Source organism: Lontra canadensis, unplaced genomic scaffold (assembly GCF_010015895.1).
Source record: "Lontra canadensis isolate GAN:19392208 unplaced genomic scaffold, GSC_riverotter_1.0 scaffold60, whole genome shotgun sequence".
In the NCBI taxonomy this organism is placed as follows: domain Eukaryota; kingdom Metazoa; phylum Chordata; class Mammalia; order Carnivora; family Mustelidae; genus Lontra; species Lontra canadensis.
The window spans coordinates 2,601,802-2,744,682 of record NW_022631054.1 but is presented as its reverse complement, the minus strand read 5'-3'; the positions used below and the strand labels follow the sequence as shown (position 1 = coordinate 2,744,682).

General features: G+C 46.3%; 2 protein-coding genes across 8 annotated transcripts; both read left to right on the top strand.

The window, feature by feature from the left end:
* Nucleotides 1-24,656: 24,656 nt before the first annotated feature.
* DLGAP3 (DLG associated protein 3) lies at nucleotides 24,657-87,354 on the top strand. 4 transcript variants are annotated; one of them, XM_032877174.1, is made up of 13 exons: nucleotides 28,890-29,136; nucleotides 29,383-29,491; nucleotides 47,279-47,362; nucleotides 48,693-49,850; nucleotides 54,234-54,439; nucleotides 54,730-54,802; nucleotides 66,683-66,896; nucleotides 67,181-67,494; nucleotides 67,861-67,946; nucleotides 83,954-84,438; nucleotides 85,303-85,394; nucleotides 85,634-85,777; nucleotides 86,492-87,354. In XM_032877174.1, exons 4-13 carry the CDS (start codon nucleotides 48,744-48,746, stop codon nucleotides 86,708-86,710), a joined length of 2,940 nt encoding a protein of 979 aa, XP_032733065.1. In that variant the 5' UTR covers nucleotides 28,890-29,136; nucleotides 29,383-29,491; nucleotides 47,279-47,362; nucleotides 48,693-48,743; the 3' UTR covers nucleotides 86,711-87,354. The 4 variants fall into 4 exon arrangements, with proteins under 4 accessions (XP_032733067.1, XP_032733065.1, XP_032733066.1 ...); XM_032877176.1 differs by lacking the exons at nucleotides 28,890-29,136; nucleotides 29,383-29,491 and adding an exon at nucleotides 24,657-25,409; XM_032877175.1 differs by lacking the exon at nucleotides 28,890-29,136 and having other exon boundaries at nucleotides 29,364-29,491.
* Nucleotides 87,333-95,707, top strand: SMIM12 (small integral membrane protein 12). 4 transcript variants are annotated; one of them, XM_032877181.1, is made up of 2 exons: nucleotides 87,333-87,424; nucleotides 95,405-95,707. In XM_032877181.1, exon 2 carries the CDS (start codon nucleotides 95,410-95,412, stop codon nucleotides 95,686-95,688), a length of 279 nt encoding a protein of 92 aa, XP_032733072.1. In that variant the 5' UTR covers nucleotides 87,333-87,424; nucleotides 95,405-95,409; the 3' UTR covers nucleotides 95,689-95,707. The 4 variants fall into 4 exon arrangements, with proteins under 4 accessions (XP_032733072.1, XP_032733069.1, XP_032733071.1 ...); XM_032877178.1 differs by lacking the exon at nucleotides 87,333-87,424 and adding an exon at nucleotides 92,199-92,319; XM_032877180.1 differs by lacking the exon at nucleotides 87,333-87,424 and adding an exon at nucleotides 92,396-92,537.
* The last annotated feature ends 47,174 nt before the right edge of the window (nucleotides 95,708-142,881 follow it).

Sequence of the window (142,881 nt, the reverse complement as noted above, 5' to 3'; positions counted from 1 at the left end):
CCACTCTCAAGGAAATAGAAGGCTTAAATAACACAACACACCAACTGGATCCAACAGATGTATACAGAGCACTCTACCCATCAGCAGCATACAGATCTTCTCAAGTGCATGTGCAACATTTTCCCGGACAGACCATATGTTAGGTCATACATTAAATCTCAGTAGAGTTTAGGGGGTGCCTGCGTGGCTCAGTGGGTTAAAGCCTCTGCCTTCGGCTCAGGTCATGATCCCAGGGTCCTGGGATTGAGCCCCGCATCGGGCTCTCTGCTCAGCATGGAGCCTGCTTCCTCCTCTCTCTCTCTCTGCCTGCCTCTCTGCCTACTTCTGATCTCTATCTGTCAAATAAATAAATAAAATCTTTAAAAAAATCTCAATAGAGTTTAAAAGATAGATATCAACAAAGTATTTCTCTGACCACCATTAGATAAGGTGAAGAAAACATTTTTAAAAGAGTTTATTTATTTATTTTACAGACAAATATCACAAGCAGGCAGAGAGTGAGAGGGAAACAGGCTCCCCGCTGAGTGGAGAGTCCGATGAGGGGCTTGATCCCAGGACCCCAGAATCATGACCTGAGCCAAAGGCAGAAGCTTTAACCCACCGAGCCACCCAGGCGCCCCTGATAAGGTGAAAATTAAGAAAAAAACTAAAACAAAAATCTCAGGATTGTGGAAATTAAATATATTTTTCAAATAATCAATGGCTTGAAGAAGAAATCACAAGGGAAATTAGAAAATACTGAGTTGAGTGAAAAAAAATGCAATATGTTGAAACTTATGAGACAGCAAAAACAGTGCTAAGGGGAAAATTTATAGTTATAAATGCTTATTAAAAACAGGAAGGATCTCGGGGTGCCTGAGTGTTTCAGTCAGTTAAGTGTCTGACTCTTGGTTTTGGCTCAGGTCATGGGTTGTGGGTTAGAGCCCTGCATCGGCCTTCTCGTTCAGCAGGGAGTCTGCTTGAAACCTACTCTCCCTCTGCCCCTCCCCCTGCTCATGCTCCCTCTCTCAACAATCTGTGTCTCTCTCTAAAAATAAATAAATAAATAAATCTTTAAAAGAAAAGGCAGGAATGATCTCTCAAATCCACAACCTAACTTTACAACTTAAGGAACTAGAAAAAGAAGAATGAACTAAACCCAAAGCAAGCAGAAGTAAGGGCACCATAAAGATTAAAGCAGAGATAAATGAAATAGAGAATAGAAAACAATAGAGAATATCAGTGAAACCAAGAGTTGTTTCTTTGAAAAGATTAACAAAAATGACAAATCTTTAGCTACATGGACTAAGAAAAAAAGAGAAATACTCAAATTACTAAAATCAGAAACAAAAGTGGGGGCATTCCTGCTGATTCTACAGAGATAAAAAAGGTTATTGAAGAGTATTATGGCCGGGGCACCTGGGTGGCTCAGTGAATTAAGCCTCTGCCTTCGGCTCAGGTCGTGATCTCAGGATCCTGGGATGGAGCCCTGCATCGGGCTCTCTGCTCAGCAGGGAGCCTGCTTCCCCCTACTCTCTCTGCCTGCCTCTCTGCTTACTTGTGATTTCTCTTTCTGTCAAATAAATAAATGAAATCCTAAAAGAAAAAAGGGTACTATGAGCAAATGCATGTCAAAAAATTGGGTAGCCTAGATGAAATGGACAAATACCTAGAAACACAAAACCTACCAAGACTACATCATGAAGAAATAGAAAAATCTGGAATGTAACTATTACAGTAAGGAGATTGAATCAATAATCAAAAATCTCCCAATGAAGAAAGTCCTGGATGTGGTGGGTTCATTGAGGAATTCCACCAAAAATTACAGAATTAGTATTATTTCTGCTCAAACTCTTCCAAAAAATTTAAGACAGAACACTTCTTAACTCATTCTATGAGGCTAGAGTGACCCTGATATCAACCCAAAGACACTACAAGACAAGAAAACTACAGACCAATATATCATATGCAAAAATTCTCAACAAAATACTAGCAAAGAGTTTTCAGCACCGTATTAAAGGATTATACACCATGACCAAGTGGAATTTATTCCTGAAATGCAAGGATTGTTCAACATATGAAAATTGTAATACTCAACACCAACACGATGAAGGGAAAAAAATCCATATAATCATCTCAATTGATGCATTTGACAAAATGCAACACCTTTTCATGATAAAAATACCCAACAAACTAGGAATAGAAGGGAACAACTTCAAGGTAATAAAAGCCATAATGAAAAAAACCACAGCAAACATCACGCTCAATGATGGAATACTGAAAGTTTTCCTCTAAGACTAGGAACAAGGCAAGGATGCCTAATTTCACCAGTTCTCTTCAGTATAGTACTGGAAGTCTTAGAGCAATTAGGCAAGAAAAAGAAATAAAAAGGCAACCTAGAGAATGGGAGGAAATATTTGCAAATCATATATCTGATAAGGGATTAATATTCAGAATATAAATAGAACTCCTAAAACTTAACTGCAAAAAACAAGCTGATTCAAAAGTTAGGAAAGGAGGGAGTGCCTGTCTTGCTCAGTTGGAAGAATGTGAGGCTCTTGATTTCTTGGTGGAGAGTTCAAGCCCCATGTTGGGTGTAGAGATTATTTAAATAAATAAATGAAATTTAGGGGCACCTGGGTGGCTCAGTGGGTTAAGCCTCTGCCTTCGGCTCAGGTCATGATCTCAGGGTCCTGGGATCGAGCCCCACATCCGGCTCTCTGCTCAGCTGGGAGCCCGCTTCCCCGTCTCTCTCTGCCTGCCTCTCTGCCTACTTGTGATCTCTGTCTGTCAAATAAATAAATAAAATCTTTAAAAAAAATAAATATGTGAAATTAAAAAAAAAAAGAAAAAGAAACTTAGGAAAGGACTTGAATAGACATTTTTCCAAAGAACATATATGGATGGTTAGTAAGCACATGAAAAGATGCTCCACATCACTAATTCCTAGGGAAATGCAAAACTACAATGAGATACCACCCCACACCCGTTAGGATGGCTACTATCAAAAAACAATAATAGCAACAGAAAATAACAAGTATTGGCAAGGTTGTGGTGAAATTGGAAGCTTTGTACACCATTGATGGGAATATGAAATGATACAGCTCCTGCAGAAGACAACGTGGAGGTTTCTCAAAAAATTAAAAATAGAATGACCATATGATCCAGCAATTTCACTCTTGGATGTATAATCAGAAGAACTGAAAGCAGGGTCTTCAAAGGATAGTTGTACACTCATGTTCATGGCAGTGTTAGTCATAATAGCTAAAATATGGAACGACCCATGTGTCCATCAACAGATGAAAGGATAAGCAAAATGTGGTCTATACATATATTATACATATGTAATCATGGACTATTATACAGCCTTGAAAAGCAGGGAAATTTTTCAGTATGCTGCAACATAAGTAAAACTTGAGGATGTTATGCTAAGTGAAAGAAGCCAGTCACAAAAAGGCAAATACTGTGAGACTCTATTTAAATGAGGTACAAAGAATAGTCCTAGAGACAGAAATCCTAGAGACAGAAAGTGTAATGGTGGTTTCCAGGGACCATCCGGAAGGCAGAATAAGGACTTATTGTTTAATAGGTATAGTGTTTCAGGGGCGCCTGGGTGGCTCAGTGGTTAAGTGTCTGCCTTCAGCTCAGGTCATGATCCCAGGGTCCCGGGATGGAGCCTGACATCGGGCTCCCCACTCAATGGGAAGCCTGCTTCTCCTTCACCCACTCCCCTTGCTTGTGTTTCCTCTCTCACTGTGTCTCTCTCTATCATATAGATAAATAAATAAATCATTAAAAAATAGGTATAGAGTTTCAGTTTTACAAGATGAAAAGAGTTATAGGGATGTATAGTGGTGAAGGTTTCCCAGCAAAGTGAATATATTTAATATCTATGATATGTACACTAAAAGTGGTTAAGATGGCAAAGTTTATATTATGTGTATCTTATTATAAAAAAGGGAAAAAGTTTGTTGTTCAATGTGACTCTTGTTATTGTACAATCTAGTTGAATGAAGTAATATTTACTTTTTGAAATTTTCTATGTAATTTCTTCTCTCACGATATTGCCCATTGTATTACTAATCTCATTTTGAACTCTGTATCAGAAGTGATTATTCATTTTGTCATTACTATTTTTTTCCATCATACATGTTTGCCCATTCCATAATCAAATTTCCAAATCATCTCTACTATACCCAGAAAATATCTATTAATTTCTGGAAATAATAATAATTAATTGACATGTTAGTAACATATCAAAATATAATATTATTCTTTTAAGAATATCATGCCAACATTCTTTATCAACATTCATATTTGGTTTGTGCTATCAGTTGTTGCTCCTTTTTTCCTTTTTAAAAGATTTTATTTATTTATTTGACAGAGAGAGAGAGAGAGATCACAAGTAGGCAGAGAGGCAGGCAGAGAGAGAGGAGGAAGCAGGCTCCCCGCTGAGCAGAGAGCCCCAGGTGGAACTCGATCCCAGGACCCTGAGATCACGACCGGAGCGGAAGGCAGACGCCCAATTGACTGAGCCACCCAGGCGCCCCAGTTGCTCCTTCTTTGGTCTTTTTTCAGACATCTTATTAGATATAATTTCAACAGTTCTCAATCCAGAGTGACAGAGGTACCCATGTGTTTTTTAATAAATTGTGTGTGTGTGTGTGTGTAGTGTGCAAAACTCTCCAAAACACAGGGACCGGAGATGGACTTATTTTCCTTCAATTTAAGGAGGATTCTATCTGAATCTGTTGTTGTCTTTCCTAACATTTGGTCTGTCGTAAGAAATTTTAAGTGTCCCATATAGATAACAGTCCTCATTTCAAATATTTAGACCTATTGTCCCCATAAGTGGGAATAGCCAGCATTTACGGAGTGTTTCCTACAACTCAGGCACCGTTCCACACATTTTATACGTATGTACTAGCAAGAACTCTAAGAAAGTAGGTATTGGTATTAACCCTATTTTAAGATGAGGAGACTAAGGATAGAGAGGCTAAACAAATTGCTTAAAACATTAAAGTATCTCAAGAATGTCAACACTCTGGCATTAAAATTTTCTCTCTTGAATCTAGGAGAAGCACAAAAACTCTTAGTATGGTTCCCAATTCTTATTTCAGAAGTAAATCGAATCAATCTATCTCCAATATTTCCCTGGAGTTTTCCTACCATGGGTACACCTGAGTACTGGAGACAGTCTCCTGGGAGTCCCATGGGCATCTCCAACTCAATATGTTTAAAATCATAGCAATAGTTTTCTCCTCCAGTCTTGATTTTCCTCCTGTGATTTTTATTTCAGGGAATGGCCCTGCTCAGTCATCTGAGTCATATCCTGGGGTGATCTCAGGCTCTTCCTTTCTTCTCCAAGTCCTCCTTATTTAAACATATACTTTAGTGATGTTAATATGCTGTTTCTTGATTAGGACTGGTTATAGGCATGTTTACTTTGTGACGTATTCGTCAAGTGAACCACTTACAATTTCTGCATTGTATATAGGTATTACATATGTATGCACATTATCTATAACCCAGTTGCAATACAATAGAATCATTTTATAAATTTAAAGATGTAATTTATTTAACATTTAATAAAGAAAAATTTACTTTTCTTTTTAGAGAGGGAGGGACAGAGGGAAAGGGACAGAGAGGATCCTAAGCAGGCTGCATGCCAAGGATGGAGCTAGACGCAGGTCTCGAACCCACAACCCTGAGATCATGACCTGAACTGAAACCAAGAGTCAGGCACTTAACCGACTGAACCACCCAGGTGCCCCAAGAAAAATTTGCTTTTGAAAAATATCTTTAAAACTGCCCTAAAATGATATAAACGTCACCGAATGTCATGGTTGGGTATGAACTGGGGCTCAGGTATTTCTGAAAAAGGTTGGGCAAATCCTAATCTCTTTGTAACCATTCACATCTAGCGATTTACACAAGGCCTGAGGAGCCCCTTGGAGAGAAGCCCTGAATTCTTTTCAGAGATACACAAATATGGCCGATGGGAGATGTGACCCTAACAGAAGCCAGATGATAGGGAAGGAGACTGGAAGCCACGGAGGGAAAACTCCCTATAAAAATGGGAAAAGTTGTTGAGCACATACATAAACCAACTCCAACAATAGGTCACAAGTACGGAGAGGAGTGATGGTTCCAGGCAGAGCACAGTGGCTGAGATCGGAGATAATTCCAGACCAATGGCTCTAGTGGCAGGTGTGCATCCTGGGAAACATGGATTATGAGTTTGAATTGGAAGAGTTAGATCACTGATCTCTAAAACACCAGGGGGCTCCATCAACCTTGCTGTGGCTCCCCTCCTCTCTTCCCCTGAGCATTTCTCAGCAGAGTCTCTTTCTTACTTCCAAGGAGTGAAGACATGGACTTTCTGCCTTGAGTGGCAATGCAGTGTCTAAGTTTCATGAACTTCTGATTATAACTGAATTCTAGCTTTGCCAGCACGTGGCACAGCCGAGTTCCTGCTCCACTGGTTCCCAGGGGGTGATGGTGGAGATAATATCCATAGGAAAGGAGTTTCAGTAGAAATATGACTGTTGTAGAGACATTAGGTCCTGAGGTTATGGAGTCCCTGCCTGGATGTCTGTGGCAGTAAGTGAAAGAAGGATAGGACTAACAGCTCAAGCAATTTCACTGCAGGACCTCGCTAGCGGAGCATGACATAGAAAGAGCATTCTCTCTATTTCACAACAGATAATTTTAATCTCAAGCAACAAGCCAAAGCAGCAGCATTTCAGCCCCACTCACAATGGCTCATAGCAATGATGGGAGCCAGTTGCCACTGTCGAGTGGCACTTCCAGGAATGACTGAGCCTTGAGTGTGCAGGTTTCTGGCTTGGCTCACCATGGGCTAAAGCTCCCACATTTTGTTTGCTTGCAGAAATTCTGGGTTTTAATAAAGCTACCAGGATATAGTCGTGAACGTTGATCGGTGACATTTGTATTCACCAACTGGCAAAAGTTGAGATTTCTGATTATCTTTGGGCATTACATATGTGTTTGCACGTGCATGTGTGTGTGTGCACGTGTGTGTATTAAATTTGGTCTATACCCACACTCTTGTTAGCGCGTTGTTTCTTAAAACAAATTTGATCATTTCAGTCTTGCTTACATAAAAACTCTTCACTGACTCCTTATTGCTTAGTAGTTCAGCTCCTCAGCAAGGGTCACTGGACCCTCCGTAATCTTTACTCTTGCTTGTATCATTAATCTTATCTCTTGTGTGTGTCCCTATGCAGTCTAATTAGCCTGAAACGTGGATTCCCACTTTCATTGAAGGTCTCTTATTTAAAGTTTTCTACAACTATTTTGGAAGTTACATACTCTCTTTCTGTCCTTTTGTAGATTACTCTTGCAATTTTTAGGTTTTTATTTATCCAGGTCTGAAGTTAATCTCCTTATCCTCCTGCTCCCAAATACAAGGACCTTCGACACTTGAACTCTACCTTTTCCTTTTCAGAGATATAGGTTACCGACATATGTTTTTTTTTTAAGATTTTATTTATTTATGTGACAGAGAGAGAGATCACAAGTAGGCACAGAGGCAGGCAGAGAGAGAGAGAGAGGGAAGCAGACTCCCCGCCGAGCAGAGAGCCTGATGAGGTGCTTGACCCCAGGACCCTGAGATCATGACCTAAGCCGAAGGCAGAGGCATAACCCACTGAGCCCCCCAGGTGCCCCTGCGTTGTTCTTTATTACTTCTTGCATCCTAGACCTTCCATCTGAGATCACTTTTTACACATGGGATCATATTTTGTCTAAAGAACTTCCTTTATAATTTTCTTTAGGGAGGGCGAGCTAATGGCAGTCTTTTGAATTCTTTCTTTTCTTTTTTGTCTCTTTATTTCACCACGATTCCTGAAAAGTCTTTTTAACTGTGCATAGATCTCTAGGCTGAATGCTCTGTTCCCTCGGCACATTGGACATACCATTCCACTGTCCTTGGGGTGTCTGTTGCCGCTTTGTGAAGTCAGTTGTCAGTTTATCTATTGTTTGTTTGAAGGCAAACTTTCTTTTCTTTGGTCGCTTTTAAATTCTTCTTTGTATCCTTGATTTTGCAGTTTTCAAAAAAAGATTTTATTTATTTATTTGAGAGAGAGAATGAGACAATGAGTGGGGTGAGGGGGAGAGGGAAAGGGAGAAGCAGACTCCCCATTGAGCACGGAGTCTGACGCGGGACTCAATCCCAGGACCCTGAGATCATGACCTAAGCCCATAACTGACTGAATAACTATATTCAGGCTATAACTTGGTTTTGCAGTTTTAACATGATGTCATAGATGTGGATTTATTTCTATTTATCCTATTTGAAATTTGTTGGGCATCTGTTGTTTATCTTCATCAATTCTGTAAAGTTATGGGCTGCTAGCTCTTCACATATTGCCTCTGTTCCATTGTATACCTCTTTTTGGGAGGCTTCTGACTTTATGTATGCTTGTCCATCTCACATTACCCTTCCTGTTTTGTGACATCTCTCGGAGCTTTCTCTTTCTATAATCCCTTGCACATATATTCAACTCTTTCTGTTCACGGATTCTATTAGCACCTGCATCCAGTTGGCTGTAAAAACCCATTTATTGAGTTTCTAATTATAGTTATTATATTTTTCATTTCTAGAAGTTATATTTAGTTCCTTTTCTTATCTATTTGATCATTCATTAAAATTCCAGTTCTTTGCTCATATTTCAAAATTGTCTTTTATTTTTTAATGAGTCTGAGACACACAGAATTAGATGGATCTTAATTCTAGGTTCATGGTCACTCACTGTCATCATTGGACATAGGCCTCTTATTTTGTATATGAATGTATGTATGTATGTATGTGCATATATTTATAAAAGAAGGTAATGAATGCTTGTAATCCCACCATGCAACCTAAAAACTAGAAGAGTTACCTATTTGCTTCTTCCCACCCTATAATTCTGCTTCCCCCTTCTGAAGTTTGTGATTATCATTCACTTTTTTAAAAATAGTTTTATCAAATATATTTATCAAACTATTGTTCAGTTTGAATAGTTTCTGAATTTTGTGAAAAGAGTATTATGGTGGGTTGCCTGGGTGGCTCAGTCATTATGCATCTGCTCAGGTCATGATCCCAGGGTCGTGGGATCCAGGCCCCCAGTGGGCTCCCTGCTCGGAGGGAAGCCTGCTTCTCCCTTTCCCACTCCCCCTGCTTGTGTTCCTTCTCTCACTATATCTCTCTCAGTCAAATAAATAAATTAAATCTTTAAAAAAAAGAGTATCATGGCATATATAATCTTCTGGGACTTTAAAAAATATCTACATTATATTAACTAAGACTTCCATATTTTTGCATACTCTATGTAATTTTCCATTGTGTGACTATTCCATGGTTATTTTATCCATTCTTCTCTTCGTGAGCATTTTGGTTGTTTCAATTTTCTTTTTCTATTACCAACAGTCATGCTGTGAATATTCCTGTATCTAAGTCTTGATAAACATGAGCAGAAGTTTCCACCAGGCACATAACTAGTGGTGGAATGCCGGATTGTAGTATGTGAGACAAATAGTTAGCCGGTACACATCAGTAAAGCTACTGGCTAGTATCCAGTCTGGTTGTCCAGGCATCTGCTCTGACTGGTCAGTATCCATGTGGTATTGGTTATGAATACTTAGAATATTATCCCTAAGGGTCTATGAAGGGCAAACGTCATGATCTAATGCCCACTTATTTTAAATGGTTATTCTAATCAATACTTCTACTAAAAATATATGATATTCTGTTGATCCACACGATCTCCAACATTTGGAATTGTCAGATATCTCAATTCTTGCCAACCGGATGGGTATGAATTGGTATCTCATTCTGGTCTTGATTTGCATTTTCTGTTTACTAGTAATTTCAAGCATCTCTTGGGCTCTATGCATTTCCTCTGAGAATTCCCTGCTCATTTATCTTTCTCATGTATCTTACTCATATATCATGTACTTTTCTATTCGATTGTCTTTTTCTTCTTGATTGGAAAGGGTTTATATGAAGACATTTAAAAATCCTTGGTGCCAATTCTTTGCCAGTTATTTATGTTATGAATATCTCTGCCCCCTTTGTATTTTTCACTTTCTTTAAGATGATTTACAAAATAAAAAAGTAATCAAAAAATGAAAAAAGATGATTTATGAATAGAAATTCTTCACTTTAATATAGTCAAATGTATCAATCTTTTCTAGATAGTGCTTTCTGTATGTCTTGCTTAAGAAAATCTTCCGGGGGTGCCTAGGTGGCTCAGTCAGCTGGGTGACTGACTCTTGATTACAGCACAGGCCATGATTTCCAGATTGTGAGACTGAGCCTACACTGGGCTCCACACTGAGTATGAAGCCTGCTTGGGATTCTCTCTCTCCCTCTCCCTCTGTTCCTCCCTGCTCCCCCCGCCCCAGCTTGTGCATACTTGTGAACATATGTGCACGCACTCTCTCTCTTTCTAAAAAAAAAAATCTTCCCAATCCAAGTTCAGAAAGATATTTACCTATATTTCTGTGAGTTGTTACATTGATTTTATGGGTCAACATGACTGGATCATGTGGTACTCAGGTATTTGGTTAAGTATTACTTCTGGGTATGTCTGTGAATGTGTTTCTGGATGAGATGAACATTTCAGTAAAGCAGATTGCCTTCCCCAATGTGAGTCGACCTCATCCAATACACTGAAGTCTGAACAGAACGAAAAGGCTGAATAAGAAAGAATGGTCTGGGGGCGCCTGGGTGGCTCAGTGGGTTAAGCCTCTGCCTTCAGCTCAGGTCATGATCCCAGGGTCCTGGGATCGAGCCCCGCATCAGGCCCTCTGCTCCGCAGGGAGCCTGCCTCCACCTCTCTCTCTGCCTGCCTCTCTGCCTACTTGTGATCTCTGTCTGTCAAATAAATAAATAAAATCTTAAAAAAAATAAAAAAGAAAGAATGGTCTGTGTCTGCTTGTCTTCAAGCTAGGACGTGAGATTTTTGCCTTTGGACTTGGACTGCAGCTGGAACTTATGCCATCCACTCGCCTGGTTTTCAGACCTTTGGACTTAGACTAGAACTATACCATTAGTTCTCTTGGGTGTCCAATTTGCCTACAGTAGATCTTGGGACCTTTAGGTCTCCATAATTGCATGTGCCAATTACTTATAATAAATTTATATATATGTATATGCTTAATAAATATGTAAATTATATAATTATATATTCATAGCTGGATATTTATATAACTCATAAACAAATATATATTTGAATATTTAAAATACATTTTGATATGTTGAATATATTTTTATATTATTTGAAGATCTTTTTGTTTTTAAGTAATCTCTACATCCAATGTGGGGCTTGAACTCACTACCCTGAGATCAAGAGTCTCATGCTCTACCAACTTAAACAGCTAGGTGTCCCATATATTTATAGATCTTTAATAAATTTAGTAAATGCACTTTAAAATAAGAAAAAAATATATATACATATAAAAATATATTATATATCTATATATCTACATATATCTATATATCTCCTATGGATTCTGTGTCTTTGGAGAACGCTGACTAATACAACTTCTATTAAGACATTTGAATTTGTTTGACATGTAAGTCTTTAATCTAACTGGAGTTGAATTTTGTGTATTAGGTAGAGTAGGGATCTAATTGATTATTTTTCTAAATAGATCATCAGGTCTTCTCCTTTTCCTACTTATCTGCTTTGCCACCTCTGTTAAACATCTAAATGCTATCTAGAAATCTGTTTTGAACAGTCTGATCATTTTGTCTGTCTGAGCCAGCACCACATGGTCTTGATGTCATACCTTCTTAATAAGTCCTGGTATCTGATAGGGCAAATCACAGCTCTTTATTCTCTTCTTTAGAAGTGTTTAAAGTAATTAACTAGATCTCTTAGTGCCCAGTTTGGAGCTTTTAATACATTTTAATATTAAAAGAACCCTGGATTCTTGGAAAAATGGCTATTTTTCATATCTGAATAGAAAATGTACAAAAGGAGTTGAAACACTTTCTAATAATAGAAAATGAGGAAATTACAAATATTTCTGGGATTGCAAATGACCCAGTAGCCAAATTGAACCTTGGTCAAAGATGGGGAAAATAAAGCATAAATATAGTAACTTCAACAGATTAAAATACATCAAATATGTTTAAATCCATAAGCATGTAATGACCTTAAAAAACCCTTAGGAATATGCTAATGAACCATTACTTTTATTTGGTTATCTTAACTTTGTATTGGGCTAAAAAAGACACAGTAAAATGCATCTTATATATATAGCTCTTAATATATACAATCTAAATGTATCATCTTAAGTGGATAGCTTGATAAAATTCACATTTATATGCATCTATGTAACTATCACTCAAAAGAAGGTAAAGAGTTATTCTTCTCAACTCCTAATATCCGTATGAATCAACTGATGATTTTCAAGTTCTGATTCAGTGGGACTACTGTGAGACCTTGGATCTTGAATAAAAAAAAAAAAATATTTATTTATTTATTTGAGGGAAAGAACACAAGAGTGAACAGAGAGCAAAAGCAGGACTGGGGAGGCAGAGGGAGAGGAAGAAGCAGCTCCCCCCCACACACTGAGTGGGAAGCCCAATGCAGGGTTCGATTCCCGGACCCTGAGATCATGACCTGAGCTGAAGCAGATGCTCCACCGACTGAGTCACCCAGGTGCACACGAATCCTGCAATTTTAACAAGTGCCCAGGTGATGCCAATACTGCTGATCTGTGGACCACATTTGAGAAGTAAGGATATGAATTCTCCTAGTTGTAGTCTGTAGTAGTAGTAGTTTGTTTTTTGATGAATGATATTCATCTGTTAATAGAATTCATATTCTTACATTTATTGATTTATTTTCCATTGATGGTCATTTTTGTTTCCAGTCTTAGGCCATTATGAATTACACTGCCATAAACATTCTTGTACATGTATTTAGGTGGACATATACACTTATTTGGTGGGGAGTATATATCTAGGAGTAGAATTGTTGGGTCATAGGGTCTACATATATTTATCTTTAGTAGATGTTGTCAAACAGTTTTCCAAAATGGCTGTAACATTTCACTCTTCTCAGCAAGGTACCAGAATTCTTGTTGGTCCACATTGCACCAACAGTTGGTGTTGTTCTTGTTAAAGTATAATCTTTCTGTTGAGTTTGTGGTGGTATCCAGTTGAGGATTTTTTGGCTAGTGGCTAGAGGATTTTCATCCTCTTTTGAAGTTCCCACTCAAGTTTTTTTTTCCCCATTAAAATTTTTGGCATTTTTGTTTTATATTGAGTCATAGGGATTCTTCATATATTCTGGATTTGAGTTCTTAACTGAATACATGTATTGTAAATATCTTTTCCCAGTCTATGGTTTGTTTCATCACTATCTTTAAAGAACTTTTAATGAACATAAATTTAATTTTAACAAAATCTAATTTGTCAGTATTTTTTCTTCAACCTTGGAAAGTTATGGTAAAATACACATAGCATAAAAAGTACCATCTTCACCATTTTTTAAAAAAGATTTTATTTATTTATACAGACATCACAAGTAGGCAGAGAGGCAGAGAGAGAGAAGCGGTGGGGGGGGGGGGGAAACAGGCTCCCCGCTGAGCAGAGAGCCTGACGTGGCACTCGATCCCAGGAACCTGAGATCATGACCTGAGCTGAAAGCAGAGGGTTAACCCACTGAGTCACCCAGGCACCTCCATCTTCACCATTTTTAAGTGTACAATCAGTGGTGTTAAGTGCATTCATACTGTTGTGTAATCATCACTACCATCCATTTCCAGGACTCTTTTCCCCTTGCAAAACTGAAATTTCATACCCATTAAACAGCTACTTCCCATTCCCTTCTTCCCTCAGTTTCTGGTAATCACCATTCTACTTTCTGTCTCTATGATTTTGATTACTCTTAGTACCTCATGTAAGTGGAATCAGACACTTACACTTATGGAATAATACAGTGTTTGTCTTTCTATGACCAGCTTATTTCATTTAGCATAATGTTTTTCTTTGTCTCTTGTAAGGCTTTTTTTTTCTTTTAAAGATTTTATTTATTTGTTTGTGTGTGTCGGGGGGAGAGAGAGAGAGTGAGCACAAGTAGGAGGAGCGGGAGACAGAGGCAGAAGCAGGCTCCCCGCTGAGGAAGGAGCCCAATGTGGGACTCAATCCCAGGACCCTGGGATCATGAGCCAAAGGCAGACGCTCAACCAACTGAGCCACCCAGGATCCCCTCTTGTAATGTTTTTTGATTTAAAGTTCATTTTGTTTAATATTAGCATAGCCATTCCTGCTCTTATATTTACTGTCCTCTCTTGTGTTTAGTTGTTTTTTGTAGTGAAATGCTTATATTTCTTTCACACTTCCTATTGTGTATATTTTGGAGCTCTTTTCTTTGTGGTTACTATGGGGATTTCATTTAAAAATTAAAGTTATAGGACTCTAATTAGAATTTATACCAGCTTAACTTTAATGACACACAAAAAGCTCTGTCACCACAATTTTGGTTGTTGGCATCACAAAATTATATCTTGATATATGGTGTGTCCCCAAACAAGAACTAATAATTATTTTAAATGCATTAGTCTTCTAAATTATGTAGAAAACAAGACCTGAAGTTACAAACTAAAGTTACAGTAATACAAGCTTTTACACCAACATGTTTTTCTTGAAGTGTATTAGTCTCCAAAGTCATGTAGAAAACAAACGGAAAATGCAGTTACAAACCACTGTTGCAATAATACCAGCTTTTATGATTGCTCATGTTTTTACCTTTATTGAGATCTTTATTTCTCCACACAGCTTTGAGCTCCTATCTAGTGTCCTTTCATTTCAATCTGCAGGACTCCCTCAAGCATTTTTTTGTAGGGAAGGTCTAATGGTTAAAAACTTCCTCAGCTTTTGTTTATCTGGGAGTGTTTTAATTTCCTCCTCACTTTAATTTAATTAATTAAAAAAAGTTTTTAAAAATTTATATAGAGAGAGGGGGTGGAGGGACAGGGACAAGCAGGCTCTGTGCTGAGCATGGAGCCCACTACGGGGCTCAGTCTCATGACCCTGAGATCATGACCTGAGCTGAAACCAAGAGTTGGACGTTTAACCAACTAAGTCACTCAGGCGCCCCTACCTCCTCACTTTTAAAAAACAGTTTTGCTAAGTGTAAGCCTTTTAACTGACAGTTTTTTAAAAAAGATTTTGTTTATTTATTTGACAGACAGAGATCACAGGTAGGCAGAGAGGCAGGCAGAGAGAGGAGGAAGCAGGCTCCCTGCAGAGCAGAGAGCTGGATGCAGGATTCGAGCCCAGGACCTTTGGATCATGACCCGAGCCAAAGGCAGGGGCTTTAACCCACTGAGCCACCCAGGCGCCCTGACAGTTTTTTTTTCTTTTAACACTTTTGATATATTGACCACTCTATTCTCGTTTCTGGAATTTCTGATAAGGAGTCTGCTTATGATCTTATTGAGGACTCCTTGGAATGTGACAGGTTACTTCTTTCTTGTGCCTTCAGAATTATTTCTTTTTGTCTTTTGGCAGTGTGAATATAATGTGTCTCAGTGTGGGTCTCTTTGAGTTCCTCTTAGATTCATTGAGCTTCTTGGATATTTATATTCATGCCTTTCACCAAATTTGGGAAGTTTTCAGCCAATATTTCTTCAAATATTCTCTCTGCCCTTTTCTCTTTTTTATCTCCTTCTATAACTCCCAATATATATGTTGGTCCCTTTGATGGTATCCCACAGGTTCCTTAGACTCTGTTAAAATAGCTTTTCAGGTTTTCTCTTTATGATATTTCCATTTTGTTTGTACATCATTTTTTAAAAACTTTCTCCACATCTTTCTTTAGTTTTTTTGAGCATCTTTAAAATAGTTGTTTTAAAGTCTTTGTCTAGTAGAGCTACCAGGACTTTTTCAGGGACAGTTTCTGTTGGTTTATTATTTTTCTTTGAATGAGTCATACTTTTCTGTTTCTTTGTATGCTTTGTGATATATTGTTGAAAACTTGACATTTGTATCTAATAATGTGGTAACTCTGGAAATCAGAGTTATCCCCTATCCCCAGGGTTTGCTCCTTCCTTCCTTCCTTTCCAGAGAGCATGCAAGTGGGGGCAGAGGGAGACAGAGAGAATCTTAAGCAGACTCCATGCTGAGCACAGAGCTCAATGGGGCTCAATCTCATGACCTCAATCTCAGGTCATGACCTGAGCCATAATCAAGAGTCAGACACCTAACCAACTGAGCCACCCAGCAGCACCCTCCCCCTTTTCTTTTTTCCTTTTTTTTTTTTTTTGTTAAATTTCTTCTCAGCATAACAGTATTCATTGTTTTTTCCCCTTTTTCTTTAAACATAAATTCTTGTAAGCTGTTTCTGTGCCAAGGATCAACCTGAGGTGTAAACTTAAGGTCTTCTCAGCTGTTTTCTGAGGGTGTGTCTCTTTCTGGACATGCACAGTGGTAGTCTAATTTCTCCTGTATATGTAGTTGCTTTTGAATAGTGTTAATATCTGGTTCCCAAAAAGGGAAAAGAGAAAAATGAAGGGCGAAAAAGGCTCTAGACACTTAAATCCCCTGGAAGTCACTTTAACCAGGGTGTAGGAGGGTGTCTTGCAACAATGGGAAGAAACCCAACAACAATGGCCACCTCCTCTTTGTCTACATCCTGCTATTAGAAGTAACTTTCAGTGGTTGAGCATAGATCCCTGATATTTGAAAAAAGGGTCCTTTTGGCACTTTGGCTTCTGCAAGATGCTCCAAGAACATATGTACAGCTGCCTGTCAGTTTTCTGGAGGTGGGGGATAGGCAAATGCTACTGTGCTAAAATTGCTGAATTTGACCAAAGTTAATAGCAATTCACTGTCAAAGTTTTTCATGGAAGCTGCAAACCTTTCAGTAAACTCCAGAGTTCCAAAAATAGTTACATCAGAGAGATTCACCTATGCAATTGTTTCCTAGTTGAGGAGACAGGTTCTCTCTCTCTCTCTTTTTAAAGATTTTATTTATTTATTTGAGAGAGAGAGATTGAGAGAAGGGGCAGACAGAGAAGCAGATTTCTCTGATGCAGGACTTGATCCCAGAACCCTGGGATCATGACCTGAGCTGAAGGCAGATGTTTAACCAACTGAGCCACCCAGGCACATGAGGAAACAGGTTCTTGGTGCTTTCTATTCCATCATCTTCCTAGAATCCTCTGTCAATATTTTATTATATGGTTATCATCTTTTTTATCCTGCTTAAGAAAGACTTTCCCACTCCAAGTTCATAAAGATATTTGCTTATATTTTCACCCAGAAACTTTAATATTTTACCATTTGTATTTAGTTCTATAATCCATTTTGAATAAATTGATTTTTTGTACTCAAGGTTTTTTTGGTTTTTTGTTTTTCATACTTTTTGAGGTCAAGGTTCATTTTTAACCAACTTATTGTTTTTCAAACTTAAAACTAAAGGAAACAAATCAACTGCTTTCTTGTTTTTCCTATATGAATATACATTAAGGTAATAAAATAATTGAGGAGAGAAATTTCTCTTCACAGAAGTGTTGCAGCTAATAATTGAGGAGGGAATTAAATAATTAGTATACCACCATTTTGCAAACTTTAGTTCATAGAAGAGAGACATCATAAAAGGAGAGATTTCCAGATATAGTACATCTACTGATGGAAATATACAACATTACCTATAAAGAATTGTTGCCCCTGAATTGAACTTGCATCTAATCAAACCTCTAGATCTACTTACTAAATTATAAAAAATATGGAGGATAGAGAAATGTGATAACTCTGCAAACAAAACCCACCAACTATAGGAAATTCTCATGATAAACAATCTTCTTTCTGCAACAAATACATTTGCTGAAAAAAAAAATAGAAGGAATCTGTAGATTAAAAAGAATTAAGTGACATCAATCAATTACAATGTATGAGAAAAATCAGAGAAATTTGACTGCATATTTTACTAAATATTTGATTATATTTGATGAGTAAGGGATTATTGTTAAATTTTTAGGTATGATGATCATATTATGTTTAACAAAAAAGGCTTGTATTTTAGAGATACATACTAAAATATTTGTTGAAAAGATACTCTGTCTAGGACTTGCTTCAAATTAATACAAAGAGAGGGAAGAGTGGAAGATATAAATTAAACAAGATTGGTCAGGAATTTATTATAATTGAATTGGATAATTGGGTAGATAAATGGGAGGTGTATTATATTATTCTTGCTTCCACATTTTTGGGGTGTGTGTGTGTGTGTGTGTGTTTGAAATTTATCGTGATAAAAAGTTTAAAAATTATGCCTCAGTCATTCTTGTTTGTTAACTTTTTCATATTGATTTTAGAACCAGCTTATCAAATTATATGGTTTTTTATTGAAATTGCATCAAATCTAGGGATCAATACAAAAAGAACTGACATCATTATAAAGTTATAATTTTTAATTCATGAATGTGAATTATCTTTCCATTGATTAGGTCTTTTTAAATGACTTTCAGTAAACATTTATACTTTTATATATTTTAGATTTATTATTAAATATCTAACATCATCTAGATATTGTAAATGATGTACTTTTGCAAATTACATGTTTTACTATTGTGCTAATGTAAAAACATGCAAGTGACTTTTTTATACTTATCTTCTATCCAGGCATCTTGCTAAATAGAGTTGCATCTAAAAATTTGTCTTTAGATTTAAAAAAAATGATTTTATTTATTTATTTGACAGAGACACAGTGAGAGAGGGAACACAAGCAGGGGGAGTGTGAGGGAGAAGCAGGCTTCCCGCTGAAAAGGCAACCCAGTGTGGAGCTATCCCAGGACCCTGGCATCTCATGATGCTGAGCCAAAGGCAGATGCTTAACAACTGAGCCACCCAAGCGCCCTGTCTTTAGATTTTTTTTGTATTACCTAGGTAAACAGTTACGTCATCTGAGAATAATGTTAGTTTTATTTTCCCTCTTTAATCCTAGCATGCCTGTGCCTAACAAAGTGCCCTAAGATACATAAAGGAAATTTGATCGGGCTACAACAGATATGAAATAAACAAACCCACCATCACACTGAGAGATTTCAATACATTTCCTTAGATCATTGATAAGTCAAGTAGATAAAAATCCACTATGTTGAAGACATGAACAATAAAATTGAATAGCAGAGACTTGACATAAACATAATTCTCCTTCTTATGATTAATACAAAATATTCTCCAGAACTCTCTTATTATCTATTGCTGCACAAATTCAGTAGTGTTAAAAAAAAAAGCATTTAAAAAAATCTCAATGTCTGTGGGTCAGGAATTCAGAAGAAGATTGACTGGGTGGTTTTGGCTCAATATTTCTCATGAGATTCACAGAGATATTGTTAGTGACTGCAGTAATCTGATGGCTTGACTGAAGCAGGAGTATCTCCTTTCAAACTGATTCACCCAAATAATTAGTAAGCTGGTGTTAGTGGTTGGGAGAAGCCTCATTTCCTCATCATGTAAGTCTTTTCACAGGCTTACTGGAATATCTTCATGACATGACAGCTAGTTTCCCTTAGGGTGAGCAAACTCAGACAGCAAGGTGGAAGCTGCAAGGTGTTTTATGACTTAGCCTCAGAAGTCACATGCTATCATTTCTGCTATGTCCTATTGCTTGTACATATCAGCCTTATTATTCAATGTGGGAGGGGACTACCCAAGATATCTTGAGATGAGAATAATTGAGGGCCACCTTGAAAACTGATAACCATAAACACACGGATTTGATTTACAAACACTGATTATATATTAGCCACAGAGCAAGTTTCAACAAGTTTCAAAGAATAAGTATCGTACAGGCAAGGTTCTTTGATCACAATGCAATTAAATTAGAATTTAGTGACAAAAATATACACTAAATACTGCTATTTGTAAATGAAAAACACACTTTCACGTAACTCATGTTTCAAAGAAGAAATCATAATGGAAATTTTAAAATACTCAGAACTGAATGATAATAAAACATGTGAGATACAGTGAAAATAGTTCTTCAAGGATAACTTATAGCATTACATATTTACACTAAAAAAGAAGAAAAGCTGAAGATTAAGAAACTAAGTTTCCAGTTTAAGTGGTAAATTAAAGAATGAGTAAACCCAAAGAAAGTAGAAGTAAGTAGGTAAGAAAAATCAGAGCAGAAATCAAGAAACTAGAAAAGATTAGCAAAACTAACAAACTGAATCTTTACAGTGATTAAAATATGGACAAATCTCTGTCAAAGAGAATCACAAAAATACAGAATCACAAATAAATATTATAAGGTGGGCATAATTAGAGGGGAAGCAGAGATTCAAATGATGAGAGAATTTTGTCAACAACTTTATGGGAATACATTTGAAAACTTAGACAAAATAGACATAGTATTAGAAAAAATAACTTATTAGAACTGACTCAAAATGAAATAGAAAACCTGAAATAGTCCTTAAATAGTCCTGTTAAAGAAACAGAAACAATAGTAAAACAAAACAAAAAACTTCCATAAAGAAATCACTAGTTCCAGATGGTTTTGCAGATGTTTTTCACCAAACTTAGAAATATCAGATCATTCTAACCTTACATAAACTTTTTCAGAGAAAAGAAAAAAAGATAGTACTCTTCCAACTCATTCTATAAAGCTTAGCTACCAAATAACTTAGATACCAGATCCTAATAACAAAAAATGAAAACATCAGAATTGTTTTATTCATTAACACAGATGCAACAATCCAAAACAAATATTACCTGATCAAATCCAATGATATATGTACAATAAATAACAAAATTCCTTGAGTAAGTTGAGTTTACTTCAGGAAACAAAATTTAAATATTGGGAAAATCTCTAATGTTATTGATCACAACAGATTACAGGAGAAAAAAACACATGGTCATGTGAAAAGATGCAGAAAAAGCCCTTGATAAAATTCAATGTCCATTTAATTAAAATTATATAAATTAGAACTAAAATTGAACTTCCTTTACTTGATCAAATGATTTCTCCAAAAACTCTACAATAAATACCATCCTAAAAAAGAAATGTCAGAGCATTAAAATTAGAAACAAGACAAACATACTCACCATTACCACTTCTTTCTAACATTGTGCTTTAGGATCTGGCCAGAACATTATGAAAAGGAAAACAAGCCAAAGGCAACAAGATTATTTTAATTCTCTAAGTATATTAAACATGATTATTTTGTATTCCATGTCTTATAGTTTTAATTTGAGTTATTTGCAGATGTCTTTCTGCTATTTGTTGTTTTAGCTGGTTCTTGTTCTCGATGTCATGTTTTCTTGTGTGTTTGGTGATATTTGATTGTGTTCATTCATTTCCTTTGGAACTTTATCTGTGGAATTTATTTGAAGCCTGAGATTTATATTGGCTTCTACCAGGTACCTGGGACACTACCAGTTTGGGAACGTTTTATACTAAATTCTTGGTCTGAGGTTTTTCAGATCTTCTATATCTGACCACATACGGTTTGAAGTTTAAGTTGTAGTTATGGAGTCTTAGGAGGTGATTCTTCTTTCCTATATTCATTGCTATTGCTGAGGCTTAAAACAGTAATTTTGGAGGCACCTGGGTGGCTCAATTGTTTAAATGTAAGACTCTTTATTTTGGCTTGGGTCATGATCTCAGAGTTTGAGGATAGAGCACTGCCTTGGGCTCCCTGCTCTCTCTCAAATAGATAAATAAATAAATAAATAAATAAAATCTGGAGAAAAAAACCCCATAGTAATTTTCTTGCAATTTCCTGGATATGGATATAGGGCAAGTTTTTTTGTAGTTCACCTGTACCTTAGAGTAGAGAGAGCCCTTTGGGATTCTAAATTAATGCAGGGGAGTGTTTGCCCAAGTTGGGAAGACCCTGTGCTTTATCTTCTTTCCCATATGCCCTGAGAGATCATGAAAACTGAAGTTCAATTTCATCTGTTGGCAAGTACCCCTATATCAGTTATTTATTGTCACAAAGTTATGGCATAACATACCATCAAAAAATTCAGTGGCTTAAATTAATAAGCATTTATTATTGCTCAAGAGTCCTCAAATTCATGGATGGTTCTTCTCATTCAGCAGGTCTCACTTAAGTGTCTGCAGTCAGCTACAGTCAGCTATATACTTCTGTTGCTCTTGGCTGGGCCCTCTCATGTTTGCAGGTTAGCCGGCTATACCTGATCAAGAGATGGTTGTTCTGGGGCACCTGGGTGGCTCAGTGGGTTAAAGCCTCTGCCTTCGGCTCGGGTCATGGTCCCAGGGTCCTGGGATTGAGCCCACTTCGGGCTGTCTGCTCGGCGGGAAGTCTGCTTCCTCCTCTCTCTCTCTGCCTGCCTCTCTGCCTACTTGTGATCTCTGTCAAATAAATAAATAAAATCTTTAAAAAAAAGAGAGAGAGAGAGAGAGATGGTTGTTCTGATGGTCTCGTCAGGGAAAGCATGGCTCTCTTGCACCTTGTCTCTTGTCTCCAGCAGACTATTCCAGGCTTACACCCATAGTGGAGGCAAGACTTCAAGAGAAAGACTAGAAGTTTGCAAGCTCTAAAGCTTAGGCTTAGAACTGGCACACCACGACAACCTCCCCATTCAACTGGCCAAAGCAAGTCACAAGTCAGATTCAAGGTGTGGAAAAATAGAGTCCATCTCTTGACGCAGGGAGTTCCAAGTCATATGGCAAAGGACATGGATTCAGGGAGAGGTGAATTGGTGTCATTTTTGTAACCAATGGATCACAGCCTCCAAGACCAAAGTTGGCTTCAGTGCTCTGCATACTTCTCTGATTCTGCCTTCACTTAGATTTTGGCTGGGGTGTTTTTATTTTCTTGCCAGCTCACTGATGCATTTAAGAAGATTAAAACTTTTTTTTTTCATCTACCATTTTTTAACACTTAACACGTTTCTGGTGGGAAGATCAGCTAAGCACCTAGTCTGCCATACTGCTTGAATGACAGACAGTTCGGTGAGTTCTTGTCTCTGCACCTGTGTGGTTCTCTCCCCTAATTCTCTCTCCCAACTTGGAAATCTCCAAGGCCTCCTTTATGCTTCTTTGCTTCTTTGAAGGCCCCTCTTCACTGAGGCAGAGCTGACTGTTGCCTCTAGACTCCAAGTATTTTGTGCCCATCTCTATTAAGACATGGGATCCCTAACACAGCAATCATAATTTGTGAAGTTCAGGGCCCGTTGTTAAGAAATTATTAAGAATCTCAAGACAGTGACAGCACAGCATTAAACCAAGAGTGGGGCCTTTTTAAGTGTGGGCTTTTGTGTGACTACACAGCTCACACTCCTACGAAGCTGGTTCTGAAAGTAATTATTGGTTACATCTCCATCTCCTTATACATTACTGGATGGCTGTGAAAGAACACTGCCCAGGGTAAGCCTGTTTGATTAATCTTAATCAGTAAATGGTTGTTGAATTAACAAATGAGAACTACACCATGTTCTCAATTCTAAAACACGTCAACCCTTGCTTGGGTAACGGCTTTAAGAGGAGAAATAGAAAACCGTATTAAATGTCCCTATCCATTGTAAGATGTGTTCCAATTTCAGAATAGTTAGCAAAACGTACATCTTGGAACTCAGAAAACATGCTGGTGCCTCTGGTGTCCTACCTGATGGCTGGTCTTACACTTCATGGAAAGCAAAATGGTTCTTTCAGTTCTAAAGCGGGTTCCTGGGACCAAGTTTCTACTTTATTTTCTGTCATATGTGTTCTTGCCTGGTCCCTGGGCTGGAAATGATCTGTAACCTTAGCTCATGATTGAAAATCCTTGCTGGAACCAGTCTTGTGGGCAGCAAGATAGGTAACCGTTCTGCCAGCCCCACACACCGACTTCTAGATTTCCTTGGGGGAAGGGCTTCCCAAACTCCTTTATGTCATTTATGTCGTGGCATTTTTAAACATTTCTCTGGAGGAGGGGGATAGGGCTTAGCTCCCAGCTTTAACTCCTTTGAGTCTGTGACTTCTACTTTCCCTGCCTCAGTTTCCTCCTTTATACAAGGAAGAGATCCAGCAACCCCAAAGGGGTACAGGGAAAAGGGAGTTGTTGGGTGAACGTTGAATCATAACTACTTCAAAGGTCTGTTCCTGGAGAGGAGGACAGTTGGTCTCCCAAGGCTCCCAAGCCCTCAATTCACCATCCCAAAGCTTTCAACACCAGAAAAGGTGGAGGAAGAAGGAGGGCTTTAAGGATACACTCCTCTCCACCCCAACTTTCAGTGCCTGAGGCAATGTTCCCTTACACGCACCCTGGAAAATCGGAATCCAAGACCAGCCCTTTCCCCTCCATTTTCAGCCCCTCCCCCTGCGGCTTCCCCAATGCGCCCCCCCCCCCCACACCATTACAGCATCGCTTTGGGCGCCAAGACGGATTCCAGCCAGGAACTGCTGCAGTCAGCTTTCCTCCGCCTCTCCTGGCTCCTGCAGCCTGTGTCCTGGCCCTGCAGCCTCGGGCTGTGCTTCGGACAGTCCCCTTTCCCTTGCCCACCAACCCCGCCCCCGCCATGGCACAACCCCTGGCTCAGGGCCTAGAGGTGGGCGGGCACAGTGGGTACGGGTGGGGGCCCCAGCAAAGTCGGCAGGTATAGCGGGGTTCTCCCTCCACACTGGGAATGCCTGGGCTCTGCGGACTGTGGGTGGGGGACTCCTCCTGTCTGTGGCTCTGAGGCCCGGCACAGCGACCCACTCTGGCGGGGGCTGGGCAGAGAAAGGTGGCTCCTTGAACCCAGGCCAGGAGCCGAAGTCGGGTAGCTGACCCGGAAAACCCGAAGAGTCTCCTAAGGGGATGTGTATGGGGCGCTGTGTGTGACATTCAGGGTGTGACTGTGCCTCGGTGGGCGCGAGCCCGTGCCTGTGAGGCTGTGCGACTGTCTCCCCAACCGCCCGCCGCTGGGCTTGGGTCCCTGCGCCCAGGTCCGGCTGTGCGTGGTCGTGACACCGTGCGCCTGTTCCTGGGTCCGGCGGACGCGGACCTGGTGGTCCCCAGGGAGGGGAGCTGGTTGGCACCCCGGAGCTGGGCCTCCCCAGCGCTACCGCTCAGCCCGGCGGGCGCTCCTAGGAGACCCCGGCGGCCGTCGGCCGGCTGCGACCTCGGCCCTACTGGGTCCGGTGCGGGGGCAGGGAGCTCGGTCCTCCTCCCTCTCCCGGGCTCCAGGCTCGGCAGCCCTGCGCGGGGGCGGGAGCGGGGGCGGAGCGCGCGGGCGGGATCCCCCCGCCTCCCCTTCCTGGTCCCCGGGAAATCCAGCCTCCGTGGCTTGGCCGCCTCCCGCTCCCGCGCCCGCTGCCGCTCGGCGCTCGCTCGGGGCTCCGCAGCCGGCGCGGCCCCTCCGCTGGGGGCTCCGCAGTGCCGGGCCCCGTCCCTGGCCGCCCGCCCGCCGCCGCAGCGCCCCCGGCCCGGGCCGCCGGCACCATGTAACCCGGCCGGAGCCCGAGCCGGGCCAGGTAAGCCGCGGGGAGGGGTGGGGACGGGGCCGCGCTCGCGGCGCCCTCTGCAGCGCCCCCCAGCCTCGGCCTGGATGCGGCCCCGGCGCCGCCCACGCCCCGGGCTCCCGCGGCCTCGGCTCCCGGCCCCGGGAGGAGGGGGGGGGGCTGGGCCTCCTTTGCTGCCCCCGCCCCCGCCCCGGCCTGGCGGCCCCGGGCCTGACCCGGAGCACCCGCGGGGGGACCACGCGGAGCACCGACCGGCTCTCCGGGGTAGAGCCTCGGGGGCTGGCCAGCCCCGGCCCAGTTTTGGCCCGGGCTGGAGGCTCGGGTTTGGAAGGGAGTAGCCAGCCGGTTTGTGGGGGGAAGTGATGGTGCTGGGGAGATCCGGAGAGAAGTTTCCTTTGCAGGTGTGTGAGTGTGAGTGCGTGTCACTGTGCCTGTGATGAGTGTGTGAGTGTGTCACCGTGTGGGTCTCTGGGTGATTGTGTATGCCAGTGAGTGTATGCAGTGTGTGCGTGTGTCATTGTGGGTGAGTGTGTGCGTGTCAGTGGGTGTATGCAGTGTGAGTATGGAGTGTGTTACTGTGAATGTATCTGTAGACATGTGTGTGAATTAGTGTGTGTGTTGTCACCGTGTGTGCCTGTATATGTCTCTGAGTGTGTGTGTGTGTGTGTGTGTATGTGAATAGGATGTGTGTGGGTCAGTGTGACTGTGAGTGGGTCCAGGTATCTGTGGCCTCTGTGTGTGTGTGTGTGTTGGCTGTGTGAGAATGTATCTGAACAGGGTCCACTCTAAATCACTGACACCTGGGCTTTGTCCCTCCTTCCCCCCAGGGGATTCCTGGTGGTGGTCTGGAGGCAAGGGACAGGGAGATCAGACTTTCTGAAGTCAGATCATCCCTCCTCCCCGGGGACTCCTCACCCCCAACTCAGGCAAGAGCTGCATTGATCTCCCCACCTTGATCCTCACCCTCACCTACCTGGGGGGGGGTACCCTCTGTGATGCTATTCCTGTGTGCTTCCTGCCTGCTGGGGCCCCTTGGTGGTAGTAGGGCCAGGGGTGAGCTGGAGTGTTTGTGTTGCTTCCTGGGGCCTAGGAACTTGTGTCATCCCAGTAATGTTCACCAAGGGCCCTTTAGTGCCAGTAGCTGAGGAGGCCAGGTGGAAGCTTCTGTCCTGTTGTTAGTCATCAGAGCAGGTGGCTGTCTCCCAGACTTCCAAGTCCTAAATTTCCAAGTTCTGGGTCATTTGTTCAGTCCCTGGGCTCCAGGTGGGTCTGGGCTAAAGCTCTTTGATGTAATAATAGTAAGAAGACAATGCCCTTGTATCAGTCCATGGCTTTTGAAAAATACTCCACTCTCACCTCCTTCTTATCGCCCCAGTAGCCTCGGAAGCAAGCAGGACAGGGTAAGGCATATGAAATTGCCAGTATTCAACTGTTTTTATTTTTTACCTACCAAAACAGCAATTTCATGTAGTTGAACTTAATATAACGCCAATTTACAGATGAGGATGTTGAGGCTCAAGAGGGAAATTGCGTTTTTCATGATTTCACCCTGGCTCATCAGTAAGACAGAAAGACTCCAACCCAGGTCTTTGGGTGATTCAGAGTTGGGCTGAGCCAAGGTTAAAGAGTGGTACTCCCTGGTGTGTTCTCTCTGACCCTGGGGGTACTGATCTCCCACCTCCACCCAGCTTTTCCTGAGTGCTGGGGCTACTTCGGCACCCAGCTGCCAAGGCCTAAAAGGGAGAGAGGGGGAGAAGAGAGGAGGGAGGGAAGGGAGAGAGGCTTCGTGAGTTGGCAGTGAATCAGGGTCTAAAAAGGGAGCTGGGAGGGCTAGGGTGGCAGGTGTTTCTAAAAGGAACATGAACATAGGATGAACAGCGTCAGATAAAAACCCTGCAACCCCACCCCCACTGCCCCACTGATCTAGCAGGCAGTGCCCACTGCATTTTATGCCAGGGGGCTCATGTCCAAGGAGTGAGCTTGTATATAGGAGAGGAATCTTAGAATTGACTTGGCCTAATTCTTTAATTATAAAGTGAGGACACTGAAGCCCAGAGAAGGGAGGGGACTTGCCCAAGGTCACACAGCAAACTTGTGTGCTCCTGGCTAGTCTTAGCCCAGGAACTTTCCAACCCTCCATGTTACTTTCCATTCCTGGAACTCCCACCCTGCACCCATCCATGCCCATCAGAGCTGAGAAGAGGGGATTTGAGGAGAAGAATCAAAGACTCAATAAGCCTAAGGCTATAAATCCTTTAACCTGGGACCCTTTTTAAAGAGAGAGCTAGATGTTATTGGGGATGGGGATTCATAACCATACCCACCACTGACTAAGCCATGGGTTTGTCTTGATTTCTGCCGGTGAGGGGTTGGAGCTGCTAAAGGCCAGACTCTCAGCCTTTCTTCTGGGCAGTGCCTGCTTTCAGCTGCTGCCTGGCATCTCACATCATCTCTCTCCAGCTTTTGTTGGGGCTTGAGCTGGCTGAGCTCCATTTTCCTTCATCCCACCCAGTTTCTGATGCATTTTGCCTCTAGCTGGACTGACAATTCCTTATTTCATGGGTTCCTGTTGGGTAGAGAAACTTCTGGGGCTTTTCTGGGTTTGGAAGGGTCTGTAATTGCCCTTAAACCCTTTCTAATTAAACTTCCAGGAGTCTAGGGTAAATGATGAGATAATTGTCCCCATTTTACAGATGGGAACACTGAAATTCAGAGAAGGGTCTTCTATCTGGTTTTTTCTCTTAATCCACTAAGATCAGTAGAAGAGGTTCTTGGAGTGAGGGGACGAAGGAGGCAAATGAGAACAGAACCTTTTGTCTAGAGGGGCTTCTATAGGCTCTTTCTAGTGTATTATACATCTCCACAGTCAGGAAACCTTTCCAGAGTCTGATTTTATTCCCACTTGGTGGATTCAACGTGTTATCTCAGTGGGAGTTGGAAGAGCAGCTGTGTACCCTCCACTATACAAGCATTATGTCTTGATTCCTTCTTTACCCACCTGCCCCCCCACCCCAGTCTGAAGACTGCTGGCTCAGCGGGCCTCCTGCTGTCTGGGGAGTCTGGGTTTGAGCTGGGGTGAGGCAGTGGCACCATCGTTATGGTAACGAGCTGCCAGCTCATTGTTGCTAATAACTTGTCAAGTCCCTGGGCTCAGATGCAGCATGCCCTCCCACCAGCCTTTCTCCCCATGTCACAGAAAGAAAAAGTGAGGTTGTGAGGGAGGGGCCGAAAAATAAGAGTGTGTGTGTGGGGGGAGTGGAAGGCCTTGTCCTTGGGTTACAGCTTGAGAGCTAGGGGTAGGTCCCTTGGGGGCTGATTTGCACATTTGATTACATAAGTTTGTGTATGATTGCAGGGGCTGTTACGGTGAATACATCCAGAACATACTTGTATAGACTTGTACATACTAGCTGACATGTTCATGTGCTTTTACACAACAACCCACATGTAAACATACTTCCAAGCACCAGAACATGCTTGTGCATGAATACTGCCTCTACCATCTGCACATAAGGCACCCAAGCAATCTGGGTTTGTGGGGGTGTCCAGGTATGTGGGTGGGGATCTGATCTTTTTCTGAGGCAGCTTCAAAGTGTCTTGTTAACAAAGGGACAGAATGGTACCAGGGTTCCTTCTTCCTTCCAGTCAAGAGCTCAGAATGGGAGTGGGCTGGGAATGATGTGAGGGGCTCAAGCATCTAGCTCCTGAAGGCCCCTGCCTCTATGTCCTTTGAGCTCAGGTATCCCCTGTTCCCCCTCCCGCCCCCCACTCTCTGTTCTTTCTCATCCTCTCCTCTTTCTATGTGTAAATATTAAAGAGCTGAGCCTGCAGGGCTAATGTAGACATGGGGAGAGAATGAAATTAAAAAGGTTTCCCTTGCCCCTATCCCGACACCCCCACCCTCCAGTCCCCCGCTCCTGCCTCCTCCCCTTTCCCTTCTCCCCTCCCCTCAATCAGTGCTTCCACATGTCTCTCCTCCCCCCAGTCCAGATGGGAGCTGGCTCCTTCAGAAAGGGGGCTCAGATCAGGGTGTGGGGAGCTACCTCTCTCTGCCTCCCCCCACCACATCTGCCTACAGGGCTGGGAGCCCCCACGTGAGTATTTCTCTTATCTTTGGGGTGTTGGTTAAGAAGGAAAAGTGGTTTTTAGGACCAGCTGTGAGTGGCGTTGAGAGGCTCTGGGCTTAAAGGAGGTGGGTGGGGTCCTCTCTCTAGGCTCCCTCAGGGAAGCCTCGTGCCTGGGTTTCTTTTCTCTCTTTGGACACAGGGAAGGGAGCAAGACCAGGTGCTCCGGTGGATGGGCGCGAATGTGGGATGGGCAGGGGAGAGGGGCTTCTGTTCTGAAGAGCACCGGTGTATGGTCGGGTAAATCTTTCTGGCATCCTGGGTTTCTGGCAGTGCCGCCAGGGTAGTGGCGCCAGGAGTGGCGCTAGGAGTGGTGCTGGGAGCTGTCCCGAGTGCTGAACGGGACACTGCAGGGATTTGCTCCTTCGGAACTGTCTTGGGTCTTGAATGGAGCTGCGTTGGGACCAGATGATGGAAATGTGATTAGGCAGTGCTGAGGGCTCACTAGAAAAAATTCTCCCAGATGACCCATTTTCCAAGGACGGAGTCCCTGGATGGAAAGATAGATTTTGGGATCCTCCTTCTGGCTTTAGGCCTCACAGTTAGTTATTAGTGGTATTTGAAAACAAACAAACAAACAAACAAACAAAAAACCCAAACAAAACTCTTGTCCTGTTTCAGTTCCCCCCTCTCCTTTCCCCAATCAGCTTTCTGTTAGTGTGGGGGTAGGAATGTGGCTGTAAGCTCTCTTCTCCTGGATAGTTTTTAGTGCAACAAGCTTAGGAGTATGGCCACCAGCTTTTCTCCTACTGGGTCCCACAAGTTCAGGCTCAAGGCAGTTCTGGATTAGGAGAGTTTAGGTTTTGCTATTTAGGCCTGGAGTAGATAGGGCTCAGGAGTTCAAGACAATTTGATTGACTTTGTGGCACCCCCTGTCCTCTGCCCAGCATACTATGGAGTTGAGGACAAGGGATAGTGAAATATTCCGAAAGCCTGTCTCATTCTCTGCCCACCCAAGCCACAGCTCAGAGCAGCATTTGGGAGAGACTTTTGTTGGGGAGGAAGATTTCCAAGCAAAGGATTCAAGGAGTGGGTGGGGTTGTTCAATGCCATGGAGCAGAGAAGGAGGAGGCTACTGGAGACAGGGCAATGGGAAAAGAGGAAGATCTGGGGAAGAAGAATAAACCTTTCAAATTAGGGGATAGGGTCTAGGTTTCAATCTTCAGCTTCCTTGGAAATCTTTTCCCCACTAACCTAGCATCATCTTAATTTTCTGGATTCTCGTGCTTTGTCTTTGTAACTCTGAAGGGAATAGAGCAAGGAGATATTTCTCCCAGTCCCTTCCCTTGTCATCTCAGGGGGATGAGAGCCAAATGTCAGGATATGCAGATGAGACTGTGGGGAACAACAGGCAGGAAGGGTTGATGGCAGCTTCGCCTCCCATCCCAAGAGCACAATCAAATATTCAAATGGGCTCCTTCTTGAGGGTAGAGCAGAGATGGTTTCCAGATGATGCTGGGCAAAAATTGGGTGTGGCAGGGAGTTCAAGGAAAGGGGGAAGTATCTGGGGACCCCAAACCAAGCCACTTCATTCTTTCCCAGATGTTTCCTTCTAGTTAATAAGGAGCCCATCACCCATCATGTTTTTGATGTAACTCATGAAGATGATTCTTCTCTCCTCTAGCTGCTCGGGAGGAGCTGAAAACTCCTATGCTGTGGGTGCTGGGAGGTGGTGGGTGTGGGTGTGGGTGCCTGTTTGGGGAGGGGAGGTGTTTGTGCTCCACTCAGCTCCCTTGGTTACATAACAGCTTTGATAAGACTTTACTTTGTAGCTGCTACTGCCTGAAGCAGTCACCCCTCCACCCCCACATGGAATACTGGATGTCCACCCCCCTCTCCCTGGCCCCTTGGAGAGTCCTGCTCTTCATGATCCAATGTTCCAGCAGCCACTTTCCTGCTGGGAGTTGTCTTCAGTTCCCTTCTCTGCTCCCTGCCCAGCTTCTGTCTTTTTTAAACCTTGCTTCTTTTGTTATCTTGAGCCAAGGTCATCACCTTTACATTTTTAAGCCTTATGGTCTGGCCTCTCTTTGACAGGGTCTTTGGGCTGGGATAGAAGGGATACACTGGACCTCATGAAGTTGTCCTCTAGGGAAGAAGAGAGGCATCCCAGGAGGTTTTAGGGCCTAGAGATAATTTTCTGACTGTTCCCTCCTGTGCCCCTGTAACTGTTTTGGAGCCTGGGAGCAGTGGACTATACCCAGAGGTACTGGGAGGAAAAACTCTGGTCTTGATATTTTCTTTTGATTTCTCCTTGTTGGATTAAAGACTTGCAAATGTGTGTGGGGGATGGGGGTTGCCTCTTGGGTGGAGAAGAAGTGCACTTATTCCAAAGTGCACCTGTTTCATTGCTGCAGATGCCCCAGGTTGTCTGAGGAAATATTGGTTACTACAGGCGTGGGACAAGGGGATAACAGCCCATTTTTAGAATGACTTTTTTTTTTTTCCTGAGAGTGGGTGGGAATGGGGTGTGTCCAGGAGTGGGGCATATCCTATTGATAGTAGGAACAACTTTCCAAATGGAGAAGTGGGAGCCTGGCAAGAAAAAGAGAAAGTGCAAACTTGCGATGCTGCTTGGAGAGAATATGGACTCCTGGCTTTGTGCGCAGGACAGAAACCAGGGGAGGGGCTGGATAGCTCTGCTATTCTGGTGCAGATGCATGTGTATTGCTGCCTGTGAGTGAGTCTGTGACTGTGCATATGTACACACATATGCATGAGTAAGCTGTGTGAATGTGTTCAGACATATTTATGATTTTGTGTAGAAGGTGGTCACATGTATACATATAACTTTATGTGTGCGTCCATGTATTTATGGGACTTTGGAGGCAATGGCTTAATTAAACCTGTGTGTGTGTGTGTGTGTGTGTGTGTGTGTTGGGGTGCTCACCCAACAATGCATATATGTGAGTGTAAGTTTGCATGTGATCATGTCTGTGGGGACACATATGTGCACCCATGAATTAATAGCATGTGAATATATCTCCATAAGCTAGGTAACGTGAATTAATGTGGCAGAGAGAAAGAATGAGAGAGAGAGTGAGTGATTTGGGCTGAATATTGGAGCTGTCCAAAGCTGTTTTCCCACACACTTGAATTTGATCCACTCTGATGCCTGTGGCTCTTCTCCAGAAAGCAGCCTCCTGAGGTGTCTCAAATTCTCATGTCACAGGGACCCAGCAGTTCCTCACTGCCATCCATGTGATGGGGATTTGCAGAGGAGAAACCCATCCAGGCCTTGGGGACAGTGGAGTGAGGGAACCCAACCCAAGGCTGATCAGATGCCATGGTACTGAGGAGTATATGTGGGGAGAGGGCCTAGGAACTTAAATGTTAACATGATGACAAACACTTTAAGAATCAAGCAGAACAAGGGGGAGCTTCATGGGTGAAGGGAGCAGGGATATTAGAGAAGCCTAAATGTGCGTATGAGTCTCACACCTGGCGAGGCATGTGGTGATACATGTGTACAATGAATATTATTTGTCTAGGCTTTAATATGTTTCTCTTGACATGAATGCACTTTCTAACATGTACATGCGTGAATGAATCCATAGGAATGTATATACCAACACGGGGCTTGTCTACAGGTCATGCAGGCTAACAAACATATACATATGAAGGGAGTGTCGAAATACGTAGGTATACGCTAATGCTGGCCTGATGGCAACTGGTGAGCGCACACCTGTGACCTCACTCACCCACTCACATGTTAACAACAGTCTGCAAATTGTCCCTTTTCTACCACCTGTGCCTCACCCAATGCCTCCATTCATTCAGCCAGTGTTTATTTTATGCCTGTGATCTGCTACATTGTGTGCTGGCCACTGGGGATGGTCCTCGACCTCAGGTAACTTATAATCTAGAGAAGGTAAAAGACCTACAACCAAGTAAGGAGAGTGTTAAGGAAAGTAGGAGGACATAAGTGTTCACTGGGGGGTGGTGGGGACCTATAGAGAGGTTGGTCAGTTCTGGAGCGGGGAAGGGAGGGGTTTGGTAAAGGATCCATGGGAAAGGAAGCCTTTGAGCCACAGCTTGAATTTGGAACAGGAGTCCCCCGAGTGGACAACTGCAGGAAAAGGTGTTTCAGTGACAGGAAATGGCCCAACCGGTCTCCCTACTCCCACCGTTGTCGGCCCCTCCTCCACAGATTCTCCCCTGCAAAAGCAGCCTGAGTACGAAGAGGTCATGCCTTTCCAATGGCTTTTCATCTCAGAGGGAAATCCAGAATGTTTAGTTGGGCGTGAGGGACAGAAATGCTGTGTGTGAAGTAGCCTCCGGTGACCTCCCCGATCTCAGGTGCAGCCCCTACAAGGGCTTCCTTTTGGTTCCAGAAAGATGGTAAGCACAGTCCCCCCTCAAGGCCATTGTACTCATTTTTGCCTCAGCTTGAAATGTTCTTCCCCCAGGTAGCCATGTGATTTGCTCTCTCACTTTATTCGTCTTTGCTCAAAAAGTCACTTTTTTTTTTTTTGAGAGGCCTCACCCATGGTCTTAGATATCCTCTTGTCTTTCTGTCCCCTCACCCCACTCCATTACTAAATATATTTGAGTCGAGCCGAAGGCTGATCAGATGCTGTGGTGCTCAGGGATGTATGTAGGGAATATACGTCCTCTACAGTCTAATACACGTTCTGTTCTAGAAAATGAACTTCTTCAGAATGGGGCTTTGTCCGTCATATTCACTGCTCTACTCCTGTGTCCAGAGGAGCTCGTGGCTCCGCTCGTACTCAATACGTATTTGTTGAATCAACACTTTTTAGGTAGATGAGGCTAGCAGCCCACGAGGACAACAGGTGGGGTTGGACCAAGATGCGGGGCAGGGAGACCAGGGAGAAACCCTCTGACATAGCTTTGGTGGGAACTCAGGACGAGGGCCGCTTTGATGTCAAACACTGGAGGTGGAGAAAAGGAGATGGAACGTGGGCACTCTCACGCACACGTTTGCACACGTATGATTTTAGCCAGATCTGTTGTCTTAGCTGGAGGAGGCTAAGGAAGAAAGTAAAAATGTCTTTATGTGTGTGCAGTGTGTATGTCGGGAACACCCCAGAGCAAGCTGGACAGCCTCCAGCTAACCTTGGCTGACCACTCTCCCATCCTTTTAGATCTTGGCACCATCACCACCACACCTATGCCCACCCCTGCCAGCCAGGCGGCAGAGAGCTGCCGTGTAGCGGTCTGTCTGGTTCCATTTGGTCAGTGATACAGGGCTCCTGCCTTAGGGAACAATGTCCTGAACAGTGGGAGGGGTCTTAGGAAGACTTCCGTACACTGGGACAGAGGCATGTGGATCCCCAGAGGAGTGCTCAGAGCCCTTGAGATCAGTCGTGGGCCAGACTTTCTGAGGCCTAATGTGGTGGGAGGAAGGGCAGCCTGTTCAGACAGCATTTTCCCTCCTCTCTTCCTCTCCCTGCTCCATTAGGGGCCCTCACTCCTGGTGGGGTGGCTGCCTTGGCCAAGTATGGGCTCAGGAGTGAGTGGTCCCCCCCAGGCTGTGATGTGAATTCAGGTGTGTGGGGGCACCCGCGGAAAAGGGAGACGATTTCCAGAGCACAGGCCCGGGGTTTGGGGGGTAGGGGAGGAATCTCTCTTAGAGTCTCAACTTTGTTCGTTATCTTCTCTCTCAAGAGACATGGGGACTCGCGCTCGCGTAGCACAGTGAGGGACTGAGGTTAGACCTCAGGCGGGGCCAATAGGCGGCTAGCGGGAAGGCACAGAGACTTGAGGCGCGGGGAGAGCTGGGAGGAGGGCCGGCTGAGAAAGGGAAGAAGTGGGAGTGGTGGGTCAGCCCCGCCCGGTGCGGCTCCCCGACCTGGGGTGGGGGCGGTGGAGGCCTTAAATCCTCTTTGAGGGTTCCTCCCCCAGACCTCCAGGCATGCGCCGGCGTTGCCTCATTGCCCCAGAGGCCAGGGCTAGAGCTCCTCGCAGGTTTTAGGTGTCTGGGGGCCTTCTGCCGGTCTCCTCTCCATCTGGACTAGGGGCGGGGGCGCTGCCGCCGCTCCCCTCCCACCTGGGCTCGGAGCTTGGGGGTTGGGCCGGAGCTGCCGCCAGAGCCGCCCACCTGCCCGCGGTGTCATGGCAACAACTCTGCCCACGTGGACGAAGAGGAAAGGGAGAAGAGAGGAGAGGAGGTATCACGACAGACAGGAGGATGGGAGGAGGCTCCTTGGGGTCCTGCGTGCTGGAGCCCCCATCCTGCCAGTGGTCCGGTCCTAGCTGCTTTCACCCCAGGGCCCCCAGGGCAGGGTGGGGCTTGAGCTCCAGCCCTGGCCTCAGAGTGCGCATGTCCTTGGGAGTCCTGAGTAATGCTGATGACCTTGGCTCCTGTGCTGGGGGCCTCCCCGGGCAGCGTCCTGGGGGAGATGGGGCTCTGGCATGTGCAGATCTCTCCTCTCCCCACCCTGCAAGTCGGGGATGGTGCCTGGGGCTGAGGGGATGAGAGCCCGACCTACTTCTCCATTTTCTCACTATTTTTCAAAAGGAAAATGACCCACTTTTCAGCCAATGGGACTGGGGCCTGCTCCCAGGCTGATTCCCTGAGCCCCCCTGCCCGGGCCTCTGCCCCATCCTCAGCCTATTAGCCACGTGCTGGACCCACTTCTGAAGGAAGCAGGTGCACCTGTGTGGAGGGGTCCTTCTCTGCCATTTGCACCAGGGTGGGGAGGGGCCTGCTCTGAGTGAGGCAGGAGTGTGCCAGGGCTCTACTGATCCTATGTCAGCTCCACTTTGGGTGGACCCCATTGGCAGCCACAGTCCTGGGCAGTTTGAGAGTCCTGCCTGCCATCTCCATACACTCTCAGGATGCATCTCCGGAGGGTCAGGAAGGCTCTGGGGAGGGCTAGAGGAGGGCCACTCTGTATTAGTGGATGACCGTATGCTCTTTTTTCAAGCGTGGACAGGAAAGGCCTGTGGCCCTTGAGAACCATGTCTGTCTCTCTGCCTGCCTGCTAGAGCTCCTCAAGGAGAACACTCCTAGAGGGTTCTGTCTATGCTTTTCTTCCTAAGCCCCTCCCCCTTTCTAGGATATTGGTCTGGGCCTCAGAGCCCCCTCCCTCCCTCAGCTATATTGGCCTGGGCTGGCTTTGGGGGTGATTAGGGATTTAATTATTTAGTTTCTCCAGCTCAATAGATTAATTCCATCCATCACAGGCAGGCTGAATCTTCTTCCCCTTTCATGGCTGCCTGGCCAAGCCCAGAGGGAGGGAGCATCATTGCTCACCTGGGCCTAGTACTGGATCTGGGAACGATGGATAACATTCTTGTTGGGGGAGGCTTTGGTGTATGACGTTGAGCAGATGTGAGTGCCTACGTGATGCGGAATGGACATGTATATTTGTTGTATGGGGATAAACACACGAATGAACAGGTATGCAAGGTTTGTATCTGGGCAGCTTCTGTACAAGCATCAACATCCATTGGATGAAAGTGCAGAAGTGTGTGAACCTGTGTGGGAACGTGTTCGTGTGTATCTTTGCATGTTACGTGGTGATGACTATACATATGACAAATGCCACGTGAGTGGTGGTGGATGATCTGCATGCCTTTGTAATCTGACATATGTTCAACTGTGAATAAGCAGCACATGCCGGTGTGCGAGGGAGGGACGGCAGGGATGGAGGTTTTCTGAGGCTGAGTGATGAGTCGGCACACCGGGGGTCCACTGGGAGGCCTCATCAAACCACGCTGGTCAGAGAGCCATGCTACTTTTGACCTGCCGGGGCTTGGTCTCTCCGTGGGTGAGAATGTTGGGCCTGCTCTCAGACCGGATTCCCATCCCTCTTCCACTACCTTGGTGACCTTGGGCAATTTTCTTTGCATTTTTAAGCCTCAATGCCTCATCTGTAAAATGGAAGTAAAAATGGTAGCTCCTACAAAGGAGAGTTTGTGAGGGCAACACGAAGAAGTCCAACAAGAGTGCTTGACCCCATGGCTTTTTAGTTGTAGGCACTCAAAGAGCTGTACCTCGGACTCCAGAGTTGAAAGGCTCCAGGGGTTGTCTGTCTGAGATGTGGTCAGCGTTTGAGTTCATTCTTATAGCATCCACCAAAGCAGCCCTCCCTCCAGCCTCTGCTTGCATGCCTCACTAGACAGGACATGCCCAGTTCTTCTGGAAGCCCACCACCCTGGAGCAGCTCTGCCTGCTGGGGAGTTCTGGTTCAGCCGCACACAGTCATTTCCCCCTGCCTTCTTCTGTTTCTCCTCTACTCCTGTGCCCCAGCTGAGGGTTACTCCTTCTTGATGGCGCAATCACAGATCCTGAACTTATTGAGCACCTACTGTATACCAGGTCTTGTCCATGCCAAGACAGATCAGATGGATTTGGTTTTCAAGGAGCTCACAATCTGCAGACAGTGTTTTGCAGGTTAAAGAAGGTGTTGAAGTATGGACCTTAAGAGGAGATAGCAACTGCTGGGTCCTGGGATTGATGGCAGGGTGGAGGGGGTATTCACTCATAGGTAAGTTTTCTTGGAAGAACACCTCAGAGGGCAAATTGGGGAGGACAGACCATCCATACAGAAGGCTCTCTTCTCTCTATGCTGTCTCCCCCTGTGGTCCTGGCTCCTGCTAAGCCCAGAAGTCAGGAGAGGAGAGCAGAAGCTAAGATAACCTAGAGGCTGGGACAGGATCAGGCAGAGCTGAGAGAAGTGGGAGCTGTTACCCCATGAACCTGGCAGCCTGCCAACCAACCAACATTCATGGGGCCCTGCAGGGCCTAGCCCTGTGTGTGACTCCCCTGTAGGAGAGGCCCAGAGGAGGAGCCAGGCCCTGACGCAGGCAGGCCTTGTCTAAGCTCACACAGATTGCCTATGGGATGGTGTGTTAACCCCAGAGGCAGACCTAAACTCTGGACTCCATCAGACAGCTGGGCAGAGTGTAGGAAAGGCCATGGGCCTGCCTGAGAAGCTGCTGCCCAGGGGATCCTTGCCATGGCCTTGGGATCCTACCTGTTGTTCTCTGATGGCTCTGGCAGGAGGAAATCTGGAGGCCAGAGCAGCAGTGGCAGCCTAAATTTCATCAAACACATACAAATCACAGAAGGCTCTAGGGTGCCAAAGTCAGGAGAAGCCAACATATGGAAACCTATGTGTCCGTTGCCTTGGATAGATCAGCTTGTTTTCTTATTGCCACAACCTCAGGAGGTACATATCCCTGTACAGATGAGCCAACTGAGACTCAGATAAACAAGTTTTTCAGGGTCACGCAGGTAGGCTGCAATACAATAGTTGGAGACAGATGACTGTCTTTCCACTACCCAGCAATAGGGTCACTGGGCTTTCCCTTCCGGATCCCAGCCGGAGGAGACACCACCATCCCTGGCTGCAGGAATCGGTGGGGCCTGCAAATCAAGGGCCTCTAGTTGTCTCAGGTGCCACTACCTTGGGCCACGAGGGCTGCTGTGTTATCTTCAGCATGCTCAAGGTGCGGAGGGTCTTCAAAAGGAGCTCAGGCATGGGTGAAACATGAAACAAATGAGTGTTCAGAGCACCTTTTTTTTTTTTTTTAAAGATTTTATTTATTTATTTGTCAGAGTGAGCACAGGCAGACAGAGTGGCAGGCAGAGGCAGATGGAGAAGCAGGCTCCCGCTGAACAAGGAGCCCGATGTGGGACTCGATCCCAGGACCCTGGGATCATGACCTGAGCCGAAGGCAGCGGCTTAACCAACTGAGCCACCCAGGCGTCCTATCAGAGCACCCATTTTTGATCCAAACCCAAGTCAGGCATGGCTATAGCCTCTGCCCAAGGCCATTTGAGAAATCCTCTTAGAGACCCTGCTTCCAGACCTCACACATTTTAGCGCCCCTCCCCCCTCCACTGTTAATAGCACTGATGGACATTTTACCTGCACTATCTCAATCCTTGTGATGTCTTGATGAGAAGGGAACACTTCTTGCTCCCATGTGGAACTTGAAGAACCTGAACTCAAGAGAGATGAAGGGCCTTTCTTTAAGCCCCATGTCTAGTAAGTTGTGGACCCAGGACAGGAACCCAAATAGTTAAACTTGAGACCCCCGGTCTCTCTCACTCGCTGCCCCTGACCAGGGTCCTATAGGAGTCTGGTCCTGGGAGTCCTGCTTTGCAGCTGTGGGCAGGGATGACTTCCCCAAGAAGACTTCTGGAGAACTTCAGGAGGGAGAACGTGGACATGACAAGAAAAGCTGGAGAATTGGTTCATTTGGCAGAAAGGGAAGAGCAGGCCAAAAGCAGTTGGCCATGGCTACAATTAGGGAGCATGAGATGGTGTTGGGGTTCAGGCTGAATTGTGCCTCGTGGGGCCTTTGGCAGCCCTGGAGGAGGAGGAGGAAGCCTGAACTTTGCTTCTGGTATCTCTTGGCTATGTGGCCTCGGCTGGGAGAGATGCTGGGGCCCAGAGAGTCTGAATGAAGGGACCTACTTGGGGATGACTGGTAGATCCCAAACCCCGAGATTCCCTCCACAGAGTCTCATTCTTCTTTGTTGTGTGGGGAGAGTCATTTCCCCGACTCTTTCTTCCTCTTTCCCCCAAACACCTTCCTTGAACTATGCAAAGCGGCACATCTAGAGAGACCCAGGTGCAGCTGGAAAACAAACCATCAGTATCTGTCCAGTCGAGAGGGGCAAGATAAGTAAGATGAGCAGGGCTGGGTTTGGAGGCTGGGTTTCTATTACCAAATCCTTCAGGAGCTCTCTAGAGCATTTAGAGGGAAAGGAGTAGAGGTCCATTCTGTGGGCTGTTGGGCTCACAGGAGACAAGTGGATGAGGGTGGCAAGTGAGACTTTCACTCCTGCAAATATAGATAAATTAAAAAAAATTATTTATTTACTTGAGAGAGAGAGAGAGAGCATGCGTGTGCGCGCAGGAGTGGGGGGAGGTTCAGAGGGAGAGAGAGAATCCCAAGGAGACTCCCCTCTGGGTGTGAAGCCTGATGTGGGCCTCGATCCCCAGACCCTGAGATCAGGACCTGAGCCAAAATCAAGACCCGGCCACTTAACTGGCTAAGCCACCCTGGTGCCTTCAAAACAGATAATTTTTGAGCATTGATTAATGCCAGGCATTGTTTGAGACATGCAGAATCCTGTAGCACACGAGACAGACATAGTCCGTGTCCTGGTGGGACTTATGTTGGACTATCAGCAGACATACTATAAACATGCAATAGATAAAGAAAATAATTTCAAAGTGGAGTAAGTGCTAGGAAGACAACGAAACAGGGTGATGTAGAGCGTACCTGGGGGATGGGGTTCAGCTTCCGTTAGTGAGTGGTCAGGGAAGGCCTCTCTGAGCTGAGACCTGAAAGATGAGGCAGAGGAAGCCATGGGAATATCTGGGGCAGAGCGTTCCAGCAGAGGGAACATCAAGTGCAAAGCCCCCTGACGTGGGATTTTCAAAGAGATTGTAGGTAGTGCGGCTTATTCACAGACGGAGCCCTGTCCAATGGGTCAGGAGATGGATTTAGACTTGGCTCTGTCTAAATGTCTCGAGTGTTTTGGAGCAGTAAGCCCATTTTCTGTAAAATTCCTACCTTAACCCCCCCAGGAAGAGTTGATGAAATAAAGTAATAAAAGGGAATGAAAAAGAGCCTCCCTGCTTCTGTCCCTCCTGCCTTCTCCATCTTCTGGGGGCAGTAAGGGTAGAGGAGCTTCTTTCTGGGGTCTAAAGGCTGGGGTTGGGTACAAGACATACTGCGTCTTCAGCAACAGGGCTGATGGTGGGATTGAGAGAGGCCAGGGACAAGGGCACCAGCCCAGCTACAAGAGATCCGGCCAAAGGCAGCTGGGCCAAGCCACGGCTGGAAGGGCTCAAGTGGGCTCAGGCAGAGCTGGATGCAGAAGGAGGCAGGCAGCCGGGGGTGGGGGGGGGGGGGGGGGGGGAGGAGGTGGGAGGAATGCCCGGCCATGTGCAGAGGAGTATGGGCTACAGGTCCTCAGCTTTGTGTTAAGGCTCCCCAGCAGCTAGCCCTTTTATAGTGGACATAAAACCCCCACCACATATGCTGCTGTCTGGATAGGGGGTGGTGGAGAACTGGACAGGGAAACTGAGACAGAGTCCTGGCCATTCTGGTTGGCACAGGGAAAGGGGATGGGTAGCCAAAGCCTGAAACTTTGGGGTCCCTAGAGCACACATAGCTGATGGAGGAGGCCAGGCCTGTGGCAGCAGAATGATTTCTAGACTTCACTTGCTGCAAGTTCTGCTGTGTTGGAACTGGTATGGGAATGCTCTCACAGGTTCCAGTGTGAGAGGACCGGAAGGGGCTGATCCCCAGCAAGAGAGCCACTGCGCCCCTTTGCTGCCATCTGGACTATTGTGTCCAGCTTGTAGCTTGCCCGGACGCTTTGTGGGGAGGGCATAAATTGGTTAATATTCGATTTTTGGAATCTTTGTCTGCTTTGCCCAGGACATCGCCTTGTGTCAGCCTCTGAGACGTTGGCTGTTGCCATACACTCCTGGTTCCCTGGTGCGTAGGTGTGGACAGTCTTGACTAAGATTTGCCTTTTTCCCAGCAGAATACCTTTGGTCTTACATGGTTGTCCAAGAGAGATTAAGTGACCCACCCAAGGGTCACACTGTAAGCCAATGGAGAAGTAAAAAAATAAAAAATAAGAAAGCACAGATAACGAGAAGTCCTTTCATTAAGCATCCACCAGGTGCCCGGTACAGTACTAAGGGCTTTATGTGGTTTACCTGGTTAACCAGCACATTGTAGTTAATCGCTTTCTGTTTTGTGCTTTTTTTTTTTAATAAGTCTTTATTTATTTATTTGACAGACAGAGATCACAAGTAGGCAGAGAGGCAGGCAGAGAGAGAGGGGGAAGCAGGCTCCCTGCTGAGCAGAGAGCCGGATGCAGGGCTTGATCCCAGGACCCTGAGATCATGACCTGAGCTGAAGGCAGAGGCTTTAACCCACTGAGCCACCCAGGCGCCCACATTAATTGCTTTCTGATAGCTCTAATATCACCACCATTTTACAGATGAAAAAATAGGCTAAGAGAGGAGAATCGCCTGCCCAGGTACACAGAGCTAGTGAGTGGAAAGGGACTTGAACCCAGACGGTCTGACCACAAAGGCAGCACCCATAACTGCTTTGATCCAGGCAGTTTGTGAGTTTTCAGAGTCTAAAGAAAGGAAAAGCACCTGAGTTGGCTGGACAGGGCCCTGGGGGAGAGAAGAGGAAAACACTCTGACTCTATCCTCTGCAGCCCTTTTGCTTCCTCCATGCTCCATTCTTTTTCTGGAAGGTAATTGCTTGGGGGCAGTGACAGCCTCCTGGCGAATTACACAGCTGGTTTCCCAGTGAGATTTGTAACAACAACCCCGCCAGCCTGGCAGCCCCCAGCAAGTTCCGGTTTAAGAAACTAATTGCTGGATTGTGTAGTTGGTGCTAAATTGGGTAATTTCTTGGTGACGGCATGCGTGCCAGTTCTTCCATTCCCAGATAGATTCGAGCTGCATCAGAGAATTTGTCATACACGGCACCCTCCCAGACTCCTCCTTCCCAGCTAGCTTAGGCTGCTTCTCTGGGCCCAGAGGTTTACCATCTGGGCAGCTCTCTGTATCCTGGGATGGTAGACAGATGCCTTGGTGCAGGAAAATGGGGAAAATAGCACCAGCCCCTAGAGTTGTCATAGGGCTTTAGGGAGCTTCCTTTATTCTGTACTTATCTGACCTTGGACTCAGAACAGACTCAGCACTCCCTGCACATGGGAGAAGGGGAAACCACACTCTGGTTAACTCTGGAAGGGTGTGGGTCTGGGCGAGGTTCTGTTTTTTGTTTTTTTCCTTATTTCTTCTTTTAACAGATTCACTGTCATTACTGTGTTTACTTCAGAATGGCGTTTAGTAAGGTTGGCTTCTCTGGGCTAGCAGCACAAGTCAGAGGAAAGCTAAAGCTTGGGGGCGGAGGAGGCAGCACTGGGTTTGACTTTGGGCTTTGCCACCACCTCTAGGACCTGGGCCTCTCTCAGCCTCAGTTTCTTTTTCTGTAAAATGGAAGTGGGGGGGAGGTGATATTAGGTGTCTCTTGGAATAGTTGTGGGAGTTACGTAAGATGCCGTAAGTGAAAGGCTTGAATTCACCCAACAAACGCCTGCCCTTGTGCCAAGCATCGTTCTAGGGGTTGGGGTGATGCGGTAAGATGGACAAAACCCTGCACTTCCCGGAGCTTCCATTCTAGTGGGAGAGGCGGACAATCTCCAAATCATGCCAAATGAAAATGGTAACAGTATAAGAGCTATACAGGGACCTTGTGCCTTGAGAGCAAACAGCAGGGAGATCTGACCTAGTCAGGGAGGCCAGAGAAAGCTGCCCCCGAGGAAGCAACAACGAGGCTGAGATCTGAAGGGTGTGTAGGAGTTAACAAGGCAGGGGTGGGCCGGCAAAGCTTTCTGGAGGTGGGGGGGTTGTGGGAACAGGTCCCTGATGGGAGGGATCATGGGACTGCAGAAAGACTGGCCTGGTTGGAGCAGAGGAAGCAAGGGGGAGCATGTGGTAAGAGGGTTGTTGGAAACGTAGGAAGGGCCGGACCCTGCAGGCCTTGGTGGACAGGTTATGGTGTTTTATCTCAAGAACATCAATAAACCATTGATGAGTTTTAAACAGAGAAGTGACATGATCGAATTTCTGGGACCATTTGGATTGGAAGCAGAGTAGGAAAGGAAGCAGGGAGACTAGTTAGGAGCTTTTGCAGACGCTCAGGTAGGAGACGGTGTTCTGAGTTAATTGGATTAGTTAGCAGTGCTCTCTACTTACAAACACAGGAAATCTGGCCAGCAATGGTTTAAAGAGTTCATTCCTTACCACATTTAGGCCCAGAGGAAGGCAACTGCTTGTATTGGTTCCAGGGCTCAGTGATTCCAGGACTAGCATTTCTGTGATTCTCTAGGCCTTTCTCTCATGTTGGCAAGATAGCTGCCTTAGCTCCAGGCATCATGGTTGTATTCAAGCCTAGAAGAAAGGGGCGGAAGGATGGTATTAGCAGGCTCACCCCTTTATCATAAAGGCAACCTATTTCCCAGAAACCATCAGATTTTTATGTGTATATGTGTGTGTGTGTGTGTGTGTGTATCATTAGCCAAAAGTGAATCGTGTGGCCTCCAGTTACTGGGGGTGTTGGGAAAGGGGAAAGAAGGTTGAAAATGAGTTTTAGCTAGTCATATAGTGGATACAGCTAGTGGATATGGAAATAAGTGGGCAGATCTATTTTTAGGAAGCAAAATCCATAGGACTTGGTGATGGGTGGAATTCTGAGTCCCATTCTTGCTTGTTTTGCCTCCCTATCGATTAGTGATAGGGAGGGAGCAGGAGAATGTGGCGGCAAAGTGTACTATATAGGAGGAAGACTATATAATTCAATCTACTGCAATGAAATGTTTTCTTTCTTTTTAATGGGTATCTCCTTCCCTCAGTAGTTTTTGTATTTGATTACAGTTTAGTATTTGGACATTGGGGATTTTGGAAATCCAGAATAAAGTCTTCACATGAGAGATTATATTGTGTAATCTTTTAGAGTTTAAATTTTTTTTTTTTAATTTATTTGACAGAGAGAGATCACAAGTAGACAGAAAGGCAGGCAGAGAGAAGGGAGAAGCAGGCCCCCTGCCGAGCAGAGAGCCCGATGCGGGGCTCGATCCCAGGATCCTGAGATCATGACCTGAGCTGAAGGCAGAGGCTTAACCCACTGAGCCACCCAGGCGCCCCTCTTTTAGAGTTTATAAAATGGCTTGATATACATTTTATTATTTGATATGAAGATCCTGGGAGAGAGATGAGCAGGCATCATTAAGTTACTTGTCTAGTATCACATGCCTTCTGGTGTCAGAACTTGTGCTTTTTCCACCAGACAGTGCTGCCCTATAGGACATGGGTAAGGAAGGTGAGGATAACTCGTCTGGAGAGGAGCAATTACAGGGGCCTGTCTCCCCTGAGACTAGAGCTGGGAGAACATGGATTGATGCTAAAGAGACTGAAGTTTGATAAGATCTTGATGTCGGCTCAGAGGCTTGGCAGCAGCACCCGTGCATGTGTGTGTGGGGGGACCATGGCGGGGGGAAGCCTGGGAATGTCGACCATTGGGAAGCTCCGAGTGAGACTCCAGGTCGATGTGACCACGAACAAAGCAAATGAGATAGTCTGGGCTTCTGCCAAAGTGGACTTTCGTGCTGTGAGTCTCGAACATGGGTTCTGCCTGGGGCAAGAGGAGGAGGACCATGATGAGGTGAAGGACCAAGCTATCAAAATTTCTTTCCAGAGCAGGGAGATGCCTTCAAGAGCTTTTCTAGCAACTGCTTGTGAGGCCCTCTTGGTCTGAAGTTACCTCTGCTTCCCCTGAGAAGGCAAGTGGAGGAGAAGAACTGTTGTCTAGGGTCAGGCAGATGATGTCTCTGAGGTCACCTCCGGTTCCCTGCAGGCAAGGTAACCAACAGCTCCTTCAGTCCAGGCCACAGGGTGGGCCAGGGACAGGGTATGCCTCATCCTCTCCTCTATGGAAGATTTCCAGAACAGTCCACAATTCTCTTCGTTGTCTCACATCCTTCAGGGTCAGGAAGTTCTTCCTGATGTCTGACTGTGTCTCTTCCACTACTATTAATCACGTCTGCAAAGCTAGCTCTTCTTCCTGACATCCGTGTGTCTAATAATGGCATCATTAGTCTTCCAGTCACGGCTGCTGCAAACTTCAGAGTCGTCTTCCTTCCTGACTCTCTCTCCCCCACTTCATCCCAGTATTTGCCAAACCCTAAGTGTCTGCTGGAACTCTCGCAGCCCACCCCTAAGAATTCCTTATTTGCCCACCTCTAATGCCTTTGTGCCTCCTGTTTCCTTCTCTGGGAATTCTCTCTCCCCCATCGCTTTGTCTTTGGAATACACAGCCATCTTGTTCTCCATCCTGAACACATTCTTCTCTGGGAAGTCCTCCTCAATTTCCCTCTATTGGGTCTGGTCTTGTTTTCATCTGAACTAGTGTAATGTTTTGCTACCCCTTTCCAGTCCATTTATTCATCTACTTGGTGAACGTTTATTAAGGACCTGCTCTAGACAAAGCCCTAAGTTAGGTGTTGGAGATTCAGAGATAATTAGGATATGGTTCCCACCTTGCAGAAGACCACATTCTTGCTGGGGAGACAGAAACTGAAACAGACAATTTCAGTGCAGTGTTATGGTTTCTTTCATGGGGGAACCAAGGGTGTTATGAAAGCCCAATAGAGAGACATAACCCAGAATGAGAATACAGAAAGTCTTTGAAGGTAGGTGGGGCTTCATCCAAGGAAGGGTTAGCCAAGGGAAAGAGATGAGGGGAGTAGATGGAAGGAGATTCTAGGAGGAGGGTGCTGCTTGTGCAAAAATACAAGGACCTAAAATAACCCTGTCGTGTAGGATTGTTCCCTTGTTGGACTATAAGCCTCTCGATGACAGAGACCACACTTAGATCACCTCTATACACTTCTCACTAAGTCTTGCTTATGGTAGCTGCTCAACAAATTTTGTGGAATGGAATGGTATTTGAGGGCAATGAAAGAGAATTGCAGTGGCTCAGCACCACGGACAGATCACACAGACACCTGCTGTTGGAGGTAGTCCAACCTGTGAGCTCATTTGCATGTATTTGCATAATGAAGCCGACTTCATTTCCCTGGGGGTCCAAAGGCTCTGCATCATGGGGGATCCAATCAGCCCTGGTTTGGGGGGATGGGAAGGGAAACTGTCAAGGCCAGAGACTGGTCCTCTGAGGACTCTAGGACAATCTCTTTCTTCCTTGGCTCACTGCCCTTTTCTTTTCCATCAGGCGCTGGTGATCCTGAGGCCTTCTGAAGTTAGGATTTTGTTTGGTGGTGGGGATCCTGACACTGAGGATGGGAAGCCCTGGATGGTGAGTGGTAGGAGTCTGGGAGATGGGGAGTAGATTGAGGTTCTGAAATCGGAATAACTTGGGTCATTCTGGAAGCAGCCTGACACAGTGGGTATGGAGAGGTGGTGGTGGGGAAGAAGGGAGGCCAGGTCTCGGAGGTGCTGCTGTCTGGAGTCTCTGAGGCTGTCATCCCCTCCTAGTCAGCAGATGGCCCAGGAGCCTGGTCTGGGATGAAGGAGGGCACCGTCTGCCAGCTCCTCAGTCCCTGTCCCTCCTGCTGACACCCCCCATGCTGTAGCTCCTGTCCTGGCAACTCTGCGGACCTGATTGGAGGCGGTTCTTGCTGAGAGTTGACCTCTCTGTCCTGTAGCCTTGGCAAGCCTGGGATGGCGGCCAGGGGCACGGGTTCCAAAGCTTTCTCTCCGTCACCAACCCGTCCTGCCAGCCCACTGTTCCTGGGAGGAGGAACTCCTGAGTTCCAATTCCAATGTACTGTTTAGATGCTGCTTTAGAAATCCAATGTTCCTCCTCTTTGGGGTTTCTCCTCCCTTGGTGACTCCCCTAAAGTGGAATGGGGGTGGCTGATGGGGGTAAAAGGCAGAAGGGGAACTTTCACTGGGGAACACTTGGAACCCTGAAGACGAAGAGGCAGTCATCTTAGGTTATTTCTTCCTGTCTCAGCCCTGGAGTGGGTGGGTGGGGGGTTGTGGGAGGGAGGAGAACGAGCCTGCAGCCAGATGGAAGGAACAGGGTGTGGAAGGAAGGGGAGGGGGTGGATACGTAGATGTGGGTCCAGTATTCTGTTTGGTTACTGCTGCTGGAGGCTGTGACCCTGGGGCCTGGCTCTTCACAGCAGTGAATATGGCTGGGATCGGGGCAGAGGTGTGGCTCTGGATCAATTTGCCCAAAGCCAGCGTGTTAAAAGCCAGTTCACCTAATGGCTGGTTTCTTTGGGGAGGAAAAAAAAATGTGTGTATGTATGTGTGTATATATATATCCGTATATGTGTATGTATATATGTATATATATATTATGTCTTTTTGGGTATCTTTTTATTTTTGGTAACCTAAGAATTTTTACAAACCCGTTTGGCTGAGGACATTTTATCTTGTGAATAAGTACTTATCAAATTTGCAGCATTTGAGGAATGATGGCATTATTTTGTGTCGTTGTGAGTGTCTTTGTCTAGTGTGACTGTTTTAAGGCATTTTAAGCTCATGTGGGGAAAGATAGTACAATTAATCACAATAAATTGGTATGCATTACCTAAAGGGATACCAGATATCTAAGAATGGAGTTTTAGGGGAAGTGACCTGTTCAGTCTGAATCTTTCTTCTCCTTATTTTCCCAGGAGGTTCCTGGGGCCTGGCCCCCAGCACTATGAAGAGCCCTTGCTGAGGCCATGAGGGGTTACCATGGCGACCGAGGTAGCCATCCCCGCCCAGCCCGCTTTGCCGACCAGCAGCATATGGACGTGGGCCCAGCTGCCAGGGCCCCGTACCTGCTGGGCTCCGGGGAGGCCTTCTCCACCGAGCCCCGCTTCTGTGCCCCGAGAGCTGGCCTGGGACACCTTTCTCCGGAAGGGCCCCTGAGCCTGAGTGAGGGGCCATCAGTAGGCCCCGAGGGAGGGCCTGGGGGGGCCGGGCTTGGGGGGGGTAGCAGCACCTTCCCCAGGATGTACCCTGGCCAGGGCCCCTTCGACACCTGTGAAGACTGTGTGGGCCACCCTCAGGGCAAGGGTGCCCCCCGCCTGCCTTCTGCACTCCTGGACCAGTTTGAAAAGCAGTTGCCAGTTCAACAAGATGGCTTCCACACGCTCCCATACCAGCGAGGTCCGGCAGGGGCCGGGCCCGGGCCAGGGCCAGCATCCGGCACTGCCCCGGAGGCCCGCAGCGAGAGCCCCAGCCGCATACGGCACCTGGTTCACTCTGTGCAGAAGCTCTTTGCCAAGTCCCACTCTTTGGAAGCCCCAGGGAAGCGGGACTATAACGGGCCCAAGGCTGAGGGAAGAGGTGGCTCTGGAGGAGACAGCTACCCTGGCCTGGGCTCTGGAGGCCCCCACACCTCCCACCACCACCATCACCACCACCACCACCACCACCACCAGTCCAGGCATGGCAAGAGGAGCAAGAGCAAGGACCGCAAGGGGGATGGGCGGCACCAGTCCAAGTCCGCTGGCTGGTGGAGCTCCGATGACAACTTGGACAGCGATAGTGGCTTCCTGGCGGGTGGGCGGCCCCCTGGGGAGCCTGGTGGTCCCTTCTGCCCGGAGGCTCCAGACGGGTCCTACCGGGACTTGAGCTTCAAGGGGCGCTCAGGCGGGTCGGAAGGCCGCTGTCTTGCCTGCACTGGCATGTCCATGTCATTGGATGGACAATCGGTCAAGCGAAGTGCCTGGCATACCATGATGGTCAGCCAGGGCCGGGATGGATACCCAGGGTCCGGGCCAGGCAAGGGGCTCCTGGGTCCGGAGGCCAAGGCCAAAGCCAGGACTTATCACTATCTGCAGGTGAGGCTTTGGTGAGGGTGGGGCACAGGGTCCTCAACCTTCTGCAGTGCTGTCACCCAGAGAGTTATCAAAAGGGTTGGATGGGAGTCAGTTGTCCCTGTGGTGGAGGCCTGGAGGTGGGGAGGTTCTGTCCTGCCTCACTGTGTCTCCTGGAGCCCCTTTTGGGATCTTGCTTTCCCCATTTGTACAAGGGAGAGGCCCTTCTATTCTGACATTATGTGTCACTGCCAGGAAGACTTCCCTTCGACCTGCTGCTTGGACAAGCTGTGCTGGCCTCTGTCTCATGAGCTTGGAGGCAGAATGAGGTTGAGGGTAGGCAGTGGACAGGACAGCGTGGCACTCTCTGGCTGTAGCTTTCCTTGAGATTGGAGGTCAGCAGTTGGAAAGCAGTTCTCCTGCCCCTAGGCCTTCTCCAGACCTCTTTTCTGCTCTGATCTGGGTGGTCCAGATACTGTTTGACTATGAAGGTCAGTTATTTCCAGAATCTGCCTCTGCTGAGGTTTGTCATGCTGGGGTGCCTGAGGTAGGACGCCATGAGGCCATGGAAAAGCCCTGGGAGCCTGTCCTGTGGGTTTTCCTGGGCTGGGGACATACCGAAGTCTGAGCCCAAGATACAACACCGGGGCAGGGCTTCCAGAGAGTGGATGGAGCAGGTGATGGATGGCATGCTGTCCCCCTCCTTTCTCGCCACTTGTGCGGTGTCTGCAGATTAGGTGAGGAGCTCCGACTCCTTCTCCTTATGGTATCCTTATCCATCCCACGCTGTCCCCTCTCCACCTCCTTACTGAGGTGGGGTCAGGGCCCTTCTCACCATCAACTTTTCTTTTCTCTCCCTCTGGCCCCTCTCCTATTCCCCCTGGCTTGCCTTTTTTTTTTTTTTTCAAGTTTTATTTATTTAAGCAATATCTGAACCCAACATAGCGCTCAAACTCATGAACCCGGCATCAAGAGTGGCATGCTCTTCTGCCTAGGCCAGCCAGGCACCCGGCTGGCTTGCTTTTTGAGGCCTCCCATAGGTTTAGGAGGAAAAGTCAATACAAGTTCTGGAAGTCCAGCAGACTTAAGAGTTGCCCCCCGAACCCCACATGCCACATACTTAATCCACAGTCGTTCCCTCAGGGAGCATTTCCTGGGGGCTGAGGATGCAGAGATGACGACACAGAGGCTGCTTGTGAAGAGCTTACAGGGTTGGGGTGGGATAGACAAGGAGGCAGGTAGAACAGAGCGATGAGGCTGTGATAGGAGAGAGCCCTGAGCGCCATGGGAGCATAGAGAAGACACTGCACCCACCGGGGGTGGCGGCGGCTGGGGGCTGCTCGGAGCAGCTTGCGGGGGAGGAGGACGCCGGAGCTGAATCCCAGTGGAGCTGGAGTTGGTCGAGCACAGACGTGGATTAAGGGACTTCCAGAAAGAGGCTACAGCATGTTCAGAGGTACAGAGAATTGACCTTGCATGTACCTTTTGGGTGTCCCTGGCCTTGCCGGTAAGTTCTTCACACGTTAGAGCTCTCCTGGGTGGAGAACTTCCGAGAGAGCTCAAGGGAAAAAACAGGGCCACGTGGAAGCAGACAGTAGGGAAGGTGGGAGACTTCTAGGATTCAGGACTTCTGGATTGCCCCCTCCCTGGGTAGAGAGGTTCTCTTAAGCTGGGAATTGAAGGGTCCAACAGAACGGGCTGAGCAGAGGACACGAACTGTCTTTCTCCCAGATCTGAGCCCTGGCCATCCCTTGAGCCTCCCTGCCACACCGCTGCTCCCTGCTGCTTCTCCAGGGCTGCCCTGACCTCTCTGGGGGCTTCCTTTTTAACATGCACCTCACAGTGTCCTGCAGAAGAGCGAGCAGCCGCAGTGGCTGTGGAGCGGGAGCCCTGCAGTGTGGCAGAGTGTGCCCTGGCTGTCCCATCTGCTGGCCTGCCTCTCTGCTCACCCGGGTCTCCTCTCTGGAGAGAGGCAGGGAAGGGAATGGTCCCTCAGGGCATGGGGGTTCAAGGCATTTTAGGATTGCAAAGTCAGAGCCCTCGGTGGGGGAATGAATGGACTTCAGGGGCCGTGCCCCAAAGCAGGGGAAGCTGGCCCCATCAGACTAGGTGTCTTTGTTGGATCCTTAACCTCTTTGTTTTGAGACCCTATTTCTCCCACTCGACCCCAGCTCTCCCTCAGCCCTCTGCTGAACCCCTCCTTCTACCAGAGCCCTTGTTTCTTTATGGAGTCTTGTCTCCTCCCTCTGTTCCCATCTTCTAACTGAGCTCCAGCCTCCTCGCTGAGTCATGCCCCTCTCTGTGGGTTCTGTCCATCTTGGGATCCCATTCAATCCCTGGGTCACTGTTCTCATCCTGATTTCTGTCCCCTCACCTAGCCTCCCTGCCCCCCATAGTCACTGTCCCTCCCTGAGCTCTATGCACTCCCTGGCTCTTGACCCGTCTTAAAATCTCCATCCTCACCCCATTCAACCTGTTCCTTACAACAGGTGTTTGAAATCTTCCCCACCTGCCCCAGCCCTCTCCCCATGCCTCTGCTTGTACGTCATTCTTCCTAGTGTGGGCCAACCATCACAGCCTCCCTCGCCTTCCTGTCAGCCCACCTACAGACTCATCTAGATCCCCAGCCACCCCCTTCCTCTTCCTTCTTGGCTCAGAGAAAAAGCCAGGGCCACTCATCATCATCCCATGCTGATTCCTCCAGCAGGACTTGAGCGCATCTCCTCAGGATCCCCTCTACCCCTGAACTGACCGTCCCCTACCTCCATCCCTCCCCGCATTTAAAGACTATCTTTGCCTTTGCTGGCTCTTTCTCTTATCCTGGAAATATGCCCAGGTCTCTCATCCTAAAAAATCCTTCCTTCCCTCCATAGCCCTGCCATCTCCTGTCTTCCCTTCATACGCAAGTTCTTCGAGCATAGATTCTTCATCGTCACTTCCTTTCATTCTCTCCTTGATGACAGTCTGACATCCATATCCCCTGCTCTCTAAAATGTTCTGGCAGTAGTCCCCAGTGGTCTTTTGAGGGCTCTCCCTGAAAGGCTCTCTCCTTTCAATGTTTATAATAATAATAATAATAGCTAACATTTACTGGGGACTTATTATGTGCTGGGCACACTGTGTTGGCCCTTCCCACCGGCTCTGGGGCGTTGGCATAATTGTCATTACCAGTTCACAGACGAGGAAACAGAGAGTAATCATTTTTGCTGAAGTTCACCTAGGAAGTGATGGGGTGAAAATCTGAACATGGCTCTAGCTCCTGAGCCCGAATTACTAACCTCTGAATGTACTGTGGCATTTGACATTATCAACACCTTTTATTCTGGAACTGTCTCCTGTTTCCATGACATGGCATTCTCCTGACTTCCCTCCTACCCCTCTGCCCACTCCTTCTCAGGTGACTTCATAGGCTTTTCTTCCTTTTTTTGCAGTCCCCTTTTTAAATGTCAGTGGATCCCTCCCCAGCGCTCTCTCTTTCCCCTGGGCTGTTTCATTCACCTCTGTGAATTCAGCTGCTGCCCATGACTCCCACGTGTCTGCCTCCAGCCCAGATCTCTCCCCTGCTGAACTCCAGAACCGAACACCCAACCACCTGCTCAGTATTTCACTGCCAAACTTAAGATGCTCAACCCTAACCTATCACCTCTCCCCCAAACCTGTTTCTCTGGGATTCTATGGCTCAGTGAGCGACAGCTCCATCCCCCGGGTCCTCAGCCAGCAGCCTCCCAGTCATCTGCAGCTCCTCCCCGCCCCCTCGCCCCCTCGCCCCCTACGTCTAATCAGACTCACTGATGCTCCTTAACACCTCATTTCCATCTTTTCGTCCCCCTCATTGTCATGGTCTTAATTTAGGCTCATCATCTCTTGCCTGGCTAACAGCATCAGCTTCCTAATTGGTCTCCCTCCTGCCATTCCATCCCTTGCCCTGCTCCAGGCCCTACACAGTGCATCCCCCCTCTGGACCATCAGAGCACTCTTTCTGAAACAAATCTGATGGCACTTGCCTGCTTAGAGCCCTCTGTGGCTCCTCAGAGAGGGAAGGGGGGAAGGGTTGGAGGATTTGGGATGTTGGCAGGTTAAGAGGAGGAAGAGGGGTGAAAGATGGGGGCTCATGATACTTTGCTGCTGGGATGGGTCAACAGAGGTCACTTTGGCCTCTGGTCTCCATCCTCCTGACTCCTGGCGTATCACCTTAATTAAGTAGTAAGCAGTCCATGAAAGATGATGAGGCATCTCCTGTAAGGGAGGGGACAGCCTGAAACCTTACCTCTGGCTCTGCTTCTGCCTGTCCCTGAGCCAGCCCTGTCCAGCTAGCAGAGCGCCTCCTGCTGGCAGTGGGGACAGAGGGTCCTGGCTTCTAGATGTAGTAGGGACGCATCCGAGAGACAGAAGCCCCTGTCCCCGCAGGTGCCGCAAGATGACTGGGGGGGTTACCCCACTGGGGGCAAGGACGGGGAGATCCCCTGCCGCAGGATGAGGAGCGGCAGCTACATCAAGGCCATGGGGGATGAGGAGAGTGGAGACTCGGATGGCAGCCCCAAGACGTCTCCCAAAGCAATGGCCCGGCGCTTCACCGCCCGCCGCTCCTCCAGCGTGGACCAGGCCCGGATCAAGTAAGGACAGGGAGGGCCAGGGCTTGGGCTGGGAAGCTGATCCTGCGGGGGGCGAGGTTCCCTCCTTAGGGTTCAAGTGGGGAGTCTCGCCCTGCTCCACATAAAGAGGGGGTCCCTGGTGATCGCTCCAATCTGAGTGCCTCTTTGGGACAGTACCTTTACCCAAAAGACTCCTGGGAGGATCCCTGTCTTGGGGTTTCCGAGGGATGGAACCTGCTCAGGGGCCCCAATGCTGTTATTCCCTTTCTAGCAGACCGCTGTTCTGAATATGGAATTTTGTTCTTTCCCAGCTGCTGTGTCCCACCCCGGATCCATCCTCGGAGCTCCATCCCTGGCTACAGCCGTTCCCTCACCACCGGACAGGTAGGGACCAACCAGCATGCCTGAAGGAAAGGGTGGGAAGTGGGGTTCCCTCCCATACTCAGCCTATGCCTTAAAATCAGAGGTCCAGCCCCTGGACAGAGCACAGGTCTGGTTCTGGGGGAGCTGGGAAGCCCGCCTTGGGACTTCTGGAGCTGATTCAGACTGTGTGTGGGGGGGTGGCTCAGTCACATCCTTCAGAACCACCAAGGATCCTCAAAGTGTTGAGCTTGTAGGGGTGACATCAGGTCTCTGGGGTCCCCAGCCATGTCCTGGCGTGAATAATCTCAGCTTGCCCAGTGCGAAGGGCAGGCCTGTGGTACAGACGAGGGATAGGCAGAGATGCAGTCCGAGAGATGCCCACGCTTGAGCTCTTTCCCCACTAGTCACCACCCCTGTGGGACCGTTAGTAAGACCCAGCAGAGCCTCTGGTTTTTCACCTTTAAAATGACAGTAATAATGATGTTTATCTCAGGGACTTTACGAGAGTTCAGTGAGAACATGTATGCAAACACAAGATGCCTAGCCCTCAATCGGTACTTTATAAATGTGAGCTCCTTCCCTAAGTGTGGCCTTTCCCCTTAACTAAGCAGAGGCACGCATGATTACATGCATAACATGGACTGGGATTCCAGCTCAGCTACTTACCAGCTGAGTGACCCGGGGCAAATTATTTGACTTTTTTGAGCCCCACTTTCTCTATTTAAAAATAGGCATCGTAATAGCGTTCTTGGCACATAGCCAGCACTCAGGAAAGGTTAGCTATTTTTACTGTTTGCTGGGGAAAAAAAAAAGCAATGCAAAAAAGCAATGCAGAAGTCTGTCCGGATTGGCTTCTCTTATTTGCTGCTGCGGTCTTTGTTACATTTTCTGAATCAGGGAATCTGACGGGCACAGATGTCTTTTCACATCAGACTAGCCTGTTGGCTAAACCCAGTGGTTAATGCTCAGTTCTCGTTTTACTTGACCCATCAGCAACATCTAACACAGATGATGGCTCTCTCCTTCTTGAAACACCATACTCAGTTTGCTTTGAAGGCTCCATACCTTTTAGGTTCTCCTAGATTCTCACTCTGGATGTTTATGCTTAGTCTTGCTATGGGTGTCTCTCCAACTCTCCAGGATCTGAACACTGGATTTTTCCAGGGATTAATTCCTGGACTTCTCTGGACACTCCCTCCTTAGGTGAGCTCACTCGGGCTCATGGCTTTGAATATTATTGAGGGCCTGATGACTTCCAAATGTGTATCTCCAGCCCCAGATCCTTCCGTAATTGCCAGGCGTGTTGTCTAACTATGTATTGAAATCTCAGTTGGATGTTTAATAGACATTTCAAACTTAAGATATCCACAGTGGAGCTGTTGGTACCCTTATCCTCTACTCCTTCCCCTGCAAAGTGTCCTCCTCCATCCAGTGTCTTCTCTGCTTCAGATAATGGCAAATTTATCCTTCTAGGAGCTCAGATCCAAAAGCCTGAAGTCAGTTTTGACTTCTTTCTCTTTTTCACCTCTCCCCATCCAGTCCTTCAGCAAATCCTGTTGGTCCCACCTTCCAAGCATATCCAGGATCCAAGCATTTCTCACCACCTCCATTGTCATTACTCCAGTCTGTATCACCATGGCTTCTTTCCAAGCTATTGCCCTGCCCCCTAAGTGGTCTCCTGCATGTGCCCTTGCTCCAATTCATTCTCTCTCAGCACAGCCCTGAGCGATCATTTCAAAATAGAATTGCATTCACTCAAAACCTTCGCCTTACACAGAGGATTTTCCTAGGACTTATGAAGCCCTGCGTGACCTAACCCTTGCTCCCTGTTAGTCCCTCTCCTAACACTGTTCCCTCCTCTCGTCCACTCCAGCCACGCTAGTTACCCTCTGACATCACAGGTGCGCTCCAGCTTTTTGTCTCCTTCTGTTTGAGCTTTGTCTTTTGTAAATAGTTTAAGGAATTATCTTACATCTACTTTGACAATTGCTTGAGGGCTTAGTACATTTATATTTATTGTGATTACTGATATGCCTGGATGTGTTTTGTTGTTTTATTTTGTGCCCTATTTCTCCTGCTTTTTGGGTGATGCTTTTCTACTCCTTTGCTACCTTCTTTTGGATTAGTTTCTTCATTTTTCTTAATACCAAATCCCACACTGCTTTGTTTGGCAGTTCTATATTCTAGTTTCTAGTTACTCTTGTAATTTTCATGTGCACATCTGACTTAGCAAAGTCTAAATTTGACAATTTCTTCTGTCCTTAGGACACTTCTGTTTTGACCACCTCTTCTCTTCTTACCTGTACGTGTTGTCTGGTATCTTAGTTCCACCTTCTTTTTACCTCTCCAAGTTAGTCTGTATTATTTTTGCTACATTTTATGTTCTTAGTACTTGATTACATAGACTCACATTTGTACCTCCCCCATATCTTCTCACAGTTCATTTCTTCCTTTGAAATATTCCTTAGTAATTTTTTCAGTCAGTATCTGTTAGTAGCAAACTTTGTTTTTAACAAAAAAAAAAAAAAAAAAAAAGGAGTCCACCCTCATTATTTAACATAAATCAGCTCATTTTAGAATCTTAGGTCAACATTTATTTTCTCTCAGCGTTTTGAAGATATTCTTTTGTCATCTGTCTTCTGTTGTTGCCTTTGGGAAGTCTGCAATCAATCTAATTGTCTTTGTGGATAGTTTTCATTTCTTTTTGATTGCTATTGAGATCTTGTGTTTGATTTTGGTGTTCTGCAGTTTCACTATGATATGTGTGTATGTTCCCTGAATCTGAAGATTAATGCTGTTCATCAAATCTGGAAAATTCTCTCATGGTTAGTGTTTGCTGGTACATCTTTTTTCTTCAGTTTACTTTCAACCTACTTGTGCTTTTTCAAAAAATCCAATCTAACAGTTTCTGCCTTCTGAACGAGGCTTTCTTGTTCATTCACATTTAATGTGATTATTGATATGATTGGATTGTATCATGTCATTGTTTTTCCTCTGTTCGTTCTTGGCTGTCTTTTGTATCAAATAAATGTTTTAGTGTACCATTTGAATTTCTTTATTATTAATTCCTTTTTACTATATTATTTGAGTTGCTCTAGGAATTAGAGTTGCTCTAGGAATTATAATATACCATTAGAGTTATACCATATATGGTATATATATTATATATACCATTATATAATGGTATATATAATATACCATTAGAGTTGCTCTAGGAATTATAATATGTATCATAACTGATTAAATCTAATTAATTCTGATAAAATATAGACACACTGCTCCAATATATCTCTTTTTTTCCCCCTCTCCCCATTTGAGCTATTATTGTCATGTACCTTTCCTGTGTATATGTTCTAAATCTAACAATTATTATAAAAAGTAATGATGATGTTATAATAATAATTTTGTAAAATTTTGTGCCTTTCAAAGAAGTTGAGAGAAAAAAAGGAGAAAAGTATATCTACAGAGTCTTTTATGTTTGTCATTTCTTGTCCCTTTCATCTCTTCCTGTGGATTTGAGTTACCATTAAGTATCCGTTCCTTTTAGCCTGAAGAACTTCCGTGAATAATTTTAAGAATTTGTCTGTAACAAATTCTTCAGTCTATATGTATTTGGAAACATCTTTAATTTTACTTCATTTTTGAAGAACAGTTTTGCTGAATATAGAATTCCTGGTTGGCAGTTTTTTCTTTCAGCATTTTGAATATACCATTCCACTCCCTTGATGCTTATTGTTCTGATGAGAAGCCGGTTGTTAATCATATTACTGTCTTCTTGTGTGTGATGAATTGTTTTTCCCTTGCTGCTGTTAAGATTTTCTCTTTGTCTATGACTTTCAGCATTTTGATTGTAATGTATCTGGCTATGGATCTCTTTGTATTTAACCTTGAGCTTCTTTAATCTGTAGGTTAATGTTTTTTGTCACATTTGGAAAGTTTTGAGCTATTATTTCTTCAAGTATCTTTTTCTCCCCCTTTCTCTCTACTTCCTTTGGGATTTCCATCACATGTATACTGCCTTGCTTGTTATTGTCCCATAGGTCTTTGAGGTTCTGTTTATTTGTATTCTTTTTTTCTCTCCATTCTTCACATTGGATAATTTATACTGATCAAGTTTACTGATCATTTCTAATGCTGAGCCCTTCTAGTGAAAAAGAAGGGCACTTCAGTTATTGTACTTTTCAGCTCCAGAATTTCCATTTGGCTCTTAAAAAAATTCTTTTTGTTGTGATTTTTTTTTTAATCCATGTAGTTATTGCTGTGCTTTCTTTTAAGCCTTTAAACATTTCCCTTAGTTCTTTTAACATATTTGTAATAGCTACTTTGCAGATTTTGTCTGATAAATCAAACATTTCAGGACATTCACATTTTCTTGTTTATTTGCATGTCTCCTGATTTTTTTTGTTGTATATCGAACATTTTAAGTAATATATTGCGGTGACTTTGGACTCATATTTTACCTTTTTAAAACTTTAAAAATTTACATTCTAGTTCGTTAACATACAGTGCAATATTGGTTTCAGGAGTAGAATTCAGTGATTTATCACTTACATATAACAGCTAGGACTCATCACAACAATTACTCTCCTTAATTCCCAACACTCCTCTAGGCCCATCCTCCACCCACCTCCCTCCATTAACCCTCAGTTTGTTCTCTACTGTTAAGAGTCTCTTATTTTTTTTTCTCTCTTCCTCTTTCTCCTTCCCCCCACTCTTATGTTCATCTGTTTTGTTTCTTAAATTCCACATATGAGTGAAGTCATATTGTATTTGTCTTTCTCTGGTTGAATTATTTCACTTAGCATAATATACTATAGCTCCATCTACATAGTTGAAAATGGCAAGATTTCATTCTTTTTGATGGCTGAGTAATATTCCAAAGTTTATATATGTGTGTGTGTGTGTGGGTGTGTGTGTGGGTGTGTACACACACCCCCCCACACACACACCCACACACCCACACACCATGTCTTCTTTACTGATTTTTGTCAGTCAGTGGACATTTGGGCTCTCTCCATAGTTTGGCTATTGTTGACAATGCTGCTGTAAACATTAGGGTGCATGTACACCTTCAGATCTGTATTTTTTTTTTTTTATCCTTTGGGTAAATCCCTAGTAATGCATTTGCTGGATTGTAGGGTAGTTCTGTTTTTAACTTTTTGAGGAGCCTCCAAATATTCTCTAGTGGCTGCACCAGTTTGCATTCCCACCAACAGTGCAAGAGGGTTCCTCTTTCTCCACATCCTTGCCAACACCTATTTTTCTTGTGTTGTTAATTTTAGCCATTCTGACTGGTGTGAGGTGGTATCTCAGCATGGTTTTGATTTGTATTTCCCTGAAGATGAGTGATGTTGAGCATCTTTTCATGTGTCTATTAGCCATCTGGATGTCTTTCTTGGAAAAGTGTCTCTTCATTTCTTCTGCCCATTTCTTAAATGGATTATTTGTTTCTTGGGTGTTGAGTTGGTAAATTTTTATAGATTTTGGATACTAATCCTTGAGCATATTTGTCATTTGCAAATATCTCCTCCTATTCTGTAGGATGCCTTTTAGTTTTGTTGATTGTTTCCTTTGCTGTGCAGAAACTTTTTATCTTGAAGAAGTCCCAGTAGTTTATTTTTGCTTTTGTTCCCCTTGCCTCTGGCAACATGTCTAGTAAGAAGTTGCTATTATGGCTGGGTGCCTGGGTGGCTCAGATGGTTAAGTGTCTTCCTTCTGCTCAGGTCATAATCCCAGGATCCTGGGCTTGAGCCCCGAGTCAGGCTCCCCGCTCAGCAGAGAGCCTGCTTCTCCTTCTCCTTTTGCTTGTCTCTCCCCCTTCTTGAGCTCATGCTCTCTCACGGTCAAATAAATAAATAAATAAATAAATCTTAAAAAAAAAAAGTTGCTGTGGCCAAGGTCAAAGAGGTTGATGCCTGTGTTCTCCTCTAGGATTTTGACAGTTCCCTGTCTCATGTTTCAGTCTTTCATTCATTTTGAATTTATTTTTGTGTATGGTGTAAGAAAGTGGTCTGGTTTCATTCTTCTGCATGGGGCTGTCCAGTTTTCCCAGCACCATTTGTTGGAGAGATTGCCTTTTTTTCCATTGGATATCACTTCCTGCTTTGTCGAAGATCAGTTGGCCATAGAGTTGTGGGTTCTTACTTTACCTCTTGAAGATTGCCATTGCTTTGTTTATGTGTTTGTTGATCCCTGGACTAAATCTGTGAAATCGGTCTTCCTTGCTAAATGTGGCCTCTGATAGATTCACCAATTTTTTTTTTCTTTCTTTTTATTTTTAAGCCTGGTTTCCTAGGGGGTTTGCCCTTGTGTCTGCATAGCTTAGTGTTCAGCCAGAGCTTGTGCCCCAAACCTTGAGCCAGAAAGTCTTCTCTCTGCTTATGGTTCTATGTGTGGACTAGGGAGTACAAACTTCAGACTGTTTTTCAGCCTACCCTGGATTTTACTTTTTTGCCAGGCTCACTCTTGTCACTGCTACACATGGACACAAGCTCCACTGGCCAGAGAGGTGTGGGCAGCTCGGGGCCTCTCTGTCTCTATCGTGCATGCACTCACCTCTGCTCAACCCAGCATATGGAATGCTCATCGAACCTTCTCTGGTTATCTCATGTCCTGGAACTCCTCTGTTACATCCCTGCCTAGTCTGCCAGTCCATTGCTTGCCCCAAACTGTGCTGCAATCTCAGCTTTGCCTTGCTGTATTCCTGTTCTCCCCCTAGCTTCCCCTCTGTCCCCCCACCCCCTGTGTAGTTCTTGATACCATACAACAATGTTCCAAATTCAGTGAGCCCCTTTTGGCAGTGGCAGTGAAGCAGCTGGTTTTCACAGCCTGTCTCACCCTGGCTGAACTATTGCAAGGGATGGAACTGGGAACTTGAGTAATGGGAGCAGCCTCAGGCAAGGACGCCACGGACTCCCGCTGTTCCGTCACTTTCAGGTCTACGCTTCTTTGTTGTACACCTTTGATTGATTTTCAGAGTGATGAAGTGGTTGTCTTTGACAGTTTTGTCAGCTTTATAGCTGTCTTGCCTTGTCACTCTGTCATGCGTGAAGTCAGAAGTCTGGAAAGTTCTCCATCAGTCTAATTAACTCTTCAGATATTGCCGCTTCTACGTTCTATCTAGCCTCTCACCTGGAGCTCCTATTAGTTGTATGTGGGACCTTCTTAGTCTTTCCTCCAAGCGTCTTAACCTCTTGTTCATAATTTCCATCTCTTTGCCTCTCTGTGCCACCTTCTGGGTGAGTTCCTCAGATGTATCATCTGATTTACCAATTTTCTCTTCAGTTGTGTGTCATCTACTATTTAACTCACTAACTGTGCTTTTAATTTGACTTTGTTTCAGTTCTAGAAATCTGGTTTGGTTCCTTTTAAATCTTTCTAGGCTTCTTTTCAAAACTTTTATTCTCTCCTTATGTTTTCAGTTTTATCTTTTAAGTTTTAGAAGTTTTAAACATAGTTTATTTTATTTTTAAAAAGCATTTTATTTATTTATTCAGGAGAGACAGAGAGAGAGGGAGGCAGAGAGAGAGAGAGAAGCAGGCTCCCCGTGGAACAGGGAGCCTGATGCGGGACTCAATCCCAGGACGCTGGGATCATGACCAGAGCCAAAGGCAGAGGGTTAAGCAACCAACTGAGCCACCCAGGTGCCCCAGAAATTTTAAACATAGTTTAAAAGCTAATCTGTTTTAGCTAAGGAAACACTAGCTGCAGTAACAGATAAAGCTTGCATTCTCAATGACTTCACTTAATAAAGCTTAGTTTTTGTTTCTATCTCAGTTTGCGTTAGTTGTCTATTGCTACACAATCTATTACTCTCAAAAGTAGTGTCTTAATGCAACAAATGCTTATTATCTCAGCATTTCTGTGGGTCAGGAATCTGAGTGCAGCTTAGGTGGGTGCCTTCTGGATCAGGTGACTTACATGGCTTCAGTCAAGGTGTTGGCCAGGGCTGTGGTCATCTCAAGGCTTGATTGGAGGATTATCTCCTAACTCACTCACTCACATGGCTGTTGGCAGGCCTCGGATGCTCACTGGCTATTGGTCAGGGTCATCAGTTTTTTGACATGTGGGTCTCACCAAGGGCTACTCATAACATAGTAGCTTGCTTCTCCCAGAGCAGACTCTGAGAGAAAGAGAGTGTCCAAGATGGAAGCCATAGTCTTTTTGTAATATAATCTCAGAAGAGACATTCCATGTTATATTTGTTATAGTAAGTCTAGTTCATAGTCAAGATGAGGGCCTACACGAGGGTGTTAATGCCAGGAGGTGGAGATCTTTAGGGGCTGTGTCAGACCTAGTGTAGCACATGGTCTGGTGTGAACTCATTTTCAGTGGAACTTTATCTGTGAGAATCTTGAACGGTCTGGGTTAGGAGTGGGTCCCTCAGAAAATATTTTGCAGTTGTTTCTGCTAGACTATTCTTTGTTTGGGACTATTTCATGTTCATTTTTAATTTACAGGGAGGTGTCTGGGTCGTGTAGGCCCACAGGCCCACAGAGTCCTGTGTCTGTGTGAAGACCAGCTTGTGGGTACAAAAATCTTAGGAGATTAGCCTACTTTTCCCTCCCTCCAATGCTTAGACTACAGACTGGCTTCTTGTCATCAGCCTGTGCTGATAATTGATTTTTTTTTTTTTTAGTCTACCATTCATGAAAGATTTTCCCTTTCCTACGTTTATGGAAGTTCTCATTCCTAATGCTGTGTTTCATGTGGACACAATGCCTTCTTCCTACACCCAAGTGGATGTTAATACCTAAGCCCTTTGGTCCCTCAGACCAGCAAACAGTGCCCCCACCTCCCACCACCAGTGGACTGTTTGCAGTACTGACTCACACAGTTAATATTCTGATTTTCTAGTCTCCTCTTTGCTTTTGTCCCCTGGGGACATATCTTTCTTTCTTGTAAGCTCAGCTATGCATATAAAACATTTCTTATATTTTATCCAGTATTTCAGAGTGTTTTGAAATGGGAGTGTTTTCCAAGGTTAGCTAAATTATGGCATGGGTAAAGTGTACAGGATGCTGTCCAGCCCCCAGAGGACCTCACTGACTCTAGCACAGGCAGTTTTCAATTAGACCCAAGCCAAGTATTTTCCTCTATATATCCAACATTCTTGGAAATACTTACTGATCCCAAGTCTGGTTTGGACAGAGGCTAATGTTCCTGTTTTCTAAGAGGATACTTTGACTTTGACTCTACTGAAAGTGGGTCTGAGGGTAGCAGGTTGGAAGGCAGTGCAGGGATAACAGGAGAATTCACAGCACAATGTTACAGTTTTATAATCATAATACAGTAAAGATCAACACAGGTGCAATATTCCTCTGGGAGTCTGTACAAGTCTGTGTTTCCCTGGGGTCCTGGTCCCTTGTGGGAACTTCAGAATCTTGTCTTCACCAATAGAGATGGAAAGGATGTGGCCCCAGGGAGTTTCTCATCCCCCCTCTGTCTGCTTTGGATGGAGTTGGCCATAGGAATAGCATATGGTTGGGATTTCAAGAGCTTCAGAAATGCTGGGAAGGAGAGGCCTCTAAAAGGTATTGTCAGTGTGATTTAAGACCTCTTACTACTAATAATAGTCTATTATGTTTATTGAGCATCTGCTATATCCCAGATATTATGCCTAACACTTCACACACAGAAGAGGCTTGGAGGTTCAGATACAAGCTGCAGAATGAGATTCCTTCCATCTGTGGGATCCAATATTGAGACCAGAATATTCTCTACTGGGTTTAGATCAATTATCATGTGCCCCAGAAGCAATCCTCTGAGCTGGATTTGTTCTGGTTGGGGAATATCTTGAGCATGACCTAGAAATAGCAGGAGTTAGATCAGCTTCTGAGCTTCAGGAAATACCCAGGCACTGCTGGTTCTTTGTACCCCAGGGGTCCAGAGATAGGAAACTGAGAGGTGGACTTGCAGAGGGTCACGATGAAAGCCATGGCTGCCCCAGGACTGTGGCTTGTGCCCCACATAGTGCAACTTCACTTCTACAGGATCAAATGGATTTTTCCGTGACCTGTGATTTCTCTACACTTGTAATGAAGTTCCTTTAGAATTGGGGGGCTGCAGAAAGAAGTCCATACACTCCTTTTTGATATCTGGGCCCACACTGGAACCACTGAATCTGAATTTCCAGCAAATTGTGTCCCTGAGCTTCAAGGTAGCCAAAGCGAAGAGAGGTATATAGTTAGAGAGCCTAGGGTTCAGGTCCTTGGGATGGAACTTGAGTTAACATAGGTTTAAAAGGTCCCCAGGAGATTCTGATTCAGCCTGGCAAAAGAGCCAGGGAACCTGGCATTTGATGTGGGTTAATCACTTACAAGCTGGGCATCATTGTCAACTCATCTGCCCCGCCTGAGCCTTAGTTTGCCCCTTGGTAGAACTGGATGGAAATTTCTACTCAGTTGGGAGTAGAACTTAGTGATATCATGCTATGCTTTGGAGGTGGAGTTATGGAAACACTGAGCTGCCTTTTATACGTGGATCAAACCACTATGTTATCTGTTAATTTCACACAAATACGATGTTACGAATCCTTCCTGGGAGATGTCACAAGACGCAGCCAGGTGACATTTGCTATCACATTTACCGTGTGGATACTGCTGAGGACCTTGTCCGAGACTTCATCCAATGCCCTCCGCACAGTCACTTGGTGGGGGGAGGGGATTTCTCTCAGCCTCCGTAACAGGAATGGTTGTGGTTGTGATGAGTGGTGGCCTATTTCCAGGTAGACCCTGAGACCTTCACATGCCACTGACCAAGGGCTGGGTGTGTACCAGTACCTGCACCAAGTGCCCATGTTTTTCCTTGAGTCCCTTAGATAGCGCCCCCCATGAAGATGGTACCATTATCATTCCCATTGGGCAGGTGACTCAACTGAGCCCCAAAGCTTTAAGTAGTTTTCCCTGGCCACACTACTGGGTGGTAGTAGAACCAACTTTTGAGTCTAGGTGGGTCTCCCTCCATAGGCTCTGCAGACAACCTGCGGGCTATACTCCTTGATGCTTTTGAAGCTCAGGGTCAAGTGTGCCCACATCCTGTGCTCTGGAGGTAGGGCTTCTCCCTGGGGCCACCCACCTTTATTTTTCCTTTGTGCCACTTTTCTCGTATAATATGAAAAGAAGCTGCAATCTCCATAGTACATTTAGTCTTAGTGCAGTGCTGTGGGACATGGTTCCATGAACAGAGTTTTTGTTTTGCATTTTCCTTAGTTGCTTTAATTTTTTTTACACACCATGGATTCTGTACCACAAAATATCAAGACGAAAACAAGAACCTCAGTCAGCAATGGCTGAACTTGCCTTAGAGGATGAGCGTACGGAAGGAACCAGCAGGCCAAATCAGAACCCTAGTCAGTGGGCAGAAGGTGGGAGAAAGCTTGGAACACTTGAAGATTAATAATTTTTGCTCCATCACTTACCCACTGATTTCTGCGCAGCCCCATGGTATGTGTCTCCATAGGTTGCTGTCAAGCAATTTTGTAATGGAATAGATCATAAATAATAAAATAAAAGGTGACTTTCCCTGCACTTCCCCACCTCCAGATTGGGCTGGAGGGGGACATCCCTGGTCCTCTCCCTCGCGGTAAGGTAAGAGAAATGTGAGGGGCTGGACTTGGTGAAGAGGAGGACGGGCTGGTCCCAGGAGTATAGGAGAGGCACAGATGGGATGGAGGGAGGAGTATTTAAAGGAGACTAGACCCTAAGATGAGCCCCAAGGCAGGCCTGGACGGCAGCTCAGGGCGGTGGTGCCTCCGTCTTTCTTTGCACGGAGTGAGGGTTTCTTTTCGTTCAAAGGCAGAGAAGTCACACTGAGACCATACATTACTAAGGCAAAGCGCCTCACAGATACTTGCTTCCATCCCAGCACCCCAATAACTCTTCTCCCTACCCCTGCCCCCAGCTCAGCGACGAGCTGAACCAGCAGCTGGAGGCCGTGTGCGGGTCCGTGTTCGGGGAGCTGGAGTCCCAGGCGGTGGATGCCCTGGACCTGCCCGGCTGTTTCCGCATGCGGAGCCACAGCTACCTCCGGGCCATCCAGGCCGGCTGCTCTCAAGACGACGACTGCCTGCCCCTCCTTGCTGCCCCTGCCTCTGTCTCAGGGAGGCCCGGCTCCTGTGAGTGTGCCCTCTCTGCCCCTGGCCCGGCCCTAGCTTGGAGATCGCGCCTGGCGTGCTGGTGCGGGCCCAGGCTACAGCTGTGCTGCGTGACCTTGGGCAGCCGGCTTGCCTCTCTGGGCCGGGTGCTGGGGAGAGCGAGCCTCGGCACGTGGAGTCCGCGTGCCTGCTGGGTCCTCCAGCGCCGTGGGTGTGTGTGTGGGGGTCGGTGGGTGGGTGGGTGGGCCACAGACACCCGCCGGGCGCGTTTCTCACCCGCTGCATTTCTGCGTTCCTGGCCACAGCCTTCAACTTCAGAAAGGCCCCGTCCCCCATCCCGCCGGGGAGCCAGGCCCCGCCCCGCATCTCCATCACCGCCCAGAGCAGCACCGACTCCGCCCACGAGAGCTTCACGGCGGCCGAGGGCCCCGCCCGGCGCTGCAGCTCCGCGGACGGGCTGGACGGCCCGGCCATGGGCGCGCGCACCCTGGAGTTGGCGCCGGTGCCACCTCGGGCCAGCCCCAAGCCCCCTACACTCATCATCAAGACCATTCCCGGCAGGGAGGAGCTGCGGAGCCTGGCGCGGCAGCGGAAGTGGCGGCCGTCCATAGGGGTGCAGGTATGGAAGCAGGAGGTGGCCAAGCAAGGTCAGGCCCTGGCCTGTTGGGGACGCTCTGAAGGGGTTGGGGCGGTTTCTCTGAGCTGCACGTAGCCCCCGTGTCTGGCCATCGACAGGACTGTTAAAACCAGTGCCAGCCCCACTCCCTTGTCTCTTGTCCTGGAGACATCACGTCTACTGGGGTTGCGGAGTGGTGGCTAGTTTGACGCCTCTCACCTCCTGGGTCACTTTTCTTGTTCGGGCAGACTGTCTTGGCAGAAGCTGCCCCCTGGCTTGGGGCTTAGCTTCAGCTCACCCCGCTCACCCAGGGAGGGCTTGTGTCCCAGGTCTAGCCCTGGCCAGTGACTCTCGCTATCCTGCCGCCAGGTGGAGACGATCTCAGACTCAGACACTGAGAACAGGAGTCGAAGGGAGTTCCACTCCATCGGAGTCCAGGTGGAAGAGGACAAGAGGTAGGTCTGGGTGGGGCCATCTCAGGCTTCCTGGGGGAGAAGAGGAGCGAGGACCGCATAAGGCTCTCCTTGGTCCAGCCTGCCTGCACGCCCTCTCATTCTTGAGGGGAGACCAAACCCTTCTGATGGCGAGCAGCCGCACAATATCCTCAGAGCTGTCACCCGGGCAGTCATCAGACCTAAAGTGAGTTGTCCTTGTATGCATGCCTGTCCTGGCTGCTCCGAGGTGACAGGAGTGGTTGGAGGAAGGGGGAAGTAGGGAGAGGTAACAGGTAGGTGCTGAGCAGGCCTGCAACAACTGTTGTTTATGGGGGATAATAGGATTTTTCCAGCCCCTCGTTGCTTCCTGTGGTGTACAAGTATGTGAGCTCACAAAGAAACAAATAAACATGAAGATTGCCTCTCAGGGGTCCCTGGCAAATGTCACACTCCTCTTCACTGGGCTCCCACAAGCATTTAACCAGTCAGAGGTACCTATTATATGCCTGAGTCTGTGGTGTGCCTGAGATGGTAGAATTACTAGCAGCCACTCTTCTGGCATTACGTGGCCTCCAGAAATATGGTTTCCTTAATTTCCAGCTGAAAAATCAGCATTTTCAGCTCTGGAAGGGTTACTGGGAGGAGGCCCTTGGTCTTTGGCTTCCTGTGGGAAGACACTTGGCCTAATGGCCATGTGGCATTGCCACTGTGGCCTGTCTTCGGGTGGCAGTGTCCCCAGGCCAGTGGCTCTAAGTAGGGTGTCTGTAAGGGTTTCATCGTCATCTGGACATCTAGAAAACTAGAGTCCTAGCAGCAGCCCCTCATAGCTCTGTTCCCAGTTGCCATCGTTGGGCCTTTTGCCTTCCACTCAAGTTCCCCTAGCTATTTCTGGGAATCCCTTGGAGTATGGATTGTGTGTGCCCCTGATCAAGTCTTTTTGGGGTTCCCATGGGCTTCACCATTTTTCTCCATGCATACTCCAGCTTCTTGCAGTTCCATATGCTCCTGAGGCTGTGAATGCCTCCATCAAAGGTTAAAATAGTTGCCTTGTTGCCCCCATCATTCCTGAAGGCTAGTGTCCTCCAAACTCTTTTTTTTTTTTAAAGACTTATTTACTGAGGCACCTGGGTACTTCAACTGGTTAAGTGTCCAACTCTCAGTTTCAGTTCAGATCGTGATCTCAGGTTCATGAGGTTGAGCCCTGTGTGGGGCTCTGTGCTCATCAGTGAGTCTGCCTGGCTCTCTCTCTCCCCTTCTGCCCTCCCCCATCAAATAAATAAATATAAGTCTTTGAAGATCTTATTTACTTATTTAAGAGAGAGAGAGAATCTTCAAGCAGACTCCTTGCTGAGCCAGGAACCCTATGCAGGACTTGAACACATGACCCATGAGATCACGTCCTGAGCTAAAACCAAGAGTCAGATGCTCAACCGACTGAGACACCCAGGCACCCCTCTTTCAAACTCTTAATATTCCACCAAGATCTCAGAAGATTAGCACTTCATGGCAAACGCAATTCACAAGTCCATGACCTGAGTTCTTGTGAGGTGGGGTAGGAGGCATGGAGGGATGTAACTCTGTGTTGAGAACTCTTCTCCCAACTCTGCTGCTGCCCCATGGGCCATCAACCAAACCCATTACCCCCACTCAGTCCCTTATAAGGTTTCTTGGTCCTTCATCTAGTTAGGCCCCTGGGGGTCCAGGGGTTCCTCTTAACAAGCCTGAATACTGGGAGGAGTGCAGTAGGCATTCTACTGAGATTCAGGCTGAGTCAGCAAACTCTGTCATTTGTTCATTCATTCATTCGGAAAAATACTTATTGCGCATCGGTTATATGGCTGTTCCTGTTAAAGGCTCAGGGAAACATCAAAGAAATAAGTCTTGCTCTAATAGAAGTCATGGTCTAGAAGGGAATCGAGGCAATGAATAAAGGTTTCACAACTAAAAATATGATTATACATTATGGTATAATATGTCATGGGATATTATTACATGTTATGGTGAGACTATGAAAGAAGAAAGCTCAGAGAGAAGCGATCTTCTTGAGGGTGAGCGGGTGACATTTAAGCCGACTCGAAGATTGACAAGGAACACGTAAGTGGAGGTTGGGGGTGGAAGCATTGCAGAAAGAGGGAATAGCATATGTGAAGTTGCTAGAGCAGGACAGAATTTGACACGCAGCAGGAACCGAAAGAAGGTTCTGGGGTGGTGTGAAACGAATGGGGCAGCGGTGAGGGAGTGGATCGGAGAAGAGGCAGGCGGCAGGTCGTGCAGAGCACGGGAGTGATAAAGAACTGGAATTTAATTATAACTGATGAGTAGCCATTAAAAGGTGAAAGGAGCATGACAGGATCTAATTTATGTTTACAAAAGATCACTAGCTGCTAAGTGGAGAATGAATTTGAGGGAAATAATAGTGAGTGTGGGGAGGCTAGTAAGCAGGAATGTTTCCTGATCCAGAAGAAAGGTGACAGTCTTTTGCATTATGGGGGCTCTCTCTTTCTATTGTATTTTATAATTGGGCACTACTAGGGTATGGGAAGATCGTAAAGCTTTATACAGCGATTTTGTATTTAACAACATTGCTGCTGTCTCTTAGTGGGACTCATAGTTTACCTGAAAATCATGATGGGTTTTAGTTAGTCATGTTTTCTGTAAATGAGGATATTTCTGTCTTTTATTTTTTAAATTTAAATTCAATTAATTAACATATCATGTATTAGTGGTTCAGAGGTAGACGTCAGTGATTCATCAGTCTTCTATAATAATACCCAATGCTCATTACATCACGTGCCCTCCTTAATGTCCATCACCTTATTACCGCATCCTCCCACCCCTCTTCCCTCCAGCAATCCTCAGTTTGTTTCCTATGTTTAAGAGTCTCTTACAGTTTCTCTCCCTCTCTGATTTAGTCTTCTTTTATTTTTTCAAATGAGGGTATTTCTTTCTTTCTTTCGAGAGAGAGCATATGCATGAGTCGGGGGAAGGGCAGAGGGAGAGGGAGAGAGAGAATCTTAAGCAGGCTCTGAGCTGGTTGTGACAGGGATCTTGATCTCATGACCCTGAGATCATGACCTGAGCCGAAATCAAGAGTTAGATGCTTAATTGCCTGAGCCACACAGGTGCCACTAGAATGATATTTCTTTTAATATCCTTTTCTTACAATAATGCATTGAATAGGACTTCTAGTTCACCATTGAGTGGAACAGTCTTGTCCCATTCCTGACATTAGTGGATAACCTCTCAAATCCTACTTATAAGTAAAATGATGTTTGGTACAGATTTTGATGGATACTATTTATCACGTTAAGGATACTATTTATCACGTTAAGTTCCTAGCAGGCTATTTCTTTTTAAACAGAAAACAAGAGTGACATTTTATTGAATGTTTTTTTCAGAATCTACTTAGATGATAATAGATTTTCTCCTTTCGTCTGTAATGTGAATTTTGTTAATAGATTTCCCATGTTGATCTGTTATTTCATTCCTGGGATGAACCCTGCTTGACGCTGTTATCAGTTTGGATGAAATTTGGCTGGAACAGGACCTCAGTAGTCTCTTCAGTGCGTTTTTCTCTCACTTAGAAAAAGAAGAAGCATGGATGTTGAAGTGCAGTGTCAGGATCCAGACTTTTTCTGTCCTGCTGCCCTTTTACTCTGTGCATCACCTCTGTCCTGGGAGCTGAAGTTCAGGCTCCAGCCATCCTGTCTGCATTCTGAGAAGTACCAAGGAGGATTTCCTGAAAGTTACACCCCACATTCTCACCTACATGGCACTGGCTGAAACCTCATCTGGTGGTCCCATCTAGCTGCAAGGGAGTCTGTGGCATGGAGTCTTAGTTGGGAAGAAAGGCACAATGAGCAGAGCACATAGCTGAAAATCAGGGTCCTTATGGCTAAAGACCAAGAGAAGAATGGGCATATGGAATTCTAGCAGTTCTTGTCACAGTCTTGCTGTGTTATTTTTTATATATGTTACTGGATGTTTGAATAGCCGTTACTTTGAGATTTTTATAATCTGTGCTCATAAGTGATACTAGCTAACGATTTTGCTTTATTGTGGTTATTCGGTTCAGGTATTTAGGGGATGCTAGACTCCTGAAATGAATTTGGCAGCATTCTCTGTGTTTCTGTTCCTTGGAACAATTTGTGTAAATGAAGAATTATCTAATTCTTAAAGGTTGAGTAAAAGTTGCCTGTAAAACTATATAGGCCCGATGCCTTTTGGGAATAGGAGGAGCTTTTGGAATTACAGCTTCAGTTTCTTGCGTGGTTATTGACTTGCTCTTGTTTTCCTTTTCTTTTTGAGTCAATTTTGGTGATTTATATTTTTCTAAAAGATGGGCCATTTTACAAAAATTGAGTTTTCAAAAATTTTTGGCACAAATATTCTTTCAGTGTTATAGTGTTATAATTTTATATGTTTTTATTGTATCTGTAGCTCATGTCCCCTCTTTTCATTCCTAATACCATATATATATGTCTTACCTCTATTTCTTAATCAGTCTTGGCTGAGGTTTGTGTATTTTATCATTTTAATATATTCTTATTTATTTATGAAAAATTATTTTATTTTTTTAGAGCGAGAGAGCGAGTATGTGTGCAATGGGTGGGGGGTGGGCAGAGGGAGAGGGAGAAAGAGAATCTTAAACAGGCTCTTTACCTAGCATGGAGCCTGTTGTGGGGCTTGATCTCACCACCCTGAGATCATGACCTGGGGATCATGACCCCAGCTGAAATCAAGAGTCTGGTGCTTAGTTGACTGAGCCACTGAGGCATCCCTTAATATGTTTTTTAAAGTTATATTTTATCAGTCTTTAAAAACTCGCCTTTGGATTTGGTTGGTGTCTCTATTGTTTCTCTCTCTTTTATCTTTTTCTTTTTCCTACTATCTTTGTCTTTTTTTTTTTTTTAACAGCATCTTGAACACTATTTCTTATTTTCCACCATGTGTTTTTAAGGCTATAAATTCCCTTTTAACTATACTGCTAAGCTGATAAGTTTTGAGATGCAGTATTTCCATTGTTCAGTTCTAAATAGCTTGTAGCTATTATCATAATTTCCTTTTACACCAAAGGAATTATTTTGAAGATTTTTTTTTAAAGTTTCCAAATTTTGTTGGGAGGGAGGGTTTGGGAGCTCCCTTTTCACTACTGACTTCTAAATTTGCTGCAGAATACAATACATTCTGTGTAATATTTTTATTACTTAGAATTTGTTGAGGCTTCTTCTGTTTTATATATATATATATGATATATATATATATCATATATATCTTATATAGGTGGTCAGACTTACGCATTATATTTTTCAAATGTTTGAATTTTTTTTTTTTTTTTGGATGTTTGATCTGCCAGTTCTGAGAGAGTTGTATCAAAAATGTCTCACCATGTGGTGCCTGGGTTGCTCAGTTCGTTAAGCGTCTGACTCTTGATTTCGGCTCAGGTCATGATCTCAGGGTTGTGGAGACCCAGAACAGGCTCTGTGTTGGGCATTGTGGGGCCTGCTTAAGATTCTCTCTCTCCCTCTCTGCCCCCACCCCTTTCTCTTAAAAAAAAAAAAAAGTCTCACTCTGATTGTGGATATGTCATTTCCCCTGGTAATTTTATTAATTTTTTCTTTAGTTTGAGGATACTATTCATAAGTATTCAGGTTTATGATTGTTATATCTTTGTGGGTTGGTTCTTTTATCATAAATAGGCTCCTTTTCATCCTTGCTATGGGTTTTTGCCTCCAAGTCTATTTTGCTTGATTTTACTAGTATGGCTGCTTTCTTTTGGTTAACTTGTCAAAATATCTTTTTCCATTTTTTGATTATCATCCTCCCCATATCCTTATATTGTAGATCTGTTGCTTGTAAGCCAAATGGAGCTAAAGTTCAGTAGACGTAATCTATTTATATATATCTTCATTACTAATTTATTTGGACTTATTTTTATTATCTCTTTAAAAATTTTCTATTTGATATGCTCTTTCTTCCTTTTTCTTTTTTTTTTTTTTCCTTCAAGTAATCTCTATGCCCAGCATGGGGCTTGAACTCACCATTCCAAGATCAAGAGTCACATGCTTCACCAACTGAGCCAGTCAAGTGCCTGGTCATGGGTTTTCTTTGCTTTCCTCCTCCCTTACTTTTCTGTCTTCTATTGAACTGATCAAAATTACTTTATTTCTCTTTGTCCTCCTCCTGGTTTGGAAGCTTACATTTTCTATCGTGATTTTCCTCAAAATTTTAGCAAATGTACTTAATTTAATGTTTTTCTAATTAAGTCTAAAATTAGTGAGTATATCTGTCCTTCGTAGGCAAACGCCAAGAACCTTGGAACAATTTAATTTCCTTCTTAACTTCCTCCTCCCATCTCCCATGTTGTATTTGTCTAGCATTTGGATTATACCTCTTTAAAAAAAAAACCTCTGCTAAATCAGTTGTTTTTATATCTTTTATGGTTTAATGGTTTAGATTTACAAACATATCTTAACAATTTATGTGTTCACTATTACTTGTCCCTGCCCACTCCTTCCTCATGGGTTCTGTGTTTTTTAAAGTACTGCTTGAGCCTGGGACCAGTTTTAGAGTTCCTGTCTCAGCTTGAGGTTTCTGCATGTCAGTGGTGGTACTCATTGGAACCCACACCCACACACAAAGCAGCCTTAATGTTCTTATTCTCAGCATCCTACTTCCTGGCTACATTCCTGGAGCATGACCTGAGTTTTCCAGTCTACGTTGTGAGTGAAATTGACCCTTCTTGGCTGCTGGCTTTATGCATGGGGTCTCCTTCCAGCTTCCCAGGATGCATGGATTCGGGGGCTCTCCTCTCATCCTCCCTGGGCACTACCATCTAGCCTCTAGCATATGTCTGGCCCAATATTCCTATGGCTCAGATTCCCGCTCACTTCTTAGGTTTTGATTTTCCTTTTTGTCTCTAGTACCTGAAGATACCTCTCTTCCTATATTCAAGCGTGGCCTTATAGCAGAAACACCTTTTGACTTCATTTTATCTGGCATTTCTGTGTGTTTGTGGGTGTGTGTGTATGAGTGGGAGCTTCTTAAGTTAGCTCAGTCTACTGTACTGATCAGTTGTCTGGATCAGGCTGATAGCTGCAGATACAGAGAGAAGCGGACCAATTTGAGAAACATTTTGGAGCAAAGTCACGGAAGGGTGGAGACAGGCAAAGAGTGAGGTCTTCCTTGCTCCTGTGTAGGTATTTGTGAGGTCTTGGTGGGGTGAACTGGGGAGGGGGATGTCTGAAGAACTGAATTGCCCGGCACAGGTGATCATACTGGGAAACCAAGGGGGTGACAGGTGGGTAGAGGAGAAATCTGGCATGTGTCTCTGGCCAGGCTCCCTTGCCTTTCTGCTGCAGGCATCCTAGTTATACACCTGCACTGTCCTTTCTGTCCCTTATGTCCCTGGCACTTTAAGTCTGACTTACCACACACCATGCCCCAAATGGTACATAAAAGCGAGCCATGACTACCAGCAGCCTCTCTAGGCAAATATCCAGGAGCCCCCACCTGCCGCCGCCCCATTTTCTTGGACTTTCTTATCCTGACTCCTGTCTCACTGGTCCCCGGATCTGTTGTCTGTCTCTGCACGTGGGTTTTAGAAATTGCCGGGGAGGGGGCGGTTAGGTGGCTCAGTTGTTAGGTGTCTGCCTTCGGTTAAGGTCGTGATCCCAGAGTTCTGGGATTGAGCCCCACATTGGGCTCTCTGCTTGGTGGGGAACCTGCTTCTCCTTCTCCCACTCCCTCTGCTGTGTTCCCTCTCTTGCTGTGTCTCTCTCTGTCAAATAAATAAATAAAACCCTAAAGGGAAAAACAAAAAAGAAATTGCCAGGGAGGAAAGATCTCTCCTTTTCTACCTTTCATTGTGTTCCCTGCCAACCTGTTGGGTGAAGAATTCAGATTTATTGCTCCTTATAACTGTCGTTGGTGGGTTTTTCCAGTTGCCTCACCATCAGTGGTAACTTGGTTTGGAAATACACAGGGGTGGGTGTTGGTGCTTTTTTACTTCCATCTCCACTGCACTCCCACCAAAGATTCATTTGCCCACAGATATTTATTGGGTCCCTATTACTTGTCAAGTACTTTGCTTGGCTCTGTGGATACAAAGGTACGTGGAACCAGGGGTGCCTGGGTGGCTCAGTGGGTTAGCCTCTGCCTTCAGTTCAGGTCATGATCTCAGGGTCCTGGGATCGAGCCCCACATTGGGCTCTCTGCTCAGCGAGGAGCCTACTCCCTGGCCCCCTGTTTGCCTCTCTTCCTACTTATGATCTCTGTCTGTCAAGTAAATAAATAAAATCTTTAAAACAAAAAACAAAAAAACAAAAAACCCCAAAAAACAAAGGTACGTGGAACCAGACAGCCCTTGCCCTGTAAAGCATACTGCCATGTTAATCTGAGGAGCTCATAAATGGTGTAGAAGTATGTCTTGGGTGGTGCTACGAAGGAGAGGTTTGTGCACAGTGAGGGTGTATCATAGGGGACTTTGACCTATCAGAGGGGTTTGGTGGGACTTCCCGGAGGAAGTGACATTTGGGCAGAGATCTCAGTGAACAATTAATGCAATCTAACAAGATGAACAAAAATTAACTAGGTGGAAGTGGGAGATAAGAGTGTTGTAGGTGGAAGGAATAGCATGTGCTAAGGCCCTGTGGTGGGAGGGAGCATACTTACGGAACAGTTATCAGCACTGTCACATCCTACAGCATCTGTCTATGTAGACCCAGCATACTCTGGGCCAGAATAAAAGAATGCATTAAATATCCTTGCTAAGCATTAGAAGACTGTTCTTGGGGCCCCTGAAGAACATAGAAACCATGTCGTTTTTGCCTCAAATGCTTAACTATGGGGATTCCCTTGTATCTTTTACCTCTAGAGCCTTCTTATTAAGACCTTATCTTAAATTCCATATTTAGCAAAAACAAACAAATTAAACAAACACCAGAATGCTCAGTTAAGTTTGGGTATTAGATATGAATGTTGAAAAATTTTTATGTAAGTAGTTCCCAAATATTGCATGAAATATGCTAAAAAATTGTTATTTATCTGAAATTCAAATTTAAAAGGGAGTCCTCTATTTTATCTAGCAACCCTACTTATAACCAATTGAGCCCAAACAGGGCCAGCAGGAGAACTCTACGTAGGAAGGCCACCCCCTTCCCATCACTCTTTCCTTAGCATCATGATAATTTCTGGCTTTGGGCTGAAAGAAAAGGGCCCCTTGAGGCCTGGGAAGGAAGCTTCCATCCTCATGAATATTTTTAAAAAATATTTTATTTATTTGTCAGAGAGAAAGAGAGAGAGAGAAAGAGAGAGCTCACACAAGGGGGGGCCAGGAGGGTGGCAGGCAGACGGAGAAGCAGGCTCCCTGCTGAGCAAGAATGCAAGTCCCTATGGGGCATCATGACCTGAGCTGCAGGTAGACGCTTGACTGACTGAGCCACCCAGGCGCCCCTTCATGAGTTTGTACTCCCAGAACAGTCATGAGAAAGCAATGCATTGTGGATTGACCACAAGCCCTGGGTGTGGATACTGCCTCCATTCCTCAGACTTCTACTGAAGGACAGTTCCTGACTCACTCACTCTTCCTAAATCCCCTACCCTGGCCCCATCTTGGCATCACTGTCACAGCCCCCAGACTGGGGTGATAGACTGAGGGCTTGATTGATTGATTACATGTTTAAACCCTTAGATGCTTTCTCACGTAGTACTCAGCTAGTACAATGGCTATGCCTTGCTGCAATGCTACCGCCCTACCCCCTCCCTGCCCAGTGCCTCCTCCCCACCCCCTGCCAGCTTGCTGCCAATACTCCTGGTAAAGCCTATTGACAACTCCTGGTTGTGGAACATTCTCTGGACACTGCGTCTCTTGGGATAAACCAGTTTCTTCCCAGAGCCCTTTGTGTTATCCCTTAGAGAATCACAGGTAGAACTGTCACCCTGAAATAACCAGATAAGAACTTCCAGAATCATCAGGAATGTGATCATTGTCACCCCCAAAGAGCTTGAGGGGGGAGACCTCCTCAACCTTGTTAAAAAGCTCGGGAAGAAAATATTGTGACAGGCCTTGTTGTGAATTAGTGATGACTCACCACGGAGGCCGGTTTATGTCCTGTGTTTACAGCTGTTGGGAAGACCACAGCAAATACTGCCAAATCCAGAACTAGACAGGGACCTGAGCTCTGGACTTCACTACCCTGAAAATTCATCTGATATCGTTAGGATTAGGTTTGGCTGTGAGTTACAGAAAGCCCCTAAATAAACAGAAGTTTATTTCTCTCCTGCTTAGAAGTGCAGAGATTCTTTTAGAGCTGGTAGGTGCTGTGCAGTGTCAGGACCCAGCCTCCTTCTATCTTGTTCCTTCTCCATCCTCAGCACTTGGCTTCCAACTCATATTCCCAGATGGCTGCTTGAGTCCAACCATCGTGTCTGCGTTCTGGTCAGCAGGGAGGAGGAAGGAACAAAAAATGGCACATTTTCCTTTTAAGAACGTTTCCTGGAAGTTGCACATACCCTTCTGTTTATAACCTGTGAGCTAGAACTTAGCCATATGGCTATACCAGGGAAACTGGTAACAGAGTCATTACTCGAAGTGACCATGTGTCCGGCTTCAAACTGTGGGATCCTATTACTGAGGAAAAAAGGGAGAAGGGATATTGGGGGATGAGTAGTGGTCTCTACCATCCTTCCTTCCAGCCAGCCAGTCCCACCAACCAACTCACCAACCAATCCCCCCCACCCCCACCAACCAACCACTCAGCCAACATTTATGTGAGGAATGGCTCTATTTATAAGGGAGACAAGTGCAAATTACTAACTATAATACAGTGTGCTTTGGAGTATAAAAGAGGTTTTATTCCGAAAGCTGTGTGAGAACAGATGGAAGTGATCAGCGGCAATCACAATAATTAATAACCACAGTGCCCTCGCTGGGTTCTTAGTGCTGCATTCCCATCATTGTGTTTGTCCAGCTCCCTTTCTTTTCAGTGAGAGCTACGAACCTCCAGGCCTTTCCATATAATAGCTAACATTTACAATGGATAGGCCAGGTGCCGGTCTCAATTCTTTACAATATATTATCTCATGAGAATTCTGTGATCATTCTCATGGGTAGACAAGGAAACCGAGGCACAAGCCGTAGAGCTGAGTTTTCACTCCAGGCAGTGCCTGTGCTTAGCTACTTTGCGGGGCGACTTCCCACAAAGCTGCTCATTCTCATTTCTCCCCTGACCTTCTCCCACCCCCACATCTCCGGCAGACCACCTCCCCACTCACTTCACTGTAATGGTTGGGGTCATCCGGTGGGACCTCTCTCCACTTCTGGACCAAACCCCAACTTCCTTGCCTCCCTTCTCTCGCCTCTGCCTCTGCCACCAGTCCTGCCTGAGGTTGAGGCATTGTCTCCCCAGTTACAGCCACCCCCTCCCTCAGTCCTGGGGAGGCAATGGAGTGGACTGGAGTGGCGAAAGCACTGGCCTCCATAGCTGGACTGGACTAAATTGGTAAGTGTCAGATCATAAGAATCCACCTTTCCTCGTTAAGCCTCCGTTCTCCCATCTGTAAATAGGGATGATACTAATACTCTTACTGTGGGACCGCTTCTGAGTTTTGAGCATATTTTTATGCAAAATACTTAGTCTGACGCATACTAAGTGCTCAAAGGATGTTAGTTATTCTTTATACTCCTTATGTTTGGTCCTTGGACGACCGCCTCTTTCTTCTCTATCTTTAATCGATTTCTCTTTACAGGCTGTGTTAGTTTCCTATTGCTGCTGTAATTACCACAAATTTGGCATCATCAAGTAATACATTTTTGTTATCTTGCATTTCTAGGGGTCAGAAGTCTGAACTGTGTTTCACTGAGTTAAAATCAAGGTGTTGGCAGGACTGATGCCTTTTGGAGCTCTGGGAAAAATCTGTTTTGTCACTTTTTCCTGTTTATAGAGGTTATCCACATTCCTTGGCTCGAAGCCCACTTCTTTCTTCAGAGCCCCAGTGGCAGGCTGAGTCCCAACACTACATCATTCCAACCTTGATCCTGTCATCCCATCTCCTCTGATTTGGACAGACCTGTCTCCCTCTTTCACTCACAAGGACCTTGGTGATTAAATTGGACACACCTGGATAATCCAGACTCTTCTTGTCATCAAAAGATCCTTAACATAATCATATCTGCAGGGTCCATTTTGCCGTGGAAAGTAACCTACTCAGAGCTTCCAGGAACTAGGATGTGGACCTCTTCAGTCATTATTCTGCATACCCTGCAGTTTCTCTCCTCTCGAGATATGGGATGGGAGCACCATCCTAAATAAAACATCCCTCTCTGTCCCTCCCTCCCCCAGCTTTATTGAGATATAATTGAAAAGGAACCAAAATATCCCTCCCTTACAGGTACATTGTCTTTTCTTTTCTTCCTTTCTCAACCAAGCTCTTTGAAAGAATTGTCTTGCCTAGTTTTCTAGACCTCCTGCCAACCTCCTCCATCTGTGTCAGCCCTGTACCCCACCACACTGACTCTTGCCTTGGTCCCCAGTGGCTTCCATTTTGCTAAATCAACGGACACCATTTTCCATTGTTGATTACTTATTCCTTCTTCAGACTCTCTGTCTCTGTTCTGCTTTTAGGTGACTTTGCCCTGGTTTCCTTTCTCTTCCTCTCTGGCTTAAACGCCTGTGGGGCTATATTGTCTCCACCAGCCCTTGAAATGTCCATGTTCCCCAGGGCTTTATATCTTTGTTACATTGCTCTTTTCTTGGGTGACCACATTCCACACTGCTGGTTTTATTATTTATTTTTTTTCTGATTTTTTAAAAGACTTTATTTTTGAAATAAATAACATGGGGCTCGAACCTATGACCCTGAGATCAAGATTGCATGCTCCACTGACTGAGCCAGCCAGGTGCTTCTCACTGCTGGTTTTATTATTTTATTTTATTTTTCTTCCAAATTTTTATTTAAATTCAGGTTGGTTAACATATAGTGTAGAATTGGCTTCAGGAGTAGATAGAATCACGTGACTAGGAGGGGCAGAGGGAGATGGAGAAAGAATCTGAAATTGACTCTGTGCTGAGTGGGGAGCCTGATGTGGGGTTCGATCCCACAGCCCTGAGGTCATAACCTGAGCTGAAACCAAGAGACAGACACTTAACTAAGCCACCCACGCACCCTCAGGAGTAGAATTTAGTGATGGATCTTTTACATACGACACCTAGTTCTCATTACCTCCAACCCTCTGTAATGCCCATCACCCATTTAGCTCATGTCCCCACCTGCCCCCCTCCAGCGACCCTCAGTTTGTTCTCTCTAGTTAAGGGGCTCTTATGGTTTGCCTCACGCTGCTGGTTTTAAATACCACTTGACCACCTCCTATTGGGACCGTGCTGATCTCTGGCCCCCAGTTGGGAGTATTGGTGAAGACTGTGCTTCTAGGCATCCCATGAGCTCCTCAACTCTTTTGGTCTTCCTTGAGGTAGATATGGTGAGAAGATCTCACGGAAGTCTTTACTTGAGAACCAGAAGCCTGGGGTACTTAGGCATGCTTCTGTTCCAGACCATGTGGCCTGTCCTTGTGGCCACATCCAGACCGGATGTGATCTTCTCAGGACCCCTGAGAGGCTGGGTGGAAGGCAGCACATGCAGTGGGGCTGAGAGACAGATCCATGTTTTGTGAGAGAGACCAGGGAAGCAGACAGGGAAGGCAAGCCTTCGATGATGTCTTCACTGGGGCAAGCCCCACCTTTACGTATGTGGTTTGCAACTGCTGGAGCTCTGAAGGAGCCAAAGGCGGACTGGAGCTCAGAGGCACGAAAACATTGGCGGTAGAGCCAACGTGCCTCAGAACAGTTCAGTTAGACACACGAGACTCTCTCTGGAGACAGAGAACAAATTAAGCAGAAAAGTTGGGGCTTGGGGCTGCTTCAACACCCAAGAAGGCTGCTGAGGGCAGTACAGTGCTGAGGGCGGTCATGGGCACAGTCAGGAGGCTCACAGAGGAAGAGATGACTTGAGTCGGAAATGGCCAGGGAGGGAGGAGGAGGAAGGCCATTCTAGAAAAAGGAATAGCACATGCAAAGGCATCAAGTCAGGGCCAATATCATCTACTTGGGGAACAAGAAGAATGTGGTGAGGGGGCGCGTAGGATGAGGTTGGAGAGGAGGACTGCTTCCGGACTAGATGTTAGCATTGGGTGAATGTCAGCGGAGGGAACTTGAACTTTTTCTTTTGGCAGCAGGGAGCTGGGGAAGAGTTTTGGGCAGGGGAATGTGCTGGGCAAAGGGCAGCTTTAGGAAGACTGCTCGGGATTGGTGAGGGAATGTTGGGCCCCTGATCTGAAAATAGGTAAGGGAAAATTTTTGAGAGAGGTAGTACTTTGGTGATTACTGGTCCATTTCTATCATTTAGGTAATATATATGTGTGCGTGTGTATTTATATATAATCATATCTCGTGTAATATATTTTACACACACACACAGACACACACACACTAGATGGAAGGTGAGCGACTTCCCAAAGGCACACAGCAACAGAGCTAGCATTAGAACTCAGATCTCACTCCTCGTCCGGTGATTTTCTTTTGTGCTGAGTGGAGACAGAAGTGTCTTGAAAGGAGGCTGATTCAATGGCAAGGCAGAGAGTGGAACAAATCCTGACCAGGGCAGGACAGGGTGGATGCCGGGGTGAAGACCATGTGGGAGGCAGTGAGGATATGTTCTCGCTTTCTCTCTCTCTCTCTCTCTCTCTGGGTGGGGGTGGGACAGAGGCCTTGTTGGAGACTGCACATGAGTGCATCTCTCTTTCCTGGGTCCTGCAGCATCCTTCTGGGCCTGGTTTCTATGACAACAGGCTCCCAGCAGGCAGCCCGCCAGCTGGAGGGAAGCAGGCAGGCAAGGCAGGCAGGGAGAGGAGGCTGAAGTTGTGGGGGTGGGAGGACACTCCAGGGAAGCTAGAGGGGTCCCCCAAGACCACCTCATTCCCTCTCTTTTCAGACCATAATGGGGTGGAGGTGGCTTAGGACAGATAGGTCTGTCTTTTATGGTCCTGAAATTTCCAGATGTCCAAGTTTTGTTTACCTCTCCCCACCACCCCCACATCTCCTGACTCCCACTTCTTCAAGGATTGTCTGACCCCAGCTCTATGGCTTCAGGGACCATGGGCTTCCGCATAGGAAAGAACTCTGAACTGGGGGAGGGGGTGACAAAGAACAAGGCCAACTGACATTCTGCTTTGCAGAGGATTTATATATTAACTGAAAGACAAGAAATTTCCAGGCCCGATGTCATTCCTGCCAACAACTTAATTCACCTCCACTGGCTCTGGCTGTGTCTGGCCAGGCTCTGGGCTGGGCTGTGGGGCTCCCTAGAGGAGAAGTTCTTTCAGCTGTAGGCTCTTCCCACTCTCCGGCCTCTCCCAGGCAGTTCTTCCTGATGTTCTAGCAGCTGGTGTGGTGGGAAGTGCTTGGGCTGTGGAGTCAGCCGCCCTGGGTCTAAACCCTGGGTAGCTACTCTGTAGCGAGGTGACCACAGTCCTCTCCCAGCTCTAGTTTACCCATTTCTGGAGGGCTGAAGACAAACCCCTGCCGTTGGTGCAAACTAGCAAAGAGTTACTATTTGTTAAAATGCTGAAATCCTTCTGTGGTCACTGGGAAAGAGCTGCCACCCTGGCCCTTCTCTCAGCCCTTGGCTCTGTCCCACAGTCCAGCTTCTGGAGGTCCTGCTCCATCCCTCTGGGTGTGTCCATTCTGATTTGGGCGGTGGTGCCAGCATCTCTTCTGCCCCAGGAGTACAGATCGTTAGATATTTTGAATATCAGCCCTGTCCAGAGGCAGTGCAGCAGGAATTCTGTACCCCCCTGCAGGGACTCTGTATTTAAAGGTCAAGAATTAATGTCCATCCCACTGTAGGTTTCTTTTCTCATTCCTTTTCCTTTTGGCCTGGGGAGGGGGGGGCGCGGGGCGAGGGGAGGTTGCCAGGGGTGGGGGGCGGGGATGTGACTGGGCAGGAGAAGCGATGACAACCACTTCTCTCACCAGGCGGGCAAGGTTCAAGCGCTCCAACAGTGTGACCGCGGGTGTGCAGGCGGACCTGGAACTGGAGGGCCTGGCCGGCCTGGCCACAGTGGCCACAGAAGACAAGGCCCTGCAGTTTGGACGCTCCTTCCAGAGGCACGCTTCTGAGCCCCAGCCCGGGCCCCGGGCCCCCACCTACTCAGTCTTCCGCACGGTCCACACGCAGGGCCAGTGGGCCTACCGCGAGGGCTACCCACTGCCGTATGAGCCGCCGGCCACTGATGGGTCGCCAGGCCCTGCCCCTGCCCCCACCCCCGGCCCTGGGTCCAGCCGCCGTGACTCCTGGATGGAGCGCGGCTCACGTAGCCTCCCTGACTCAGGCCGCACGTCCCCTTGCCCGCGGGACGGCGAGTGGTTCATCAAGATGCTGAGGGCGGAGGTGGAGAAGCTGGAGCACTGGTGCCAGCAGATGGAGCGGGAGGCGGAGGACTATGAGCTGCCCGAGGAGAGTGAGTGAGGGGCCCGGCATGCGCGAAGGGATCGTAGCTGGGGCTGGCGGTGAGCAGTGGAACGGCGGAGCCCTCCGCCTGGGCTTGAGTGTGCGTCCTCGCGGTTTGCTTCTTTGACCTGGATCTCTGTGGGTCCCCCTTGGCCGCAGGGCGTGCTGGGAGCTCTTGGAAGGAAGCGGGAAACAGCTTCAGAGGCCAGGGTGGGACTGGGCAAGTGACCAGGTGGAAGGGCACGGCAGGGCCAAGTCACCCAGCTCATGGAGGTCAAGGGAACTCTGTTCCCATCTCGCTGGTGTGGGAGTCCAGGACTGACCCAGGGAGTGGGACCACACTACAAGGTGGAGGGTGAGGCAGTGCACAAGGTCAGATCACTGTCTGAGGCCTAGGTGAAGGACATTCTGCCCCAAGACATGGCTCTGGACTGAGGGAGGCTACGAAGATGAGAGTCATGGACATGAAATTTTCAGTGACTCTTGATGAGCCAAAGAGTCACCTACTGATGCGTGACAAAGTTCTGCCAATGGGTGGTCATTGAGCTGGGGCCTGGGTAAGCCTGGAGGGCCAGGTGGGGGCTGGTTTCCCTCTGTTCCATGACACAGGAGGAAAGGAGGACACAGGAAGATAAGTGCTTACGAAATGGAGGTTGTCTGAAGAAACGCTGGTGTCCGAGGATCCAGCCTTCTTGGTGCCGTGGGATAGGAGCCGCTTGCTAGGGACTTGGGGATGGGATGGGGAGGGGGTTGGAGGGTACAGACGAACAGAGAGTGCCAGATAAGGCAAGGTTGAGTCATTCAGGGCAGACTTCTCAGAGGCTGGGAAATGAGAGGCATCCGTCCCTCCTCTGAATCTGCTTCTGCTCCCCAGTCCTGGAGAAGATCCGCAGCGCCGTGGGCAGCACACAGCTTCTCCTGTCCCAGAAGGTTCAGCAGTTCTTCCGGCTGTGTCAGCAAAGCATGGTGAGTGCCCATGGGCTGAAGCCCCCCGGGAGGGTATATGCCTGGAGGTAAGACCTGGTGTTTGCGCCCAAGACAGAGCAGCCTGGGTTCTTTCTTGTCTCCCTACCTCCCCCTCCCCCAGACCCCATTCTCCCAGGCTGAGCTTCCTGGTGGGGAGGATGGATGGGGCTTTCTCTGGTCCTGGCTGGGGTGCAGACCTTCCTGACCAGCTGTCTCTCCTCTGTCTCCCTCTATTGAAGGACCCCACTGCGTTCCCCGTGCCCACCTTCCAGGACCTGGCGGGTTTTTGGGACCTCCTGCAGCTCTCTATAGAGGATGTGACCCTCAAGTTCCTGGAGCTACAGCAACTCAAGGCCAACAGCTGGAAACTCCTGGAGCCCAAGGTGGGGGGAGAGTCCCTTCAAGCCAAGAGGCCAGACCCTGGAAAATGCCCTTCCCTACAGAGGGCCTGTGTGGGGAGAGGAAGGGAGCCGAGGGCATTCACGGGCAGCAAAGGCAGTCCTGGATCCGTGATGGTGACTGTCTGCTTCTAATAGGACCACACTCTTGGTCACGGCCATCTGCTTGGCCTTGTGCCCATCACTGTCTGAGCTGCCAGAACCCTGAGGTGGCTATAGCCACCTCCGACCAGCTGTAGTCTGAGGGAGCAGAACTAAAGCTCCCAGAAGAGGGGACTGCCCTTAGTTTGGACCTAGGCACGGAGGGGATCTTGGGGGGCCCCTCAGCACTCACTGCACTAGACATTGTGATGAGGACCAGATGCCTCGTAGCGAACCCCCATTGCCCTGCGTGAGTCCGGGCCGCTGCATTCCTCCCGACTGGAGGGAAATCGCCCACTTCCCACCCAAGTCCCTGGAGGAGCCCGGGAGGAGCAAGCGCTCGGATGCGAGTTGTCGCGAACGGCGCCACCAGGAGGCGCCCGGATTCGTAATTTTTAATGAAAAGTGGCTTTTGACCTTGTCCCAGGCACACCTGGGGCTTCGGGCCGCCCTCCCGCGTTGGAGCTGCGCGGTGTCAGTCCCCTGGGGCGGCGGGGGCGCGAGCGGGGGTGGGGTGCCCCGCCCGCAGACTGAGCCGCCGCCCCCCTCTCCCGGCAGGAGGAGAAGAAGGTCCCTCCGCCGATACCAAAGAAGCCCTCGCGGGGCCGGGGCGTGCCGGTGAAGGAGCGCTCCCTGGACTCGGTGGACCGGCAGCGGCAGGAAGCGCGCAAGCGGCTCCTGGCGGCCAAGCGCGCCGCCTCCTTCCGCCACAGCTCGGCCACCGAGAGTGCCGACAGCATCGAGATCTACATCCCCGAGGCCCAGACCAGGCTGTGACCGGCCCGGCCCGCCCGGCCCGGGCCCGGGCCCGCGGTTTTCTACCCGTACTGTACACCCAGCGTCGAGGTCACTGTGAACGCGGGCCGCCCCGTGCGCCCGCCCCGCCGGCACCGCACGCCCCGGCTCCTCCTGCCCGTCACACTCTCGTGGGTTTTTTACCTTCCTGACCCCACGCGAAGGCGCCCGGGCTGGGCTGGGGGCCGTGCCTCTCCGCCCTGCGCCCCCACCTGGACCCCCTTCTTTCCTGGTCCGACGCTTCGTCCCCACCTCCTCCCCACGGGCACCATCTCTGCCATTATCCCCACCCCCCCCACGGGCCAGGCCGGGCCGGGTCCCCCATCTGGGCTCTGCGTCCCCTCTCCCCACCCCGCGGGGCTGGGCTTCGTGGGGATCAAGCTTCGTGGCTTTTTATGAAGAATCCCGAACCCCACCTAGGAGCCTGCCCCACCCTCCCAGGGGCTCAGCCCTCAGCCCACCGGGCCCAGGGACCACAGTGGCTGGACCAACCCAGGACCAGGGCGCCTGGGCCTCTCCCCTTTCCCAGCTGCTGGGGAGGGGAGATGGGGCTTCCCCTCACCACACCTGTGGCTGTTCCCACATCCCCTTGAGTATCCCAGGAAAAATAAAACGGCAGAACTGCACTCGAGCCGGCTGCTCTCTCCAGAAGGAGCCACCTCTGCCCCGTGTGTGGAAGCCAGGAGTGTGTGTGGGGTGGGTAGGAGAACGGCGGGGGGTGGGGGTGGGGAGGCAGGGTGGGGGGATGGAGGGAAGGCAGGCCAGGAGCCACTCTCTCTGTTCGGGGAGAGCGTGGTAGCCTGGGCCAGCGGGGGCAAAGGGGATTCGGCCCCCTGGTGGCCGCAGAAGGACCTGAGCCCTCCTGGAGGGATCCAAGGGCCAAGGAGGGAAGGGTTTTCTCTCTACCACTCCTAGTTCAATCCATTTCTCTTTCTGCCCCCCACTGCTCCCAGGCTTCCTCCCGCAACAGGCAGCCCAGAGCCCTGGCCGACCTGCCTGTGCTCCATAAACAGGGAGTGCTGTTATTCTTAGATGCTGATGGATACTGGTTTCCCTTCCCCTAAGGGTCTGGTGTTGCCTCTGCTCCACCCCACCTGATCAGCAGCAGAAACGCTGTTCGATTTAGTGTTATCACCTTTTTTGATAACTTCTCTGGGTGGGCACTTTGGTGGGGGTTCCAAGGGGAGAATGGAGCTTTCCTGGGAAGCTAAGTAACAACAACAACAGCTAGTAGTGCTGGCTAATGTTTTGGGGATGTTTGCTCTGGGCCAGGTGGTGGGGTGGAGGGGCGGGGGCTTTACCTGAATGTAGCTCATCCTTAGGACAGGTGAGAAAGCTGCTGGGGAGAGGTTCTGTGACCTGTCCAATGTCACAGGGAGGGCTAGGAGTGGTGGACCAGGTCTGTCTCACGCCAAACCGGGAGCTTTTAGTTCTACAGCTTTCCAAGCCCAGAAGGGTTTGATGGCAGCTCCCACCTGGTCTGGCAACCCCATCCAGTGCTTGGGGTTGATGTGTCACCCTCAGGCAGGAAGAAGAGCCACCCAAGGCTTTGACTGCCCTTCTGGGCCACACTGGACTAGGCCATTCTCATTCATTTATTCAGCAGGCGTTTATCAAGGACCACTGTTGGCACTGGCCAGCACCCGGGAGATGGCCCTGAACAAGTGTAGTTTCTACACTTCTGGCGCTAACAGACAAGTAAACAAGCAGTTACAGAATAAGGGTGAGTGCTGGAAAGAGCTCCTGGAGGAGGGCCAGCTCTGGGAAGAATGCTCCAAGATCAGACAGCAGTTGTGCAAAGGCCAGGAGGAGAAAGAGCATCGGGAGTGCAGAGGCGTGACCATGCTGGGCCTTTGGGTCAACTTGAGACAGGTGGGCCTGGGTCCTCAGAGCCACGGGGAGCCATGCATGGAAGGGTTTTGATTAGGTTTTTATGGGCCAGTGTGGGAGGCCACCTGAAAAGCAAGAAATCGTACACACACACTTATATGAGACCACCAAAAGGTGGAGTGAACCCCATGTGATCCAAATTCCTGCAAGTGAGTCAGCTTGGAGCTGCTCTCTCACAGATTCCTGGGCCCTGTCTAACACTGGGAATAGACTCTCTGCCCTCAAGTGAGTTTTTAACAGGTGTGCAAGGTGGTTTTGATGGCAGCCAGGCTTGAGACTCTTAGGTTGGATGACCATCTCAGAGTTTCCACTGGAAATGCCCATTTGTCTATTTCCCCTTGACTTGCCAAGGGAGCCTTTAGCTAGGTCACTTCACCTCTCTGAGATTGAGGTTTCCCATCCCTAAAACTGGAACATGGGCAAGGTTTGCACTAGATGGTACTCGGAGTAATCTTTGAAGCTGATATTGTTGTTACCATCATTTACAGGTGAGAAAACTAAGGCTTCGAGAGTTTAAACAACTTACCCCAAATCACAAAGCCGAGAAGTGGCTGAGTCTGTGTTTAACCTTCTACACTCTACAGCTCTTTATGGGTCTATGTCTTTTCCCAGAATCTGGGCCCGGTTTCCCAGGACCATGAGGTATAAATGGGATGGGGACAGAGGAGCAACACAACCCTGAACAAGTATAGTTAACATCTTGATACAGACATGACATCTTAATCTCCCCAGGTGGGAGTCTCCCCTGGGGAGCCCAGCACCACGGACAAGTGAAGGATTAGGTCCAGTCCCTGTGCTTTCAATTGGTCCCAGCTGGCCAAAGCCAGGCACATAAACAGAATGGCAACAGAGGGAGCTTCTCCCAGAGGAGCTGAGGAGACCAGAGGAGGAAACCTCTAGCAGCTGGTTGAGTCTAGGAAATCTTTCTGCAAGAGAGCCTTTTGAACTGGGTCTTGCAGGACGAGTTAGAGTTTTGCAGCCGAGGAAGAGAGGGAGGACATTCACTTCGGGCAAAGGGATCAGCTTGGGCAAATGCACAGTAGGGTATGTGTGTGGGGGATCATGGGAGGAGAGAGTCTGGAAGGAGGTGATAGGCTTGGATGGGTGGAGAGGGTATAGAGGAGACGTGGCCAGAAGGGACCCATGGGAAGAGAGGGGGTTTAAACTGGAGATTTCATTTTTTAAAAAAGATTTTATTTACTTATTTGAGAGAAAGAGAGAGAGAGAGAGAGAGAGAGCAAGCATGCACAAGCAGAGGGAGTAGGAGAGGGAAGAGCAGGCTCCCCACGGAGCAGGGAGGCCAACACAGGGCTCAATCCGAGGACCCTGGGATTATGACCTGAGCTGAAGGTCAATGCTTAACCAACTGAACCACCCAGGCTCCCTGGAAATTTCATGGTTTTATGTAAGTTTTTGAAAGACCCCTTTGGCTAAGAATGGAAATGGACTGGAGGGAGCAATGGAAGGTGGAAGGAGACCATTGAGGGAGTCGCTAAGGTCGTTCACGTAAGAGATGAGTGATGAAGAGCTTGAGAGACATTCAGGAGACACAGGTGCTCTGAGCTGAGTTTGGGAAATAGTGCAAAGATGAGATTTTGAAAATGTTAGTTAGGGTTTTGGCTTAGTGAATAAGTAAAACCATAAATGAACACAGGACATTACAGAAGGATGAATCAATTTGGGGAATACTAAACATACCAGTGACCATTTGTCGAACACTCAGGAGGCGCCAAGTACCATGCCAAGCTCTTTATACACATTAGGTCACTAGGACTCAGAACCACCCTCGGGGACAGGTACTCTCATTGCATTTGTTTAAACGAAGAGTGTCAACTGCCTTTCTGAGATTAGCAGGCAGCAGGGGCAGGATTTGAACCCACTTTTGATTCCTAAGTCTGTGCTCTCAAGCCCCACTCCATTCTGCCTGACCGAAATACTAGCCCTTACTTGAGACTCAGCTCAAGGGCAGGTTCCTCTGGTGAGCCCTCCCTGATTCTTCCTGGGTTTCTGCTCTGCGAGACCTATGCATGCTTCTGTTGTCACGTTTCTCACACTCCCTTGGCAGTTTGTAGAGCCCTCTGCTTCCCCAGAAGTTGGTCCGAGAACTGAAGGCAGGGGTGGTTCATTTTTGCATCCTCAGTGTCTAGCACGTGTCCACTGGCTGGCTGAATGTTAATTGTTCTGGGCAATTGTGTTCCCTTCTCTTTTCTACACATTCATTTAGGGAACAAGTTCTGCTAGTAATAGTTTCTTACATATTTCTCTGTGCTGTTCCTTTCTATCTCCGCTGCCAGAGCTTAGCACTGACCTCTTTGAGATCATAGAAGAAGGGCATCTAACGTGTGATGGAGTCTAGGAGGCTTCCTCTGGAGGTATCCCTTAAGCTTGGAAAAATGAGCCAGAGCTATTTTGGTAAAGAAAGGCACTCCAGGTAGATGAAAACTCATAATAAATGAAGGCACAGAGGTGTGAAACAGTCTGCATGGGGGACTATGAGGGGTTTAGCCTGTGTTACTAAAGATAAAGAAATATGCTTGGCTGAGACTTGTGGAACAGAAGTGAGAAGGCAGGGCTAGTGAGGGCGTTATTTCTCTATACAGTTGACCCCTGAACAATGACCGCGCTAAGGGCACCCAACCCCCTAACATTGGAAAATCCATGTATAACTTTGACACCCCCCAAACTCAACTACTAATAGCTTGCTGTTGACCAGATTCCTTCCTGATAACATAAACAGTTGATTAACACATATTATGTATGTTATATGTATCATGTACTGTATTCCTACAATAAAATAAACTGGAGAAAAGAAAATATTATTAAGAAATCATAAAGAAAGAATATATTTCTAGTACCATTCTGCATTTATTGAAAAAAACAAACAAACAAACAAACAAAACCCACGTGTAAGTGGATCCACACCGTTTTAAGCCCCTGTTGTTCAGAGGTCAACTGTACCTGATGAAATAGATGTCTGTACAGGGCATAGTGGGGACACAGGGGGAGTGAATACTTGTATCTGAGAGGTAAGGCAAGACTTAGGTTTCACTATATTTCAGTTCTTAGTATACTGACAACAGAACCATTTTATTTCCTGTGGCTATGTACCTGGAGCAGCACTTAACATGCATTATCTCATCAAACCCTCACAACATCCTGTGAAATAGGTGTTATTACCTTTATGCATAAGAGGGAAAGGAGGCTCTGGCCGATTAATAGTGTTCCCAAGGTCATGTGGCTAGAAAACTAGCCTACATCGAAGAGTTCTTAGAGTTCTAGACTATATCCTGCTAAGGAGATCTTCTTGGAATCAACGAACGTGTCTTTTATTTTTGTGTGTCCAGACCTAGGACTTAGAGACGACCAATAAACATCAGTTTAATAAATGAATGGATGACCTTCTACTTTTCTCCACGCGGAAAGCACGTGCTGACGTCACTGGGAAACCCTCCAAGCCACGAGGGGGCGCAGTCCCATCTCCGTGCCGCGGAGCCCGAGGCTGACGCTCAGCTCCCTCCGGTCCTTTGACTGGAGCTCAGCTAATCGGCGCGCTCGGAGCGAGCTGGCGCCGGTGGGCGGGGTCCCGGGGCCAAGCCCGGCAGGCCGCTGGGAGGGTCGACGTCGGTGCTCCCTGCGAGCGAGCTAGCGAGAAGGCGGGCGGAGGGCGGGGGCAGGACCGTGGAGTGCGGGTTGCGGCGCAGGTGAGCACGAGGTCCCAGCGGGCAGTTCCCTCTACCCGAGCGGCCGCCGGGGCCGCCCGTTGTCAGGTGACGGCTCCTGGCAGTGAGTGACCTCTGAGTTAGGGAAGGGTGTCGGCTCCGGCCCTGGCTGGGCCTGACATCTTCCCAGGGCTCGGGGGCCGAGTCTGGGCGCCCAGCAGACCCCCGGCGGCCAGCGCTTCTCGGGCTCAGGCACGGGGGTGAGAACGGACGCTGCAGAGGCCACGAGGGTGGTGAGATACGGGCAGGGGACCGGGAACCCAGAGGAGGGAGAAGGCCAGATACTTGGGACTCAGATCTTAGTTGCGCTCGCATCTCTGGGCCGGGCTCGAGTGACGGTCAGGGCCAGTCCTTCCACCCTGTCAGGTCTCCTCTGCCCCTCGGACTGCGGCTTCTGGTCTCATTGGGCTTCAGGGGCGCCCGCACAAGGGCAGGTTTCCTAGCAACCCACTTGACCTTTACCGGACACTCGGGCTGCGGGGTTGGAAAGAAGACGTTCGAGAGTTTGCGGGATGCTTTTGCCGCCTTCATTTTGATACCCTGGGGATGACTTGTTAGGGAGTGTTTAGCTTCTTGCATCAGCAAAGTAGCCTGCTGTATTCCTGCCGCCTTGTGAGGGCGAGGGTTGGGCGTCTGCTGAGGTTTTACACTGGTGCGTTGTTAGAGCTGTCATTCATTCACTTAACAAACTTTTCTGGGAGCACTTTACGGTAGGCAGGGCAGGCAGGTGGGGGATGGATAGGTCACAGTGAGGGCTGTAGAGATATGGTCGTTGCCCTTTTGTAGCTTCAGTGTTTTGAGAAATGCAGACAGGTGGGGTAGGCCTCCAGCATAACGTCTGACAAGGAGAAAGTGGTTCTAACTGTTGAATAAATGAATGCATTGACTTATTTGGGAATGATTAGAATGTGGGCGGGACATCAGAGAGAGCCCTTTGCTGCATGTGGGAGATGCTGTGAATTATGGACTCATGTTTGGTTTGTTTTACAACAAATTGGGGATCTGAATGGCGGATTGCTGTTTAGGGTACATATTTACTTATGCATAGCTTGCATAAAAGGTGGAAAAGAAAATGAAGTATTAGGTATGAGGTTCTTTAGGGGTGTTTCTTTTAACATTGTCTGAGTCCTATAATCTCACATATCTCTGAGTAATCTTATAGTTTGCCAAAAGGGAGACTCTTCCATATAGTGACATGCCAAGTTGATGGAAAAAAATTGCAGGAAGCACTCCCCAAGTCCAGTATTTGGACAGAAACAGTACACCTATCTGCAGTGTGTTCTTGCCACTAGAAAGAGCACAAGTGTTGAAGTTTGGAGAGGCCTGGATTCAGAAGCAGTGGTTCTGTCACTTCTAGTGATCTTGGACAAGTTCACATAATGTCCCTGAGCCTTTGTGGCCTTAGACGCAAACCTGGGCTAATAATTCCTACCTCATAGAGGTATTGTTAAGATCAGTTGATGACCAGCGGGTGACTTGTCCAGCATAGGCCTGGTGCTGAGACAAAGGACCCAGGGGGGAACATTGGAGCTGCTACAAGCTTTTCCCTGATAATGGTCCGTGATAGTCTTGGGTCCACAGAATGCTGGGATTTCTCTGAAGAGAATTAGAACCAAAGAAAGAGAGAGCATCATTCTGTTCTTGGTGAGATTTCAGTTGTACACTTTAGAGATAGCCAAGTTGGAGAAACACCTACATAGGTGCAAATGGAGTGAGTGATCTTTTGTTTGAGACTTTGGGGCAAGTTACTTAACCCTCTGATAATACCATCTACCTCATAGAGTGGACATGAGGGTAAAAGGAGATACTATATTTAAAATGTTTAGCCCAAGGACTGGCACATAGGTGCTCAGTAAATGGTATCGATCATTATTATGATAATGTGAGTAATCTTTTTTTTTTTTTTTTTTAAGAGACTTTATTTATTAGTGAGCAAGAGAGAGCAAGTAGGGGGAGCAATAGAAGGAGAGGAACAAGCAGACTTTACTCTGAGCATGGAGCTGGGCTTGGGACTCGATCCGACAACCTTGAGATCATGACCTGAGCTGAAATCAAGAGTCTGAGGCTTAACCAACTGAGCCACCCAGGTGGCCCGTGAATAATCTTTGATAACTGTTAATGGTAATAGTCTTGAGACTAAATGGCCATTAGAGTGAACCAGTGTGTGTGTTTCTGTATTTTTATTGGTGTTGTCTTCATTTCAGGGCGCTCCAGAGCCATTCCACTCTCCCCCGCACCCTGCCATGGCTTTTACAATGTGTGTGTGTGTGTGTGTGTGTGTGTGTGTGTGTTTTAAAACAGCATAATTCAAGGTCTATCATGTTCAGGGTATGTATAATGTGTTGGTGATATATTTAGGAGTTTATTATGCAAATATGAGGGTATGGGTTTGGTTGGCGGGAATGTATTTTGAAAGGGGTTTGGACAGCAGGTTTGCAAAGCATAGGTATGTTTCATTTTTAGAAAGATCAAGTTCAGAATAGGAAAAAATAATTATCTAAACTCCAGAATGGTTGAGTAATGGATTAGGGTTTTGGCTATTTAAATATGCTCCTTATTCTTTGTGTGAGGTAAAGGAACTACTTCTCATTATCTGGGAGCCAGGAGAGTCACAGTGGGACTATACACGGTGGGAAAAGTGTGGCTGGCTCTGTTCATGGAGAAATTGCTTAGAGCAGAGGAAGGCTCTTTTCCATTCCTGACATGTCGGTAAAGTGTGGAGGGAGGGCCTGGGGCCAGTCACAGGCTTGAATCTTTGTTAGGTAAGCTCAGAGGTTCTCTTGTGGGGAACACTGTCAAACACGGTTGCATAATGGTCAAAGAGTACGGTACATAAAATAGAGATTCTTGCCCTCTTCCTTAACAATCACGTCTTTCAGAATTTTCTAGATTGTTTTGGGGCTCTAACTGTTGCCCAAGCAAGGTACCCTCTTGCATGACTGTGTGGTAGATGCTCAGTCAGTTGTGCCAGACTGCCTAGCGAAAGGAGAGCCCTGGTGGGTTGTCTGTATTCGGTGGGAAGGGGGATGCTGGTTTCTCCCTAATGCTGCCTTGTGCTCTTCTGCAGATGTCATGTGGCCTGTGCTTTGGACCGTGGTGCGTACCTATGCTCCCTATGTCACATTTCCTGTGGCCTTTGTGGTCGGGGCTGTGGGCTACCACCTGGAATGGTTCATCCGGGGAAAGGATCCCCAGCCTGTGGAGGAGGAGAAGAGCATCTCTGAGCGCCGGGAGGACCGAAAGCTGGATGAACTTCTAGGCAAGGACCATACCCAGGTGGTGAGCCTTAAGGACAAGCTGGAATTTGCCCCTAAAGCTGTCCTGAACAGAAACCGCCCGGAGAAGAATTAACGAAGGACACAGAGCCCTATGGGTCCTTGTGTGGGCCATGACTGGCGCTGCCACCATGTCTACCCTGCTTCAGAACCCACATGGGATTTGCTTTGTTGCTCATTCTTGCCCCTCCCATACCACCCAGCCCCGCACACACTGGCCGCTCTTCTGTTGCCAGGCGGACACGAGAACAGCTGAGGGGCCAGGGAAGAGGAGGGCCCTTGAGGGTTCTGGCCTGAAGGCTGCATGTGTTGTATGGTGGCCGAAACTGCTCAGGCTTCTGTGCTTCTGGGCGCACTTCGGGGAGGAGTATCATGAAATGAATGATGGCTGGCTCTTTCTTTGGGGAGGTACTTTGGTCTCAAGTGGGAGTGGCTGGGGTTGGCATGCTGCCTTAGGAGGGATGCCTACATGCCTAGGTCCAGTGTACACTGGGAAGAATTCAAAAAGCTACCTGACTCCCTTTACTAGTTTGCCCTCTTCTTGTACTCATTCTTCCTGAAATCCTGTCCTGTCAGCTCAGGAATGAGACTCCCTGGGGAGAAAAGCCTTTTACTGTCCTTGGAAGCCCAGGCTGTTTGCCTTGGGACAGGTGAATTTGCTTGAAAACAGACACCCCCCCCATCACTGTATGGTACAAAACTTCATTAAAGTTGCACCTGACAACCATATTGATCTAATCCGATCTTCCAGATGGTGTTGGAGTCTCCTTAGGAGTTATGCAAGTGCAGGCATCTCAGGGTTGGATAACATTGACCTTTAACCAAGGGCTTTGGGGCCCAGGCACTGAGTCCTGCAGGTACATGTTTCCAGGATCCTTTTTGTCATGATGAGATGAGGTTTATAGGACCTTTAAAAATGTGAATTCAGTGTAGAACAGGGAGCTTAACAGTTGCTATCAAAATTTTCAACTATACACAGACATACATTTTCTCCTGTAAAAGTAATATATATACATGAAAGAACATTTGGTAGAGATTGAAAAAATGGTTGTCCCTACTCCAGGGCTCCAGTACAACTAAAAAAGTAGCATTTTGTTACCTCTCACTAATTCTTGGCATAGTTTTAAAAATTTTTAAAAAAGATTTTTATTTATTTGAGAGAGAGAGTGCAAATGAGAGAGTGCACAAACAGGGGAGGGGTAGAGGAAGAGAGAAGCAGACTCCCTGCTGAGCAGGGAACTTGACTTGGGGCTCAATCCCAGGACCCTGGGTCCATGACCTGAGCCGAAGGGAGACGCTAAACTAATTGAGCCACCCGCATGCCCTGTTATTTTAAGATTCTTATCGTTACTGTCTCTTTAATTTTATATATTTTTTACATAGTGTTTTATATTGTAATCATTTTTCTGTCTTATCACATGGTCTTCATCGTAGTTGTTTTTAATAGCTGCATAATTGCCCATGAAGTGGGAATAAAGCATAGTTTGTTTTTAATAATTTCCCAGTTGCTGGACACTTGGGTTGTTTTTGATTGTTCACTCGTGTAAGTAAGTATCACAATGACTGTCTTTTATAAGGCTTCTTCTGCATTTGGGAGTAAATGGCAGGACCAGTAAATGGCATTTTGGATGAAGTGGAATGAGCAGTTTCAAGGTTCTAAATGTCTTTCCTGCATGGATGCAGGGGTTTATACTAAATGCTGCTGCTTAAGATGTTACTGGAGCTATTGGAAGGGCAGTGAGAGCAGAGGGCAGGAAGAGGCACGAGGACCTATTGTCTCGTGAAGTCCACTGACATTTAACCTAAGTGAGGAGAAGGAAGTAAGGAGCGCATAATGAAGAATGCACAGTCTTTAAAAACGGGGGAGGAAGGGGCGCCTGGGTGGCTCAGTGGGTTAAAAACGGGGGAGGATGTCTGTCCTGCTTCTCTTATCTCAGGATCTGAGGCCTGATGGTGTTAACAGGCAGGCGAAGGTGGGAAGCCTGAACAGTAGAGATGCTAGCTGTGGAGTGGGAGGAGCTGGGAAGATGTGGAAGGTGGTAGGTAGCCAGAGAGGAGGAGAGAATAAGTCGCTAGTGGCTCCTCCTCTGTCCCTGAGGCTAGTGGGCAGGCTGAAATGAGCTGCTGTTGCTTGTAGGGAATAAATCTGATGGGGATTGGAGGGGGCGAGCGTCGCCTGCTGAGGTAAGAATGAGATTTCTGGTTCGAAAGGATGTGCCAACCTCAGCTTGGTTAGTCACTGGCTGGTGGGTGGGCCTCAGTGACAGCTCAGTGCTGCCCCCCTGTGGCCTTTCTGAGCATGAAGAAGCCTGGCATTGCTTCCCTGGGCTTCAGGAGGAGTAACAACGACCTGCCCACAGGGGTCAGTCGGGCGACTTCAGTGAGCAGGCCAGGCCGGGAACTAGATGGACACGCCTGCCTAAAGAGGGTGGTGGCCATACGGCCTTTTCCAATGTATGCTGTTTGCCCAATGATGCTAAAATTTTCAGTTTTTTTCCTAAAAGATGCTGGAAATTTAGATTTTTGTGCATTTTTTTTTGAAATTTGATTTTTAAGTGTTGGCATTTTATTTTGTTTCTTTTTAAATTCTAAGCATGCTCACATACCCATGACATTAATTTGACCCAAGGGCTGCTGATTTTATGACCTCCCAAACTAGCCTGTCCTTCCAGTGAAGTCTGAGAGGTATCCAATTTTTTTTTTCCCCCAATAATCTAACAACTTGTGGCAAATATTAGGGCCCAGGAGTGGTTTCTCTTGAAACACTTCTGGGTGTCATGCACGTGTGTTGTTTAATATCTGTTTAAGCAGAACACTGGGGGACAGAAAACCTACAGAAACGGCAGCAGCAGAGTTTTCCCACAGCCTGAGACTTTTCTGGACTTGCAGATATTTCAAAGGAAGCCTGTCATGGCTGCTGTGCCTCCTCCCAGGGCCTGGCCACGGGAGCCCCATCTTTGGAAACCCAAGTTGTTCCCTTCCAGCCATCTCACTTTATGCCCCCTTTTAAGTAATTTCATTTCCTAGGGCTTGCCCTCACTGAATCTCTTCCTCTGGCAAGTCTATTAATATCCGCAGCTGGGTCTCTCTTTCCCACGGCCGCCTGGGACCTGCTGCGGCTGGGGGGGCGTGGACATGGTGCGTGATTTCTTGCCTCTGCTTGGGAGACTTTAGGTAGCAGGGTTTCTGAGGATGTGGGCAAAGGCAGGCTGAGCTTGCTGGGATGCCCCAGGGTACTGGTTTTCTTCCATGCTTGCTGATTCACCTTGGAGGCATGTGTCCCATTGTTGGGCTGGCCCAACCGTCACAATTCACTGAAACATATTAGTGAGTAGAGGTGCTGGGTGCTTTTTGCTTGGTGCCCCCCCACCTTGGGTGTTTTCCTGGCCCAGTGATGGTGGCGGCTTTAGAGGGGGTTATCCTGTCTGAGCCGGGCAGGATTCACTTCTCTCCCCCTCAGCCGCCCAGTGTCTGGTGCTTTTCCACTCTCTCTAGAGCCTTTCCTGTGCCTGTTGCTGTGTTAGCACAAGTCAGCTGGGCAGCTGCCAGGATAAGCCTGCCAGGGAGCCCTTTGACTCTTGTCGGCCTCCCAGGGTTCCAGGCTGCTGGGGCTGGTGGCCGGGTGAAACGCTCTGGCATGGGCCTCCCTGGAGCTGCCTGGGAGCTGGGCAGCAGAGATGGAACAGCTCCTGTCTTGCCTCCCTTTCCCTTTTCAATGTTGGTGTGGCTGCCTGTGCACTGGCAGAGTGGCAAGCCAGGCTGTGCGGCAGAGGAAAACAGAGTGTGCTCTGCAGTCTGAAAGACCAGAGTTACGAATGCTGCCTCAAGGACTAGCTGACCTGGGCTAGTCACTTAGCCTTTCTGAGCCTCACTGTCCTCATCTGTCAAATGGGCATATGAATACCTATTTTCTGCTGGGTTGTAGCAAGTCTAAGGTAACTTATGTGAGGTTTTTAGCAGAGTCCATGGCAACAAGTAGGTGTCGATGTTAGCTGCTTTCATTTGACTGTAGGAAAAGCCTCCACTTCCTGCAGTAGTGGCGTGTATCCTTGTGATCCTGGTGAAGTGGGGATCCGGAGGCAGGAGCAGCCTTGGCTAGGAGATTGATGATGGGGACCCTCATGGGCCTGGCAGTGGAGGGGTGCTTAGGAAAACTTTACAGAAAAGACCATGTTGCATAAGAACCCAGCTGGCCAGACCTGTGTCGCTTAGTAGGCATCCCAGTGGTGCTTTCTGCGGGGTCAGAGACGGAAAGTGGGGAGCAGAATGCCCAGGAGTCATGGATCAGGAGCACAGGTAGAGGAAAGAGCCATGGATTTGGGGGCAAGGAAAGTGGGTGACCTGGGACATGACCTTTCACTTCTGGCCTTGGCTTCTCTGCCTGCAAACTGGGGATGTGAGTGTGTTCCCTGCTGATGGTGTAAAAAGAGAGGGAACCCAGCTCCGAGAGTGTTCTGGAAATGTGCGAGTGCTAGGCTCTAGCCCAGTGACACCTCACTGCGCATCGGGGTGGTAGCCAGGCTGGGTAATGAAATCAAAATAAATGCTCTTTACTTCCTTTTCTGTCCACAGTCTCTCCAAGTATCTGCTAAAAAGCAGTCTTTGGTATATCAGCTTTTAAGAAAAAAGAAGAGTATTTGAATGGCCGTCCCATATTGTACCGATGGGTCTGCAGACAGCTCCGTAATCTAGTGTGTGACTGGGAGAAGTTCCTTTGCTTCTCTGAGTGTCCTCTTTGGAGTGGGGTTAGTTCTGTCTCCCTCACGGAGCTGGGACAATCGAGGGGATGTTTGGAAAACACCCAGCATGGTGTTTGGTGTGGAGCCTATCCCCCCTCTCCTGTTTCTCAGGCTATCTGTGACTCTCCTGTCCCCATGGCGTTCCCTCAACAGCCTGCGGCCACCCTCCTCTGCCTGGCTCATCTCTCCTGTCCCTGCTTCAGGGCCTCATCTTGCCTCAATGTTCAGTCTCTCCCTGGAAACTTCTGTTCCTGCTGGCATCTTCTTTCTCCAGTACATCTTTGATGAGGTCACTGCTTGAAGACCTCCATGGCTCCTTTCAGCCTCTTGCCCCAGCCTCCCTCCCGCCATCCCTGGGACAGAAGCCAGCCTTTACCTCTTCCTGATTGCATTGTGCTTGTTCAAACCCGGGTGCCTCCATGTGCACCATGCGTTGTGCCTCCTTGGCTCTTTGGCGAACCTACTGTATGCTCTAAGATTTGTCAGGTGTAGGTCCGTACCTGCTTTCCGAAGCAGGGGCTGCTCCTCCCTTCCTGCTTCTTCAGCCCTGGGGTCATGCATGACAAGGCATTTATGACAAGGCACTGTAACAGGTGTGTGTCTGTCCCCCCTCCCCCGCCCAAGACTGCGAGTTCCTCCAGGGCAGGGGCCTCGTCTTAGTCACCTCTCTGCCCCTTGCAGAGGGCCTGGTACAGAGTCCTTTCAAATCAATGTGGAGTGAATGCAGAGGTCCTTGAGTTTGATTTGGGGTTGGAGCAGGTACTGGGGCTGGGCGTGGAGAAGAGCCCCTTTGGAAGACAGGGAGCAGGGCTGCCCACAGCCTTGAGTTCATGGCAGTAGTGTTCTGCTGCGTCTTCACCTGCCCCACGGCTGGTAATAAGCTAAACCCGAAGAGACCTCCGGCTTAAATTTCCCAGGGGAAGAGGGGCTTGGGCAGAGGGCAGGCTTTCCCCACTGGGTGGGACCTGGCCTGGTAGAGCCCATGATGAATTTGACCCTGATGACTCTGTAGTGGGGAACAATGTCCTCAGGAAAGCATTCAGGAAACCCTTCGTGTAGTAGTGATCAAAGCTCTGCGGCGGCTCAGCAGGGTGGATGGGATGCTCCAAGGAGCCAGCAGGGCCCTGGGTTGGAGCCCAGGGAGTCACTTAATGCCCTTCCCAGGTGGGGTGCTCCCTCAGCCTCCGCAGAACTGTGGGCCAGTGTGGGGGGACACGGAAATCCTGGGGAGGCCTGGGAATGCCTGGGAGTCTGAGGGAGCCCCTGCTTCTGGAGTGTCCCTGCTTCGTCTGCCGTTATCCCTTAGGCCTGTGGTGGGGTGGGGGCGGGCTGATTGGCGAGGCGCCCTTTAGCTTCCTCGTTTCACCTCACAGCTGATGCAAACCTTCCTGTGTTCACAGGAGGCCCTTTTCACTTGTCCCTCATCCCCAAGGACTTCAATCAGAAGGGAGAAGAGCACTGGTTCTCCTCATGCTAACAAAGAGCATCGGAGGCTCCAAGCGGGAAATGGCTCACCCCAGATAACACCAGGAATTCTTGGCAGAGCTGGGCTTGTAGCCACCCTGTGCCCCCTCCCCTTCCCAGTTTACGTATTGTCATCACACCAGACTGAGGTCAGGTGGCCTGCAGACCGTTTGACTTAATGAGGGAAGCACCCTTTGAGTGCCTGCTGGCCAGAGGGCACAGCTTGCGGGTGCAGCTCCGGCCTTCCCTCTGTGGGCGGCTCTGGGGACTTAGCTGGGATGGAGGCTGCTGCCTGCCTCGCCTGCCCCTCCCTGTACATACGCAGCCCAAAGATAAACCTTTAGGGGTAGTGCTACCTCTTTGATGCTCTCCAGATTGTTTTCCCCACGTGCGGGAGGGTAGGAGGTCACAGTCTTTCCCACAGATGGAGCCCTGTGTGTTTATAGTTTGGTCAGTCTATGACAAGGTGGATTGTTTATCTGCTGTGGTCCTTAAACTCCTGTCCTTGGCTGGCTCTCATCCCCCTGACTGTGCTGGGGCCTCTGTGGGCTCAGAACCCAGCCCTCCCCTTCACCTCCAAGAAACGCAGCTCTGCAGTTAGGCTGCTTGGGTTCAAAGCCCACTACTGCCCCCTATAGCTCTGAGGCCTCTGCCAAGCCACTTGGCTCCTCGGGTTCAATCCCACGTGTCAGATGGGCTAATGCTCGACTTGGCTCAGAGAGGTTGTTGTGAAGACTAAGGGACAACACGCAAGGCATTTGGAACCGAGGCTCACTGATGGTCAGCACTCGGGGAAAGGTGGCTATTTTGGTTGGTAGTTTTTACGTTCCATTCCATTTTTTACATTCCATTTCCAAGAATACCAGAGGTATCTTGCCTCAAGACCCTGTTCTCCTTCTGGGCTGAAAGAGGGAGTGCCCGAGGGTAGAGGGGAAATGGGTGCAGAGAGGGCTGGCAGGAGGCTGGGGCGACCTGGTCCTCAGCCCTTTCGCCCTTTGGCTTTGCCCTTTGATGCTTCTTTGCTCCCTGCCACCCTCACCCACCAGTCCCCTCCATACTGTCTTGGCATCTCATAGCACCCACGGCTCTGGTTGGGTCCCCGATCCCCACACAGCCCTGCCTTGGGTGGCCCACCAATTGGCCTGCAGGCAGGTGAGGTTTCTGGAGGAGGCTGTAGAAGCTGGGCATCCGAGGGGTAGGGCCAAGCCGAAGGGCTCCTGCTGGGGTTATTGTGGCTCTCGGAGGGGCAGCCCTGCCAGAGCCCTCCTCCTGCTCCCCCAGCCCTGGGGAGGCTCAGTTTGCCAGGGCTCCTGCAATGCCATACCACAGGCTGGGTGGCTTCAACAACAAACATTACTCTCCTCTCAGTTCTCGGGGCTGGAAGTCTGAGATCAGGTGCAGTCTCTCTCCTTGACTTAGGGATAGCTGCCCACTTACTACCTTCACATGGTGGTCCCTCTGGGCCCGTGACCACTCCTTGGTGTCTTTTTTTTTTTTTTTTAAGATTTTATTCATTTATTTGACAGGCAGATCACAAGTAGGCAGAGAGGCAGGCAGAGAGAGAGGAGGAAGCAGGCTCCCCGCTGAGCAGAGAGCCCGATACGGGCTCGATCCCAGGACACTGGGATCATGACCTGAGCTGAAGGCAGAGGCTTTAACCCACTGAGCCACCCAGGGGCCCCCCTTGGTGTCTTTTGTGTCCAAATCTATTCTTAGAAAGACAATAGTCAGGTTGGATTAGGACCCACTCTCATGGCCTCATCTAATTTAATCACCTCGTTAAAGGCCTTATCTCCGAATATAGTCACAGTATGAGGTGGGGGGGGGGTCATGGCTTTAACATAGGAGTTTTGCAGGAACACAATTGAGCTTGTAACAGGAGAGTAGGGCAGGGGTGGGAAGAGGCTGCCTCAGCCACAGCAGAGAGCCTTGGGCAGGGGGTACCCAGCCCCTTGAGGTGGGGGCCCACTGGTCTCTGGCGCTGCCCGGGTCCTGGGGTGAAGCTGGTGCTGCCCCCCCCCACCACTCCTCTCCCTAAGGGGCCTAGGGTAGGAACTATACGCCTGAGGCCGGAAGACTCTGCGAGCTGATTATCCCTGTGGTCTCTGGGGTGAAGGAACAGTCAGCAGGCCCCAGGCATGGGTCTTGTCCTTCCCCTGCCTTATCAGAGCCTGGACGCCCTTCCGCCTCCAGGCAGCCACTCCAGGCCTGGCCATGGCCCCAGGCTCTCCCAGTGGGGGCTGGCTTTGTGGGGATAACTCAGCTGCCCTTGTTTTAGCTGAGCTCTGCAACTCACAGCAGTACCGTTTCAGGTTGGGAGTGGTAGAAAGGCACCAAGAATCCGAGTATCGTTTCTATTATTTTTCCAGAAGATATACCTGCCTGATTGAGTAGGTTCATGCTGATATTCTCATATAGACTTTTTCCTTTGAGCTCATGTGTTTTTTTGATAAAAGCAGAGCAGGGTGGGAAAATGACTCAGATGTTTGCTGGGATTCAGAATTGGTCACAGATAATAGGCCAGCACCTTGCCTTGGTCTGGAGCCCACCTCCGTGTCACTTTTCATGCAGCCCCATTAGGTAGACTAGCAAACATTTTAGGGGTCTCTGATGGTACGCTGCCTTTCCCCAGCCATTGGTATGTCCCTCCAGGCTCTGTGGCCCTGGGGCTCAGGTGGGCAGAGCCAGTAGTGGGGGTAGGGGTAACAGGATGCTTTAGGACAAGGCTGTTAGCCACCTCCTGCCTAGCTAATTCCATGAGTCCCAGGATTGCGATGTTCCTGGCTCCTTGGAGAAGAGCAAGCCGATAGGCACCCTGTTTCTCCTGCAGACCTCTTTGATCTCGGGCACCCAAGGCAGACAAATCCCAGCCAAGGAAAGGGGGACAAGCTTGCTTGCTACGCTGCAGGCGAAGCATCCTGGTTGGGCTGGGTGCTTCACTGCATCTCACTTAATCCTCCCAAGCGGCCTGCAGGGGTTGTCTGCATGGAAGGACGTTGGAATCTGAGACTCGGAGGCCAAGCTACCCTCTAAGTCACAGCTGGAGAACGTGGTGGCACTTAAGCCCAGGTCTGCTGACTTCCGAGTTCTTTTCTACCCCAGGGAGGCTTGGCTGTCCCTCTTGATTTCACTGTGCGCTTGGCCTTTTTTCCCCAGAGACAGGAGGGGGCAGGGTGGAGGGGGGAAAATTGGTACGAGCTTTCTCCCCTCCTTTTCATCCCCAGAGACCTCTTTGTTCTCCCTATTCCTGGACACTGTGGGCCTGGGACTCCTCAGCAGCTGAGCTGTAGATCTCAGGTCTCCAGTGGCCAGGCGGGAATAAATGGGTTCTCACCCCTTGACCCCTTGTCCTGCCTCCCCACTGCAGCCCTCACCACCCAGGCAACCACAACGGCCTGAGGCTGATTCAGTGCCTCCTTTCTCGACAGTGGAAAACAATACTCAGGGGCAGGCTCCTGGCAGGGTGGGTACAGCCCCCTGCCCTCCCTAGAATTGCTTCACCAGTGCCAGGAAGCTGGGGAAGGACTTTGAGTGTTGGGGATATGGGGCGCAAGTCCTAAGAGGGTGTGTGAGGGGAGGGGATAAATGGTACCCTCCCGGTTGCCCGAGACCTCAACCTATCTCCCAGTGCCAAGCAAGGCCAGGGTGGTATGGCTCCTCCTCTCAGCTGGGTGACCTGGGGCCAGTGGTTTAACTTCTCTGTGCCCTTGTCTTGAGCATGAGGATCTACCATTAATGTCACCAGGTAATAGAGGGAAAAGCTCTTTACTTGCTGCCCGATTCCACAGAAGTTGCTCAGTTGCATTGGCTCCTAGTTGCCCCAGTCTTGCTCTCCCTAATCAGTCTCTGTGGGGAGCCAAGGTGCATGGGGAGGCACACCCTGGGAAAGGCTTTTCTCGAGTCTAACTGGAGCCTGGAGAGAGAAGAGGCCTCCCCACTCTCTTGCTGCTCTGGGCTTTTTGAGACCCAGAGGATGCCAAAGTCATCGTGACCATCCACTCTGGGAAGAGAAGGTTGAAAGGATGACTGAAGGAACATTTGTAAGCCTGTCAAAGGTTATCGTTCAGAGTAGAGCTGTGTTCGGTGTGCACCAGAGGAATTTGAGGAGACATGGGAAAGCCTTTCCCAGCAGAGTCCTGAGATCCTGGAATTGGGGGTGGGGGCTGTTATTGAAGAATGCCACGCAATCTTTAAAAATAGGTCATTTTGTTCTGCCTGGGCTTGGGTGGGGTTTGGCCGGGAGGTGGAGGAACTGGTCAGAGACCAGCAGGGAATTGACCCTTGCAATCAGAAATGAGGTGAGATGGGTACCCTTCTTGGTGGGGTGGGGGTGGGGGGTGGAGAGTTGAATCCTGCCCGGGGCCAGGGGTGGGGGGGGGGCGGTGCAGGCAGGGAAGTCCTGCCAATGCCTCTGCTCTCAGCCCTGCCGGGCTGTATTTTCGGAGACAGCACAGGAAGTGGGCCTTCACAATGTCAGGATACAGGAAGCTATCGGACTATTGAAGGCCACTTCCTGTGAGCTGGTCATTCACATACATTTGTCACCGGCTATCAGGGCTTGTGGGCCCTGCCATTGTCTGGAGGGGCTGCAAAAGCCGGGGGGCCGCCAGCGAAGGCTCTTGGACACAGAATGCACTATTGTGCTGAACTGGCAGCACCCCATGGGGTGGGGAGGAAAGCGGTGGGTAAGAAGGGGACGCCTGCCTCTCATTGTCACTGACTGCACAATGGGGTTGGGGGCTGGGGTCTGCCCCTGTTCATGGGAGCCTGAACTTTGGAGAAGGGATGCCTGCAGCAGGAGCCTGGCTTCGGGCCCAGTGCCAGGCAGAGCGGGAGAGAAGTTGAAGCCCTTTATTAGCTGGGGTACATTTTCTAGATCTCTGCCAAGAGCCAGTGGGATCTAAAACAGGCTGGGAGTCAGGCAGACCTAGATTTTGAAGTCAGACTCTGCCACTGTCACCTGTGTGACTTTGGGCAGGTCGCCTCGCCTGTCTGAGCCTCAGGCCTGCTCCTATAAACCAAGAATTGTCGTCACTACCTCGTACGGGTGATCAGACGGTCTGCTGAGGTTCTTAGCTTGGTGCCTGGCACGAAATGAGATGTCTAAGAAATGTTAGTTCCTTCTCCACCCTCATCTCCTTCCCTTCCAGCTCACTTCTGACCCCGCCGTCTGGCCCAGCCATGAGTGAGAGAATCAGCATGTGCAGGGGGGAGGTGGAGAGGGATTTTAATATCAGCCCAGACAAAGCAGAGCTCTACCTTCCCCTATGCCAAGAATATCAAATCCACTGTTAATTATCTGCACTAATGGACGACACAGAAGCAGATCATTTTTCTTTGGCCATGTGCCTTTGGCCTCATGTGTGAATCTGGGTGTGCCTGAGTTCTACAAATTCACTTTGGGTCATAGCATGAAGTTGTAACAGGGCAGCTGGAGCAGGAAGAGGCAGGTTAGAGAACTGTGGGCAGCCCATGGCCTTGCCCTGCTCCACTCTGACCAATCAGGCCAGGAAGGGGCACTTTGTTCCTCAGCTATGTAATGAAGTGGAAAACTAGAGATTTTTGAGGTCAGACACTTAGAGTTCAAACCTTGCCTCTGGCCTTAACTGTGTGACCCGAGGCAGGTTATTAGAACTGTCTGAGTCTCAGCGTTTTCATTCCTAAGGTGGGGACGATCGTATTTACTTTGTAGAGTTTCTGTGAGGACAAAATAAGGTAATGCCTACTATGGCTTTCTTTTCTTTCCTTTTCCCTCTTGTCCCTGTCACTTCAGCCCTACCCTGAACAGAGAGCCATTTGCTCCTGGCACATGGACACGGTGAAATGTTTGGATCTCAGAAGGTTCTGCTTCACCGTGAGCAAGAGCCAAGACTGTGCTACTGCATATGGTGACCGCTAGCCATGGGTGACAATGACAAGTACAAAGTAATGCATTAAAACTAAACATTTAGTTCCTCACTAGCCTCATGTGGCTGGTAGCACCGTAGTGGACCTCACTGTGGAATGTTCTATTGGACAGCACTGAGTGGGAGGGTGCGGTATACCACAGAATCTGAGAAGCGGGAGAGAAATAAGTGGGGGAGAGAGGCTTGGAGGCAAACATTGGCTTCCTGCTACTGGGATGCTGTAATGCCAGGGACCTCTGAGGCTGGGCCGAGAAAGCTGCCCACGTAGGCGCTGGGCTCCAGAGTTGGGTTATCCCCAGCCCTTATGGACAATTTGCCCTGTGCACCGCAGCTGCCTTGCAGATGTGAGTTTTGGCTGCTTAGGCCCAGGGGAACCACAACGGCCCTAAGACTCTTTATCCCAAAGCTGCTGCTTTGGACCCTCTTGCCACCCTTGGTGTAGAAAGCAGGGCCATTCACTTGGCCTGTGAGGACACAGCTTTCTCCCAGGCGTCATCTGCGTGTGACTCAGTCCCTTCTTACTTTGCACTTAGCTTCAGGGGCCGATCCCACCTGGGCAGGACTCGGCAGGCTGCAGGTCTCTGGAATCAGCTTCGTTGCCAACAGCCTGATGTGTGTGAGTCCTGGGCACTCCTGGGCCTTGGCTGTCTGACTCCAACTCCACTTTTCCAGTTTATACGGTTTATATGCCCTGCTTTGCTTCCTGACGCCTTGACTGGGCTCATTCGTGTCTCCTTACCGTTCTGCCTCTCTCTTCCAAGAGGCTGGGCTGATTTACGTGCTCATAAGCAGTGGACCGGGGTCCTGTTCAGAACACAGCCATCTCCTAAAACTCCAGTTCTGGAGTCTGTCTGCTTTGAGCATCAAACTGGCCTAAAGATATCAGCATTGGGCTGGATCTTGCCTTGATGTAGCTTGGCCTCCCTGCTCAGGTCCTGGCTTCCTGTCCTTTCCCTTCAGCCTGCACCAACAGCAGAGTCCCAGCAGGCTTGACACCTGAGGCCAGCGGTGTTGGCCCTGTGGCCTTGCCTACCTGAGTGGGTACAGTCACAACAATTAGAAATCAGAGGAGCCTGGCAGGTGCTAAGGTCAGGAGTGGGTCTGGTGGGAGGCCAAGCTGGGAGAGGGTTCTCTAGCTCAGAGTCTATCTGGCTCCCATTGCATATTTCATGGTGGGGGGCCTGAGGGAGAGGAAAGAAAACCGACTGACACTAGGCCACACTAGAGGTCTGAGTGGGGGCCAGGCAGCCATCTTTGCTCCTGTTGACCCCCTTTCCCCATCCGGGCCTGGGGTCCCTCCTGCCTCAGCACAGAAGGAGTTGTTTTCCTGTCCCCCATCTGACTTCACCTCTTTCCCCGTCTGTTCTCATGAAGCGGTAGAGCGGTGGTCCGCAGGCTTCAGGTTTCTGAAGACACAGAACTGCCTCTAGCACCCATTCCTGCCTTGGCCTTGTTTGGTCGCCGGCTGAGCAGTGGGGGTCTCTGGGGAGGCGTCTCAGGCCAGAAGGAACAATGTGCCGCCCGTGCAGGAGAAGCCCCAGCGACAGCCTGGGTGGAGCCCTCTCCCACTTTCCTTCTTCCTGGTGCTGCTACTTGGTCCTGCCTCTCCTGGGCTAGATGGGAAAGGGCACGTGGGGGCTGGACAGCACTGTAGACAAGTGACCCAAGTCCAAAGTAAGGCTTTTCAGGCCAAAAGAAGACCGTCCAAATTTGTAGAGCAGCTTCAGTGGGAGCCACAAAGGTCACCAGTACTTTCTCTGTGCCTCTACCCCTCTGTGTCTCTCTCTGTGGTGGTTCCAACCTCTCTCTGCACACCTGCTTCTTCCACGTGGAGGAACACGGCTGCCAAGGGCTCCCAAGGCTGATATTGGGCAGGTTCTATCATAGGACCCACCGTGATCCTTGGTTTCCAAACCCCAAAATCCAGAGAGGAGGCCTGCTGGCCCCAGGTACCCGTCCCTGGAAAGGGCAAGTGTTAAGTGAGAATGTGGCTTCTGCAGGCCCACGGAATGGTGCCAAAGTTCCCAGGGAAGGGGGGCAGGCAGTTTCTTAGGTGGCACAATGAGAGGGCAGTGTGATGGCGCATGTAGGGCAGGGCGGGTGTCCGCAAGGTGGCCCCAGGCCTCTCTGCTGTGGTGATGGCTCAGCACAGGTGTACCGGCCTTAGGAAGGGAAGTGCAGTAGGATGACTAAGAGGATTTCTGGGACCTTGGCATTGAAGTGGGCATCAGGGGTGCCCAGGTGGACTAGCTCCCTGAAAAGATCATGGCTGTGGAGCTGGAGACCCAGGTGTGGTGCTGGCTCTGCCAGCTCTGCAAGGGACTTGCCTCTTTGAGCTCGATGGACATCCCTAAAAGTTCATGAGAGGTGGCTTTCCCTGGCTTCACCAACCTGTGGCTACAAATGAAATTGCGTTAACGTTAAGGCCCCGTGCTTTCTGCCTCGGAGCTCCCCGTTGTGAGGGCCCCGGGCTTGTCCCTGCTCCCAGAGTCCCCAGGACACATCTCATGTGTTCACAGTCAGCTATTGCACCAGGGGCCCTGGTCTGCAAACCACAGAAGGGCTACGGGAACCCTGATCCTGAACTCAGGGCCACCCCAGTGCCCTCAAGCCTCTGACAGGGGACCAGGTGGCCTCATGTTTCCCTCAGTCCTGGCTGGACCAGAGCCACGGGAACTGTGTGAAGAAGCAGGTAGAAGGGTCCCCTCGCCAAATCCAAATCAAGACAGTGTGGTTTGTGAGCCTTCTGTCACATAATCCACCAGGAGAGGCAGGCAGTTCCCTGGCTCACAACTCCCCCAACCTTCCTCTTGTGGAGGGACACGAGGAGGAGAGGGCGTGGTCCTTTCCACCTGCCCCTGAATCCTTACTTAGCCTCCTCTGGAAATCCCTCTTAGAAGGGTTGGTGTGTTCATTACGGGAGGTGCATGATGGGTGCTCAGCAAACGGGCGTTCCCTTTCCTGAAGCCAGGTGTTCATTAGTCTCCTTTTGGGAGGCAGGGATGATGGCACCTCTTCTCTGCCTGGGGAGCAGGTCCTCTAGGGCCAGGGAGCAGCCTGGCCCGGCCACACGAAGCCAGCATAGGTCCAGCCTAGCGGCTTTTTTGTGGGTTTTTGAGATGAGCTCCACAGGTCCCAGTGTGGTGCCATCAAAGGTCCTGGCTGGTTGTGAGGTGTGCCGGAGTTTGAGCCGAAGGGTCATGGAAGGTAGTCCTGGCTGAGAACTCGGGCCCAAGAGAGTGAGAAACTACCTTGTTTTCCAGGTGACCTCTGCAGTGTGCAGAGCTTCCCAGATGGAAACCCCAACTCTGCCTCCCTCCCAGGCGGGAATCCCCCCTGTAGTCGCACAGCCAACAGCTGCTCAGGCTCCACGTGAATGCTTCGGGAAGCGAGGTGTGCTCTCCAGAGACATCTCCCCATGCCAGAGTGATAAGGATCTAGCATGGGTAGAGGGCAACGAAACTGCAGAAAGAGAATGGAGAGCCGGTTTCAAGAGAGTCTCAGAAACAGCCCTGGGAAGGGGGGTCCGGCACCCGGTGAGGAGGGCGGGAGAAGGGTCTAGGCTGAAGTCACTGGGCGATATTTGGGTCTCCCCTAGAGGAAGCCCAGAGGTGCTCTTGGTTCTGGGAGCTAGACCTTACTGTCCCCCGACCTCTCCCCCTGTTCCCTGGAAAAGGCCCTCTGAGAAGGTTCTAGATGGATCACTCCTTCCCCAGCCAAAGTTGAGAGCAGGTCATTGACCCTTGAAGGGAGCACACAGAGGTGGTGCCCTTGGGGAGCAGATGGGACAGAGTCAGCTGGAAGCTGCTTCTCGAACACTGAAGCTGTTGGCTCCCCAGAGGGGATGGCTGTGTCCTCAAGAAGGCTCTCAGAGCTGCCTTCCGCTCTGGGAATGTAAGATGGAGGTGTCCACCAGGACCTGCTGTCTGTCCATCCAGCCTTCACTTTCCGTGAAGTGAAGACCTAGACCTAGAACCCAGGATTGGCCACGTGCATACATGCAAGTGCCTCACCCACACCCTGGGCACCCTTGTGCTCGTGCACAGGCACAGGCACCCCACTTTCTTCCCATCTTCAGCCACTCTTGTCCTAGACAGTTGATGCAAGCCCAGGACTTCTTGTCCCCTCCTCCTTTGCCCTCACCACCCCCCTCACAGCCAGCCCCACCCCTGAGAAAGTACAACTCAGGGGTCCCCAGGGCTGCACAGGAAATGCTTTACACACCACGGGTCAGCCAGGCTATTTTCTGCCCCAGAACCAGAGGGAGGCTGGGCTGGGAGCAGCCAGTCACGACACAGTCAGCTCTTCTTGGCTTCTTTCTCCGAAGCTTTTTCTTTGCCTCTACAGTTTGCAGTATTTCTCTGTCTCTCCTGTCTCTCTTCTGTCTCTGTGTTTCTCTTTTGGTCCCACTGTCTTTGGCTTCCTTTCACTTGGCGATTGCCTACATACCCTTCAAAACTCAGCTCAGTGCTACCTCTTCGAAAGCTTTCCCTGAGCCCTCCTGTCCCATCTGGGCTCCCCTCCCCTTTGCTCCCAGAGCTCTGAGCAGGATGCTCTCAGAGCACTGCACTGTGTGGATGAATGGGTCTCTGCCTCTGGGCCAGGTGGTGAAACATGTGAGCCTAGGCTGCTCTGTAGTGAGCCCTCTTGTCGAGGGATATATCCTTGCATAACAATAGACGGCTGCTCATCTGCCTTCTGAGGAGGGTGGGTTGGGGCAACTGTAGGACTTGCACTTAGCTGGGTGAGCTGTGCAAGTTTGGGGCCAGAGTGGAATTGCTTGAGATGAGAGGATAAGGGGCTGGGGCAAGAGGAGGATGTATTAGTGTCCTGTTGCTACTGAAACAAATTTTGCAAATTTAGTGGCCTAAGACAACACACATTTATTTTTACAGCTCTGGAGGTCAGAAGTGTGCAACAGGCCTCATTGGTCCAACGTTGTTTCTCTCTGGAGTCTCTAGAGGAGAATCTGTTTTCTTTCTGCCTCCAGCTTCCAGAGGCCATGCCCGCTGTTTCTTTTCTCCATCTTTACAGCTATTTCCAGTCCTCATATCAGATCACTCTGATATCCACTTCTGCCTTCCTCTTCCACTTTTTTCAATCCCTGTGATAATCTAGGATAATCTCCCCACCTTGATGTCAGCTAACTGATGACCTTACTTCCGCCTGTGACTTTAATCCACCCTTCATCTACAGGTTCTGGAGATCAGCATGTGGATGTTGGGATGGGGGTGGACATCATTTGGCCTACCATCTTGGTCTACTAGTGTGGTGGGAAGGAGCCTGGAAATAAGCATGTCTGATGGGTTTGGGGGAGGATCTTGCTGTGGGATGTGTGTGTCCTCTGTATTTCTTACAAAATCTCCAGCACTTGGACACTATGTGTATTTTCCTTGGGGTAGGTGTGAAGACACACAGATTCTTGCTTCAAGCATTGGCCTGAGGAAAAACCCCAGGTTTCCCACAACAGAAAGAGCCGAAAGCTGGGTTACACATTTGTTCACTCAACCTGTATGTGCTGGGGTAGGTGTCCAGGCTCATGACCCTCAAGCCATTCACAATCTCCTGGGGGCGACAGGTGTACAAATAGGTAAGCTCATTCTAGGATAGGCAGGTCAGTCGTGAGGATCTACACAGATGGGGCACAGAAGAGGCCTTCCACATAGTCTGGAGAGAGAAGAGACCAGGAAGACCTCCTCCAAATTTTGAAGGATGAATAGGAAGGAATTCGTCCTGTGAAGGTGGGAAATCATATTCCAGGCAGCCTGGACTGTCAGAGCGAGGACATGGAGGTGAGGATACAAGCCAGCATGAGGCTGTGTGTGTGTGTGTGTGTGTGTGTGTAAGTAACCATGAGCACAGTAGTGGCACTCAGGGAATATTTCTGGAAGGAGTACTTCAGCATTCATGCTGTCCAGTCTGTGTTTCTAGGCAGGTCATGGCCCTGCCAAACATCACTAAATAGTTTGGAGACACCTCCTTTTGTGGAAGTCCCCCCAGAGTTGCCACTACTTACCTGAGAAGTTTTTTGGCATCTCTCATTAGGAAAAAGGGGAAAGTTTATTTCATATCTGATCTCCAGTAGAAGAATAACTCTTCACATCTGAAGAAGAATGCTTCATACTTTACTGAATCATTTGTAATGTCTCAACCGATCTTTTTTTATTTCCCCCCAGCTGAAGAAACCGAGGCTCAGAGAATTGGCTAACTTTTCCCAAGGTCCCATGGCCAATGTCCCACAGCTGGGCTCCAGCACACCTGCTTCTCAGCCAGACCCTGACTGCCTGCTAATTGCTGGGTCCCCTTCCGTCTGGTGCTGGGACAGCTGGGAGCTGGGCCTGGGTTGTGAGTGCTGCCCAGGGCTCTTCTCCCCCTCTTCTCCAAAGGGTTTTCCTGAAGGTGGAAGTGGGTCCTGAAGCCCTAGAGGGTGTGCATTGTTTAGCTGCACCTGGAGGGTGAGCTCATGTCTGCAGACAGAGCAGAGAAGGCAGCACCAAGCAAGGGAGGGCCTGAGCAGTTCCCTCGGCCCTGGTCCCTGCCTTTACTTTTGCCTCCTCTTCCCGGGCGTGGGTCCTTTCCCTGAGTCCTGTGCTGACAGTCGGGAGGCCAGGAACCCAGTAAGGCCAGGAAAGTCCCTCAGTTTCCCTGTTTAAAAATGAGGGTTGAGTTAGATTGGGGTTTCCCTGTCTACTGAACACCAGTCCTACAGAATATTCTCCAAGAAAAGGGTTGCATGGTCAGATGGGGGAAAAGCCGGTGAGCTCTTCTGCTCCGGGACTTTCGCAGTGCCCAATGACATGTTAGAGACTCTGAGAAGTCCTGAAATGAAGAAACCCAAAGTAGCCAGGGTCTCTCACTTGGCCTTTCTCATACTACTGTCCTCAGTGTCCCACTGAGCACACAAATGCTGGCACAGATGGTCTCTAAGGTCCCTCTTCACCTCTGCTTCCAAAATGTAAGCTCCTTGAGGCAAAGGATACTTGCCATATATTTTTGACTGTCTCACACCCCAAGCTCCCTCTTCATTGTGAGGGAATCACAAATGAATCTTGGAGGGAAGCAAAGCTCCATCTCTCACTACAGAGGCCTCCCTTTGCAAGATATGTCCTCCTCTCCCTTCCTGGCAGCTTGGGTGGGGATGAATGATATAGGCTCAGGACTGAATCCTGAGAGAAAGGCCCAAAGATAAGGGACATCAGTGGGTTCATTTAGAGAGGCTGAGCCTGCAGGCAGGAGGGAAGGGCACTTGCGGCAGGATTCTGCATGGATCTTCTGCCTATAGTGTCACCTAAGCTGGAGCTCCTACTGTTGAGCTCCCCTGGGTTCTCTGAGCCTCAGTTTTCAGTCTTTCTATTACTACTATATATTCCCCCAATAATTTTTCCTACATACATTAGCCAGAGTTGTTACCTCTGCTGACAACCAGGAATCTTGACTGAGCACACAGTAGGTGCTCAGTAAATATTGGTCAAATGAATCTGTACAACCCATTTCCGACTCATGACTGAGCCCACTTTCCTATTTCCAGCAATCCAATCCAATTTGGTCTAGTACCACAACTCCTGAGTACAGACCTATGTGAGATGATGCAGCAGGGGAATTCAGACATGGGTCAGGTTCCATGTCTGTCTCCCAGGACCCCTAAGTCTGCAGAGGGAGACCGACCTGTGCCAACACAGAGGGCCTGATAGAGTCTGCAGGAAAACAGAGTCTCGCTAGCTAAGGAGATCTCCTGGACTGGTGCATCTGGCGTGGGTTATGAGGAATGGATAGGTCAGGATGTGAGGGAGAACATTGCAGACTGAGAAAACAGCACAAGACAAGGGAGACGGGCAAGCCTGGAGCATGCAGGCCTGGTCTGAGTACAGCAACAGGCAGGACTCTGGAGTCGATGCTAAAGAGATTGGCTTTTATTCTGTTAGTTGTGGGAGCTGCTGAAGTGTTGAGCAGGGGATGAGCATGATGACAACCTGGGAGGCAGCTTGGCCCCCCAGGAAGAGCCTGGGTTTGGGGACTGAGAGCCAGATGTTGCCACTTGGGAACTATATGGCTCGGGCAGGTCACTTCCTGAGCCTATTTCCTCATTTGTAAAAAGGCACGTGATAAAACTCAGTAGAATCATTGCAAGGATTTGAGACATATATGGTTTAAAGTACTTAGTGTATAGTAGGCACCCAATAAAAGATCATAGTATCATCACTGGATTGCTTTGCAGGACATAGGAGCCCCTTTCCTAGATGGACTCCCCGAGCACGGGGATTGTGCCTTTTATCTTGTCATCCTTAGCACAGCTGCTGGCACAGAGTAGATGCGAGGTAGCATTGTTTGATGAAGATGGATGCACGGAGCATGGTAGCTGGTGTGGAGGAAGGGATGGTGGGGTGAGACTCCCTGTCCCAGAACTGGAGGGAGCTGTGTGTCTCGTGACCCTGCCACGCTTTCACTGCAGGGGCTGAGGAAAAGCAAGACTTCAGAGACCCAAGAGGGTCTTGGCCTGTGCAAAACAGAGAAAAGAGAAACTTTTGATTTTGAACATGTTAACTTGGAAGCACCAGATGGGGTCAGGAAGGAGAGATTAGACTACTTTTGTATGGATCTAGGAGTTTGGCCTAAGGGTTAAATACATGGAGAGAGATTTTAACTCAAAATATGATTAGATTTTTGGGAATAAACTGTCTTTAAAGGTGATTGGAATCCCCTTGATGGAGGTGTATGATCCGAAGCTGGCCAGCCATTTGTTGGTTGAAAGGCCAGACCATAATCTAATACCTGGTTGTGTCATGTATCAGCGAGCTTTTTCTGTGCAGTAAAACCTCAGTGATGTACGACAATAAGGATGCATGGCTCACAGGTCTGGAGTACATTGGGGTGGGCTAGGTAGCTCTGCTAATCTTGGATGGGCTCAGTCTTGGGGTTGCTGCTTCGGCTGGGGTGACTGCCATGGTTTGGTTCCATTCCTCATGTCTCTCATCCTCCTGGGCTAGTGCAGGCATGCTGTCTTGGCTGTGGTAGCAATGCAAGAGAGAAGAGACAAACACGCAATCCTCTGGGGGCCCAGGCTCAAAGCTTGCACACAGTTCTCTTGCATTTTGTTGGTTAAAGCAGGCCACGAGGCCACCCCAGATTCAAGGGGTGGGGGAAACAGACTCTATCTCTTTAGTGAGAAAAGCTACAAAGTCATATACAAGGCGGTGGGGCCAGGGAAGGGTAAAGCTTTAGAGTCATGAATGCAATGCAAAATGGTTGGGGATTAGCCCATTGTTTTAAAGTCTGAGTTCCCTGTAAACCTACATTTTGAACATTTTCCTCAGGGATCTTGTAAGGCTTGGGGGAGGGTGAATGGGTTGGAAGTTTTTCTCTCGATTGTTATAAAAGCCTCTTAACTTCGTATTAATAATGTATTATTAACTTGGCATTAGTGATGATCAACGCTATTGAGTACTCTACGCATCTCCCTAGTTAATCCCCATAGGAATATTTGAGACAGGCATTATTACTTTCCCATTTTGTTGGGGAAAAGACTGAACTTCCCCGAGGTCCAGCAATCAGCATGTCTGATCCCAGAGTCCTGGCTCTCAAATGGGAGCAGGCAGGAGAGCCCAGCAGGGCTGGTGGACAAAGGATGGGGTGGCAGAAGAGCTTGAGATCCAATCTGGGGTGAAGGGCATGTGTGCTGCGAGGGGGCTCAGAGTGTGAGATCCTGGAAACAGAGTCATACTGAGTGTTGAGGCTACCCTATGTGAGTCTGGGCCTCTGTGGCCATGGTGTGGGCTTACGAAAACTCATCTACTTATTCCTTCAACTGCTAGGTACTGAGTGCCTCTCTTGTTCCAGGCACTGCTCTTGGTAGTGGGGACATAGCAGGGAAGAAGATGGACCAGGGGCCTGCCTTTTTGAAATTTACTCTCCAGTGGAGGGAGACACCAAACCTATAAGCAAATCCATAATAAAACTTCAGATGGTGATAAATGCTAAGGGTCAGGTCTCCATTCAGGGGATTTCCCAGAGGGTTCAAGGTTGTGCTGATGACACAGCCCACAGGTGAGAAGTCACCTTCCAGTGCTCCCTCTGGGTCTGTATTGTGTGACCATTGGGAGATCATGGCCCAGAAGTAGACTGGTTGGAAGCCAAGCATTTTTTGGATTGAATTCTCAGGCCAGGGCCCTAGGTGCCCTGGGGGGGCAGGAAGCAGGTGCAGCGTTGGACAGAAGCAGAGCAAAAATAGCACTGAGCACAGTCAGGGAAGATTAGTGAGGATTATGACATCAGAGGTAGGGGTAGGGCCCTGGATTATGTGTCAGAAGATGGGGTTCAGACCCCAGACCTTAGCGAACAGCCTGTGGAACACTTCTTGAACAGGGGGCCTGGTCTAAGAAGCCCAGGGATCAGTTCTGATGCCAGCTCAGAATGCGGTTGCTTAGAGTCATGTGTGGAGGATGGGTTTTGAGGTAGCATCCCCCTTTTATGGAAAAGAGCCCTGACAGAATCAAAACGTCTGTTGTGGATACAGAATGGGAGAGGAGGGGTATAGCACAGGGAGTGGGGTGGGGGTGGGAGCCGTCCATCCGGGTTGGGGCTGTTTTGTCACTAATATTCTTGAGAATGGCCAGTGCTTGGTGATAATAAAAAGCAGGCTGAGTTTTAATCAGTTTCATTATTTTTTAAAATTTGCTGCAGACAATGCACCCCTTTACTGCCCACACCTGGGATAGACCTCGCCCACCCACACGCCATCTTGGCATCCCTCTGCACACATGCAAATGGCAGGACAAAAGCAGAGCAGAGCAGCCCTTTCTGGCATCTGTTATAAGCCCCCAGTGACTGGTGCATACTGCCTCTTCCAAAGACGCGGAATCAGAAGATAACTTGCCCTATGGGGTGCCTGGGTGGCTTAGTTGGTTAGGTGTCTGACTCTTGATTTCACTGCAGGTCTTGATCTCAGGCTTGTGACCTCAAGCCCTGCACTGGGCTTCACACTGGGTGTGGAGCCTACTTAAAAACCAAAACCAAAACAAAACAAAAAAAACATAGCTTGCTGTGTTTAAGTTGGACAAATCACTTGAATTTTTGAGCTTTTCCTCATCTGTGCAGTGAAGTGCCCAGTGTGGTGCCATTTGTATACCAGCATTGGGCACTTTTCACTAGTGACTAGGCCACCAGGGGTGGTTTGTACTAGAGCCCTTGGGCTTCATGAGAGAAATGGTGAAGAGAATTTGGGGATTGATTATATGGCTCCTGGACAGTAATTTTTCCCCCTTTTAAAAAAATTTAAATTCAATTAATTAACATATAATGTATTATTGGTTTCAGAAGTACAGTCTGTGTTTCATCAGTTACATATGATACCCAGTGCTCATTACATCACATGCCTTCCTTAATGTCCATCATCCAGTTAACCCATCCCCTCTCCCGCCCTCCCCTCAGTAACCGTCAGTTTGTTTGTTTCCTATGGTTAAAGAGTCTCCTATGGTTTGTCTCCCTCTCTGATTATGTCTAATTTTATTTTTCCCTCTCTTCCCCTATGCTCCTCTGTTTAGTTTCTTAAATTCTACATATGAGTGAAATCATATGATAATTGTCTTGCTCTGATTGACTTATTTTGCTTAGCATAATACCCTCTAGTTGCATCCATGTCGTTGCAAATGGAGGGATTTAATTTTTTCTGATATCTGAGTAATAGTCCATTGTATGTGTATATATACACCGTATCTTCCTTATCCGTTCATCGGTCAATGGACATCTGGGCTCTTTCCATAGTTTGGCTATTGCAGACATTGCTGCTATAAACATTTGGGTGCATGTGCCCCTTTAGATAATTACATTTATATCTTTGGGGTAAATACCTAGTAGTGCAATTGCTGGGTCATACGGTAGCTCTATTTTTAACTTCTTGAGGAATCGCCATACTGTTTTCCAGAGTGGCTGTACCAGCTTGCATTCCCACCAACAATGTTGAGAGGGTTCCCCTTTTTCCTCATCCTCACCAACATGTGTTGTTTCCTGACTTGTTAATTTTAGCCATTCTGACTGCTGTGAGGTGGTATCTCATTGTGGTTTTGATTTGTATTTCCCTGATGCCGAGTGATGGTGAGCATTTTTTCATGTTGGCCATTTTTGGGGAAATGTCGGTTCATGTCTTCTGCCCATTTCTTGATTGGATTATTTGTTCTTTGGGTATTGAGTTTGATAAGTTCTTTATAGGTTTTGGATATTAGCCCTTTATCTGATAAGACATTTGCAAAAATCTTCTCCCATTATGTGGTTGTCTTTTGGTTTTGTTGGCTGTTTACTTTGTTGTGCAAAAGCTTTTTATCTGGATGAAGTCCAATAGCTCATTTTTACCTTTGTTTCCCTTATCTTTGGAGACATGTCCAGTCAGAAGTTGCTGTGGCCTGGACAGTAATATTAAGACCTTCTCCTCAGGGGTGCCTCCGTTCCTCAGTCAGTTAAGTGTACAACTCTTGATCTCGGTTAAGGTCTTGATCTCAGGGTTGTGAGTTTAAGCCCCGCGTTGGGCTCCAGGGTGGGCATGGAGCCTACTTAAAAAAAAAAAAAAAAGGCCTTCCCCCCAAAGGAGGAAATAAATCTTGCCCCTACTTTTTTGGAGGGAAAGGTCATGGATGGGGATGGAAGACAGAGGTGGAAGAGGGGAGGAATCCAAGGACACAGCTCTCTCTGGACGGGGTTAGAATGGTTGAGGAAGGCGAGACTTGTTATTTCTGCATGGAGTTCAGACTCTGTGGGGTAGACTTCAGGGGCTGTGGCCCTTAGTGAGAGGTCATTAAATTACTTGGAGCTGGAGACGGACTCAGGGCATCTGGGTCCTGGTATGCAGAGGGTGTGGGCATAGTGTGGTCTGGTGGAGGGGGACATTTTGTCTACAAAATGTCTACAAAATATCTACAAAATGAAAGTGATGTTCTCTGTTTACTAACAGTGGCAGAGTCTGTTGGGGCCCCACTCATGTCTCCTGGGCCCTGACCGTGCACATGCTGTCAACTTGTACACCTCCTCCTGAGGGCTTTCTCTGGCTACAGGAGCATTCTGAGCCCCTCAGAGCACAGTCTCAGGGGTCCAGGGTATCAGGAGCAGCCCACAGCCAAAGATGGGTGGCTGTGGTGGGTAATTACATCAGCTCCCTTGCATCTCTGGGGGACAGTTCTGTCTGTGTCCCGGGGTCCCCAGTGTGATTGAATCCCATTTGCCCACAGCTGTCTTGGCCCCTGATACATCTTATGGGAGTTTCCTGGGATCGATTCCTGAATAAACTACTCTACACTCAAACCCTTTACTTCATGGTCTGCTTTGGGGGGATCCTAAACTGAGACAGGAACCTCACAGGTCTGTTGTGAGCTCCTGGATAAAAAATGTGGGGTAGCTATGGCAGGTTGATAAAAGCCTCACAGCAGTCCCAGTAAATGAATACAGGAGCCTGGAAGTACTTTGTGAACCAGAGACCCCTACAAATATGAAGGGCTGTGGGGCTCACTAGGGCATGAGAAAAAAAAGGTGGGCTCTGGGGTCTGGCACATGTGGGTTTATATCCCAACTTCTCCACAGCTGTGTGGCTCTGGTCAAGTCACTTGGCCTTTCTGAACCTCAGTCGTCATTTGAGAAAGGTAATGGGGAGCAATCCTTCTTATATCCTCTATAGCATTGACAATGGTGATGCTGGGAAGGGAGCTGTCACAGAGACTAGCTGAGAAGCAGGCGCTAGTGGATGTGGGCCCTTGGGCTCTCCAAGTTAAGCACGCTGTGCTGCTGAGGTCAGCAAGGGTGCTTGTGGCCTGGCAGCCCTTGTCTTCTCTTTCTAGGGAAGGCAGGCTTGGAGTTGGGTGCTTTGTCCCTCACTGTTCCCACCCTGACTCTGAACCTGGCATTCTGGCCCAAATGACCTCCAGAGTGGGCCTGGCCCTGCCCCTGCCTCTGTGGCCCCAGCTAGTAGCCTGGCAGCCAGGCCTGTCCAAGCTTATCTGCTCCTGTGTTTGCTCAGGATGGGCACAGGCCTCCTCCTCCCCCTCAGAAAACAAGAAAACATGTTTTGCCAGTGGCGGGGTGGAGTGGGGTGGCTTCTCTGGCTCCAGGCCCGCCCCCCAGCAAGGCCGCCAGCGGGCAGCAGCCTGTTGTTATTGGAGGGATAGCTGGCTCTCCAGCCGCCTGTTTCCTCCAGCTGTCCAAGCATGGCTGGCTGGGGAGGAAGCCCCCGGTCTGCGAGGCCCTCTCTGAACCCCCTGTCACAACAAGGGAACAATGGCCTGGATGGGCTGGTGGGTGGGTGGAAGGGCAGCCTTCTCTGTTCCCTGCTCCCATCAGCGAAAGGGGCAGGTTGTTGGGAGGTCTGCTCCCAGCTCACCTCCCCCACCCCATCTTGTTTTCCACCTTGTTGGGCATACTGTCTCCCATCACAGGGCCAAGGAAAACAGCAACCTCAGGAAATGTCTACGGCGTGTTGCTGGGGTTCTGCAGCTCTGGGAGGTATCAGAACTGGGGGAGGGAACCAGAGAAGGATAGGCATTGCACAGGCTCCATTATGCCTGGGACAGTAGCTAAGGAGTTGCAGTCTGTTTCCCCAGAGCACCTTGAGGACTCTGTCTCCCTGCATCTTGCATCTTCAGGCCCAGCACGTGGCCGGGCACAGAACAGATAGCAGAAGTCATTTGTTGACTCAATCAGTGAAAGATTGAGCTAATGAATAATTCAATTTCTAGCTCTGCTACCTGCTGGCTTTTAGCAGGTTACTTGACATTTTAGCAGGTTACTTGACCTCTCTGAACCTTACTCATCTCATTTGTAGAATAAGTACTTCATAGAATTGTAAAAGTGTTAGATCCAGCCCTGATAAGGCCAGGGAGATTGGGTAGAAAGATTGCATTGAATTTACCTGATCTAGAGGGTTGGACTCACATTTTTAAATTGAAAGAGATATCAGATTTGAATTGTTAGCTGTGTCCAGATAGCACAAGTGCTGAGATTAGAAGTGTCTGCACAGAAGCTGGTATATTTGCCATCAGAACAGGGCAAAAAATTGCTAGTGAGAAAGATTTTTTGGAGCCTGTTAATAAGAATTAAGTCTTATGTCAAATTCAATACTACTCCCTGTTATATGACTTACAACTGAGCTCTGAAGACTTCCATGAAAACACTTCTTTAATCAGAATCAATAACCTTATTATAGACTTGTTAATAACCATTACCCAGAAAAAAATTAAAGGGTTTCAAAATTGTATGCTTTTTTCAGCTGTCTTTTCTCTGTTTAGGCAGAAAAGCTTATTACAATGTATGTTGACTGTTTTTTTTTGATCCACTACCATTGAAGAGTCCCATATGATAAAGTGCTTAGACCATATATGTTCTAGGCATATGTTGACTGGGTGATGATTATATCCTCCCATTTGTCTAGTGAGGTGGATCTAGTGCATCTTGATTCAAAGCATGCAAAATCTTTCCTACCTAATTTACCTGTAGCAGAGATGGGATTCAAGTCCAAGTTTTTCAGCCCTATTGGCTATGTTCCTCACCTTCTTGCTCTTCTGTCCCTTGTCAAAATAGCCCATCTAGGCATCTAGGCATAGGACCACATGTGTTTCAATGTTTTGTTTTATTTTGTTTTCCTGCCACATCAACTAATAAAGTTTTGGTCACCCTTTTTTAAAGTGGAAGAGCATCTGAAATATTGGGTTTTGCTTTGCTATTTGAGTTGATTTCACATCCATCAAGAAGAATTAGTGATTTTAATCACTAGTGATATAGTAAAGCAGAAACAAAAATACATACACATAATAATCAAATTTTAAAAATCTGAATTGGTTTCATATAGAGAAGTACTTATTTTCATTTTATAAATTAGTGGTTTAAAATTTTGATGAAGGTCCTGCTTTCTAAAAATAAAATTGTTTTAGGACCCTAAAAAATAAGGATAATGTGCTAAGTTCTCTGTAGAAGTCATCTCATTTGATCCTTGCAACAACCCTGATTGGTTGGTACTAATGGAGATGACTTTACTCTTTCCAGCTCAGGAAATTAACAACCATTGATTTGCTTCCTCACACTGAAGTTTTACCTTTTCTAGAATTTCAGATAAATGGAATCATATAGTGTATCATCTTTTATGTTTTCTTTTTCTTTCAGTTAGTGTGTTTCTGAGATTCATCATGTTGTTGGTATAATCTTTTTTTTTTTTTATTTTAGCTATTCTGGGTTGGGTTTTGTAATGGCATTTCATTATGATTTTAACTTATATTTCCTTTATTTCCAAAATGTTATTGAACATCTTTTCATGTATTTGTTATTGCTTTTGATGAAGTCCCATTGATCACTTTTTTCTTCTATGATTTATGCTTTTTATGTTCTAAGGAATGTTTACCTAACCCACAAATTTCTCTTCTTTTTACTTGTAGAAATTTTATACTATTAGTTCTCCTGTTTAGGTTTTTGATGATCTTTCAGTTAACTTTTACATATGGTGTGAGGCTTTTTCCCCTTCCTTATTCAATTGTCCCATCATGGTTTGATGAAAAAACTATCCTTTCCCCACTTATTTACCTTGGCATCTTTGCAAAAACTCAATGGACCGTGTATGGATGGATCTATTTCTGGACTTTCTATTCTGTTTATGGATCTATATATTTATCCTTATACCAATACCACACTTGTTGATTATAATAGTTTTATAGTGAGGCTTGAAAACAAGTAGTGTATGTCTTCCAACTTAGTTCTTTTTCTAGGTTTATTGCATTGTTATGTGAGTTTAGGATCATTTTGTCAATTTCTACCCAAAAAGCCTGCTGGAATTTTTATTGTGATTGTATTTAATCTATATCATATTTAACTTATGTTGTATTTAATTTAGAAATCAATTTCAGGAGAATTAACATCTTAAAAGCAATGAGTCTTGTTATTCATGAACTTGATATATCTCTCACTTATTTAGACCTTCTTTAATTTCTCTCTGCAGTGTGTTGTAGTTTTCAGGGTACAGTTCTTTTACATTTTGTTAAATTGATCCCTAGGTTCCCATAGTTTTGATGTTGTTGCTAATGGCACTTTAAGAAATCCCAATTCCATTTATTTTTTGTGGTATATAACATGAAGTTGAATTTTGTGTATTGAACCAATAGGTTGAGATCTTAATAAACTCATTTATTAGCTCTAGTATCTCTTCTTTTAAAGATTCCTCAGGATTTTCTAAATAATCATGTCATTGGAGAACAAAGACAGTTTGACTTTTTTCTTTACAAAGCTGCCTTTTATTATTTTTTTTTCTTGCCTCATTGCGTTGGTCAGTATAATGTTGATGGAAGTGGTGAAATCAGACATCTTTGTCTACTTCACCATTAAGTATGATGTTAGCTATAGATTTTTTGTAGATACTCTATCAGGTTGAGGAAATTCTCTTCTATTCCTAGATTACTGAAAGTTTTAAATCATGAATACACGTTGAATTTTACTAAACGTTTTTTTCCCCTCATCTATTGAAATGATCATGTGGTTTTGATTTTCTAATGTTATATCAAACTTGCATTTCTGGAATAAAGCTCACCCATAAAGTGACTTCTCTCTTTTATGTATATCCCTAAACTTTTCTTAGGGACTTCTGTTGTCTATATTCATGAAGGGTATTGGCCTGTAATTCATTTCTTCCTCCCTCCCTTCCTTCCTTCTTTCCTTCCTTTTCTCCTTCCTTCCTTCCTTTCCCCCTCCTTCACTCACTCCCTTCCCTTTTCCCCCCTTGGAATCTCTTTATCTGTTGCTTTTATCAGAGTAATGCTTGCTGCACAAAGTGAGCTGGAATATATTCCCTCTTTTTCTATTTTCTGGAAGAGTTTTGTAGAACTGTTAATATCTTTTCCTTATATGTTTGGTAGAATTCACCAATGATGTCATTGGGGTCTGGAGGTTTTTTATTTTGTTTTTCCAGGAAGGTTTGAAACTATAAATTCTATTTCTTTAATAGCTATAAGGCTGTTCTTGATATTTGTTTCTTCTCCTTCTCCCCCCTTCTTCTCTTTCCCCTTCTCCTTCTCCTCCTCCTCCTTCTCCTTCCTCTTCTTCTCCTTCTCCTCCCCCCTCCTCCTCCTTTTTCTTCACCTTTATTTAATGAATTATTTCTTGTTTATTAAAATTAAAAAAAATTCATGACCCAACAAAATAGCTAAATGATAAGTTTAAATGATATGTCATTTAGTGAATTGAATTTTTATGTTCTTGTTAGGTGGGGAGTTCTATAAATGTCAATTGGGACAAATTGGTTGATAGTATTTTTTAAAAATAATTTATTTATTTATTTATTTATTTGAGAGGGAGAGAGAGCACACGAACAGGGGGAGGGGCAGAGGGAGAGGGAGAAGCAGCCCCCCTCCGAGTGGGGAGCCCAATGCAGGGCTTCACCCCAAGACCCCAAGATCATGACCTGAGCTGAAGTCACGCTTAGCAGACTGAGACACCAAGGCTGATAATATTGTTGATAATATTGTTAAAAGCTTTTATATCCTTAATGCATTTTTTGGTCTCTTTTTCTATCAGATTTACTGAAAGAAGGGGATTGAAAGCTTATTAGCTATAAGTACAGATTTATCTATTTCTTCCTTCAGGTCTATCAGTTTCGCTTCATGTATTTTGAGACTTTTACTAGGTACAAGCATACCCATTTAGGATTGATATATCTTCCTGAATTGGTACCTCTACATTCTGCAATGCCCTCTTATCCCTGGTTATATTCCTTGTTCTAAAGTCTATCTTGTTTGACATGAGTATAGCTACTCAACTATCTATTAGTATTTGCACAGTATATTTTTTCCATCCTTTTTATTTATAAAAAATATTTTTTTACAGCAGTTTTAAGTTCACAGCCAAATTAAGCAGAAAGCACAGAGAGTTCCCATATACCTCCTGTTTCCTGCCCCTGCCCCCAAACCTTTCCCATTATCAACATCTTTCACCAGAGTGGTACATTTATTATAATTGATGAAACTACATTGATACATCATTATCATTCAAAGTCTATAGTTTATGTTAGAGTTCACTCTTAGTGTTGTATATTCAATGGGTTTTGACAATTGTATAAGGACATGTAGTATCATACAGAATAGTTTCATTGTCCTAAAATCGTCTGTTTGTTATTCATCTTTGCTATTCAGGGTTATTCATTCCCTCTCTCCCCCTCTAATTCCTAGAAACCACTGCTGTTTTTACTACCATCATAGATTTACCTCTTCCAGAATGTCATAGTTGAAATCATACAGTATGTAGTCTTTTCAGATTGACTTGTTTTACTAAGTAATATGCATTTAAGTTTTCTCCATCTTTTCATGGCTTAATAACTTGTTTCTTTTTAGTGCTGAATGATATTCTGTTATTTGGATGTACCACAGTTTATTTATCTATTTACCTACTGAAGGACATCATAGTTGTCTCCAAGTTTTGGCAATTATGAGTAAAGCTATAACCATCTACATACAGGTTTTTGTGTAGATATGAATTTCCAATTTGGATAGATACCAAGGAGAACAATTGCAGGATCATATAGTAAGAGTATGTTTAGTTTATAAGAAACCACCAAACTGTCTTCCAAAGTGGCTGTACTATTTTGCATTTCCACCAGCAATGAATGAGAGTCCTTGTTGCTCCATTTTCTCATCAACATTTGGTGGTTAGTGTTCTGGACTTTGGAGATTCCAATAGGTGTGTAGTGGTATCTCATTTCCCTAATTTCCCTAAGACATCTGATGTGGCATATCTTTTCATATGCTTATTTGTCATCTGTATATCTTCTTTGGTGAGATGTCTAGTAAGGTCTTTGGCCAATTTTTAAATGAGCTTGTTGATTTCTTATCACTGAGTTTTAAGAGTTCTTTGTATATTTTGGATAACAGTTCTTTATTAGATGTCTTTTGCAAATAATTTTTCTCAGTCTGAGGCTTATCTTTTCATTCTCTTGACAGTGTCTTTCACAGAGGAAAACTTGTTAATTTTAATAAAGTCTAGCTTTTCAATTGCTTCTTTTATGGATTGTGCCTTTGGTGTTTATTTAAAAAGTCATTGCCAAACCCATTGTCATAGAGTTTCTCCTATGTTATCTTCTAGGAGTTTTATAGTTTTGCATCTTTATATTTAGATCTATGATCCATTTTGAGCCAATTCTTATGAAGAGTTTAAGATCTGTGTCTCGATTATTATTATTATTATTATTTTTTTTGCTTGTGGATATCCAATTCATTCATTATTTGTTGAGAAGACTGTCCTTTCTCCATTATATTGCCTTTGCTCCCTTTTCAAAAATTAACCATATTTATATGGATTTATTTCTGCATTCCCTATTCTGTTTCACTGATCTACTTTTCTCTTCTTTCATCAAAATTGCCTTGTCTTGATTCCTACAGCTTTATAATAAGTCTTGAAGTTGGGTAGTGTCAATCTTCCAACTTTGTTCTTCTTTTTCAGTATTATGTTGGCTCTTCTGGGTATTTTGCCTCTACCTATAAACTTTGTGGTTATAGCCACAAAAAACTTGTTAGGATTTTGATTTGGGTTGCATTTAATCTATAGGTCAAGTTGGGAAAAACTGACACGGTGATACCATTGAGTCTTCCTGTCCATGAAGATGGAATATCTCTGCATTTATTTAATTCTTTGATTTCTTTCATCTGAGTTTTGTAGTTTTCTTCACATAAATCTTGTACATATTTTGTTAGATTCATACCTAAATATATAATTGGGAGGGTGCTAATGTAAGTGGTATTGTGTTTTTAATTTTAAATTTGAATTGTTCATTGATGTTATATAGGAAAGTGATTAATTATTGTATATTAAACTTGTATCCTGGCAACTTTGTTACATTGCTTATTAGTTCTAGGAATTTCTTTGGTTGATTCTTTTGGATTTCTGACATAGAAAATCATGTCATCTGTGAACAGAGATAATTTTATTATTTTCCTATCAATATCAATATCAACTAATCCAAATCCACTTTCTAATGATATTATACCCCTTCATGGGCAGTGTGAGTAGTTTACAATAGTGAAATAATCCTAGTTCTTTCTTACTGCCCATTTCACATATATAAACACACACACACACACACACACACACACGAATAGATGTTTTGCTATTATTGTTTTTTTTTCTAATATTTTATTTATTTATTTGAGAGAGAGAGAGAATGAGAGCATGAGAAGGGAGAGATCAGAGGGAGAAGCAGGCTTCCCACTGAGCAGGGAGCCCGATGTGGGACTTGATCCCAGGACTCCAGGATCATGACCTGAGCCGAAGGCAGTTGCTTAACCAACTGAGCCACCCAGGTGCCCCCATTATTGTTTTGTTTTTAAGATTTTATTTATTTCTTTGACAGATCACAAGTAGGCAGAGAGGCAGGCAAAGAAAGACGGGGGAAGCAGGCTCCCTGCTGAGCAGAGAACCCTGATACGGGACTCGATCCCAGGACACTGGGATCATGACCTGAGCCGAAGGCAGAGGCTTTAACTCACTGAGCTACCCAGGTGCACCACTATTATTGTTTTTGAACAAACCCGTTAGATCAAATAAAAATAGGAAAAACAAAAGTTTTTATTTTATTTTCAGTTATTCCTTTTCTGATTTTTTTTCTTTATGAGTTTCTGACCTATATCATTTCCTTCTCACTAAAGAACTTCTTTCAACATTTCCTTCATGGCAGGTATACTGCCAAACAATTTCCTCAATTTTTGTTTGTCCACGAAAGTCTTTAATTCTCCTTTATTTTTGCTTGGTGATTTTTTCCTCTCAACTCTTTAAATATTTCACCCCACTCTCTTCTTTCAGAGAAGAAATTGGGTATAATTCTTGGCTTTGTTTCTCTATAGGTAAGGTTTTTTTTTTTTTACTCTAACTTCTTTCAGGATTTTTTCTTTATTTTTTGATTTCCTGCAATTTGAATATGATATGTCTAGGTTATATATTTCATATGTCTAGGTCATATAATATTCAAATTGCGGGAAACCAAAAAATGAATGTTAGTGGTTTAAAAAAAAATTTTTTTTTTGAGAGGAGTATTTATCTTGCTTGGTGTTCTCTGAGTCTTCTCAATCTGTGGCTTGCGTCTGACATTAATTTGGGGGAAATTCTGAGTCATTATTTCTTTACATATTTCTTCTGTTCCTTTCTTTCTTCTTCTGGCATTCCCATATGTGTATGTTGTATCTTTTGTAATTGTCCCACAGTTACTGGATATTCTGTTCTGTTTTTTTTCCCCTAGTCTCATCATTTTGTTTTTAGTTTTGGAAGTTTCTATTGAGATATCTTCAAGCTCAGAGATTCTTCCCTCTGCTGTGTCCAGTCTACTAAAGGGCCCATTGAGGGCATTTTTCATTTCTGTTACAGTGTTTTGGATCTCTACTATTTCTTTTTAATTCTTTCTTTATGTCTTTATGAGAGACTTTATGTCTCTCTGCTTACACTACCCACCTATTCTTGTGTCCTGCTTTATCTATTGGAGTTCTTAGAATATTATTCATCATTGTTTTAAATTCCAGGCTGACAAATCCTATCAGGTCCATGTCTGGTTCTGAGGTTTGCTCTGTTTCCTCAAACTGTGTTTTTGCTTTTCAGTATGCCTTGTGATTTTTCTCCTGATAGCTGGTCATGATGTACTGGGTAAAAGGAACTACTATGAATAGGACTTTAGTAATATGGCGGTAAGGTCTGGATACAGACCTTATAGAACACTATAGAAGTGTTCTATACTCTTAAGATTAGTTTCAGTCTCTTGATGAGCCTGTGCTTCTAGACTGTGAAGTTCACAAATGCTTCTCAGCTATGTCTACATCTCCCCTTCTCCCCATTAGGTGGGACAAGTTGGCTAGAGTGGGCTAGGGTTGAGTATTTTTCTTCCCCCAGGTCAGTTAGGCTCCCATGAAATACCAACAGATTAGGTTCTGGTTCAGTAGTTTCTCTGAGGGCAGAATTGTTCAGAAGAACAGAACTCTCTGATATATTTCACAACAGTTAATTTCCCCTCCCATTGCAGGAAGTATGAGGGGATTTTTCTCTGATATTCATGGTGAGAACCTAGTTGAGCCTTTGAAGGTAAAACTCACAGAAGTTTGGGGACCTCTGTACCCTATGACTGGGTCCCATTGGAATTTTAGATTCAGACTTGTCCCTACTGAGTTTCTAGGAATTTGTCAGTTATTGTTCAGGTTTTCCTACCCTGGCACTGGCTCTGTCAGAGGTTTCAGGGGGTGAGTCTTATCTGTTGTGATTTTCTATATTCACCTCTTGGTCTTTCTTTTTTGGGGGTATCAGTTTGCCTTGTGACCCCAATTCTCTTACAGATTCAAGGAAAGTTATTAGTTTTTCAGTTTGTTCAGCTTTTTACTTGTTTGGGTGGAATGATGACTTCCCAATTCCTAACATGCTGGACTAGAAACTGGAAGTCTCACTTTCATTTTCAAAATCTATTTTCCTTGAGTTTAGAGTTCTAGATTAATAGTACTTTTTGTTGTTGTTGTTGTTTTGTTTTTATTATTACTTATCATTCTTTATTAGGAAACATTTCAAACCTTCAGGAATATACAGGATAGTAGAGTGCCTGGGAATCCATTCCCAGTATTTAACGAATGTTAATACTTATGTACTGTAGATGTTTAAAGAAATATAACAATTTGTTGATTCAGTTGAAATGGATCTGCATACGTTTCCCAAACCAATTCCCGTATCTTTCTCTCTCTTTTTTTCCCATCATGATAAGTCTGCTTCTTAATGGGTTAAATAAGTGATGGGGACTAAGGAGTAAACTTTTTTTTTTTTTAAACTTTAGAGATATTGTCCCATTTTTCTTGGCTTGCTTAGTCTTTGATGAGAAATTTTCTCTCATTTTTTTGTTCTTTTATATGGAATGCTTTAAAAAATTGTGGTTGCTATTAAGATCATTTCTGCATCTCTGATTTTCAACTATTTGATTATGATGTACCTTGGTGTGATTATATTTATTCTTTTTGTGTTTCATTGTGCTTTTTCATTTAGATGTTTATGGCTTTCATCAACTTCAATTTTTTTGGTCATATTTTTCTTTATTTTTTCTGTCCTCTCTTTTTATTCTTTTCTTTCTTTCTTTTTTTAAAAAAGATTTTATTTATTTATTTGACAGAGAGAGATCACAAGTAGGCAGAGCAGCAGGCAGAGAGAGAGGAGGAAGCAGGCTCCCTGCCAAGCAGAGAGCCCGATGCGGGACTCGATTCCAGGACCCTGAGATCATGACCTGAGCGGAAGGCAGAGGCTTAACCTACTGAGCCACACAGGGGCCCCTCTTTCTTTCTTTCTTTCTTTCTTTCTTTCTTTCTTTCTTTCTTTCTTTCTTTTTTTAAATTTTATTTATTTATTTGACAGACAGAAATCACAAGTAGGCAGAGAGGCAGGCAGAGAGAGAGTGAGGGAGCAGGCTCCCTGCTGACCAGAGACCCTGATGTGGGGCTTGATGTGGGGCTCAATCCCAGGACCCTGGGATCATGATCTGAGCTGAAGGCAGAAGCTTAACCCACTGAACCACCCAGGTGCCCTCTTTTTTCTCATTTCTAGTATTTTCCCACTTCTTTCTTAGACAACTTTATATTGTCCCATAGGTGGTGGGATTCTGCTCAATTTTTTTTTCAGTGTTTCTTTTGCACTTCATTTTGAGTAGTTTCTCTTGGTATGTCTCCAGTTTTACTCATAATTTTTACTACAATGTCTAATCTAATCTAATCTAAATCTCAGTGTATTAAATTTCAGATATTGCATTTTTTCTATATGTTTTTGATTTTGATCTATATAAGTTTTATTTTGATCTTTAAAAAGTATTTCCATCATTGTCTTCAGTATGCTCATGTTTTCCTTTATATCCTGAGTATATGTGTGTGTGTGTGTGTATAAACATATATATATACATATATATACACATACACACATATCTATCTTTTACTTTTTTGATAATTCCTTCATCTCTATAATTATTGGGTCTGTTTCTATTTATTAAAATTTCTCCTGGTTATTGGCTATATTTTAATGCTTCTTTGCCTGTCTAGTAATTCTTATTGAATTATATTCCTTTAAACAAAGTTCAAATTGCTCTAGCATACAACTAACTTACTTGGGTTTAGTTAGATCATTATGAAGCTTACTTTTAAGTTTTGTTAGGGTGGGTCCAGAGGATCCTTTAATATGCAGCTACTATGCAATGCTCTCGCTGGGACTTTTTTCATTGCCTCATGATTTCTGCGGTCTCTCCAATCTGGCAGGTGGAAACATGAACTGTTCCTAGACCTGTGGAGTTCCAGGATTTGTGCAGTTTAGACTTTTCCAGTGATTCTTGACTTGTCTTCATAGAGTATCACCATGGACTCAAAGGACCCTTATGAAGATCTCTGAGTTCTTTCTCTGTGAGGCTCCATCTTCTGTGTTACTCTGCCCTACATGTCTTGGTGTCCCTTAACTCTGATCTCTTTCTCTTCAATTCAGCAAGACTGCTGGTCTCTGTCTGATCTGCTTCTCTGCTCTGGAGGCTGAAAATTGTTTCCATACAATGAAATAGGGCAATCATAGTGCCCACCTTGTTACTTTCCTTCTCTCAGGGATGATAGTCCTTTACTGCCTATTGCTCAAAGTCCAAAGGAGTTGATTAATATATTTTATCTGGATTTTCTAGTTGTTTATAATGGGAGGGTTTTTTTTTTTTTCATAGCAGTTGATTCTTTGTGAGTAGAAGCGCAATTCTCTATTAGTTTTAAATTTCAATAACTTCTAAAAATTATTCTGTAAGTTTGATTTGGATCTTTCTTTTTTTTTTAAGATTTTTTTTTTATTTATTGATTTGACAGAGAGAGATCACAAGTAGGCAGAGAGGCAGGCAGAGAGAGAGGGAAGCAGGCTCCCTGCTGAGCAGAGAGCCCGATGCGGGACTCCATCCCAGGACCCTGAGATCACAACCTGAGCCGAAGGCAGCGGCTTAACCCACTGAGCCACCCAGGCGCCCCTGATTTGGATCTTTCAAATGTGTGGATCTTAATTTCTTTTCTTTTCTTTTCTTTTCTTTTTTCTTTTTCTTTCTTTCTTTTTTTTTTTTTTTTTTTGTCAGAGAGAGAGATCACAAGTAGGCAGAGAGGCAGGCAGAGAGAGAGGGAGGGAGAAGCAGACTCCCCACTGAGCGGGGAGCCCGATGCGGGGCTCAATCCCAGGACCCTGAGATCATGACCTGAGCTGAAGGCAGAGCTCAACCCACTGAGCCACCCAGGCGCCCCTGGACCTTAATTTCTTAACAATATCTTTTTTTGCTCACTTTTTATTTCTTTTCGTTTTTTTCTTAGTCATTTTAAACACATTTATTTCTATAACTTACCTATTTACATAACAGTATCATGTAAATTATCACCCCAAAACTTAGTGGCCTTCTTATGCATCTGTTGATTGGCTGGGACAGCTCTGCAGAGCAAGGCTAGGCTCAACAGGGAGCCTCTGCTTAACACTGTGGTGGCTGGCATGGCTCCATTTCTCACTGCAGAACTGTCGTCAGCTGGGGCAGCTCTGCTTCTGGAGTGTTTATTCAGGGCTCTGGCCGAAAGGGCAACAGCCACCAAGGGGAGGATCTTCTCATGATGATTGAAGAGGCACAAAAGAACAAACAGAAATACATGAGGCTTCCTGAGGTTTAGTCTGAGAACTGACCCATGGTTACTTCCTCCACAAGCCGTTGGTCAAAACAAGGCATCTACTTAAGTTCTAAGTTAAAGGGTGTAAAAGTACACTCTGCCTTTGATGAGGCCATTGCAAGGGTGTAGATGCAAGGAGGGATAAAGTACTGGGGCCACTCATTCAATCTATCACAATTCAATCTACTGACCCTATCCAATGGCCCAATGATTTGAAGTTTCTGGGAGGTCAAATCCTTTGTATGTTGTTTTGCTTACTCTAATTCATAGTGTATTATTTTCTTGTGTGTTTTGTAATTTTGGATTGTGTGTTCATATATAGTGGTGCTTTTTCTGTGGGATTTCCCTGTGGCTTTGCTTGAGGAAACATCCCTCAACAGTGACTTTCTTTCAGTTTCTTCCAGGTACCTAAGGCTCATATTGGCTAAAGATTACTCATTATGTTCATTTCTGAGCTTGGGATATCTGGCTGTCACAAAGAGCAGAAATTGAATTCCATAAATGTGTGAGAACAGGTTTATGGTTACTAAATCTCAAGGGAGACAATCCTCCCCACCCCCACCCCACTTCTTGCACCAGGGCTGAGAGAGAGATTGAGAGAGACACTACTGGCTTTATCTCTAGTCTCAGTTCCAACTCTGCCACAAGTGGGCCCAAAGCCTTGTCTCCTATTCTTGTTCCCATATCATTATTAAAGTGTAGGCTGGCACTCTGACCTCTGACTTCCTGGCCTCCAGAACTGTGAGAAATAAACAATTATTGTTTAAGCCACCGAATGTATTGTATTTTTGTTATAGCACCCCAAACTGACTAAGACACCATCATACCACGGGGCTCATCTTTACCTGTCCTGTTAGGCAGCACTTCCACGAGGGAGCTAGGCAGAAACATTTGATTGACTGAACTTAAGTCATGGTCACTTGTTGCAAGGTTCCAGGGAAAAGGTGTTTTCTCACTTCAGCTTTCATGATGGGAGGTAGATCAGTTTTCTCCTAGGACTCCCTCTCCACTGGGAAGGGGTTGGATGCCTCTTCAGAGGCAGCTGAACTTCTCTTATCGGCCTGGGTCTCTGCCCCACCCATTTCCCTCTACCTTTGCTCCCTGCTCCAGGAATGTAGCTTCCTCTCCTCCCCTCTCCTCCCCTCCCCTCCTCTCTTCTCCTCTCCTCTCCTCTCCTCTCCTCTCCTCTCCTCTCCTCTCCTTTCCTTTTGTGACACTTACCTGCCTTCATGCAATATCTTGGAGTTCTCTCCTCTTAAATTGGTTGTAAATCTCTTGCTCTCTACTTCTTCATATATTGCAGAAAAACTCATGGACTTTATTCTTTTGAAAGTGTTCCTCCTGTGCCTTGTCAGAATCTGAGTTCAGTTCAATTAAATTCTATAAACTTTAATGAACCCTTTTTTTTTGTTGTTCAGAGAATGGATACTTTTTGTGGGAATTTCCTGTTTGTGGGTTTTGTAGATGTGTAGTCCAGGCCCTCAGGGATCTTATGGTCTAGTGGAAGAGACTTAGAAACTCAGATTACTGAAATCCTTTTTCTGGTTTTCTTTTTTTAAAGTCTTTCAGGAGTTGAAAAGCCTGGTCTCTTTTACTTCTTGAGGCTCTTGCTTATTAGATTGTAAATAATTATATATTAATATTATGGTATGCTTCAAAGATGTGAATTTTGAATGCTTTTCAGAGACATGCTAAAGCACATTGTATGTATAATCTCACTTGGCAGTAGTGTCCAAACTTCTGCTGATGTTACTGTTAGGTTGGTGTTCTCAGTCTAGGCTTGTCCCCTCATTGTCTCTACTCCAGGTACTCTAGGTCTGGCTCAGATACACCCTGCTGTTATCTCTCAGTTCCTTTGGGGGCCTCTCTCAAGCCAATCCCAGGAAGCTATCTGGGCTCCCTGCCATATTGCGTTTTGTTTTATGCAGGAACTGACTTCCGTAAGGCTGAGAATGATTTTTTCCTATAGCTAAAGTTTGGGCTGTGAACCTGTAGTCCTAATGTAATGCCTGGGCATCTAGTCTTGAGAAGCTTTTTGGGTCCTGTGCTGAATTTGACTTTCCACGTGTGTCCCTCATTCCCCTTGTAAGAATCCACTATCCCCCAACCCTTGACTTTCTGTTTCTGCTCTTAGAGATCCTCTGGGCCACAGCTATGCTAATTGAGACTCTCCAAGCCCAGGACATGGCCTAGGTAATCTGGTCTCCCACACGCTCATGTTTTCTGTGTACTTTGCTGTTCTGTGCTGCCTTCCCTCCTATGCAGTAGGGTGGAGCAAGGGGTATGGTCTTTTAGAAATAGTATTTTGCACTTAACAAAGACCCTAAACATACAGACCCAGGAATAAATGTAGACTCCACCAGGGAAAGCCACTTAATTGTATTAAACTCTCAGACTTACCAGATGAGGGATAAATCCGATTTATCAAAGCTAAGAGTGGCTAATACTCTGGATGAAAGTCCAGATTTAAGAGGATGGTTCTTGTTAGTTAGCATAATGGGCTGAAGTAGACATGATGGCATTTTGCTATTGTAGATGTCAGATGTGTCACTTTTATTGCCCAAATTCCCAACTGCATAAGCTCATGCTTAGTAATAGCTTAGTTGCAGCCCACCAAACTAGTATAACTCTGATACAAAATCTCTCCACACGGCACGCAAAGAAGCCAAGGAACAATTTATTTAGGGCTTTTGGTTGAATTGTAAGCAAAGTGAGAATCAATGGCGTGATTACCTAAGGCTGTCCAAACACCTAATTCAAATAGCATTTTCTTTTTTCTTTTTTTGTGGGAAAATATAAAGTACTAAGATTCGTGAAGAAGGAAATCTGAGTAGGCAAATATTTGCTGTAGACAGTAAGAACAATTTAAAGAATGGCATAAAAATGGCATTGAAAGAAGAGTTACTTATTCTTCTCAAACTATTCCAAAAAACAGAAGAGGAAAAACAACTTCCAAGTTCCTTCTATGAGGCCAGGATCACCTTAATACCAAGACCAGATAGAGACACCACAAAAAATATAACTACAAGGCCAGTATCTCTGATGAACATAGATGCAAAAATCCTTAACAAAATATTAGCAATATGAATCCCACAATACAGTGAAAAATAATCATTCATCATTATCAAGTGGGATTTATTCCTGGGCTTCAAGGATGGTTCAATATTTGCAAATCAATCAATGTGATATATCATATCAATAAGAGAAAGAATAAAAACCATACGGTCATTTCAATAGATGCAGAAAAAGCATTTGACAAAGTGTAATATCTATTCATGATAAAAATCCTCAACAAAGTAGGTTTAGAGGGAAAACACCTCAACATAATAAAGGCTATATATGAAAAACCCACAGCGAACATCATATTCAATGGGGAAAAACTGAGGATCTTTCCCCTAAAGACAGCAACAAGACATGGATGTCCACTCTCAGCACTTTCATTCAACGTAGTACTGAAAATCCTAGACATAGCAATCAGACAAAAAAAAGAAATAAAAGTCATCTAAACTGGTAAAGAAGAAGTAAAACTTCCACTATTTGCAGATGACGTGACTATATATAGAAAACCTGGGGGCACATGGGTGGCTCAGTCTTTGGCTGATCTGTGATCTCAGAGTCCTGGGATTGAGCCCCACATCAGGCTCCTTGCTCAGTGGGGAGCCTGCTTCTCCCTCTCACTGATGCTCCCCCTGCTTGTTCTCACTCTCTCTTTGTCAAATAAATACATAAGAAAAATATCTTAAAAAAAAAAAGGAAGCCTGAAAGACCACCAAAAATCTATTAGAACTGATAAATAAATTCAGTCACAGATACAAAACCAATGTTCAGAAATGTGTTGCATTTCTATACATTAATAATGAAGCTGTAGAAAGAGAAATTAAGAAAACACTCCCATTTACGATTACAACAATAATAATAATATACCAAAGAAGTGAAAGACCTGTATTTTGAAAACTATAAAACATTGATGAGAGAAATAATTGAAGATAACACAAAGAAATGGAAAGAAATTCCATGCTCATGGATTGGAAGAACAAGTATTTTCAAAATGTCTATAATACCTAAAGCAATCTACAGATTTCATGCACTCTCTATCAAAATAACAGTAGTGTTTTTCACAGAACCTCAACTAACAATCCTAAAATTTGTATGGAACAACAGAAGACCCCAAATAGCCAAAGTAATCTTGGAAAAAAAAAAAAAGCAAAGCTGGAGCTATCACAATTCCAGACTTCAAGTTATATTGCAAAGTAATATAATCAAAACAGTATGATCCTGGCACAAAAATAGACACATAAATTAATGGAACAGAATAGAAAACCCAGAAATAAACCCACAATTACATGATCAATTAAATCATGTAATTGAGAATAGCAACGAAGAATATCCAATGGGAAAAAGACAGTCTCTTCAACAAATGGTATTGGGGAAACTGACAGCTACATGCAAATGAATGAAATGGGGCTATTTTCTTACACAAAAATAAACTCAAAATAGGTTAAAGACCTAAATGTGAGACCTGAAACCATAAAAATCCTAGAAGAGTGCATAGGCAGTAATTTCTCTGACGTCGGCTGTAGCAACATTTTTCTAGATTTGTTTCCTGAGCAAGACAAATAAAAACAGAAATAAACAATTGGGACTGCATAAAAATGAAAAACTTCTGCATAGTGAAAAAGAAACAACAACATTAAAAGGCAACTTACTGAACAGGAGAAGAGATTTGCAAATAATGTATCTGGTAAGGGTTTGTATCCAAAATATATAAAGAATTTATACAACTCAACACCAAAAAAGCTAATGATCCAATTAAAAATGGGCAGAAGACATGAATGGACATTTCTCCAACCACAACATACAGATGGCCAACAGATACGTGAAAAGCTGCTCAACATCACTTAACATCACGGAAATGCAGATCAAAATTACAATGAGATGCTGCCTCACACCTGTCAAGATGGCTCAAATCAAAGTCAAAAGACGTAAGTGTTGGGGAGGATGTGGATTAAAAGGAACCCTCATGCCCTATGGGTGGGAATGCAAACTGGTGCAGCCCCTGTGGAAAAGAGTATGGCGGTTCCTCAAAAAGTTAAAAACAGAACTACCCTATGATCAAGTAATTTCACTATGGGTATTTATCCAAAAGTACAAAAACATTAACTCAAAGGGATATGTGCACTTCTATTTTTCTTGCAGCATTATTTACAATAGCCAAATTATAGAGATAGCCCAAGTGTCCATTGACAGATAAATGGATGGAGAAGAAGTGGTATAAATATACAATGGAATATTATTTAACCATAAAAGGAATGAAATTTTGCTATTTGCAATTATACAGATGGATCTAGAGGGTATAATGCTAAGCAAAATAAGACAGTCAAAGACAAATACCATATGACTTCACTGACATGTGGAATTTAAGAAAAGAGATGAGCAAAAGAAAAAAAGAGAGGGGGGAAAGACAAATCAAGAAACAGACTGTACTGTAGAGAACAAACAGATGGTTACCAAAGGGGAGGGGATGGGGGATGGGTGAAATAGGGGATGGAGATTAAGGAGTGTATTTATCCTGATGAGTACTGGGTGATGTATGGAAGTGTTGAATCACTATATTGTACACATTTTGTTAACTGTACTGGAATTAAGACAATAAGTGAAGGTAAAAAAAAGAAAAGCATCAGGTCCAACTGGCTTTATTTATTTTTTTCCCCCCAGAACAGAATCTGAATTTTCTTTTTTAAAGAAAAAATTTTTTTATTATGTTATGCCAACTGGCTTTAAAGCAAGTTTGTTCAAACCTTCAAGGAATCATGCTATTGAAATAATTACAGAGTGTATAGGCCACCTAAATCAGTCATTGACCTGGGTATGGAATTCCAGGTTGAAAATCACTTTCCTCAGAATTTTGAAGGCATCCATCGTCCTATAGCTTCCAGTATTGTTGCAAAGTGTGATGCTATTTTAGGGCGCCTGGATGGCTCAGTGGGTTAAGCCTCTGCCTTCTGCTCAGGTCATGATCTCAGAGTCCTGGGATCGAGCCCCGCATTGGGCTCTCTGCTCAGCAGGGAGCCTGCTTCCCCTTCTTTCTCTGCCTGCCTCTCTGCCTACTTGTGATCTCTCTCTCTCTCTCTGTCAAATAAATAAATAAATAAATAATCTTAAAAAAAAGAAGTGTGATGCTATTTTGATTCTTGAGACCACATATGGAACTCTGTACTCTCTCTGTAGATTTGTAGGCTCATCTCTTTGTCTTCGGTGTTCTGAAAATTTTCAGTAGTGTGGACCTATATATTGTCCATTGGACTGGGCGGTCAGTGATTTGTTTCAGACTCTTTCATATAAGATGCTTTCCTCGAACGCTTGGCATCGTTGGCTGTGTGCTCATATTAAGGAAGGGTCACCACAGTAACCTGGGATCTCAGAGTGAATGCGTGGGCCTTTCTGACTGGTCTTCGTCACAAGGCCACGGAGAGGACTGTTTCCTTTGGCAATGCTTACTGGCCAGCCACATCTCTATGTCTTTTCTTATGGGTCTGTCAGATACCACTGAGCAGATCTTCCAAACACCTGCCTAGAGAATATATACATGGCTTTCAGGATTCTGAAGAGAAGTAAAAAAATCAAAGGAGAAGGTATTCTACCAGATTTTAGAATGTGTTACAAAGCTACACTAATGCGAAGAGTGTTAGTATCATGTAAATCAATAAATCAATAGAATGGCATTTTAGTCCAGAAATGGGTTGTTTTATGTATAAAAATGTAGTGTATGGCCAAATGGATATCATAAATTTGTGTGGGAAGGATCATTCAGTAAGTGCTGTTGGAATCATTAGTTAGTGGGGGAGAAAAGCTATTACCTCACCTTGTATGCTAAAGTTAGTTTATTTGTTTATTATTTTATTCAACAATTATTTATTTGTCTCCTATTATGTTCAGGACAGGTCAAACATTAGAAGCTGAAAAATAATTCTAGAGGGGGGAAACGTATAAACATGAAATCATTATACAGAAAGAAATTGATAAATTTGACTGCATAGAGATTAGAAAGGAAAAAATAACACACTAAGGAAATTTTTTATAATATGCCTGCTAAAGAGTTGATATCCTCTCTCTATAAAGAGCTTAAACAAATTGATTAGAAAACACCAAAACCCAAGAGAAGAATGGACAAAGAAAATCCATGGAAGAAACATAAGTGCTAAAGAAGTAGTTAAAAATGTCTAGCTTCACCAGTAATTAGGACTTATGTATTAAAAAGTGATATATTTTTTTCTGATTAATAAATAACTGAGGAATTAAACAATTTTAATAATGTAAGTGCGGGTGCCTTGAGATGGGCACATTTGTACAACACTATTGAATATATAAATCATTTTTTTTTCTGGAGAGGAATTTGTAGGTCATATAGAAAAAAGTCTTGAACAACGAATAATGTATCAAGCCTCCGCCTTTTAGAGTCTGGAGAGGGTTGTTCCCTCTGCCTGGGGTGCTCTCCCCGTCTCTTCCCTGAGCTTCCCTCCTCACCTTTCGGGTGCTGAGGCTCACTTCCTCCATAGCAGCCTTCCACCGCCTGCAGTCTAGATCAGATTCTCTCTCTTTTTTTAAAAGATTTATTTTTGTTTATTTTTTATTTTTTTAAACATATAATGTATTTTTAGCCCCAGGGGTACAGGTCTGTGAATCGCCAGGTTTACACACTTCACAGCACTCACCATAGCACATACCCTCCCCAGTGTCCATAACCCCATCCCCCTCTCCGAACCCCCCTTCCCCCAGCAACCCTCAATTTGTTTTGTGAGATTAAGAGTCACTTATGGTTTGTCTCCCTCCCAATCCCATCTTCTTTCATTTATTCTTCTCCTACCCCCTTAACCCCCCACGTTGCCTCTCTACTCCCTCATATCAGGGAGATCATATGATAGTTGTCTTTCTCCGATTGACTTATTTCGCTAAGCATGATACCCTCTAGTTTCACCCACGTCGTCGCAAATGGCAAGAGTTCATTTCTTTTGATGGCTGCATAGTATTCCATTGTGTATATATACCACATCTTCTTTATCCATTCATCTGTTGATGGACATCTAGGTTCTTTCCATAGTTTGGCTATTGTAGACATTGCTGCTATAAACATTCGGGTGCATGTGCCCCTTCGGATCACTACGTTTGTATCTTTAGGGTAAATACCCAGTAGTGCAACTGCTGGGTCATAAGGTAGTTCTATTTTCAACATTTTGAGGAACCTCCATGCTGTTTTCCAGAGTGGTTGCACCAGCTTGCATTCCCACCAACAGTGTAGGAGGGTTCCCCTTTCTCTACATCCTAGCCAGCAGATCAGATTCTCTTTTTATAGCCTCATCTAGAACCAGCGTTCTGGGAACCAGCTGTGGGGGAGGGTCTCACCATTTAGTAGGTAAACTTTCATTCAATTCCCCTGTGTTCTTTTTTTTTTTTTTAAATATTTTATTTATTTATGTGACAGAGAGAGAGAGACAGCGAGAGCAGGAAC

Bases quoted from the DNA above. Each gene is read 5' to 3' on its own strand.
- DLGAP3 (XM_032877176.1), top strand. From the start codon at position 48,744: ATGAGGGGTTACCATGGCGACCGAGGTAGCCATCCCCGCCCAGCCCGC. The intron at 54,803-66,682 runs GTAGGGACCAAC...CCCTGCCCCCAG, and splicing joins GTTCCCTCACCACCGGACAG to CTCAGCGACGAGCTGAACCA. The intron at 67,947-83,953 runs GTAGGTCTGGGT...TTCTCTCACCAG, and splicing joins CAGGTGGAAGAGGACAAGAG to GCGGGCAAGGTTCAAGCGCT.
- SMIM12 (XM_032877181.1), top strand. From the start codon at position 95,410: ATGTGGCCTGTGCTTTGGACCGTGGTGCGTACCTATGCTCCCTATGTC.